This window comes from Osmerus eperlanus, chromosome 6 (assembly GCF_963692335.1).
Source record: "Osmerus eperlanus chromosome 6, fOsmEpe2.1, whole genome shotgun sequence".
Taxonomy (NCBI): Eukaryota; Metazoa; Chordata; class Actinopteri; order Osmeriformes; family Osmeridae; genus Osmerus; species Osmerus eperlanus.
The window spans coordinates 19,757,264-19,882,988 of NC_085023.1; the positions used below are offsets into that span (position 1 = coordinate 19,757,264).

General features: G+C 47.9%; 10 protein-coding genes across 16 annotated transcripts; 2 read left to right on the plus strand and 8 right to left on the minus strand.

Annotated features, from left to right (window-relative positions):
- Nucleotides 1-13,672: 13,672 nt before the first annotated feature.
- Nucleotides 13,673-60,036, minus strand: ryr2b (ryanodine receptor 2b (cardiac)). Its single transcript, XM_062464290.1, has 104 exons — nt 59,878-60,036; nt 58,391-58,510; nt 58,097-58,201; nt 57,857-57,931; nt 57,652-57,730; nt 57,444-57,556; nt 56,985-57,108; nt 56,704-56,800; nt 56,513-56,587; nt 56,274-56,430; nt 55,981-56,145; nt 55,650-55,771; nt 55,236-55,419; nt 54,941-55,076; nt 54,726-54,821; nt 54,297-54,415; nt 54,084-54,217; nt 53,638-53,879; nt 53,091-53,283; nt 52,759-52,978; nt 52,247-52,351; nt 52,065-52,168; nt 51,829-51,912; nt 51,551-51,707; nt 51,225-51,372; nt 50,867-51,075; nt 50,440-50,614; nt 50,085-50,290; nt 49,464-49,673; nt 49,192-49,307; nt 48,810-48,924; nt 48,242-48,402; nt 47,658-47,817; nt 47,076-47,162; nt 46,676-46,902; nt 46,245-46,458; nt 45,282-45,929; nt 44,939-45,139; nt 44,598-44,706; nt 44,057-44,200; nt 43,632-43,908; nt 43,377-43,491; nt 43,141-43,273; nt 42,476-42,579; nt 42,189-42,324; nt 41,751-41,937; nt 41,490-41,598; nt 40,914-41,034; nt 40,558-40,727; nt 39,750-39,970; nt 38,112-38,202; nt 37,688-37,828; nt 37,265-37,428; nt 36,898-36,976; nt 36,490-36,579; nt 36,077-36,214; nt 35,891-35,968; nt 35,667-35,742; nt 35,412-35,535; nt 35,126-35,241; nt 33,797-33,873; nt 33,016-33,137; nt 32,880-32,929; nt 32,610-32,670; nt 31,891-32,129; nt 31,137-31,218; nt 30,892-31,022; nt 30,395-30,721; nt 29,719-29,965; nt 29,435-29,522; nt 29,047-29,136; nt 28,719-28,883; nt 28,455-28,517; nt 28,041-28,172; nt 27,712-27,824; nt 27,103-27,199; nt 26,293-26,411; nt 25,910-25,961; nt 25,762-25,815; nt 25,371-25,470; nt 24,983-25,062; nt 24,737-24,813; nt 24,507-24,580; nt 23,852-23,932; nt 23,490-23,578; nt 23,035-23,163; nt 22,843-22,947; nt 22,450-22,531; nt 21,018-22,345; nt 20,814-20,881; nt 20,478-20,598; nt 20,312-20,398; nt 19,822-20,103; nt 19,408-19,538; nt 19,170-19,212; nt 18,539-18,675; nt 18,021-18,081; nt 17,764-17,910; nt 17,437-17,571; nt 15,937-16,093; nt 15,658-15,722; nt 14,865-14,965; nt 14,407-14,458; nt 13,673-14,265 (listed from the first exon to the last, which is right to left on the minus strand). The coding sequence occupies exons 1-104, from the start codon at nt 59,923-59,925 to the stop codon at nt 14,170-14,172; spliced, it is 14,991 nt and encodes a 4,996-aa protein (XP_062320274.1). The 5' UTR covers nt 59,926-60,036; the 3' UTR covers nt 13,673-14,169.
- Nucleotides 60,037-60,708: 672 nt separating this feature from the next.
- Nucleotides 60,709-74,135, minus strand: actn2b (actinin, alpha 2b). 4 transcript variants are annotated; one of them, XM_062464289.1, is made up of 22 exons: nt 73,848-74,135; nt 70,829-70,943; nt 70,552-70,671; nt 70,298-70,384; nt 70,093-70,180; nt 69,816-69,894; nt 68,322-68,403; nt 68,028-68,113; nt 67,413-67,505; nt 66,936-67,166; nt 66,564-66,711; nt 66,169-66,319; nt 65,728-65,836; nt 64,957-65,097; nt 64,432-64,614; nt 63,979-64,113; nt 63,595-63,774; nt 63,269-63,415; nt 62,724-62,801; nt 62,299-62,364; nt 61,835-61,993; nt 60,709-61,599 (listed from the first exon to the last, which is right to left on the minus strand). In XM_062464289.1, exons 1-22 carry the CDS (start codon nt 73,974-73,976, stop codon nt 61,441-61,443), a joined length of 2,766 nt encoding a protein of 921 aa, XP_062320273.1. In that variant the 5' UTR covers nt 73,977-74,135; the 3' UTR covers nt 60,709-61,440. The 4 variants fall into 4 exon arrangements, with proteins under 4 accessions (XP_062320273.1, XP_062320271.1, XP_062320270.1 ...); XM_062464287.1 differs by lacking the exon at nt 68,028-68,113 and adding an exon at nt 67,640-67,725 and having other exon boundaries at nt 73,848-74,134; XM_062464286.1 differs by lacking the exons at nt 62,724-62,801; nt 68,028-68,113 and adding an exon at nt 67,640-67,725 and having other exon boundaries at nt 73,848-74,134.
- Nucleotides 74,136-74,339: 204 nt separating this feature from the next.
- p4ha1b (prolyl 4-hydroxylase, alpha polypeptide I b) lies at nt 74,340-85,438 on the minus strand. Of its 2 annotated transcripts, none has more exons than XM_062464294.1 (15): nt 85,298-85,438; nt 81,764-81,861; nt 81,469-81,565; nt 81,086-81,237; nt 80,707-80,844; nt 80,140-80,379; nt 79,661-79,872; nt 79,270-79,446; nt 77,922-77,992; nt 76,153-76,252; nt 76,004-76,057; nt 75,837-75,902; nt 75,685-75,753; nt 75,306-75,402; nt 74,340-75,192 (listed from the first exon to the last, which is right to left on the minus strand). In XM_062464294.1, exons 2-15 carry the CDS (start codon nt 81,849-81,851, stop codon nt 75,122-75,124), a joined length of 1,632 nt encoding a protein of 543 aa, XP_062320278.1. In that variant the 5' UTR covers nt 81,852-81,861; nt 85,298-85,438; the 3' UTR covers nt 74,340-75,121. The 2 variants fall into 2 exon arrangements, with proteins under 2 accessions (XP_062320278.1, XP_062320277.1); XM_062464293.1 differs by lacking the exon at nt 77,922-77,992 and adding an exon at nt 78,900-78,970.
- A 579-nt stretch (nt 85,439-86,017) lies between these two features.
- Nucleotides 86,018-91,510, minus strand: LOC134022614 (prolyl 4-hydroxylase subunit alpha-1-like). 2 transcript variants are annotated; one of them, XM_062464292.1, is made up of 15 exons: nt 91,328-91,510; nt 91,039-91,135; nt 90,346-90,497; nt 89,793-89,930; nt 89,350-89,589; nt 88,892-89,103; nt 88,486-88,662; nt 88,186-88,256; nt 87,324-87,423; nt 87,175-87,228; nt 87,003-87,068; nt 86,863-86,931; nt 86,640-86,736; nt 86,432-86,526; nt 86,018-86,345 (listed from the first exon to the last, which is right to left on the minus strand). In XM_062464292.1, exons 1-14 carry the CDS (start codon nt 91,422-91,424, stop codon nt 86,456-86,458), a joined length of 1,641 nt encoding a protein of 546 aa, XP_062320276.1. In that variant the 5' UTR covers nt 91,425-91,510; the 3' UTR covers nt 86,018-86,345; nt 86,432-86,455. The 2 variants fall into 2 exon arrangements, with proteins under 2 accessions (XP_062320276.1, XP_062320275.1); XM_062464291.1 differs by lacking the exon at nt 86,018-86,345 and having other exon boundaries at nt 86,383-86,526; nt 91,328-91,509.
- Nucleotides 91,511-92,577: 1,067 nt separating this feature from the next.
- On the minus strand, nt 92,578-95,097 carry LOC134022913 (serine/threonine/tyrosine-interacting-like protein 1). Its single transcript, XM_062464663.1, has 5 exons — nt 94,863-95,097; nt 94,530-94,690; nt 94,241-94,436; nt 93,966-94,102; nt 92,578-93,653 (listed from the first exon to the last, which is right to left on the minus strand). The coding sequence occupies exons 1-5, from the start codon at nt 94,880-94,882 to the stop codon at nt 93,001-93,003; spliced, it is 1,167 nt and encodes a 388-aa protein (XP_062320647.1). The 5' UTR covers nt 94,883-95,097; the 3' UTR covers nt 92,578-93,000.
- Nucleotides 95,098-96,417: 1,320 nt separating this feature from the next.
- Nucleotides 96,418-99,500, plus strand: si:ch211-248a14.8 (uncharacterized). The gene is made up of 5 exons (XM_062464296.1): nt 96,418-96,494; nt 97,226-97,378; nt 97,770-97,974; nt 98,209-98,524; nt 98,651-99,500. The coding sequence occupies exons 2-5, from the start codon at nt 97,251-97,253 to the stop codon at nt 99,046-99,048; spliced, it is 1,047 nt and encodes a 348-aa protein (XP_062320280.1). The 5' UTR covers nt 96,418-96,494; nt 97,226-97,250; the 3' UTR covers nt 99,049-99,500.
- A 139-nt stretch (nt 99,501-99,639) lies between these two features.
- On the minus strand, nt 99,640-104,913 carry ecd (ecdysoneless homolog (Drosophila)). Its single transcript, XM_062464295.1, has 14 exons — nt 104,776-104,913; nt 104,322-104,561; nt 104,100-104,217; nt 103,910-103,997; nt 103,549-103,727; nt 103,225-103,417; nt 102,873-103,001; nt 102,576-102,701; nt 102,393-102,478; nt 102,155-102,264; nt 101,084-101,327; nt 100,756-100,823; nt 100,312-100,526; nt 99,640-100,152 (listed from the first exon to the last, which is right to left on the minus strand). The coding sequence occupies exons 2-14, from the start codon at nt 104,524-104,526 to the stop codon at nt 99,937-99,939; spliced, it is 1,977 nt and encodes a 658-aa protein (XP_062320279.1). The 5' UTR covers nt 104,527-104,561; nt 104,776-104,913; the 3' UTR covers nt 99,640-99,936.
- A 322-nt stretch (nt 104,914-105,235) lies between these two features.
- fam149b1 (family with sequence similarity 149 member B1) lies at nt 105,236-112,793 on the plus strand. 2 transcript variants are annotated; one of them, XM_062464297.1, is made up of 17 exons: nt 105,236-105,399; nt 105,510-105,779; nt 106,321-106,440; nt 106,730-106,874; nt 107,445-107,590; nt 107,894-108,052; nt 108,260-108,412; nt 108,744-108,925; nt 109,141-109,286; nt 109,750-109,818; nt 110,338-110,450; nt 110,737-110,961; nt 111,177-111,300; nt 111,568-111,693; nt 112,032-112,107; nt 112,239-112,376; nt 112,598-112,793. In XM_062464297.1, the coding sequence occupies exons 2-17, from the start codon at nt 105,733-105,735 to the stop codon at nt 112,678-112,680; spliced, it is 2,052 nt and encodes a 683-aa protein (XP_062320281.1). In that variant the 5' UTR covers nt 105,236-105,399; nt 105,510-105,732; the 3' UTR covers nt 112,681-112,793. The 2 variants fall into 2 exon arrangements, with proteins under 2 accessions (XP_062320281.1, XP_062320282.1); XM_062464298.1 differs by lacking the exon at nt 109,750-109,818 and having other exon boundaries at nt 105,236-105,779.
- Nucleotides 112,794-113,889: 1,096 nt separating this feature from the next.
- Nucleotides 113,890-116,068, minus strand: LOC134022621 (dnaJ homolog subfamily C member 9-like). Its single transcript, XM_062464299.1, has 5 exons — nt 115,758-116,068; nt 115,520-115,660; nt 115,084-115,338; nt 114,921-115,007; nt 113,890-114,824 (listed from the first exon to the last, which is right to left on the minus strand). Exons 1-5 carry the CDS (start codon nt 115,929-115,931, stop codon nt 114,747-114,749), a joined length of 735 nt encoding a protein of 244 aa, XP_062320283.1. The 5' UTR covers nt 115,932-116,068; the 3' UTR covers nt 113,890-114,746.
- Nucleotides 116,069-116,584: 516 nt separating this feature from the next.
- ndnfl (neuron-derived neurotrophic factor, like) lies at nt 116,585-120,426 on the minus strand. The gene is made up of 3 exons (XM_062464664.1): nt 120,309-120,426; nt 119,235-119,359; nt 116,585-118,669 (listed from the first exon to the last, which is right to left on the minus strand). The coding sequence occupies exons 1-3, from the start codon at nt 120,413-120,415 to the stop codon at nt 117,219-117,221; spliced, it is 1,683 nt and encodes a 560-aa protein (XP_062320648.1). The 5' UTR covers nt 120,416-120,426; the 3' UTR covers nt 116,585-117,218.
- Between the last annotated feature and the right edge of the window lie 5,299 nt (nt 120,427-125,725).

Genomic DNA, 125,725 nt, shown 5'->3' on the forward strand with positions numbered 1-125,725 from the left:
CATCCCTTACAAACTGGAGTCCATGTGAGGGGATCCCTCTGTAAGTCATATCTCCATATATATGGAAATGCGACTGGAGTGGAAAATACTTTTATCAAGGTCACGCTTTTTGCCAAGCACAATGCAGAATAATTGAATTGTTAGTCTGGCCGAGGCGTGAAATAAAAGAAGGCAAGCTCATTCAAAGATTAAAAAACGTGGGTTTCCAAGCTTAATTAAGAAAGTAAATGAGATTTAAAATGACAGCACAGGTTGCAATATATCACACCCTCAAAATAGGCCGCGGTTGCATATGCTTGTTGTCTGTAATGCAGTGGCTATAGATGTCAAGGGAAGGCGGGATTCGTTCTGAGTTTTAAACCCAACCGAACAGCATTGGGAGACCAACGTATTGTCCAGCAGACGGGTGCCTTTAATCTTCTTTTTTAGGGTGAGTCCTGAACACCACCCCCCTTCTCCCATCTCCCAGTGAACCCTGAGGATCTCTGGCTTAATTGGCCGTCTTGCCGTTTCCTGGCAGGTGTACGTGACGATGCCAGGGTGCCCCTGTGCCAACATGACAAGATGCCAGGGTTGTGTTTGCCAACCCCTCTGTGTGTCTGCGTTAAGGCTGGGGAGAATGCTCCTGCCATGGAAGAGGTATAGTAATGGATGTGGAGGTGAGAGCAGGCAACCGCTGTAGGTGAAAATTATTATCTAGACAAAAAAGCTTTTTTGGAAGATAAAAGAGACTCATGGAAGTACACACAAATGTAATGCATGTGATACACACACACACACACACACACACACACACAGAGACGAGCGCACGGATAAACAGTTTGACACACCTGACACCACTTAAATTGTCCAACAGCTACTTGAATCCGTGATCATGTATGAATATTTGACCATTTACCATGATTTACACCGCATTTCACGCTTTATGAACTTCAGCCTTTACTCTGACCATAAACTCAGACCAAGCAGAATCTTTAGCGCGCAACACAAATTATCTCTAGAACTCCTGAGGAAGGCAGATGTTAATTAGACAACCTCCCTACTGTCACCCGATTACAGCATACAGGAAACACAAACTTATTTCTGTACCTGTGTACATCCATCAGCGTCACACTGAGAACAGGAAGGGGAGTGCACCGAGAACTGGACAGCCATGCTGACTGGTGAACGATGCCAACACTCAAGCAAACAGCTGGGAGCCATCAGAAGAGTTTCTCTACCAGGAACTACAGAACATCTGACCTTTGGGAGGGGGGGTAAGTGTATCCTGTTGAGCGTAATCGATCCTTTCATATCTGTTTTATAGGTTCAGTTTTTTGTTGATTTTCCACCTCAGTCTCCAGAAAAACAGGCCTCAGCCTTACCCCTGCGTCTTTGACTTGACCTGAATTCCACTGGGTTCTGCAGCTAGGTACCACAAATCTGTAATTGGGTGTGCTCAAGCCTTCGGCGAGAGCACAACCTTTGTTCTCTCACATATATATTATTGGGTGTGCTCAAGCCTTCGGCGAGAGCACAACCTTTGTTCTCTCACATATATATTATTATTATTTTTTTTTAATTTTTTTTTTGCCCCCCTAAAACTCAGTCAATATTTGGCCTACATAGACAACGTAGGTGTCAAAAGTTTCGTCTTGGTAGCGATTGAGTTGCTTGTATTGGAATTTACGTTCCGTTGCATGGTTTGGGCTTAAGTTAAGTTTTTGTGGCGAAAAGTGAAGCTAACGGTGGCTAATTTGCTAGCCACAGTCACTGACGTTACTAACGTCACTACGTCACTAACGTCACGAAAACACGCGTGACTACCTTTGGCAGAACATTCGTTTCGCATCTGTTAACTTGGGGGATAGCTAGGCTAACTATAGCTTTACTGCAAGGCAGCTGCAGAAACACCACAAGCAAAGAGGCCAGGGTGATAACTATTTACTCATTTTACTTTGTGATATGACACACAATTGTGATGTGTAATGTACAGTATAAGCTGATATTATTAAGGAAGTACATCTACTTTCGGAAACAGTAGTCTACTATTTCACTGAAGTATTAGCATCATGACATTAGCCTGTGTTGCCCGGGCAACACATACTACAGTGGTCTATGATGTAGCGTTATCTGTTTTCAATCGTTAAAATAAACATTCCTCACATATACATTTTCGTTGTAGGATTTATTATGACATTAGATTACAAGTAAACGATTTGTGAGTGAAATTATCATTACCTGTGGTTTCAATCCAGTGTATCACTGCAACGCTGTAGCCTACGCGAGACACTACAAAAACATCTACACAGCTGTAGGAAGTCAAACGGCGACAGAACATGTTCGGCACTCCCCTTACTTAAATCAAAAGTCTATCTAACTACTAACCTGAACTTCATTGCCACAGCCTAAACTTTGTCAATCTGTTCATGAAAATAATTAATTTCAGCCTAAACCGTACAACGGAACGTTAAATCCAATTCAACCAACGCAATCGCTACAGAGACGAACACAGCAGTAGTCTAGTACTGTACCGTAGTAGTACAATTTACCGGGGCAGCTTCTCCACACAGGGCTATATCGCATTTTGCGTTGTTACTGACAATGATCGCTACCAGTGAGCTTTTTATGAATGAGCGATTTTCCACTAAATAAATGTCAAGCTTATTTACGTTTTTGGGGGCATATTTTCAGTTAGCAGATGGTACTGTTTGAATCGCGATTCCATCTTCTACTGCCGGTAACGTCGTAGAATAATCATCAAAGGGGGTTCTTTATTAATGAATGAATCTATGTAATCTTTATAAATAACTATGCATTTTCATATAAAATATACAGAAATCAGTTGTAAAAATGTCATTCAAAAACGGACCCCTGTGCAACCGACGCAAGCAAGCACACCCTACAATTTCCCCAGAAATTGTACCCTCTCTAGTTGTGGCCTGTCATCAGTCTGACAGATGGACAGACAGGGTTTCGAATAAATAATTGAGCAATAAAGTTGTTGTTTAGTTTGGCTCGCTTCATCTCACACTTTTAGCCTCGCCATTATCATTTTGATTCTGGGTAATTATTCTTTTAGAGTAGTTCAAGTAAGAAAAGGTACTTATTTCTGAATCACTAGGCTCATAGAAGTGATCAAAGTTTTGGTGGTTAATTGGGATTTGAAGTTGCTCTGTGCATGTTTACTTTCAATTTTTTTCACATTTCATTTGTGTTTCTTGTCTGTGAGTTCCAAGCTGATGTGCTTCACACTGAATTGCTGCACACTTTCCAATTAGTGCTGCTTTTCCCAGATAAATTCTCATCTCCTCCAGTGCCAATCACGATAATACAATTTTTTATTACAAATTAAACTCAATTTATAGGGACAATTAAAAAGGAGAGTCTGAGACTGAAAGGACTGAGTATATACACTTAAGAGAATCCCATGTAGGTCCAGGAGTTGTCTGACTCAAGCTGGAGGGCTGAGGGGACCAAAGGTCAAGGAAGCCGAACAATAAGCTTCATGATTAGTCCTCCTGTCAGTTGGTCTGTTCACAGATGTTTCTTCTCAGTAAAGAAATGGAACTAGAGGGAGGTGGGGGCATGGAGGGAGAGCGGAGGAAGGATGGGATTGGAGGAAGTGTGAGGGGTGCGTAGGATTTATAAAAGACAACAAGGAGAACTCCAGTGTCATTAACAAACGGTCGATGAGCCGTAGCGGTCGGCTAGCAGGCAACCCTCCGACCCTCAGGGTTCCAGGCGGGGTAGTAGCCGTCGACAGGCAGAGAGGGAGAGACGTGGCTTGAATAGCAAGCTTGGTGAGTCTCTGAGTCTCACCTAATCTCTGAAGTTGTGGAGATTACAGAGGCATGCCGTCTCAGCTTCAGTACCTCTCTTATCCAGTCTCTCCCAGCGCCAGAGGCTGCTGAGCCAGCATGAAACTCCCTCTCCTGCAGGCAAGCAACAATACTACCAGCAACATAGGAGAGGTGTCGTTCAGGTGGCTAGAACTCAGCTGGTTGGAGCATTTGAGTGCAAATCACCTCTGTGCTCTGTCGCTTTGGATATAAGCATCTGCTAACTTGAACCATGATTATTATGGTTAATCCTCAGGGTGGCCCATCAAGTCGAAACAATATACTGACCTGGCAGAAATCCATCCAGTTTTAAAGTTGACTTTTTCTCCGTTCTGGGCGTTCCGGAAGCTTCCTGTTGCGAGAGTTTGCAGTTACGGACATCTGGTGCCACGGTCCATCTACCGACTTAAGGATGATGATCTCAGTTTCTCCCTGAAAGCAGAGTTGTCTGCTGAGATTAGCTGTCTGTTCAGGAGCCTCTCCCTGGCTTTGCTCCAACCTGCTCACTCCAGAACATTCAGTGTATGGAAAGCACTGCGTTCATCATGGTGGAGGGGTGCGATTAGATCGAATGAATAAAAGGAGATGGTGTTTATCTATGAGCTCATCTCGGCGTTGCTTGGACTATACATTCCTAGATAAGGTCTTTGGACCATAAAAGGCGATAATAACTGTGCATTGATCATATCCCCTGGTTGTGGGATCCAGCTGGAGGTTTCCCTTCCCTTCACAGAAAGGTTGATTCGACGGTCAGAAACAAACCACCCTGAGAGTGTAGGCACACCTCGGTTAATGGAGGGGTTGATAAAGAGGAGAGAGATCAAAATAAATTGTGAAAAGCGGTGATTGGCTCAACAGTGGGTAGGGATTTCATGAAAAGGAAACTGATGGAAAAAGTTGTTTCCGAATGTAAAGCAGCAGCGCTCAGGTCAGAAGTGACAGCCGCGCGTCCAGCATCTTCTGTTGTGACCGCCCTCGTGGATTTCAATATAACGCTGATTATGAGCTAATCACTGTTATAATGGTCTCTGATGATGACTGCTGAGGTGTCAATTTGGCGAGATGAACAGCAGATAGCATAATGAACTGAACATAATCACATGGGGGATACATCAGAATTATCCAGGCGAGTCAGTCATCCTGTCAGTCAGAGAACACAATGAAGCCATCTGCATTCCCAATCAGAACCTCTGCCAGACAGGACTAAGAGTAATCAGACGATAAATTTGATTTTGGAGGTGCAGGCGCGGGGCGTCGCTGACTGCATGGAGAGACACTGCACACTGACAACATCAGATACAGGATCCCAGCTCAAGCGTGCGAGTGACTTTGTTCTGGAAGTGGGGAAGTATTCTGACAAGAGTTTGGTTAACACCAGGATTGATGAGATGGCATGAGAGGGTTAGGACATGTGACAACTGCCAGCTGTCTAGACGACTAAGACTAAACCCAGTCTGTTCTACTGCGCTTCTACACACAAGGAACTGTACGACCCTCTGTGGTATTAATTATCAACTGATTGAAGTTTCAAAAATATTAAACCGTGGATGTAAGTAGGGGCATGTAGGGATAAATAAAGATCTGAATGTCAAGGTTACAGTTCAAAGCCTGAGTGACAAGGAGTTATCTGAAATGTAATTGTCCTCTTTTAGACTGCTCAAACTTTGACCCGAGCAAAATATGAGGGATTACTGTCAAGTCTGTTCCCACTGTCTGACCATTGGATGATAAGATGCTGTGGATGACCTTAAGCAAGACCTTGTCTTGCTTGATTTAACAACTAATGGTTACAGACATCCATCTCTTCTGTATGGGCAAGTGCAAAATTGTTTACCTTCTGCTTTGTGATAATCAGGCATAGCAGGTATTCAGAGCCAATGGCAACATGATAAAAGGAAGCCAAATTGAAAAATGTCCTGGTTCTGAGTTAATACAGCTTGGTATTTCATATTCCAGTCCCTTGGACTTACTGGGTATTACTGTTTCCCAGATACAGTCTTTACTCTGGTTTAAGGCTGGCTGGTTGATGTGCATGTCTAGGGCATATCTTGTGCATGTAGACCAAGTGAAATGGGGTGATTTCGACAACTAGATTCCTAAGAGAGATCTGATTGAGGACAGTCGGTCTCAGTTCCAGCAGTGTGCCTCAGTGACTCACCCAGAGAAGGGACACAAGGTGAGGGGCCAGGTGAGCCCTCCCCTCCTGGCGATCTCTGGATAATTTGAGGTGACTGGTAGCAACAGGAACTGTCAGCAACCCAGCCGTCACACACCACTCACGATTCTCTTTCCTGGCTCCCCCAAGTTACAGGCCGGGGCAAGCAGGGCCTGACAAGGCCGCGCCGGTCCAAACAAGGCCATGCCATAATACAGAGGCAGCAGCTTCCATGCAGCATTATCACATCCTTCCAGACATGGTGGTGGGGGATAGGGTGTGTGTGTGTGTGTGGTAGTGGTGGTGGGGTGTGTGGTGGTGGGGTGTGTGGTAGTGGTGGTGGGGTGTGTGGTAGTGGGGTGTGTGGTGTGTGGTGGTGGGGTGTGTGGTGGTGGTGGTGGGGTGTGTGGTGGTGGTGGTGGGGTGTGTGGTAGTGGTGGTGGGGTGTGTGGTGGTGGTGGTGGGGTGTGTGGTAGTGGTGGTGGGGTGTGTGGTAGTGGTGGTGGGGTGTGTGGTGGTGGTGGTGGGGTGTGTGGTGGTGGTGGTGGGGTGTGTGGTAGTGGTGGTGGGGTGTGTGGTAGTGGTGGTGGGGTGTGTGGTGGTGGTGGTGGGGTGTGTGGTGGTGGTGGTGGGGTGTGTGGTGGTGGTGGTGGAGTGTGTGGTAGTGGTGGTGGGGTGTGTGGTGGTGGGGTGTGTGGTGGTGGTGGTGGGGTGTGTGGTAGTGGTGGTGGGGTGTGTGGTAGTGGTGGTGGGGTGTGTGGTGGTGGTGGTGGGGTGTGTGGTAGTGGTGGTGGGGTGTGTGGTGGTGGTGGGGTGTGTGGTAGTGGTGGTGGGGTGTGTGGTGGTGGTGGTGGGGTGTGTGGTGGTGGTGGTGGGGTGTGTGGTGGGGTGTGTGGTGGTGGTGGTGGGGTGTGTGGTGGTGGTGGTGGGGTGTGTGGTGGTGGTGGTGGGGTGTGTGGTGGTGGTGGTGGGGTGTGTGGTGGGTTGAGTTCAGACCTCTCCCCTGGTGCAGGGCTGGGCTGAGATACTTGTACAGGAAGCTTCTCCTCTCTATGAATTCTGCATCTGGACCTAGAGGATTACACAACTTTTAAAAGTGGGGAGAGCTGTGTGCTTAGTCAGCATCTACAGGGACAATATATGTAGTTATACTGTATATACTGTACTGCATATATAATCTTGGAAGTTTTGCAATAAAAAAAGAAGGAAAATCTCCTGCCTATTTGTTGTATGATTGTCGTAGTCAGGTAAGGCAAATGATCACATTCCTGCACTTTCCATTCAAAACATTTTTCTTTCTTGTTCATCTTTTATTCCTCCTGTTCTCTGTCCAGGAACTTAAGTAGAATTTCACTCAAACAAAATCGAACGAACCATAATACTATAATACCTGTATCCTTTTTTCATTTTCCCTTACAGGGTCTTTTGGGAGAGAACAGAGAAAAGGGGGATTTTACTGCAGTCTGAGATCCACAACATGTGGGTTGACTTCAATACTGTGTATGTCGATTACATTACTTTGTTTGGTCTTTTACTTTGTAATGACAACTGTCATTGGAATTCCATGCACACAAGTATTTTGAACCTTGATGTGAACGTTGGATTTAAACCTTTTAATTTGTTTCTTGTTCTCCACAAAGTTTTGTTGTTCTACCTTAATCCAAATAATGGTAATTCTCTCCTCGTTCTGAAAACTGACACACTATTGTGTTTGCTCTGGAATTATTTGGTCTGTGTCGGAAATCAAGTAGCATGAAATTGCAAATTGTAAACAGACTGCAAAATGTATTCTCAAGTTCCAAACTGAAAGAGAGAGAAAATGTTGAAGAAGTCACAAAACGAAAAAGCCAGAGTTCAAGAGAAGATGTCTTGTTCATCATTCAGGACATTAGTCTGGCTGGGTTTAAGCATTCCTGCTGTGCTAGTGACCTTTCCTCAATCTCAACATATTTGGACAAAGATTTGGGATTTGCCTGTCTGCAAATGCCACCACGATTTAGGGCATACAGTACACTGGCTGTCTGCATGTTTAGTGTACAGGAGAGCTTGACACGACAAGCCAGTAATGCATTTAGATAATAGTCCAAAACTAAAGCACAACGCAACCTCCATCACCTCCTGTTCTCTTGAATTGCCTGAAAAGAACTGTAGTTTTAACAGTTACATATTTGAATAGGCTCGTTTGCATTCAACGGCCAAAGTTTCGTTAAGCTAACCGCAATGAAAAAGAACACAAAATAATGTGTATCAGTGTAAAAATCCCTTTACTTGAGCCTTCAATCGCTGTTTCCTAAATCCAACAATTTTTACCAAATAGTTCTCATCGTTCAGCTCTCTCTCATCCTGCTCTGGCGAGTTGGCATGAGGGCAAGACATAGACTAAGATAGGACCTACCAGCTCCTGAGAAGGTTGTGAATAAATGATGTGGACTGTAACTAATTCCCTTTACTCTAATACAAACAATGGTACTGTAGATACTGCAGCCCAAGCAGAAAACTAGGTCATTTATACGACTGTTTCAGTTTGCTTCTGCATGAGCCAATTTGCATTTTAATTATTAATGCCAGCAACTGTCATACTCCTTTCCCACACTATCCACGGTGCAGAGGTCTTTGACAGGAGATTGGTGAGCTTGGGGGGCGAAATACATCTGTTCTTTCTGCCGTTCAATTTACCAGCCCCAAACTGAACTAAAAAGGGAATTCGATATTGGTTTCAAATCAAGGGTAAGATCCAACAAAAAACGTCAACATGATGTGAGCCGTTGTTCCCCCCTCTCGTTTCCTCAGCACACCCTTGTTGTGTATTTGGCTCCCTGTTGGCATGGGGTGTCCAATCTAAATGGTAATGTGTTGAGCATCTTCTCTCCCCTCTGTCCACAGATGGTAATACATGTTTATTGGGGAAAAGTGCACCAAAACCTGGATCCCTAACAGGGGCCATTTGAGTTGTCATGGTGAGGTAAGGGTTGCCAGGTCTGAGTCAGATAAGCAAGCCTGGTTTCAGTCTAGCATACCCTAACAATTATAACTAGTGAGACCAAAACAAAACAAAACGGCTCTTAAGAAGACATCCCTAAACAATTCTGGGAACATATTGTATACAAACGTCTTTGTAACAACCAAATGTTTTGCCACAGTAAGACGCCACAGAAGTTTACTATTTCGATTTTACTTCACCTTACTTTACAATTTTTTCTCCCCTTTCACTTTTTCATTCCACTTGTGTGATTGAAGTATTAACAGTGTGATCTTTCAACTTTCAGACAGGTCTGAGTTCTGGTGTCAGTAATAAGCGCACTGGCTCTGTAAATCTTCAAGGCATTTTTTAACTTTCTGACCTTGAAGAAAATGTCTTAACTGTATTACTGAAAGACAATTCTTGGCTGGGTCTATTCATTTGAAAAGGTCTGAGGCAAATAATGTGGCAAAATATTTATTTTGCTGTCGGCCCCCTTCATGGTAGAGTTCAGTGGTCTTTTGACTGCACCAATAAAAATCTTTTCTGTTCTACTGTGGACTGAGAAACAGTATAAGAAATGTTGCCTAAGTTGCAGGGAAATTGGAGCTGTCATCATGAGATAAGGACTACTAGGTTTGAGTCAGAACGGCCAGGGTAAAACCATACTAATAGTATCCTGGAAGCATTCCCCTCATTACCAGGAAAAAACAAACAAAAATCCAAGATACCAACAACAGATAATGTACATTTCTTTGCAAGAATGAATTGTAAGTTCATGGCTGTGATGTAGTTTCAGGTTATTCTAACATATTTAAACCAACAATGATATGATGTTGACAATGATAAATACAACCATAATATGTATACAAACAAACAGTTCTGCTCTGTACTCTACATGTTGTAACTGTCAATTTTGTATATTCAATGGGTTTAGTCTTGGGGTCACTAAGCATTAATATGTGGTCACTCAAGCAATAATAAAATTGTATCCTTGCATCAGTATCAGACTGACAGTTGAAGCTATATTTTTATTTAGATAAGATGTCATTTATGCAGGTCGAGGTGTGGCTAAGACGCTTATCTGCTTACGGTTTAAACTGACATACAAGCCCAGCTCTCATGGCTTCCTGATCTTCAAGCTTTAGTAATCTTTTATTGATATATGACTGAGATGTTGATATTATTGTAGAATTGCTTCCAGACTGAGATGAGGTGTCAGAATGACTTGCAGAGTAATGGGATGATATCTACACTGTGATATAATGTTCAACACACATAGAAAACAAACTGCCCATGCATATTTCCTTCATCTCCTTATGCTTGACTCTAGATTCCACATAATCAAACTGGATGTTTTAGTATAATTCAGACCCCTTAGGTCACAGCTCATGGATTCATATCCCATTGACTTTCATTGAAATGCCCATGGCTGTAAGGCTATCTCTGATTATTAAAATGGTTCTTGGCATTACATTACTCTAAATTGTTTCTTTCAATCATTAATGAAGGCCCAGTGGTTATTTTCCTGATGCATCAAACATCAGTAAAACGACATTTCTCTTCAACACAAAAATCTGTTCTTCACTGTTCAAATGAATGTGCTTGGTTTTGGAATGGATTTCTGTACAGTGGGATGGAGACTATTCAAATGTCCACATTACCACATGCAGGCAAATCATTTCCCCTGGTATAAATCCATATTTAATAGCAGACATAGCAGTCCTGTACTGCACTAAATCTGTGTACTGATATACTCGATGCAATCAGATGGTTTCCATCAAATACGTACGGTATAGTAGCATTCATTAGCTTATTTCTGTAATCAACTTGATCTGGGTTGGCACAGGACTGGATGGTGTAACAACAGCAACATCAACCTCAGATCTTTCCTATGAGGTTGGCTTGTGTTCCATGTCATTAGGGCAGTAGTGGTGTGCTTTGCACAATCACATAGCCAGTCAGCCAAGCTGTCCACACCTCCCCATTTGCTCTGGTAATGAGTCTGATCCTACTGCACCCTATCCTTGGTCCAACCTGCAGCTGGGTCTAAAGATCAGCTATTTACAGGCACCTTTATTACACCTATTTTTCTAGGGGGAAACAGTATGAACATCATGGTGCACTGTAAAAGAATATATGACATATCATTGGTGACACTGCTGCAGAGATTGGAAGTTATTAAGTAGAAATATTTCGTCACTGTACTTAAGTAGAATTTTCTGGTATCAGAACTTTACTTCTCAATCATTTTTCTGGCAACTTTTTACTTTCACTCCTTACATTTTTTACACAAATATCTGTACTTTCAACATTTTCAAGCCAGGTTCGTTACTTTAGTTCGAATCTGTATTTGGTGGCATGATCAATATTATTTCTTGTCATTGCGCGCCTCTTTTCATTTCCTAGCTATCACGCACAACAAACGTAAGTGGGGTTTTTTTTGGGGGGGGGGGGGGTTCAGGAAAAAAAGTTTGGAAAAGTTGAAAACATATTTTGGTCTTGTTTTGAAAGGTTGAATTTTTTTTTTTTTAAAGCTACGTTATGGATGAGACACAGGGAGTTAGCAATGTCTAGAATAGACATTCCTGATCACCCATGCCCATATATGAGGGAGATATTCGAAATTGTCGGTGTCAAAACGGATTCCTGGCGAATGAGCTGCGTATCTATAGTGTCTTTTTGTATTAATAGGATGTGAGGTCCAACAGGTAGTAGTAGTTGTCTGTGTGAGCCAAGTGGTTTACAGACTACACTGTGATATGAATCTCATGTCGTTCTTGCTTCTTTACTAACACAAACAAACAAGGACACCCCTCCTAGTCATCAACCACGGCATGATTTACATTTAGTCATTTAGCAGACGCTCTTATCCAGAGCGACTTACAGTGAGTACAGGGACATTCCCCCAGTGGCGAAAATCTGCTATAAATTTTGGGGGGGACAATATGACATTTTCTCAAGAGCAATTCCTGAGAGGGACACCAAAATTACTGCTGTAACACAGCCTACATTGTAATATGTTAAATTTATATTATTTCCTTATGTTTAAAGTGATTTATTGGGGGGGGACAAATCATATTCTCCCCCACCCCCCCCGGGATTTCCGCCTATGCATTCCCCCCGAGGCAATTAGGGTGAAGTGCCTTCCCCAAGGACACAACATCATTTTGAACGGCTGGGAATCGAACCAGCAACCTTCTGATAGGTAGCCCGATTCCCTAACCATCCGACCCCCCCATGATGACGATGATCTCACGCAGGTGGTCGACTGCACAGCCAATCCCCAACGGTTCTGTTAACACTGAGACTGAGAGATATACCGTTGAGATATACCGTTGAAAGCTTCAACGCTGCCCTGTTGTGATCGGTGAGTCGAGCCTTGGGGAAACATCTGTTGACAGTCACACGGCCAGGAGCTCCGGCCAGCCGCTCTGGCGGTCATGGTGAGGGGTTGGACCTGAGCCTGAGGGACATGGAGTCTGGGGTTGGAGAGGCAGGGTGAGAGGATGAGGGAGGGGAGAGGATGAGGGAGGGGAGAGGATGAGGGAGGGGAGAGGATGAGGGAGGGGAGAGGCTGAGGGAGGGGAGAGGATAAGGCAGGGGGAGAGGCTGAAGGAGGGGGAGAGGATGAGGGAGGGGGAGAGGATGAGGGAGGGGGAGAGGATGAGGGAGGGGAGAGGATGAGGGAGGGGAGAGGCTGAGGGAGGGGATGGGAGAGGCTGAGGGAGAGGCTGAGGGAGGGGAGAGGATGAGGGAGGGGAGAGGCTGAGGGAGGGGAGAGGATAAGGGAGGGGAGAGGATGAGGGAGGGGAGAGGATGAGGGAGGGGAGAGGATGAGGGAGGGGAGAGGATAAGGGAGGGGGAGAGGCTGAAGGAGGGGGAGAGGCTGAAGGAGGGGGAGAGGCTGAAGGAGGGGAGAGGATGAGGGAGGGGGAGAGGATGAGGGAGGGGAGAGGCTGAGGGAGGGGACGGGAGAGGCTGAGGGAGAGGCTGAGGGAGGGGAGAGGATGAGGGAGGGGAGAGGCTGAGGGAGGGGAGAGGATGAGGGAGGGGAGAGGATGAGGGAGGGGAGAGGATGAGGGAGGGGAGAGGATGAGGGAGGGGGAGAGGATGAGGGAGGGGAGAGGATGAGGGAGGGGAGAGGCTGAGGGAGGGGACGGGAGAGGCTGAGGGAGAGGATGAGGGAGAGGCTGAGGGAGGGGAGAGGATGAGGGAGGGGAGAGGCTGAGGGAGGGGAGAGGATGAGGGAGGGGAGAGGCTGAGGGAGGGGAGAGGATAAGGGAGGGGAGAGGCTGAGGGAGGGGACGGGAGAGGCTGAGGGAGAGGATGAGGGAGGGGAGAGGCTGAGGGAGGGGAGAGGATGAGGGAGGGGAGAGGATGAGGGAGGGGAGAGGATGAGGGAGGGGAGAGGATGAGGGAGGGGAGAGGCTGAGGGAGGGGAGAGGATAAGGGAGGGGGAGAGGCTGAAGGAGGGGGAGAGGCTGAAGGAGGGGAGAGGATGAGGGAGGGGGAGAGGATGAGGGAGGGGAGAGGCTGAGGGAGGGGAGGGGAGAGGAGAGGCTGAGGGAGGGGAGAGGATGAGGGAGAGGCTGAGGGAGGGGAGAGGCTGAGGGAGGGGAGGGGAGAGGATGAGGGAGGGGAGAGGCTGAGGGAGGGAAGAGGGGACAGGCTGAGAAAAGCAGATTGGGAGGAGGTTTGTTTTCCTCTCTGGATGAGGCCAGTTGAAACTGCATCAACACTGAACACAGATCTCATCTCCTCTCCTCCCTCCTTTCCTCCCGTCTCTGCCTTTCCAGTCTCAGACATGACATCATGGCTTTCGATTCACTTCTTTATTTCAAGCTCAAAGTGAAGGGAGACATATATTCTATAACTAGAAAACGATCAGCCTTATTACCGTGAAGGGTGTTTTCAACATGCCTACTCATGATTCTATTCATAACATACATTATTCACTCAGGATGAAACACATTCTTAAAAAAAAAAAAATCAAACAGTACACGTAGTTTACACACTGTGTGTGTGTGTGTGTGGGGGGGGGGGAATAACTGGGTGAATAAATAAAGATAACAGTAGTGCAATAAATCACCACACCAAGTGTTTGGGTCTTCCTGTATTCACTACTCAAGCTGAGTTTGTGCAGAGAAGCCCATTGATTATGCGTCGTTACCGCAACGTTATCAGAGCCTCGGATCCTCGTTACCACGACGTTATCAGAACCTGGGATGCCCTCAGCTCAGCTGATCCTCATACTGCTTCCGGAAACAGTCGCCCACGGGAAAGAACTCCCAGCAGCGTTCCTGGTACATCTTCCACACGTAGGATTCCTGATACGGACAGACGTCCAGGAAAGTCAACACCATGCCGTTCCTCCAACACACACACACTGCATTGTGGTAAGTCATTCCCAAATCTCATGTTTAAATGTGTTCGGTGGTGGAAAAACAGGAGAATTTCGCCCAGATTACCTGGCCTGTGTGTTCCGTTTCATCCTTGTTAATGAGGTACATCACGAAGAACCTGCCAAGGAGGGGACATACCATGAACTCTCTCTCCCTCTCTCTCTCTCTGAAAAGATCTGGATTCTCGGTGCGAAACTTTTAGAACAAAACCAATCAGCCCTGGATGAATTTTGATGGAGTTCAGTCGGATGACAAGCCCACCCAATCAATAGATAACCACCGTCCTCGGAAAATGACATGCCATTCATCAAAACACGACAGGGCAACAATCGATAGCATCATTTCAGACATGTCAATGTCTATCACGACCATGTATAATAAGAGGCCATAGTGGCAGAGAATATAAACGATTATGATGTTAGGAGTGACTGGTGTTCATGCACTACGTTGGGGCGTGGCAGTGTTATGGGTGCTTAGCAATAACATCCACCAGAGAGACCTACGGAACAGGAGAGACTACTCACAGGTAGTTAGCCAGGTTGTGTTCCTGCAGTGTGTGGGTCTCAAACCCATGAGGGGCGGTGTCGAGGTAGTCGTTTCCGATCCCACAAATGAAACACTTGGTCTGGAGGAAAGGGAGAATGGAGATGGATGACAGTTTTAACTTGGGTCTGTTACCAAGCGTGGTGCTGCTGCTTCAGTGATTGCCACAGGCTTCAAACAAGCCACAATGGTACTTGGACTGCGCTGAGGGTAATGAATGTCATTTGCAGAGGTGATTAGGTAATCGTTAATGCATTACGCAAAATTGACTCAGTCATTATGCAGAGTCTAGTGTGATTTATGTGTGTGTGTGTGTGTGTGTAGATGCACAAGGGAAAATCTTTTAATTAAGTTTTAACTGCTTCGTTTTTAAAGATGTATTGGGTTTCAGAGGAACATTCTCAGAATAACCCCGACTCAAGGTTGTTTTTTTAAATCAGCAAATTCAAAATGGTGTCTTATCAAAACTTGGGAGCAATTATCTCCATGTCATTACACAGGTGAGAGATAAGGGAGTCTCTCCTCATAACTGCTGCTGACAGCTCAACAACCTGAGTCCACTTATCCTCAGACTCATCAGTCCCTTACAGCTGGCCTCATGTTCCACCTCGTACCACCAGTTGACACCCAGCCTGAAATCCACAGGAGATGGGTGCATTCTTTGGCCAAAATAAACTAATTAGTATAGAGAAATATTTTTTTGGCTTATTCATTTATGTCTATGGAAATGTGATGCGTATCTGGTGTGTGTGTGTGTATATATGCATCTCTCACCTCCATGTCCTCCTTCACCTGCTCCTGCTGGTCCCGAAGTTCCCCAAAAGCATCGATGATCAAACCTGGAGGGAAACAGGGATGTGTGAGTGTGTACGTGTGTGTACGGGTGTGTGTGTACACGTGGGATGACAGGAGAACCAAATATCCTCATGAGAATAAAACACACAGAAACTGAAATGCTTGACTTGTTCTCTATCCCATGAAATATTCATTTCATTCAGTGTGTGTTTGTGAGAGTGTGTGTGTGTGTGACGAACTGTAAACAGGTTTCCTCACCCTGTATAATGGCCAGGAGGATGACAATGACGAAGAAAAAGAAGGTGATATCAAAGATGATCCTGACCACCTCAAACTCGTCCCCGGCTGGATCCTCAATCTCGTCTCCGATCCCTCCACCCGCTCTCACACCCACATACATGTGGAACATGTAGCACTAGCAGGCGTAGGAAAGAAGGGAAAAAAACACACTAAACCTCAACTTGACTATAAATTACTGTCATTAGACTGCAGTCATTAGCGTTCTGTACACATAATAACTTGACCATCGATTATCCTAGGAACAGGAAATGAGGGTGCCGTCATCTAGATTACAAAACCACATGGGGGGACCTTGTACTGTGTAGGAATTTTAGCTCCACTTCAGCTAGCAGTGCAGCAGGAGTTCTGGACAGAATACCAATTCAGAAATGCATCTGTGTCTTTTGTTCCTTTGTCAAGACCTTCCAGGAAGCCACAGACAGGAAGAACAAGCCAACACAGTACATTATACTGGTATGATATGAGCTCAAGTTCAAAACACAAAATAAGATGCAGTTGTAATATATTGCAATCAAATTCATGAAAATAATATTTCCTGTCACCTGTCAGGACGAGTGTGTTATATTTCTATAACAATGAAATACCATTTGGCATTGAGCAATTGTGTTGGAGTCAGTGTTGTGAATTAATTCATGGACAGACAAAAGAGTCCAGCTGAGAATATGGAGGCCTGTCTTTATCCACCTGTCACTCACCCACATACAAGCAATATAGGGAATTAAGACAAGGCTATTTTCATATCCTTGACAATGGCCCTCACTGTCACATTACTGAGCCCACACAGCCTGGCTGGGCGTTACTGTGTGTGTGTGTGTGAGAGTGTGTGGGCGTGTAGGTGTGTGTGTGTGTGTGAGAGTGTGTGGGTGTGTAGGTGTGTGTGTGTGTGTGTGTGTGAGAGTGTGTAGGTGTGTGTGAGAGTGTGTGGGTGTGTAGGTGTGTGTGTGTGTGTGTGTGTGTGAGAGTGTGTGGGTGTGTAGGTGTGTGTGTGAGAGTGTGTGTGTGTGAGAGTGTGTGGGCGTGTAGGTGTGTGTGTGTGGGCTTGTAGGTGTGTGTGTGTGTGGGCGTGTAGGTATGTGTGTGTGAGAGTGTGTGGGCGTGTAGGTATGTGTGTGTGTGGGCTTGTAGGTATGTGTGTGTGTGGGCTTGTAGGTGTGTGTGTGGGCGTGTAGGTATGTGTGTGTGTGGGCGTGTAGGTGTGTGTGTGTGTGGGCGTGTAGGTATGTGTGTGGGCGTGTAGGTGTGTGTGTGAGTGTGTGGGTGTGTAGGTGTGTGTGTGTGAGAGAGTGTGTGGGCTTGTAGGTGTGTGTGTGTGTGTTTGCGGGCGTGTAGGTGTGTGTGTGTGTGTGGGCGTGTAAGTGTGTGTGTGTGTGTGTGTGGGCGTGTAGGTGTGTGTGTGGGCGTGTAGGTGTGTGTGTGTGAGGGCGTGTAGGTGTGTGTGTGTGAGAGCGTCAGGCTCACAGTGAGCATATCATCACACTTCATGTTGAGCGTGTCTCCATCTTCAGTCTTGTTGTAGAACTTGCGGAAGAAGTTGAAGGCCACCACAGTGTAGAGGTAGACCACCACGGCCAGCAGGCCCACCGTCAGCACCAGCTAGCACAAAGGAAAAAAGGAAAACACATTGTGCTTATTGAAAAACATCTATGCACCAAGGGACGACTGTTCAAAACACAGACAGACAAATAGACAAAGACAAACACACAGACAGACGACCTGTTTGCCGTTGTGGTTCACAGAGGACAGGATGGTGCCACACACACACACACACACACATAGACAGAAGACCTGTTTGCCGTTGTGCGTCACAGAGGACAGGATGGTGCGCAGGGTCTTGAAGCCCATGGCGATGTCCAGCAGGTGAGCAGCAAAGAAGAAGTTGTTGTAGTGTCCCAGGACAGACATGATCATGTACCAGGTCAGGTACAGGAAGGACTGGACACACACACACACACAAACACACGCACACGCACAATAAAGCAGGCATATCATTACATTCACCAGGTGGAATTGAACAAATTTAAATGCTTAAGTTGTCCACTTACATTATCTGTGAACACAACCCCCAATTTCCAGATCTGATACTTGACGTCGATGGAGTTCAACCTGAAAAAAAAAAGACGAAATAAGTTACCGTCACGGTTAAACCATGTCGGTTCAACCTGGGCATTACTGCCACCTTCTGACAGAGCAGAAAGCCTCAGAACATTCCGTCCTGTCCTGCACATTCTGTCCTTTCCACCAAGCCAGCGCTCTTATCAAAGGACACACACACACACATCATGACATCAGAGCCTATCAGAGGCTATCAGTTTTGAGATATAATGGTCAGAGAGCAGTAACCAAACTACGTCGATGTAATTCCCCACTTCGTTTTACCCCGTCATTGACTGTAAGCTGAGGAAAGCTGGATATCAAAGAAAGAATTCAAAGTGAGAGAGTGAATTTATTACTTGGAATGAGCAAATGTGTACTAGAAGCCTCATTAAAATCCTTTGTAAATCCTGTGTATAAGCCTATACCATACTCCACTTTAGGGTGTAATGCCTCTTCACACACTCACAAGGAGCTCCAAGTGTTGGCCCTCCTGGGCCTCCGTCTCTCCTGCTCCTGGGAGCTGAAGTCTAGAGCAGCCTGGTCCAACCCCAGCAGCCTGCCGATGCGCGCGCTGCCATACAGCTCCCCGTACTTACCCATCACCTGAGAGGAGAGGGGAGGGGAGGGGAGAGAGGAGGAGAGGGGAGGGAGGAGTAGAGGCGAGGGGAGAGAGGAGAGGGGAGAGAGGAGAGGAGAGGGGAGAGAGGGGAGGGAGCAGGAGAGGGGAGGGAGGAGAGGAGAGAGGAGGGGAGAGAGGAGAGGGAGGAGAGGGGAGAGAGGAGGAGAGGGGATGGAGGGAGGAGAGAGAGGAGAGGGAGGAGAGGGGAGAGAGGAGGAGAGGGGATGGAGGGAGGAGAGAGGAGGGGAGAAGGGAGGGAGGAGAGGGGAGGGAGGAGGAAAGGGGAGAGGAATGGAGAGACGATGATGGACTCTCTGGTTGTTGAGAGAGCGTAATTTCCTCCGCTATTAACCGGTCCATAAGGCGCCTTTTTCTTTTCACGAGTCTGTGGCCATGAGAGTCATGCTCAGGCTCTGACTCACCCCGTTTGTGCTGTGGAGATTTCTTAGTATTTCTCTTAACCCTCCTGCACACCTACCTTCCTTTTCACAAATTTATCCCAGTAATTACTGGGAAACGATCTGAAACGAGATGTGTAAAAATATAATTATCTTTTCGGAGCATTTTTATTGGTATCCATAAAGAAAAATAATTACGGTCATCTTGTACCACAGTGAAGACTGGGGAATTTGCGGTTCCACGATCTTAATCTTTATTGAACAAGACCAGGGGCTTATGGAGCAATGAAGAAGGTTATGATGCAGTTATGAACGTACGGCGTGTCAATGACCAGTCGATCCCACTGCCCTTTGATGTCTTCGTCGGGGGGTTGCGCGGTGACGTAGAGGCCGTCAAACTCCAGCTTCCTCGCCACCTCTTTCTCACGCTTGAAAATGACCAGCGGGACCTGACAACCAATCAGAAAATCAGCCAATCACCGAACAATGCAGAGATAGAGGGTATCAACCTCTCCATAAGATATGTTTTGACAATCATTATTTGTAAAAAAAAAAAAATAAACAACAACCCAGAAACTACTAGAAAAAGTCAACCACATCATCATTCTTTTTTTTTAAGGGACCATTTACAGTTTGAGACATAAATGTCAGCATATGATGCACCGTACCAGTTGATACTTTCTTCTCCTAGCGTGTGATATCTACCAACTGCTTTCCCTGCGACGGCCTTACCTTCAGGCAGTAGTAGCCAATGATGCAGCAGAAGGAGATGAGCGTGTGAGCTACGGCCAGGAAATGCAACGAGGGCTTCATGTAGCCAGAGCTCTCCTGCAGGACAAAATGGACGCTGTCTGACTGTCTGTGGTCATTTCTCACAGGGTCCTGGCCTCCACCCTGGCCTCCACCATGGCCTCCACCATGGCCTCCACCATGGCCTCCACCCAGCTCCAGGGGGCTGGTGTGCAACACAGTTACGTCCTCTCCTGCCTGGGCTGTGGCAGAGGAGGAAGAGACCTGGAGCACAGGGGGAGACATGAGACACTCACTCAGACATCAGGTATGTGATGTACCTGACAGTGAGACAGACAGCCAACTGAATTTGGGATTATTGCTTATTATTAACATCAAAGTATGCTGCCAAGACAAGTCAAGGCACAAGTCTGAATAAATTGAGGGCCTACAAATGAGACAGTTCCACTGGCAGTCACACAGACACACTCACCTTGAAGAAGAGGAGAATGAAGTTGATTGCGAAAGCAACAAACAAAGCAAGCATCCGCATGTTGTAGAAATTCCTCGCAAAGTAGTTCTGAAAATGAGAAATGGATGAATAATATTGTTCTTGTGGGTGTGGGTGTGAATGCATGTATGTGCGTGTGTGTATGTACCAAAAGTATTTTGTGCTGAGTGCTAATCATATCCCAGAAGGCTGACTGTTGGGGCTCAGGGACTTCTGGTTTAGATGTTCTCCTGGACCTCCATTTGGACTTCTTGTTTGAGGCCTCTTCTCTGTGAACACACCCGTTCAGAAAGGCTCCTGCACCTCCAATTTAACACACACACACACACACACACACACACTCCACAAACTAATCGGCCATTAGAAATATTCACTTGACTAAACAATAGTGTATTTTCGTGTCTTTAACATGCTGTGCGTCAGGCTGTGCTGAGACAGCATGTGTCAAGTCATCAGCCTGGAGGTGAAACGGAGAGAAACTTACGGAGATTTTTCAGAATCAGACAGTTTCGTTTCGGACTCCTCACCGTCTCCCCTCTGGGAAACTTGAGCCTGAAACCATTTTCAAATGCAACAATCTAACGTCAACCAGACATACAATCAAGGTTGCATAACTGCTTAAAGAAAATGAACTAAAACAAAAATAGAATGGAGCACATTCCATCCTTTGTTTATGTTTCCCACCTACCTGATATTTTCTGATGGTATCTGTCATGCCTCGATGACCCGTGGCAGCATTGAAGAGGTCAGTCAGACTAGAACTCAGGTCATGGGTCAATAACGTGTACTGCCCTCCATCCTTCCTCAGGCGCAGACCAAACATGTCGGTGAGGGAGTTGGCGTCCCTGGGGGAGGCGTCTGCAGTCTGGGCCGTGTCCCTGTCCTCCTGGTGAGACGCAAACATGGCAGAGGATCTCCTCTGTCGCTCCCCTCCCGACCACCCGCTCACCTCGTCCGAGGTCGGGTCAAGGATCCCGCACAGCAGCTCCACCACCGTCATCCTCTTGGCTCCCTCCACCAGACCCCCGTTGACGAACACCAGGTACAGGATATAGACGAGGCCCCGAGTCAGGCCACACACCCATCGGACCAGAGCCATAACGATGCCCCTGAAGAAGGAGGCCACGCCCACAGCCATGTCCTTCAGAGTCATCCTCCTCAACTGTTTCTTCAGGTTCTTCACAGAGAGCACGGAGACCAGCATCATCAGTCCATAGGGTAGAGCACAGACGAGGAACCAGACGGTGGAACCGGAGAAGAGCCCAGGTTTGGGCCTTCCCTCCCCTTCATGCCCCTGTTCCTTCTCCTTCTTCTCCTCCCCCTCGTCGCTCGCCGCTCGCTCCCCGCCGTCCGAGCCCGAGATCTGAGAAGCCAGCTGCATCTCAAAGATGGTGTCCTCGCAGAAGTTGATGAACATCTCCATCTTCTCCTTCTCCCCGCCCTCGTTCACCACGTCGAAGATGAACTGGCGCTTGGACTCCTTCACCTGGGGCTTCTCCCACTGCGTCCGGCTGGACTCGCTGATCTCAAAGTAGACCCTCTCGATGCGTTTCCCACTGCCCAGGATCTCGATGCGGCCCAGGTAGGGCTGGAAGTAGCTGAGGACACATTCTGCCAGCTGCAGGAAGGTGGCCAGGCGGGAGTCGTGGGGCATGTGCTCCGACAGGTTGGTCAGGAGGACGGCCATGTTGAAGCCGATGTCCTTGGCCGGCTCGTGGAAACGATCCACGAAGGCCACGTAGTCCAGGAGCTCGCCTTCGTTGGTCTCGACGCAGGAGAGCAGGAAGTGGGTCTCGGACTGGGAGAAACGCTTGCAAGCCTCCATGGCCTTCAGGAAGTCCTTCTTGGAAACGCGGCCCTTGCCGTCGGGGTCGTACTCTTTGAAGGCTTCGGAGGACGTGAGGTCTTTGAGTTTGAGGAACATGTCGAAGAACTTGAGGATCATCTCTACGTTGCTTGATGATTCCACTAGCATGTCTACCATCTGTTTACCGATAGTTCCGTTAACCACATTGCCTGTAAACAAATTATGAATGAAAAAAAAATTCGGGAATGAGTTTGAATGTTTATGAATGAGTATCCAAAGAATGCTGCAACGTTTTTGTTTGTCTGTATCATACCTTCCAACATGGATAACAACATAACAACCATATCCTTTTGCAAATCCATCAGGTCTTTGAGAAGCTCGATTTGACTGGAATCCTGCCAATCAAAACGGATGTGGTTTGTAAAATAACTTGTTTCCCAAAAGAGTGAAGGAAAAAAAGAAAAAAATATATATCAGGGAGTCAGGTGGCTGAGCGGTTAGGAAAGCGGGCTAGTAATCTGAAGGTTGCCAGTTCGATTCCTGGCTGTGCAAAATGACGTTGTGTCCTTGGGCAAGGCACTTCACCCTACTTGCCTCGGGGGGAATGTCCCTGTACTTACTGTAAGTCGCTCTGGATAAGAGCGTCTGCTAAATGACTAAATGTAAATATATCAGTCAGGCATATGAAAACAGAATAATCTCCAACCTGGGAGAGCTTCATCTGCATGTGAGCAAAAACATGGAGGAAGCCAACCACTGCATCCCACAAACGACTGTGGGCCAGGCTCTGCTGGTTCCCCGTGCACGGACCCTGTGGGGACGGAATACCAGCCATGTCAACTGGTACGCCGACAAGCATACCAAAAAACAAGGCTCCTTATCTTGCAGCTACACTGACCTGTATGTACTCTGTGAGTGAGTTGAAGACCTGCTTGGCCACACTGATGGCCTTGGAGAAGTTCTTCCTGCCATGTTCGTCTATCACTGCCTTCCCAGAGTAGAACCAGTAGAAGTCACTGATGGACTCCTGGAGATGAGACAGCATTACAGGGGTGGGGGGGGGAATTGATTCACATTTGAATCGCGATGCAGTGTTCTAGCGATTCACAAATGTAAAAAATTGTTTTTATTGTATTTGGTAAATGGTAAATGGACTGCATACATTTTTTAATGTTATTTTTATAAAAAAAATAATAATAATTGTGAATCAATTTCTAATCGATTTGTGACCCCAAGAATCGATTTGAATTGAATCGTGAGGTACCAAAAGATTCCCACCCCTACAGCATTACATCGACCAAAGGCTACATCTTGTAAGGAAATCACATTATTTCTTTCTCTTTCTCAGTTTACCTGCACTCTCAGCAGATAGTCAACGGTGGATATGATGATGTTGACAGTGGTATTGTTTCCCGTTTGTGTTCTGAGGTAGTTCTGAAAATCTACCCATCAAAAGTGAAGAGGACTGTTTTAGCAGTGCATAGTGCTACCTAGTACAGTATCACTAATACATTGCTGGGGGGGAAACAGGAAGTATTCCCTATCCGTTCTTCTCTTGACTGTTACATTGAGTCAGTACAGTAGGGCATCCTGTAAAGCTGCTTTGACATTGCATGGTAAAACTGGATATAACATTAATAATAATATTATTTGACATGACTATTATTTGACGTGACTGGATTAGACTGGCTGGTGTAAAGGACTGAGGTGAGCACCTGAGTTGTGGCCCTCACAGAGAAGCTGCAGGAAGCGGAACAGGTCAGAGGTCAACTCACTGTCGCTCATGACCTTATCCCCTGAGAGAGACAGAGACAGAGAAAGAGAGAGAGACAGAGACAGAGACAGAGACAGAGAAAGAGAGACAGAGAGAGAAAGAGAGAGAAAGAAAGAGAAAGAAAGAGAGAGACAGAGAGAGAAAGAAAGAGAGAGACAGAGAGAGAAAGAAAGAGAGAGAAAGAAAGAGAGAGACAGAGAGAGAAAGAAAGAGAGAGAAAGAGAGAGAAAGAAAGAGAGAGACAGAGAGAGACAGAGAGAGACAGAGAGAGACAGAGACAGAGACAGAGACAGAGACAGAGACAGAGACAGAGACAGAGACAGAGACAGAGACAGAGACAGAGACAGAGACAGAGACAGAGACAGAGACAGAGACAGAGACAGAGACAGAGACAGAGACAGAGACAGAGACAGAGACAGAGACAGAGACAGAGACAGAGACAGAGACAGAGAGAGAGAGAGAGAGAGAGAGAGAGAGAGAGAGAGAGAGAGAGAGAGAGAGAGAGAGAGATGGACAGAGACTTTCAATAAATCCTTCAGTGGCCCAGCACACTTTCACTCAAAAGGATTCACCCTTTTTTCTAAAAGACATGGTACCTGAGCTCTCCTCAATAACCATGCCTAATCCCTCTGCCTTGTTCTGCCTCTCAAACGCATTCAGGTCGAGCACGCTGAGAGGAGAGACACATCACAGAGACAGGAAGAGAAGACGGGAAGAGAAGACGGGAAAAGCATTTACACAACTCCTCTCCGTATCCGCTTCCACTCATTTTTTTCCGTCCTGCAGAGTGAGAGATGTGGTCCCTCCGGAGGAGCAGCCTACCCACCTACAGCACTGCATGAGGCCAGCCACGCTCTGGAAGAAGCCCACATCCTTCTTCTCCTTCAAATAGTCGAGCATTTTCTGTCAAACAAAACATCAAAACAGCAGGGGGGCGGGAGGTGATTTGTAGAGTATGTGATATGGAGATATCAAGGGTAACACAGACAGTCTCTTTCAATCTAGTTCATCACAGGGCTGGTTATCAGATGTGTGGGACCCCCATGTGAGGTCAGAAGTGTTGGGTTCCTACCTGCTGGACAGTGGTGTTCCCTCCATTGAGGATTGCGATACCAAGTTTCAGAGTACAGACCACCATGGACCCCATGGTACCTGGGAGGTGCCATCAAGCAAGTGTCACATTTAGCAGACGCTTTTACCCCAAGTAACATATAAATAGTGGATAGAATAGAATATATTTATTGTCATTGTACACTGTGCAACAAAATTGGAGGCAATCCTCCTCAGGTGCACTGAATACAAACACAATTTTATAAAATAAGATAAAAATGTAAAAACGATTAAGACTATAAGATAAAAAACACACACACAAATCCATCTATAGAAAGTAAAGTAGAAAATGCGTTCGAGATTTGAGTCTTCGCTAGTCAGTCATACTGTGTGGTCGTGTGGTGCCTGACCTCTGCTGGAGCTGATGGTCTGCAGCACCATCTCTGCAGCCCCGCGGCCGTGCAGCCGGGCCTGCTGGTACAGCAGCTTCTGCTTCTCCAGCTCCTTCTCCTGGAACACCCATGCATTCAGACAGGTCACCTTCTGTTTACATCCGCTCTTCCTGACACATCCATGCATGCAGACAGGTCACCTTCTGTTTACATCCAGGTCCTTCTTTGGACACATCCATGCACTCAGACAGGTCACCTTCTGTTTACATCCAGGTCCTTCTTTGGACACATCCATGCATTCAGACAGGTCACCTTCTGTTTACATCCGCTCTTCCTGACACATCCATGCACTCAGACAGGTCACCTTCTTTTCTTCTGAGATGAAACAGAAAAGGCTGGAGTCTCTTACTTCAAATGTTTTCACCTCCTCTTCCTCGTACTCCTCTTCCTCCTCGTGGCAGCTCTGTGGAGCAGGGTTGAGAGCAGGAGGTGGGTATGGTAGATAGATTATAGGACTCCTGTATACAGTGCACAGTGTTGTGTTTATTCAGACTTACCTTTGCAAGGATGGCAGCAAAGGAGAGGTAGAGACTGTCGTCCTCAAGCCTGCTGTAGATAAAGCCGGGGGATGGAGATAATGTACTCTGATACTTAGAATTGGCTGTGGCTTCAACGCAGGAGGTTGGCTACTTTGAAGCTTAAGTGTTATTGCTGTCTGTTAAGTAAGTTGTCTGTTATGTGAGCACTGATAAAAATCGTCTGGATCTGAAAAATTACCCATATACTTTGTAGAAATGGAAAAGAGTTCTAATTATCCATATTTTTCAAAAGATGGACATATCCAAATAACCAGACAGACTTTCATGGAACACTGCGGACATTTCTGCTAAAACACATACACAAACAACGCACATCCACAAACAACACAACACACACACACCTCCTTTCCGTCAAGGCAGTGTGGCTGAACAGAGTGATGAGTTGGTGAAGAGGGTCCATCTGATTGGCTCCTTCCTCCGCCTCCTCTTCCTGCTCCCTCTGACAGGCCCTTCCTGTTCTCTGTGAAGACAACACGTGGCTGAGCCCTGCCAACACGTACACACAGGCGCTGAAATCCAACCACCCCCACATCTCTCCACAGCCTCAATAAAACACTGACAATCTCATTAGAGGTTCGCAGAATTTTTGGTCAGGAAATGGGAAATTCGACCTTTGTCTGTGGTTGTATTCCACCATTCCACCTCAATTCAAACAAGCATCTGCTTTAAGAGGTTTCCTTGATTTATGGAATCCATGTGCAACATGGAAATAAGTGGACACTCAGACAACCACAAACCTGCAGTGAAAACTTCACTAAGAAATGACCACCAACAGATTGAAAAGGCGAAACTTAAACAGGATGTGAAGCAAGAACCTTGATCGTGGGATGATAGTATTACATAGTAATATACATGTAATTGTATATTATACCGGTAATTTGTTGTCACAAGTTGAACTTCTCCCCTGTGTAGAGCAACAGTATACTCTCCAGGATGTACAGATTTGAAGACGACAGTTTGGTTTCAAAACTCTTTTGTAGTAAGTAAAATGTTCGAGCTGGAATGATCTCATCAATAAACGGTTCTGCTAGGAAACAGCAGTTCTTAAAAGATTTCTTTGTAGTTTCAAAATCCCTAACAAACATCCCAGAAGAACCCATCTGAAGTGTCATCAGAGGCTGGAGAAAGAGGGCAGACAGGTTTTTACTTACTGCTAAATCCTCCACCAGCTTCTCCTCAAAGCTGTGATCATCAGCAGAGATCCAGAACTTATCATAACCCTGCAGGAAGAGGTTGACAGCGCGATGTCTGGGCAGGAGAGAGAGAGAGGAGAAGGAAGAGAAGTTGTGATGGACGAGGAGAGAGAGGGGGGAGAAAGTAAAATATCAACAGAAAAACATACAAGTAGAAATATCAAATCTGGGAGGATGGAGAAAATAAAAGGTTTGTGTGAGATAGTGAGGCACAGAGAGGGAGAGAAACAGAGACACAGACACAGAGACAGAGACAGAGAGAGAGAGAATAAAGAGGACATCCAGGGTGTCCCTAAAACTCATCATCATCATCCTTTGCTCCTGGCCAGATGTTAAGACAACAAAGTCTTCCGGGCTAGCACGGCTCCATTAAACCCTACATCGTACACCTCAGCTCCACAAGTTACAGTCACTCACATTCCTGTAAGCCTTCACCCGTCCTCTGTATGCTAATGTCGCAGCTGTTATACAGTATAACATGCATGCCAGGACGATGATTTATGGACTAATCTTTTTTCGAATGACTCCACATCCTGGTGTTGGGTGTGTTGGGTGTGTTGGCTGTACCTAGGCAGGATGTAGAGAGGAGCCATCCTCAGGCAAGCCACCACTGCCCTCTTCCTCTGCTTGGATAACACCTTGTTCCACACGGCTTTCTTAGTCCTCTCAGGGTGTTCCACCTAGGGGATCATGCACGGTAAACCCACAGGGAGAACACACACACACACACACACACACATACTGAAGGATTCTGTGCAGGCAGAGTTCTGAGGGATTCTAGAATCCTTCAAGGAACAGCGGAACATCAAGCCATCAGCTATTCACGGCGGTCAACATTCAGTCTAGGGTTCAAATCCATCTGTACATTAGATGAACGGATCTTTGATTAGGCTTGCCTGGTCTAGATGGTGGAGAACACGGGCGATGTCGATGACCCTCTGTGTGGCCCTGTGGGGGTCTGAGGGCCCCCCTGCCTGGCCAGGTGACCCCTGGACCAGGGCATCCTGCCAGCAGACACCTGGGGAGTTCTGCAGAGCACAAACACATATCAGATATATCTCCCATTCCCCTGGAAAAAAGGGGAAATAACTTGACAAGCTGCTAAAATGTCATAGTCTACATGAACATTTTTTTTATGAACAATTTTTTTTTGTGAAAGTTAGTTCCACATCCGAATATTCAGTTTTTTTTTTTATAGTATATCTTTCAGGTATTTGACCCATTCTGACCAAAAACAGACCATACTGTAGAGAAGATTATGAAAATATCTGAGCTTTTTGTCACATCCACTTAATAACAACAGCAATTACCTGGGTCTGAATTTGAAGAAGGCCATTAAACACACTCTCTTGAATCTCCTCCTCAGTGTCCTTCTGTGAAAAGCAATCAGCCGTTGTTGTGAGTTATATCTTCAGAGGGGCAGGTGGCAGAGAGAGTCTCATATGACAGAGCCGTGATACGCATCAAGGACGTATCATCTCCCGGGTAACCTTGAGCTTACTGTGTGTCATTATGGTATGGTTTCTGGGGAGGAATTCTGGTCTTAAGGACCACGGCGGTCGTGTGATCTATACCTGAGAAAATCGGCTCTTCGCTTGGAAGATGAGCCCCTGGTCGCCGTGGGAACAAACACTCAGGCCGACAGGAAGTAGCCGTTTCAGTGAAGCGACGATCAGGGAAGTGTGTGTGGAGTAGCGGTCTCCCTTCCTCTTGGTCTTCCTCCTCTCCTGGTGGGACACCTGCGGACGACAGACACCCAGACATGTTTCTACTATTTGGGCTTTCTAGAGACTCAATGCAAGTCAACAACACAATATTTGAAGAAATCGATTCGAATATCGATTTTTTCTTACTGCACTGGCAGCCAAATGTACTGGTTTGAAGAAAATGTTTGCAGTGTACCTTAGACATGTTGCTGTCATTGTTGACCAAGAAGGCCATGTTGTTGATCTCATTCTGGACCACGTAATTTTGTTCCTCCCATTTGAAATTCTGGGTTCACAAACACAAAGACGTTTCAGATACTACAGAGACACATACTCTGTAGTTAGTAACAGTAGGTCTCAGTGGCAGTAGGGACATCAGATGGCTGAGCGGTTAGGGAGTCGAGCTATTAATCAGAAGGTTGCCGGTTCGATTCCCATCTATGTGTGTCCCTGGGTAAGGCACTTCACCATATTTGCCTAGGGGAAAATGTCCCTGTACTTACTGTAAGTCGCTCTGGATAAGAGAGTCTGCTAAATGACTAAATGTAAATGTTATGTAACAGTAGGTCTGGTGTGTGACTTACATGTGACTTGGCCCAGAATATGAAGATGTCTGCCACCATGCTGAACAACTTCTCAGCCTCTGGGCTGGGCTCACGTAACCACCTGGCTCTGAAATGACCCGTTAAGTCCATCAAACTTTCAAAAATAAAACTATGCACATACTGTTTATATATTCTCGAATCATTGCTGGCATTCTGAATCGGAAATTAGCTGCATGTTCAAACTGGTAAAAAAAATAATAACGATTATTTTTGTTACAATGGAACTGAATGATATTTCTCCTTCTCTGGGTGGCAGGCTTCACCTATTGCAGTCAACAAAGGGGATGAGGAGAGGGTAGAAGGCGTAGAGATCCCTGACCAGCACAGAGAACCTCTCCTGTACCCTCAGCTCTGCCTCCGAGTCAGACTCAAGGCTGCGGCCCTCTGCCTTGGCGTGCTCCTCCTCCAGCAGCACTGCCTCCGCCCTCGTCTTCAGCTTCTCCATCAGAGGCAGGAAGTGGCTCTCCAGGAGCTCCGGGCAGGCCTGGCCCACGATTGGCTGAGAGAACACTGAAGCGAGACACAGAACATACACAGGGATGATGAAGATTGATTACAGACGACAGGAAAGAGAGCATGGGTTATTAAAATAGAGAAGATAGTGATGAAGAGAGAAAGACAGATGGAGAGAGAGAGGGAGAGAGAGAGAGAGAGAGAGAGGGAGATATCTAAAGTGGAATCAAAACCCCACTTCACTATGAGTGGCTTTCCTTGCTTGAGGAAGGGATGGTTAATAATCCAGCCGCGGGAACACACTAAACAAGCAGAGCCTCGGATCTGGGGACTCAGCCCTTGTCACATGGAGACAGTAATCAACAAATGTTTGAGTGTTTGTTTCGAATCTCCGTCCAAAAGAGAGAGATAAGAGAGAGAGAGAGACAGAGAAGAGAGAAAGAGAGAGAGGGAGAGGGAGAGGCCGAGAGGAAACAGCAGTCCTACCCGCCAGGCGTTTCATCCAGTCCCCCTGTCTCGTCCCCAGGTGATTGTGGATGACGCGCAGAATGTTCCCCAGCAGGGTGCTGGCGTGCTGGGGGGTGAGACAGGTGAAGACGGGGCCGTCGCTGTCAGACTGGCCCTGGGGGCCCCAGGCCCACCAGCGGGCCACGTAGCTGCAGAGCAGGGGCAGGGTGACCTCGGTGACGTGGGCGTACTGGGCCAGGCGGGCCCCGGAGCCGGCCCCCACCAGCTCCTCAACCTCCCCCAGAGCCTTCTGGAGGGACGGGAGGCGAGGACACACTTCCTCCACCAGGTCAAACACTCCTAGTTCTGACACAGAGGGAGGGAGAGGAGGGATGGGAAGGCTGTCTCGCACACGCCAGCAGAATTTGCGTGCGTGAATGTGCGAGTGTGCATTTGCGTGCGTACGCGTGTTTGTATGCGAGTTTGTGTGTGTGTGTGTGTGTGTATGTATGTGTGTGTGAGTGTGTTTGTGTTACCCTCTCTCTCTGTGGGGCTCATGGAGTTGTAGACAGAGTAAGGGTTGTCCTCGTTGAGATCAGGCTCCAGGAAGCACACAGGGAAAGCTCCAGACAAGGCAGCGAGACAAGCCCCTGCGGCTGGTCTCTGTCTGCACAAAACACAGTCAGCTAGGACAGACAAGCACACAAACACACACACATGCACACTCACCAAAGCGATTCTGACATGCGGTAAAGTGCACACAGCACCGACTCTACAGTACCCGTCAGCGTAAGGGCTTTGGCTGGTCCCCAGAGAGTAGAGACTGTTGAGGATCTTATAACAGGACACCTGGATCCCGTCCACTGGAAGAGAGGAGGGTGGCTCTCATTCTGGTGCAGTAAGACCCCCTAATCCCCCCCCGTCCCCGTCCCCCCACCCCAGTTAGAGTCAACATCCTGAGGGCTGGCGACCGCCAGAAGCAGAGAGGAACCTGACGCAGAACGTGGGGGGAACCATGGATACTTTCTGATGAACGCCGTGGAAACGGTCTTGATGGATGAGCGGGCAGGATGGAGACAACATGCCTGTGTCTGCACGCACCCTGTCTGCGAGGCGGGGAGGGGAGGGGAGGGGGGACGGAGTTCAAAGCAGGAGGAGGACGTGGAGGGTGTTGCTGAATGATTTAGGAGGTGCTGAGTCCAGCTGTTCTCTGTCAGCTCAACAAAGTATCGGGCATATGGTGGGGAGCGGATGGAGCCATTCAAAATGCATGAGCGGTGATTCGTTTCTTTTGTAAGATGTCTTTGGTCGGAAGATAAGAGTTTGGAGATTTCGGATTTGATCCATTCACTTTGGAAGTAAAACTTGACTAAAAAGCTTTTATTATATTTTTATCAGAAAAATAATACGTCATAAGCAACACTCTATAGGGGTGCGGATAACTGAATAAACACTATCTCAGAATTAAGGTGGGAATATTCAATATACTCCTAAATATTTACCGAACAGCCTCCTCATCCTGGATCTTGACTCACCCAGTAGGTCTTGTCCATGTTGCTGTGAGCCCAGGTGCTGGAACAAGGCAGTGAGGCAGGGCAGCAGCGTGGAGGTGGTGTAGACCAGGAGCTGGGCCACTCCTCTGGGCTGGGCTCGGCTCTGAGGTCCCAACGTCATCGACAGGTTCTCCACGGTCACTTCCAGGTCCACCGCCGCCGCCTCGAAGAAGGATCGCAGAGACGACCTGAGCCACTCCGGGGCGGTCTTCATCAGGGTTCTAGAACGGAACAGGGTCAGAGGTTGCTAGGCAATCCCTGTCAAATGATGAGCTTGGTCACCCAGACTATTTTTTTATTTAAACACTGGCAAACATTCCCACACTGGCCCCAAAGGATTCTTGTGTCGATTTATAGATTTGAAATGGTTAGATACACATGACCCTTAGCAGAATTACATTTTGTGAAGACTCGCATTGATATTTATGTACACAAACTATGGAGGCTAACAAATAATCGAGTACACTCTCTTCACAATGCTGTTTATTTGCTTGGGCTTCATGTAAACGGGCAAGTTTCAAAATCAGAGACATCCATCTGTGCCCAGGGAGGCCTGCCACCCTGGAGCAAGACACTTCCAGACTACATCTACATGATTAGTGTCATCAAGGTGACATGTTGGCCCTGATGTGACAGGCAGGCGGGGTAGGGTGGCACCTACCTGGCATCTGGAGACTGTGCCAGGAAGTGAGGTCACGTACCTGGCGTCTAGAGACTGTGCCAGGATGTGAAGGCAGCTGACGATTGATGAGGCATCGCTGCCTGGAGGAGACAAACAGAGGAGAGGCCTTATCTCCAGCGGCCGGCGCGGGGGGGTTATGAGGACTTAGGCCCACAGTTCAGACACACAGGCTGCGCATACAGACCCAGTAACACATGTAAATGGAGACATCTCTCATGTCAGTACAACTTGGACGCAAACATGAGATGTTGAGTCAATAAGCTTAGAGCTGGTTCCATACCGTCCTTACCAAACAGAGAGGTCCTGTGTCTGACCAGAGCCCCCAGCTTGCAGAAGAGGCTGAACGGTGGGATAGAGGAATGTCAATTAGGAAGTGATAGAACAACAAATAATGAAGGGTTGACATTGGAAACAACCAATGCTACCTGGCTACCATCTCCTTCTCCTTGTTGGAGGCGTGGCCACCGTTGCCATGGGAGCTGTTCGAGGTAGACAGGAAGTAGCTGAGGTGGTTCTTCAGGTAGTGCTCCACCAGGGGCAGAATGACCTGTATGTATGGCAACACAGATGCCTAGAACTGTATATTTTAGCTTCATATACCATGAACCATTCCCCCCTTCCATCATACCCCTTCCAGTTGTCCATTCTGATCATAAACCGTTACAACAGAGCAAGCTGATCTCTGTGCTTTCAAAAAGGAGGTTTGAACCACAACAGTCTCTGTGGACATTGTGGAAGGTATACTGCCTATTGAAATGCTGCTGCCTTTTGCCATGATTGACTTGGGCATCGATCAGACGGATGCTTCCGGAAGCAGGCTTGGCAGGCAGCACGCTGCCACAATGGTCAGATTAGAGAGACATCAGAACCTTCCATTGTCTGTCTCCCTGCAGCCAGTGGCGTGGGAGGCCTGATCAATACTCTGATCCCAACACACCCACATGGATTACCAAAATGGTCAAATCAATCCCCTCCCCCCCACCCCCGAGCAAAAACGGCTTTCCAATAGAGAGGTTACCCATGGCAACCTTCGGGCAAAACTAATTACACCGCTGCGTGGTAGTGAGAGAAAATGACTGTAAACTGAGGACGAAGATAGCTCAGAGACAAGTGAAAATTGCTCAACTGCTCAATCTTTCTCTCGGCTAAAGACATATGGTACTGTACTGTAAAAGGTGACTGGTGTGTGTTTTTTTTCTTTCAAACCTTGCTGAAGAAATAAATCTCTTGCTGATGTGGGGTTCTCTCTCCTTTGGTCATCTGTCCTCTGGCCTGCATGACCTCTGAAGAAAAGCACAACACCAGTATTACTGTCCAGGAGAAGAGCGCTAAGTAAAAGATGTATTTGATCAAGGCTAGAGCCAAGCCATGGGAATAGGCATTCTGTAGATTTTTTGGGGTCTGAATTAAAACTGGCGCTTTCATCATATTTTTCAACTTTTTAAACAATGTTTGATTTCCCAAGAGCCTTGTTCACTTTAATGGCTGAATGTTGATTTTCCTTCAATACAACAAACCTTTACTCTGCAGAGTTTGCTTGGTTTTGTTAGAACGCTGAACTCTGTCTCTCTTGAAAAACACGGCACTACACACATTCAGTTACAGGCTTCAGTAAACTACCCCCATATGCTTATTTAATGGTCCCTATCCGAGATCTAAACTTACAGTACTGTATAGATTTACTGGACAGTTATATTACAGTAAATCCTAAACAGTAGAATGGATTATCACGAATAAACTTCATAACACTTTAAAACTGATGTAGTATCTTGGTAGTGGGAGCCTTAGAGCCAAGTCGTGAGAATGACTGGAATCGGTAGAGACATTTCAACACTTATTTCCTTCCGTCTCCCGCCCTTTTAACACCCTCTCCCTGAGGTGACAGACTCATGTGAAAATGCCTCGCAGCCGTTCCTGTGACTCTCAGGTGGGACGGCGCTCACGAGGTTGATTCATGAGCAGACTGGAGGCCGACATCAAGGTCAGACACCAGGAGCTGTCTGCTGATAATTGTAAAGACGCGGAGAAATGGACGTGTAAATGTAGTTGAGTAGGCGTGTGGCGCTTTGGTGGTTAAATAGTGGTGCAGAATAGCTGCTGTATATTTGGGGTAGAAAAGAGAGGAAGGGCATGTTTCATGGGAAAACGACAAGGATGTGTTTGTTTAGATAAGAATGAGGGTTTCCATCAAGACGGTTTTCATGGGAATTACAAGGGTGCACGATAGAACAACACATTAGCTATTCTTGACTCTGCTAACCACCATTTGATGATTCACATTAGTCATCTCCTTAACAGACAGTCCTGTGTACACACAGGGTCACTCTTCAAATTTATAATGACTTTTAAGGTGTGAAAAAAAAAAAAAGTACACCATAAGAAGTAAAAGAAGTGAAAGCCATAAGACCTTTAAGACTCAAGTGAAAAAGCTACTTTAGAAACCCCGCCACATGTGAGACGTCCTACAGAAGATAGGGGGGCTCTGGGTTCAGGTGAAGCCGACCCAGGATGCCCCCATGAGACGCGGGGTCGTACCCATCTCCAGCATGTGTTCCTGAGCCTCCTCTGTGTAGAAGAGGAGCTGCTGGAGGAAGGTGTAGGCGAAGCGGTTGGCGATGGCTGGAGACTCCATCTCTACGGACTTCCTGTCCCTGAGCAAAAAAAAGACTGTCAGGCTGTAATTGGGTTCCTGGGTATGACCTTAAGCAAGGCACTTACACACTCCAACAAATACCGTAGATAACCATTTCGTGAAGAACACTGGTTCTCATTAAAAGGTCAATGGTGTGATCTCAGTCGTTCATATTATCCAGACCCTCACCTCCAAACTGTTAAGCCATTAAGCTGCAGAAACTTAAGGACATCCTGAGCTCTCTCCCGGAGTCTGGATTTCTCTTTGCCAGAAAGGGTATCGTAGGAAACCAGCAGGGAATGACTGCCTCCGCCTGAAAGAATACATTCATAATCCTGACATAATTATCAGATAACAGAATCAGCATCATCAGGTTTTGAAGTGCCTCATGATGAACAACCCATTAGCCAGCTAGCTTCATTCGTGTTTTTAATGTTCTGCTACCTTTAGCCTCCAGTTCCAGCATCTTCTTCCTAGCCCAAGTGTTGTGGTAGTTCTCAGCCAGCAGTTCAGCCATCGACTAGATGGACAAAAAGTAGCCAGATGATGACAGCTAACCTGACTTCTTTTTTTTTTTTATGATGCTGTGGCAGCAGATCTTACAGTATGTGTCAGGTGTCAGGAAACAAGCAGACAGACAGACAGACACACACACACACACAGCTTACACACTGGTCCCAGGTAAGGGTGATGCTGCTCATGTCCATGGGCTTGGGGCTGAAGGTTGATGCTCCTTCAAACGACAGCTACGCCATGAAGAAGGAGTACACAGGAGACGTGAACCCACAGTGAGATGCGCTATTTCAATCTCAATCCTTAGACTGAAGGTGAGCAAATGCGTCAAACCTACTCACCTGTCCAGACTGGGAGATCCGTCGTGCACAGGTGTGCAGGCCGCAAGCATCCCCATCTTTGGTTCTCTCGATGGTCCAGCCAAAAGCCAGCATGCTCCTCACTGTCTCCCTTATGGCCCAGCGGTATGTCTCCTTATCCTGCAGGCGGCAGAGACAGCGATGCAGACAGCAAAACAGAGAGACAGCCACAGAGACAGCCACAGAGACAGCCACACAGAGACAGCCACACAGAGACAGCCACACAGAGACAGCCACACAGAGACAGCCAGATAGAGACGGCAAAATGGAGACAGCAATAGAAACAGTAAGGCACAAGTTACCAACCTTTATTCAATCAACTGGACAGCGTGTATATACATGAGCAAGTGTCCGGTTACAGAGTGTTGGCCCGGCAACAGTGGCGGCCATTTTACCTTCTCGGCCAATGCTCGGTAAGGCTTCAGAAGAGGGTGGACTTTGGCGTTCTCACACAGCTGCTCCCCGTGGACCCATCCCCTGGCAAACTGACACAGAGCACACACACACACACACACACACAGAGCACGCACACGCACACAACAATACTTAACCTTCGAGAACATAAAATCGAAATCTTTCACTCATATTTTCTCTTTCACATAAGTCACAGAAAGGACAAATGAGATCTTATGCATCGCAATTGTTAACACAAAGCAGACGTTCATAATATACGATCCATTTTTTTTCTACCAACTATTCAGATGACTAGATCCTGTGGTTTATGTTACAGTTCAGTGCAACATACATCATTGTGACATTTCAAACCGACGGCCAGCTATGATGGATGCTGATTGTCCCATTACCTTGTCCAGTGACCACTTCTCATGAGTGTGTTCGGCATACTTGTTCACTACCAGCTCCAGCCTGTCTGGCACCAACACACTAGGCAGCGGAAAAAATATTCACAATTTGTTCCACATTAGCAATAAAGATCTTCATCAAGTTTATCTTTGTTTGGTTTATAAGTGACATTGAAGGGTCAGATGCATAAGCTACAAGGGGAATGATGATTATACTTTTCATAGTGGGAGAATCACTCCCAGTGCAATAAAAGTCTCAGATTTGAGAACCTTAAGACTATGCACTCCACCAGAAACATAATAAATTAACAGAGAGTAACAAAACTGTACAAACGCAGAAGCTGCTCTAAGTGTCAGTTGGAGGAGTTACTTGGTTGTGTCTACAGGCTGGGGGTCGAAGTGCTGCTGGGGGTCCATGGTGGCGTGTTTCTCCAGCCAGGACACACAGGCGTGGTCCATGTGGTCCGGGGGCAGGGCCCCTCCCACGGCCCCCAGGCACAGCAGAGCCAGCCGGAACAGATCTGCATCGTAGCTCTGCACAGACACAAACACAAAAGGCTGATGACAAGGGTTGTTATTTAAATTTACTTTATTTACTTACTGTAAGTCGCTCTGGATAAGAGCGTCTGCTAAATGACTCAAATGTAATGTAAATCTAAATGTTAGCTCTCAAAGAAAGTTGCAATTTTGAGATTGCAGGTCTCCAAAAAGACGAGTATTACAATATCCTACTAACTTCAACATTTTGCTCCAAACCTTCAATTTTATGGTTCAAAAACAACATTTTTCTCACTTTCTTGGCCAAGGCCTTGAACACTCCCCAGAACAGCTTCCTGGAAAGATGGAGTTCCTCCTCAGAGGCGGAGCACAGAGATCCAGATCGTCCAATCAGACAATAGTATTTCCAGCTCTGCTCAAAGTGATTGGTCAGCAGCTGGAGACAAGGAGTTGTGAAAGTAACAGAGAAACAACCAATAAAGTGTGTCACTTAAAAAAGCAATACAATACTTGAACAATTATTGATGGCCTAAAATAGAAACAGTTTAAGTAAAGTATTCATTTAGAAGTGCTTTTATCCAACGGTAATATGTTCCATCACTGAGCTATAGCCTAAGTTTATGAAATATTTACTTGGAAAAATAAGTTAATATATCAGTGCAATTTGTATAATTTGTATAATTGAATGCACACGCAGACACACCACTCGTTAGACTAACCTTGAGAGGCATCTTGGTGGTCTCAGAAAGCAGGGGGACATCAAACACAAGTCTCTGCAGCAGAGGCTGCATCATGAAAGGTCTGAGCTTGCTGGAGAAAACCAGGCAAAACAGAGTGAGCAGTAGGGGTGGGAGAAAAAAATCGATTCACATTTGAATCGCCATTCAGTCTTCTAGCGATTCACAAATGTAAAAAATCAATATATATTAGTTTATTTTTTGTAATGCAATTGCTTTTTTCTGTAAAAAAATCACAAAACATTGTGAATCGATTTCTAATCAATTTGTGACCCCAAGAATCGATTTTGTCAAAGGATCCTCAAGGATCCTTTGTTTGAATGCACCTTGGAGAAATAATGAATAGAAATGCTTACTAGATAATTGGTGTATTTGCATAGGATGTGTTAGAACTTGCTTCCATATGTGTATTGAGACGGGATGGATTAGCAAAAGCTTGAAAATGTTTTAGAACTCTTTTCCATTTTGTTATGAATTAGCAACTTCTTGCTGATGTGCATCTAAGATGTGTTAAAACGTCTTGCGGAAAGTTTCAGATAGGAGGCCTCTGTATGACAGCTAGACACTGTTTGCGTATGATTTCTTAGAAACTGCCTGCATAGGATGTGGTTAGAGAACTTTCATAGAGGAAGCCACACTTTACCTTTTAGAGAGTGCAGGTTACTTGGAAACATGCACGATACCTGGATAGGTGCGTCATAGCACAGTCAAAAGTTACATTTGTCATCAGTTTTGAAGTATATAAAATGATTTGTATGTCTATGTGTGACGTAGAACACGAGACTTCAGAGACAAGAGCAAGAGAAGAGAGCACCTCGAGTGCTGCCCCATCTGGGGCAGCGGGCTCACAGAAGAAGTCAGTGCGATAGACAGGATATAGCTGTTGAAGTCTTACTCTGTTAACAGTTTTAGTCAATTATTTTCATATATCCTGAAAATAATAAATAAAATACAAAATATGTAAAAGACAGGTCGTTCTCCGTCCTCCCTTGTGCGCCCCTCGCCGGACCCGGGAGGTTCGCAAAGCGCCACACGCCTGGAACCGTGGTGAGTCCCCGGGAAGTGTTCAGATGTTCGGGCTCACTCTCTCTCAAAAAACAATAGGTGCGGTGTTGTGTCCTAGAGACAACGAGTGGAATAAGAGCGAGGAGAGCTCTTGATAGTTTTGTCTGTAAGGAACTGTTAACTGGGAGAGAAATATAACAAAGGAATAAGTGATCGACAAAGAGTGATGTTTGCCAGGGAAGGCCAAAAACATTTGCTGTAATAAAGATCTCTTGATGTTGTATTCAAAGCCCAGCGCAACACCGTGGTAGGTTGGGTGCAGGGATTCTCGAAAGGGAGCCTCTGACCAACTCAGAACCAAACGTGCGTTCTCCGCGCACGCAGCCTATGTAAATTCGAGAGACCCCGAGCGCCGAGTGCGTAGGGTCACGCGCGAGATAGGTGAGGGCGTCGGAAGGGCGCCGTGCATGCATGCTCGCAGTGAGCCCGGCCTCGTTCGTTTCGACAATTTGAATCGAATTGTGAGGTACCAAAACATTCCCACCCCTAGTGAGCAACGAAGATTCAAGAGTAAAAAAAGTGGGAAAAACAATCTTTCTCTTCCATCAGCCCCACCTGCACACGGCCAGCAGGCAGTCTTCGATAGCGTCCCTCTGGGCCTTGGTGAGGCTGAGGGCCCTGGAGAGGCGGTAGACGGCCTGGAGGAGAGCGTCCATCAGCAGCGCCTGGCTCTCCGCTCCAGAGAACAGAGCAGAGGTCTTGGTGAGCAGCGGGAGCACGGCCACACACAGGTACCTGTTGAGGGCCAGGGCCATGTCTGTGGAGCCCAGGTCAGGCTGACGATGGGGAGAAGGGGAGCAGAAGTTAGACTTTTTTTCCCCACTTTATTCTTCGTTTGTCGTTTTTGTCTTTACCCAGAGTATCGATTAAGACCTCTCGTCTTAAGTGTTTCGTTCAATAAAGCCGCCCTCCAAAAAGACTCAAACAGCCTTAGCCCAGACCAAGAAGGAAGTCAGACATGATATATTGTACGAACAAAGTCAGTGCAGAGAGAAAAGGTTACAATATCATGGAAACAGATGACAGAAAAGAGAGTTATGGGTGTGCAGGTTAGAAAGGCAGGTTGAGAGAGAGGGTGACTGGGTTATTTAGGGGTAGTGAAGGATTAGTCTAAAAACAGGGTTTTAGTCACCATGTGCGGAGATGCCCTTCTGAGCAGCGAATGACAACTTCAGTGGGGTTAGAGTGGATCTCCGTTCAAACACAGGCAGGCGTGCAACAGATCACTTCAGCTGATAAGAAGTGTACATATCCTCTGCAAGACCACAAGTGGATTACTGCAGAAGAAGTGGGAGAAATGATGTTAAGAGCAGTAGTTTCACAGTGGATTCCTCCGGTGACAGTAGGCGTCTAAATCCCTCACAGTGTCCAGGGAGGCTGCAGCCTGAAGGTCTGGCAGGAAGCCCACGTCCAGCAGGTGGAACAGGAAGTTCTGATCTTCTAGGCCGTAGACCCGGTCCAGGAACAGAACCATGGCTGCCTTGTGGTCCGGGCAGAACACCGTGGATGGGTCCGGCTCAATCACAGTACCGTCTGTGGTGATTTGGTGAAGAACAATCGTGGGAAAATAAGCCGTTTCTGGTACACAACTGAAAGTTACACAGATTCATCGATGCCCTATGAAAAACCACAAGCTGCAAAAAAAATTAAACGATTCTTTATTGTAGTATTAACGGTGGATGAACCCTGGCCAGAAGCAGGAATAAACGAAGCTCTAACCTTTGGCCAGGACAGGGATCTGCAGGGGCAGGCTGATGACCCCCTGCAGATCCCCCAGGGGGATGAGGGACCTCAGGATGGCTCGGATACGGATGGCCTCCCCCTTCCCTGAACGGATCAGCTGCCCAACAACACATTCAGGACTTCAGTCGCTCGCCCAAACCCACATTCAAAAAGGAAGGTCACTTAAACCCAAATAGGACGGTAACTTCAACTCATATTTAAACTGGAGAGCGTCTCAAACACATTATTTAGACATCGATGGCTGTCAGTTTACTTTTACATATTTACTTTAAACTCATTCTAACACACCCTTCTGAGAATTTGAGAATTCCTCTTGGACGATTACAGAGAGCAACGATATAAAAGGTCAGTAATAAGGACTCGAAAATTGGTTTGGTGTCTCTGTCTATCCCCCGACCAATCACGGCCCCCCTGGGATCTTCAGTCGGAGTGTGCCAACCCGTCGGAATGTTCTAGCCTATCGGACTATTGACGGGATTTAAATGTGACTCATCAGGAGGTTTGTGAAAGAGCAGGGCGTCGAGGGAGGGGGGGCATGCTGAGTTGACTTACGTGCATCTCGGGGGCACAGCGGCCTAGCAGATCGATGAGGGCAGAGTAGAATGTCATGATGGCGTGTCCCATGTGAATGACGTCATCCTCTTCATCCTGAACCACGTCTCTGTAAGAGAGGGCTTACCTGAATCAGACACTGACTCAGGTACCCCCCCCCCCCCCCCCCCCTCCCCCAGGAGGTTTTCTGAGCAACAGACTTTTCTACTGAAGAAAGAGATCTGACTAAAGAACTGCAGAGTTTTCCTCTGGAGAACTCACAGGGTCCTGTTGGACTCGTAGGCCAGGGTAGGCCCATCCATGGACGGGTCCTCAGATATCCTTATGGCTTCCTGAATGGCTGCTAGGAGACCGTCACCGTCTTCACCACGCAGGGCGGGGCCAAAGCACTCGGGTCGACGAATCAGCAGCCTCACCACCACGTAAGCGTTCTCCTCGACGCTCTCACCTGTCAAAGTTGATGAACAAATCTCACTTTTACTGACTGCTCTACAGTCCATGCATTTAAAATTAATCTGACAGGATATTTATATTCCAGTTTTTTATTCCAGCAACTGAACATAGAAAAGCTGGTTTTATGAACCTCTTCTCCCACATACCAGGTTGATTGATTAAATGTTATGACTCAAAAACAACCAATCATAAACACTTACAGTAAGTAGTAACATACTGTTCATCACGATATCAGAGACAATTTACCGTTGCAGAAAACAGCGAATCGCAGCATGTCCAGGTAGCGCTCGCCCTCCACAGGGTTCCAGCCCAGGTCCAGGTACCCCTTAGACACCAGCATGGGACAGCTCTGGAGACCACAGGCTGCCAGGTACTGCACCACCTGGAGAGAGGAGGGAGGGATGGAGGGAAGGAGGGGTGAGGAAACAAGGGTAGGCGGAAGGAGGTAGAGAAAGATCTTGAGACTGACAGAGAGAAAGAGAGGAGAGAGATTGAGGGACTTGGGGAGAAACTGACGGGCAGATCTATCTGACCTTTTCCAGGTCTGGTTCCCTCAGCGACAGGGCCAGCTCGTTGTTGTCCATGACAGAGGCAGCCGCCACATCCAGGGGAGTGGCACCGCGCATGGAGGGAGAGGCTGGAGGGAGGGAGTGAAGGAAGGAGGTTTAATCGAAGACAACACCAGATATGTGAAGTAAGTTACAAAGCACAAACACTGTTACTGAAAAAACGATAAACTTTCTTTCAGGATGTGAGGTTGAAAAAAATATTTTCCCCAAAAAGTTTCTAAAATACTAGAACCGTTTATTGTCAGGTTGTATGAGAAAAAAGGTAAAAAAAAAAAAAAAAAGGTACATTATGGATGAGACAGAGGGAGTTATCAATGGATGGATGTTTGGATAAAGGCTGTGTGTACTTTTGCAATCTATGGACAACACCCCCTGAGACTCAGTACAAAGGGCAAGCAGATAGTCAGTTATCTCTGTCTATACACACAACAGGGGAGTCAGGTGGCTGAGCGGTTAGGGAATCGGGCTAGTAATCAGAAGTTCGATTCTCGGCTGTGCAAAATGACACTGTGTCCTTGGGCAAGGCACTTCACCCTACTTGCCTCGGGGGAATGTCCCTGTACTTGCTGTAAGTCGCTCTGGATAAGAGTGTCTGCTAAATGACTAAATGTAAATGTAACAGGACCTACCTAGTCCAACACTGCTGTTCTCCAGCAGGTAGCTGAGGTGGTCAAACATGGAGCCCTGATTCTGTCTGCTGATACGACAGAAGTAACACAGGAACCGGCAGCAGTGCGCCACCATCTTGGGAAACGTTATCTCCTGAGGAAGGAATGTCATCGGGGGAAAAGAAACTATTTACAAACCCTCGCCCACTGGCTGATTGGAGCAGAGGGGTGTAGTGTGGGGGCGGGTTGTCTCTGACCTTGGACTCTCCTTCTCCCAGGACGTTAACCATCACCTCCATGACTGTCTCGTGCATTCCCAGAGCCCTCATCAGGTTGGGATGCTGGTAGAAAACTTTATTGTTCATTATGTTACTGCACAGGAACAAAGAAAAATACAAAAATAAATTCAAAACCAAATCTACACTGATCTAATCTGTGTGTGATAATCTTGGTTTTAGATTGGGCGGTGCAAAGCCACGACTAAGCAAATGAACATGAAAACGTCGTCCTACCCTAGTCCTCTGATCATCAGCTTCTCCTCCTCCTTGCCCATGCGTACGCTGAGCAGCGATCGGATCTGGCCCAGCGAGGCCAGAAGGTCCATGGTGTCCTCCACTGACGCCTGACTGATGCTGTAGGCCCTGCGGAGCGGGCCTCCCATCTGCCCCCCCAGGCCCTGGTACTGGCGATGCAGCAGGGAGAACATGACTCGGACCAGAGAAGGGTTCTCCATCACGCTCTCCTGAGCCCAGTGCACCACCGTGGACAGAACCAGCTGCTGGAGGCTCTCTGAGGAGCACAGCCATGACAGGGTGGAGGGGGGGTTACAGAGATGTCGATTGCTAACCCTAACCCTGCAAATGACAGATAATCCACCAAAAGAGAATCTCGTCGTTGGCTCTGATGGTCTATGAAGAGAAAGCGTGGCTTCGCTCACTGAGAGTGTGGACTCCGCCCCCCTCCTCTTGTTCAGGTGTTGTCCTCCGGAGGCCCAGGGCCCTCCCCACCACACCCAGGAGCTGCTCCTTCAAGGACACCTCTGACATCTGCTCCACCTCACAACCTGCGTCAATATCAATCCCTGCCATACAGGAAAAACAACAACAACAAAATACGTTAGACTCATCCCTGTCCTCCCTTCCCTGGCCTATAATGGGAGTCAGGTGGCTGAGCGGAGAGGGAATCGGGCTAGTAATCCGAAGGTTGCCAGTTCGATTCCCGGTCATGACAACTGACGTTGTGTTCTTGGGCAAGGTACTTCACCCTACTTGCCTCGGGGGAATGTCCCTGTACTTACTGTAAGTCGCTCTGGATAAGAGCGTCTACTAAATGTCTATACAGTACAAAGGGAGGGACGTTGGCAAACACACCAGCAGATTTATCAGAGTGCTGATAAATAAGATGTAAACAAACGCTTTTATCCAAAGTGACGTGTACATGATGCATGTAGAAGAGTACAGCCGAAGGATAAGGAGTACCACAGTGAGCAATGAGGAGGTGGTGGAAGTCTAGGAGCTGGTCTCTGATCTCCTCTGGGCAGGGACAGGCTCCCTGCTGCTCCTCTCCAAAGGACAGCAGCATGTTGATCTGGGAGGAGGGGATGAATAAAGAAGACTTCACTAGTAGTAAACATCTATCCACCAGAACATGGTTGGAACTGATTGAACATAAGTGTGCTGAAGTTACAGAACACATAAGGTAAAACCGTGAGACAGACACAAGGATAATGACACGGTTAACTGATTACATATAACGTGTGCTAGAGCAAATATAAGGTATGCAAGATGTAATGGGCCCAGTCAGGGCTTGAGTCTCTGACCTGCTCCTGAGGCAGAGAGCGAAACTCCTTGGTCCTGCGGGCGGTGAGGCCAGCTGACATGTTCATCGCCTGCATCACCTCGTTGTAGCGGGAGCGCTGGTTCTCCTGCAGGAGACCCACAAAGGAGTCGGAGAAGGCAACCACCGCCTCCACCCGGTGACGCACCTGGCAGTCACACAGGAACTGCAGCAGGTGACAGATCTGGACACAACCAGGGAAGATGTCTCATTATGGACCTCCGAATAGAGAAGCTCTTCAAAACGGACGCTTCAAATCACAATCAAAGTCTTCAGAACGTTCAGAATTTTTGGTAAGAGGGAGTGTGACTGTTATCGAATCGCACCTCTAGTTTGACAGCTTCCGGTAGTTTCATCTGGAGAAGCCCTTGTTTCGGAGTACATTCCTTCTGTTCTACCTGCCCCTCTCCCAGACTTCCCCCCTCACTTTCATACTCCTCTTCCTCCTCCTCCTCCTCTTCCTCTTCCTCCTGGGTGTCAGTCGGTCTGGAAAACACCCCGGGCTCAATGAGCCTGAGGGCTCGTCCCAGGTCCTCGTCTCCAAACACTCCCATTACCAGCAGCGTGTAGAACAGCCTGATCAGAGGAACCAACAGTAGCTCAACACTGCCCCCTTCTGGATCCCTCACACCCAGACCCACAGCGCACACCGCCTCGCTCAACATCTGCACAGTCAGCTCTCTCAGAACCTCCAGAGGGATCTCCGGGCTGCCCCTGTGGGCTGTCTCACCTCCCCCGCTCCCAGCCCCATCTCCTCCCCATCCACCCTCCCTCACAAAGCAGGGGGAGGAGAAGTACAGCCGGGGCTGAAGGGAGGTACTGAGGTCCATGCTGGGGATGATCTCCGGCGTCTTGGCCCCGCCAGGTCCCCCAGGGCGGTGGAACAGCTTGATGGCCCTGGTCTGGTCCGTCATGGGTACAATGTACTCCTGGTTCATCATGAGGCGGGCGGTGGCGTGGGCACTGAGGTGAACCTGTTGACAATTAAATGTTACATGTTTCGAACAAAACATGATCCAAAAGACAGGAATGAAAGGAATTACACAGGAGGAGTAAGAACGGGGGGAGTAAGTAATGGGGTCAGATGGCTGAGCGCTTAGGGAGTCGGGCTATTAATCAGAAGGTTGTTGGTTCGATTCCCGGCCGTGCCAAATGACATTGTGTCCTTGGGCAAGGCACTTCACCCTACTTGCCTCGGGGAGAATGTCCCTGTACTTACTGTACAGTAAGTCGCTCTGGATAAGAGCGTCTGCTAAATGACTAAATGTAAATGTAAGAACGAGAGGCACCTGGATGAGTAGCTGGTAGAAACCGGTGCGGAGAGGGCCGGGAAGGCCAGGGCTCTGGATGGCATACAGGAGCTGTGATTGGTCCACGTGGCTACAGAGGGCGTGGCCGACGCGGGTGTTGCCAAGGGCACAGAGGGCGGAGTAGAGGAGGAGGGTGTGGTGGTGGAAGGTCAGGAGGTCGTCTAACTCAGAGAGCTCTAAGATGTCTACATATCTGCCGGGGGACAAGAGAGGATGCAGTGTTAAAACACAGAGTTTGTATAACCATTTCCCTTTAGTTCAAACTTAACACATAAGGTACCAAACATGAAAGAAAAACAGGAAAAGAGAAAAATAACTGCACTTGAAAGGAGATTTGTGTGTCGGTCAGCTTTGAATGACAACAAAGCCCTCCTCCTAAACTCATCATCGTTCTGGAGGCGACCTCTGACCTGTTCTCCTCGGGTATGTGTAGGATGAGGGTCGCCTGGGGGTCGGAGCACTGCACCATCCAGCCGTGGCGGTCGTCTGGCCGGGCGGCCTGCACCACGAGGGCGTGGTCAGGTACTCGGGTCCACAGGACGGGCACCAGCTGCTGCACCCCAAGCCTGGGGGGGCACTGGGGCGTGGCGTTCCTCCTCTGGCTACGGAACACCCCCGCAGACAAGGGCAGCACGTTCTACATCGAAAATATTATTGTAAAACACACCAGACAATTGTGCAGAAAGGTTGCCTGTGGAGTGTATTATAGTTCACTGAGCCTTATAAATAATGTACTTTAATCTTAAATGTGTAAAAACATTTGATCATATTGACAGTTTGTTTATGATAAATCTGGGTGAGGTACTGCACCTTGACGCGTCCTAGCTCAAACTGGAACATGTTGGCGCTAGTGGGCTTGATGAACACAGCAGGGAAGAGTCTGGTGCTGGACTCCACCTGCCACACTCAGCAAAGAGACACCATAATGAGACCCAGAATTAGCATTTTCTCGCAAAAGGCTGAAAGGATTTGTCAACTAATCTAAAAAAAAAAAAAAAAAAAAACATGCGTTGGGTAGTGGCTTTTGTGACTGTATCTACCTTCAGCAAGAACCGTGGCACAAAAGTTTGTTAAAGAAGCCACTAGACTAGACCATGTGAAAGTATTATTTTTTAAATCTTGTGATGCCTAATTATATTTGAGTCTTACAGTCACAGACGGCGATATTTCAACCACTGAGGTTTCAAGTTTTATTGTCAGGTGCACAGAACAACACAAGGTCAGACTGGGCACTGAAATTCTTGGGACAAGACAACCCAAGCAACCTAGTATAACATATAAGTACTAAGAACATAGATTACATCTATGATAAGCTCAAATAAAATAGAATAAAATACTAGTAATAAACATCCTAATATACAATAATACACTAAGGTGACAGAGTCGGTTCACCTGGTAGAAGGTGGTCAGATCCATGCCACTGGAGGTGAAGGTGAGGAGACCAGAAGCTGTGTCGATCAGACAGCCTATCTCCAGGCCTGTGCTTCTCCTGCTCTGACCCAGGCCAGTGCCCTCGCCAGCACACACCATGTAACAGCTACACCGCTTCACACTGGCACACAGGAACAGTCCAGTACCACACCAGGAACAAAACCACAAAAACATCAGACAGGCAACACTGAGGTCATCATTTAAAATAGGAACTTATAAGACTAGGGTCACTCTAAGAAGATTAGGTTAAACAATTGTATATTGACAAGGTCCTTGCGAAAGAACCCGTATTTGAGCTGAGGGAACGACTTAATAACACAAGACGTTCTTGTATTTACATTTAGTCATTTAGCAGACGCTCTTATCCAGAGCGACTTACAGTAAGTACAGGGACATTCCCCCCGAGGCAAGTAGGGTGAAGTGCCTTGCCCAAGGACACAACATCAGTTGGCATGACCGGGAATCGAACTGGCAACCTTCGGATTACTAGCCCGATTCCCTCACCGCTCAGCCACCTGACTCCCTTGTATCCCTGTTCAGCCCACCTCTCTTGGACCTTGCCACTCTCATCGCCCAGGGTGACGGTGACCGTGCGAGCCTTGTCAGGGTGAAAAGTCAGGCCATGCTGGTGGAAGCCAGAGGTCACCCAGCCTACCCAGACATTAGAGGGCTCCTGACCTGGAAGGACCCTTACTGAGAAGTAGTACTGGTGACAAGGAGAGATTCGTAACAGTTACTGGCAAACGCCTTACGTAACGTGGTTCTCAAATTAGTTAGCTAAAACTAAAACTGTTTTATAAGATAGCTCAGCTGTAGTAGTTGCAGGGGTCTCCCCAAGCTTGGTATTACTAGATTACTGAAAGGGCTGCCTGCGAGCTGGCTAGTTTTATTACTACGGTCTTTGCACTGCTGGTTAGCCCCATGGTATTATTTTAATAAACAGTAAAACATTTAACAAGGTAATAATGGATTTTTCAGTAATACTTTTGTATCACACTACATCCGGTTTAAGCACCCCCCCCCTAACTTCCGGTTTATATCTCTGGCATCTCTGCACATCCATACTAAAGGGTAATTTGTCTATATTTGACGTAAGAATGAGGCATTGGGTACCGTTGAGCTCTGGATGAGATGCTCGAAGTTGTCCTTGTCGACGTGGACCTCTTCTAACAGCCGAGCAGAAGAGCTGCTGTTCACCAGGCCTGGTTTGGTTTTCTTCAACATGAACCTGAGGTAACGTGGACGTAAGAGCTTCAAATAACATACGCTAAATACTGTCATGTCTTTATAAACTGCAAAAACAATCTAGGGATTTGTACGATTTTGCTTGAAATGTTCAAGTGAAATGTACTTGTTTTAAGGGTAAGCAAGTAAATATGTTTGCACTTTAATAGGGCATTTGATAGAGCATTTTTGACATGTACAACCACATTTTCCTTGGGTGTTGACGTGTCCTAAAAGGGGCACTATGTTGTTGTGCTGACTCCATACCTACCGCTGTTTGAGTTTGGATGTCTTGTCGTGGCTGTGGTCCTTGTGGTAGTTAAGCTCGTCTCTGGAGCCTACGTACCCACGAGCCGACTTCATCAGCATCTCGAAGTCAGAGTCCACCTCAAGATTCAAGAACTCTATATTTTTATATACTTTTGGAAATTAAATTCTTATTTTGTCCATTCCTGTCAGGACAGCAGGGTATAAAACCAAAAGAAATACATACAAAACAATAAAATGGTACACAATACTCAATAAGAAATTCGTAGTATTCACCTCAAACTCCTCCAGCTCCTTCCTGCCTGTGAGGGCGCTGGCACTGGCGGGCACGGCGCCACCTGGTGGTCTGGAGAGGAAGGAGGCACACTCGATGGGCATGCTGAGACGGAAGAAGCCCATGTTGGCACCCCCGCTCTGGGGGGAGAAGGACCTCTGAGTGACCCTTAGACACGGGGGGCATTCCAAGCTCCCGCTGAGTCGTGTCACCTTGGATGAGAAGAAGAAGACCAAGGGGGGTCAGGTGGCTGAGCGGTTAGGGAATCAGGCTAACAATCAGAATGTTGCCGGTTCGATTCCTGACCTACAAAATGATGTTCTGTCCCTGGGCAAGGCACTTCACCCTACTTGCCTAGGGGGAATGTCCCTGTACTTACTGTATGTCGCTCAGGATAAGAGCAATGACTAAATGTAAGACCAGTCATATGATTACTCCACCTGGGTTCTAAGCCTTGGAAGACCCTCTTTATGCAGGTAAATGTGTAAGCCTTAAAGTGTTTGTGTGTGTAATGGCTTTAAATTATTATTATTATTTTAAGTTAATTAAAAATGTACCTGCGCAAATCCTGGTAAATCTTCTGATAGGAGGATGTGCTGATTGATATTGCACCCTTAACTCACCAGTATGTTCTGTTCTGGAGGAACGGGCACGAACTGAGGCTGTCTCCGGCTCATCCAGAGAGAGGGGTCTCTGGCCATGATGACAGCAAAGGGTTCGTAGCTCTCCTGCAGCCCACACACAGTGAAGTACCTCAGGGTGCTGACATCACGACCCAGGTTCAACCTGCCCATCTGGTTGACCCCCAAACTGCACACAGGGAGGAGACCTGGAGAACGAGGGAGTAAATAAGAAAAAATCCCGTCACATCAAAAAACCCGAGTGTGCTTTCATAATTAAACAGATCACTGCATTCCAAAGTAACCGCGGTAACGGCAGGTTTGAGCGGCGTTCTGCGTTGAGGTGGTTGTGACGGACCGTCTCTGACATCGAAGTCTCTGGCAGCCACTTCGGATCCTCGGTCGTTAAAAAGCAGCTCTCCGTTCAGGGTGACCATCATGGTGCGTTCGGCCATGTCCACCATGCAGCCAATCACATCACCACCCTGCCATGGGCGTCCCAGTGGCTCCGCTCCCTGGTGACACCACAGGGCCTGTGTGTGTGTGTGTGGGTGTGTGTGTGTGTGTGAGACAGACACAGAGGCAGGATGAAAAAGATATGAGAGTGAATAATATAACCATTTGTGCTCTGTATGGGTAGGGATGAAATGGGATAGTAAATCCACAGTTTGATACATATTTTAGAACAGTATATTTTTTAGGAGTACGAAATGATGAAAGGATGGCATACCTAAATATACAGTGGGCCATAAATATAAGCCAAATACGTTCAACCCTCAACTCACTTTGGAGCCTTCGAACACGAACGCTTGCTCGTCCGAGCCAGGTTCTGTGTTCGGGGAGCAGCCGGGCCGGGCCCAGCCAACCCTCATGGTCCCCGTGGTCACCACCTCAAACTCAAAGTACCACTTCCCACGGGTCACAGCGTACGACCTGTCCGCCCGGAACACACGGAATCTCTCAGACGGCACCCGGTTTGGGTCCGGCATCACAGCTGTGGAACAACAACACATGGGGATCGAACATGCGACTAAAAGGGTTTGTCGCCTGACCTAGATGTGACTGTGACTGAGCTTCTGGCAGTTTCATCTGGAGAAGGCCCCGTGTCTTTGCTAGACTGTGACCTAGACCTCCCTCGGCTACCTCGGTCCTGGTCCAAGGGCTCCAGACTGTAGCCGTAGCCCAGCAGAGTGCACACGGTCTCCCTCACGCTGTCCCTGCCCTCCCTCTTGCTCCTCTCCTCAAGGAGGGCGTAGGGCACCAGGTGGGGGCTCCGCCTGGCTTTGACATCCTAAAGGCACCACACAGGGTCAAGAACTTCAGCAACATCACAAATGCCCTTCATGTACTGACTGTTTCAGCAGAAGCAAGCTCAAAACGAATATTTTTGCTTAAATTTGATTGGTTGTTTTTGCAGTGAGAAGAAAGCCTCTTTCTCAGCCGTTGCCTCGGCAGCATGTGGTACTGACCTGCACTCCGTAGGTCCACCCATGTCGGATACGGTCCCAGGCCCAGACGTTGTGCTCGTTCTCAGCCAGCAGGTCGACCACGCCCTCCTGGCCGGAGGTCAGGGTCACTTGGCTCACGTCTACAGGGGCCGGCCTGTACCCGCTGGGCTGCTCGTACCTGGACAGGGATCCTTAACTTCAGGTAAAACACATACTATCCTACAGCAGAGGATCTGTTCTGAACAGGCTGTGTTTGATTGATTGAGGTATTTTTTGTCTATGTTTGAAGAATAACACACTTGGTAGGGAGCCTCATGTATCTCACACCCTCATCAGCATGGTCATCTGCCAGACCGATATGGAAGCCGAAGGCAAGAAGAGTCCTTTTAAAGAAACAAAACACAAACTACTGGTTGCATCCCAAAACCTTCTAAATATTTCATATCAGCCTTGAGATTGAAATTAAAAACCGGCCTGTTACCTCGCTCATGTTACTGACCAATCACAGATCTCAGTGGACAGGAAGTGAGTATACCTTAGTGTGTCCTGGGACATCTGGAGTTTGTGGTTTCTCTCCTGTTCCGGAAGCTTGGAAAACTCGACCAGACAGGGATCTTGCCGCTTACTGTCATCTCGTACCTAGGAATAGGAAACACGGATATGATCATACACATTCACTTCAGACACAACACAAACATCTCGTAGACTAGAACTCACCGGTCCGTACATCCAGCCCAGGTCCACCCTGTCCACGACCCAGAGCTCCTGCAGGTTCTCAGCCAGCCTCTCGCAGATGTGCTCCAGCTGGGAGGGCAACACCGTCTGGGGACAAATCAGGCACGTGAACACCTCTGCCTGTGACGGTCAGGGGAATTGTTGAATATAATATATGATCCGCGATGGAGCAGTGCAAGCCAAATGTTTGTTAATGTGGATGTGCCCACCTGCCCTGCAGTGCAGACTCATGTACAGCTGCATGTGCAGACTTACAACCTCTATGAACAGTATCATCCTGGTACTGACCAATCCGGCACTAAGTTCAGTACGATACTTTTCCGTTTAATGCGTGGACTCACTGGCATCTGAGCCTCCTCAGAAAATGGTGTACCTCGTGATGTTTGTATGTTGTCTTTTAATCTATGGACCTAGTAAGTGTCTGAAATAACGCTGATGTATGTATGTATGTATGTATGTATGTATGTATGTATGTATATAGCATCTAATGCTACCTGGCTGATGTCTACTGGAGTTGGGTTGAAGGTGGCCGGTGAGAGAGGGGCGCTTGGTCCTTGGAGGTTTTTTATTCCGTCCTGGTGGTCTGAGGTGAAACTCTGACACGGCTCCAGCCTCAGTTTGACCTTCGGGAGGAGAGCCTCCGAACACGGGGCAAAACCGGGGGGGGGCAGGAAGCGGAACTCTCCGTGACGACCGCCCAGAAGGAAACGCACTCTGTGTTCAGACCGAGAAAAGACCAGAAGAAGAAAAAAATCGCATGCTGTCTTACAAAGGAAAATTAAAACCGAAAAAAATCGAACGCAACGACTTTACACAAGCTCCTCACTTGATCCCTGCCGAGAAGCTGACCGCAGGAAACAGTAGCCCATCCATGTTGAAGTTCTCCAGCATGCCCTGGACGGGTTGGCCGTTGACACGGAAGGAGATGCAGGGTGTGCAGAGGTCCAGACAGCAGCTGACCACATCTTCTGCCCTCAACAGGTGGTGGTAAGGAGAGCTCACTTTCCGACCAACACCACCTGAATGACAATAGATGATAGAAGAAACATAAAAGTTTGATTTCTGATATTATTGTCCCTGTAAATAAAGTAGCCTTGAGCTAGAGTTATTTTATGTTATAGAAATTATATTTTGGAATGTAAAGTACTTTTCCATTTACATTTAGCAGACGCTCTTATCCAGAGCGACTTACAGTAAGTACAGGGACATTCCCCCTAGGCAAGTAGGGTGAAGTGCCTTGCCTTGCCTAAGGACACAACGTCATTTTGCTCGGCCAGGAATCGAACCGACAACCTTCTGATTACTAGCCCCCGATTCCCTAACCGCTCAGCCACCTGACTCCACTCCTAGTTCCCCAGAATAACCCCTCTGACCTGACCACAGGTGCAGCCCGTCAAAGCCGTAGGAGCAGAGGTCGTCTCCCACCCCGTTTCCCCCCCAGCCGTGACCCTGAGCTGGGCAGGGGAGGTAGCCATCCACGCAGGCCCAGCCCACACGCAGGTGAGTGGGCTCGGGGGACAGGAAAGGCTCCACATGGTCCACCACCAGCTCGTAGTACCAGCGCCGGTACTGGGCAGAGTCGTCCGTCATGGCCAGGAAGATGTTAGGACGCATGCTGAGGAGAGAAGAAGAGAAGGGGGGAACAGAAGAGGGAAAATGACTACATGTAAATGTAAGTAGAGGAGAGGACAGGAGAAGAGAGAAGAGGACAGGAGTGGAGGAAAAGAGGTGAAGTGAAGAGGACAGGAGGACTTTTCATGACATTTCTTCTCCTATCCTGATCAAATGACTGTGATATATTGTGACATTCTGAGTATACCTGGTGACCTGGTTGATAAGGTGAGTCTGGAGAAGCAGGTCTCTCTCGGACAACAGGTTATCACAGATCAGATTTTGATTGGATCGCACTGCCATCCCGTGGCACACACACAAGGAAGACAGCACGTCTAATACCTGGGGAGGTAAACTAGTAAATAAAAATAACACCAGCCTTTTTCTCTTCAAACACACGGCCTGATTCACACACACGTGCCTTGTGATTGCGTCCGTGTTTGTCGAGGAGAGATATGAGAGATTTGATGTGTCCTTCCTTGATGGCGTTGAGACTCTCTGGACTCTCCACCAGAACACAGTGAAGTACTTCCAGGACGCCTACGATACAACAGCAGCATCACTGGACAAATGACTCTCTTAAATTACATATTTCACCATCATTTAGTCACACAGTTAATGTTCTCTTAATCAAAATAATGTTTACGTAATCTACATACTGAATACGGTAACAAAAAAGCCTTGATATCTCTTTAGTAATCAACATAATGTTTTTGTTATCTAATCTACATATTGACTATGGTAAAAAAAAAAAAGCCTCGATTATACTTTTAAGGAATATATGAGATGCATGTAACATGATACTGAGGACATAAGGGAAGGATATGTAGTGTCTCCAGTTTCTCCCTACCAGTGGAGGCCTCCAGGGTCTCCAGCCTGCCGACCAGCCAGTCCAGAGACCCAGAAAACTGGGCACAGTTCTTACGATTTCCCCTGATGAGGGCCGCTGGTGAGGAGGAAGCCCAGGCCACAACTCACATTAGACACACAGACACTTTAACCTGAAGGTATGTAATGTCATGTATGAAATATGTTCTGGTAAGCTCAAACTGTGGTGTTTCTCACCCAGTAGTTCATAGAAGGAGTTAAGGATGTCCTCCCAGTCTTCTCCAGCATCTCTCCCAGCAGTTTCAGCCGAATGGGAGGCTCTGCTGTAGAGGTGTAGACGGTCAATGCAGTCCAAGACAAGACCAATGACCCCCTGAGAGACAGGAGACGAGGGGAAGGAGGTATGTCAGAGAGAGCGAGAGAGAGAGAGCGAGAGCGAGAGCGAGAGAGTCGGGGAGAACAGTGGACACAAAGGCAGGCAACTTTGTCATCAGAGCCTCAGACCTGATCAACTGTACCGTCGTTATTTTACCTCTTCTTGGAATAGGTTCTGTCTTTTCTTCAGTGCTCTCACACTGTTTTGATGGACTTCATGGCTAAGACCCGCCTCTGGAGGCTGGAAGTAGCCAATGAGATCCTGCAGACTAAGTCTCACGGTGTCCAATTGCACGTTGGCATTTGGAAGGTTCTCACACAGACTGACTCCATCCAGTCTCCTACAAACAGGAAGGTTAGGAACATGAGAGACAACCAGACAACCGCAATACATATCTCCAAGAGCTGACATTTCTGGCAAACTGCCCAAGAGCTGGATGGGGTATTTCAGGTCACATGACCCAAGTTGATGGGTTATGAGGTATTTCAGATCACATGACCCGAGTGGATGTGTTACCAACAGGCCGAATGCCTATCTGAGCTTTCCCAGAGGGCGGTAAATTGGTCGTACCTGATGAAGCGAGAGAAGAGGAGAACAGTGCAGCGGATGAGTCTGGCTGTGTGAGACTCCTCCCTCTGAGAGCGAGACAGACTCAGCCCATCATCCATGTGACCCTCACTATGCACGATGGCCTAGTGAGGAGAGCAGAGCATGATGGGATTATTTTAAATGCTGGCACTGCATGGGTAAATCATACTTTTTTTTTTACAATACTTAAAATCGCCTCATATTGAGCCTTTAAGAGTTCCTACGACGTTACCAACTGTGATTAAGAAGATTTCAGAATAAAAGACTTCCATCAGTTTTATCTGACAAAGCTGTTGTCACTGTGGTTATTTACCCTGCGCTGCAGTGCTCCCATGCGGGCACACTTGGCGTCCACAGCCTGGTAGGTGAGCCAGAGGCCAGTGTCCACATGCTGGACGTAGCACAGGGAGTCTCCATACTTGATCTCCGGGACGCCCATGCCATCCACATCCTTCTTCATCCACGGCTCCAGCTTCTCCTGTAGGGGGAGTCAAGCTTATATTTGGATACCAAGCCTTAGCAACAGGTTTGTGATTTCCATGAGATCTGATTGATCCACACTTTTGTGAGGGGCATTGTAAAAGCAATGCTTGTTTGACCTCTGACCTTGGAGGGATGGAAGCAGAAGGCAGAGACTTTGACCTCCGCCTTCTCCCGGTCGACCAATAAGAGGCCTCGATCCTCCGTCACACTTAGGTACCTCCCTGTGGTCACATGACGCAGGCGGAACGGCTGACCCCAGCGTGTGTGGCTACCACTCCACCTGGGCAATCGGACGTCATGGTTACGATACGGTTTAAGAGTTCAGACGCAGTTCAGGAATGGTTGCTGCAAGACAGACTTACGCAACACGTAGAATCTCCAGCCTCCAGAGAGAGCGGGCGTGGCTGGAGACAGCTCCCCCTTCATAGTGCACCACCCTGGGCAGACAGACAGACAGACATGCAGACAGACAGACAGGATTGGGCCTCATGAAGGAAGGCACCGCTACTTCCTGGTTTCATTCCGTTTGTATGGTGACGGGTGTCTGACTGACCTTCGTAGCTCCTCCCCCTGTTCCGTAGAGGGGATGGTCAGACACTCGTCCGTGTGACCATGCAGAAACCTCAACGTATCCCCGCCCTTTAGATAACCTATCGTTCAGCATAACCGTTACTGTCAGTATAGGCCCAGTTTCCCAGACAAGGATTAAGACTTGTTCTAAACAAAACACTTTTTCAATGGAGATCTTTGACTGAATTTTTACTTTACTTTAGGACTAGGCTTAATCCATGTCTTTGTCACGGAATTGTTCTTAGATTCTGTTATAGATTCTACCTTCAACTATTCTGCCTCCTGAACAGATTGGAGCGACGCTCCAGAGTGTCTGCTGGAAAGATGCGTCCACGATGAGATTCCCGCTCTCGCTCTTGTTATCCACCACACATCCGATAGACAAATGCTGTAAGGAAAAACGAAGCAACCATAGAGTCAACAAGTATTTCTCCACGCCATCGAAGGAAAATTAATCCCCCACAGACTGCCATGTCTGTTTATCTCATTTCATTTTCATTTCATTTAGTTATTTAGCAGACGCTCTTATCCAGAGCGACTTACAGTAAGTACAGGGACATTCCCCCCGAGGCAAGTAGGGTGAAGTGCCTTGCCCAAGGACACAACGTCATTTGGCACGGCCGAGAATCGAACCGGCAACCTTCTGATTACTAGCCCGACTCCCTAACCGCTCAGCCATCTGACCCCATCTCATCATGAATGTTAACAGTTCTTCTCGCTCACCAGGTATCTCTCTGACGAGACGCTGACAAAGATGAGGTCGTCACCGACACGCACCTTCTCCCCCTCCGACCTCTGCTTGGAGGCGGGGTGAACGGTCCACCAGCAGGCCTCCCCTGCAGTTCAGAGGGCAACAACATGAGTACTTCTGCAGCCCTATCACTCTCCTCAAAGGCTCGGTTAAGTTAGATCTCAGAAACGTCACGAATACCTGTGTTATCTTCCTGCAAACCCACGTCAAAAGCAAGCTTGTCAGTGGAGGACCCGGATGTGGACAAGCAGCAGAGATACTAAAGGAAATTAAAACAGATTTTAAATGCTAACTCCCTGGGAGCAGGAATCAAACACAAACAGAGAATAGGTCTTGTAAGGTTGATGACCATAATAAGATGAGTCTTTTGGTAACGAAAGCTCACCATTCCATTGTAGGAATGTCGTAGCAAAACAGCCTGGCCATAGAGAAGGGTACGATTCCCTCCCCCCAGCCCAATCTGCTGAACACAACAGAGACTGAATCATACTGCACCTATAAATGCTGTCGTTCACCATACAAAAGCAACACACAGTGAGAGCAATGAGGCAACTCTGGCTACAACAAACGCCCCCCCCCATGCAGTATTGAGCTCCACATAGAAAGACCGGGGAGTGCTGCTCACCCCATTAGCCTTTTCCTCCCTGTTGGCCAGCATCTCCTGCAAGGCTCTGACAGACAGACACTGGGCCAGCACAAAGGCACACACCGACAAGTCTGGGGGAACATTCTGGAAAATACAGATGCAATATGTTCAAATGTCAGGAACTTTTGTTCAAGCAGATAGGAGATCTTCTTATCTTTTATTCATGCAGATAGGATACATGACCTGTAGCTTCAAAAATTAATTAAAAAAATACCCAAACATGTTTCTCTCCATAGCAACTGTTCCTAAGGTGTGTGAGGCATGGGCCCCTACCTTGCAGTGGGAGGTGGACTGCAGGCTGCAGAGTCTGCAGCCGTAGCCTTCTGCAGCCAGGCACAGCTTCAGATGCTCTTGCTGGGACGTGTAAGCACTCTGTAGGACCACCTCATCACTCTGACAGCAGACACAGGGCAGGTCAATGAGCTGCACGCACACACTCTGAGACACACACACGCGTGTGTGTGTTCTTTGTGCAGCAGCTCCCTGCAAGTGTGTGTGTGTGTGTGTGTCTTACTGTGAGACAAATCAAAATCTAAATTTTCTTCTTCCTAAAACACACATTAACCCTTGTGTTATCTTCGGGTCATTCTGACCCATCAGTCATTGTGACCCACCGTCGTATTGCGACAGATTTACCGCATACAAAGACAAAGTGAAGCATTTTCTTTTAACCGTTGGGCTGTCTCAGACCCCCCACATTGCAAAGGTTAAAAGAAAATTATTTTAATTTGTTTTTGTATTGGGTAAAATTGGGTAAACACAACGATGGTTCGTTATGAACCTTTGGGTCATGTGACCCGAAGGCAGCACGAGGGTTAATACCGTTTCCACATACAGACACACTCTTTTGCTTTAGGGTCACCCAGGCCTATTCAGTCTGTCCTAAATTCCTTTTTGAAGTGCTCACCAGAAGAATCAGGTCACCTCATCCACTCAGACAGCCTTATAGGGAGGCTGCACGGAGATAGGAAGAGAGACAGGGTCTCGGACACCCCTCTGTCAGGCAAGATGCCACCACCGAGGTGTCAGTGTGTGCTCTGACCCCGGCCATAACCCCCCCCCCCCACTCCAGTCCCTTATCAGAGGGCGTCTGGAGTGTGTCACTCGCACAGTTGGGCACACAGAATCGGGACGCCTTGGGTGGGAGCGTTGTAAAGAGACAGAATGATTCAGGGATAAGTTATGGATGGGTTGGATTTACATGGCCAACATTAATCCATATTTTATGGAGCCCGCAGCCATGTCTTGTGATGGGGCCTGACATTCCTAGTCATCCCCTGTCTGTGCTTACAAAGCTCGGCAGGCTCATATAAACAGTTTGGAAAATAAAACATTGCACTGTATACACAAGGAGACGCAGAGGCAATATAAGATGGTGTTCCAGAGTCAATGAGGTGCCATCTATGAGATGTCCTTATAAGAGCGCAGAGACACCCTGCTGTGAAAAGAACAACTATGATGTTTCATTGTCTCAAGAATAGTTTGAGGTAAAATAATAAATACATAACACATTTTGAACTGTTGGTAAAGTTTAGAAAGTATACCATTGTGCCACCTACCATACACAATAACAATACAAGCAGGATAGTAATTTATTTTCTGACAGATTGAAAATATACGTCCCAGTCTTGGGAATATTGCTAATATGTAAAGTATGATATGAATTATGGAGGAAACTCAACTGTGAATAAGTCCCTCAAAGGTCTTGATCAATTTCTTTAAATGCATTTCGTATGTCCAAGTGGCTACAGGCTACTCACCGTTCGTAGAAAATGAATTTCATCCTCGCTCTCTATGGTTCTTGCCATTTTAAGAAAGCTAACGTGGTAAAATTACCACCGCTCTGGATTAAACTCAGCCTTCTACCACAAGCCGTTTACTCAAAAAGTCGAACGCGTTGTCAGCAACCGTGTGATTAGCATCCGCGCAAATGATTCGTTCAAATTGAATGACTCGAGAGTCAAGACTCGTATTGATTGGACCACAAACAGATTCGTCTATTGCATGCATACGTCGCATGCACGCATAAAAAAAAATTGCACTGACGATTAGGCGGTATGCATTTAGAACCGCTAATTAATTACATACTTTGATTGTTTAACCAGTTTCCTACAATCAATTATGAATAGAGTTTATAAATGATACAAAAATCATTCAGCAACCGCAACTTGTTAAGAATTCAATATTGACAATTGTAAGCAGTTATTAATTTAAAAAGTACAATATAAACCAGGGTTCTCCAATCCTGGTCCTGGAGGACCGCTGTCCTGCATGTTTTACAAGTTTCCCTGCTCCAGCACACCTGTTTCAAATGAATGGGTTGTTATCAAGCTCTGTGGGAGCCGGGTAATGACAATTCATTTGAATCAGGTGTGCTGGAGCAGGGAAACATCTAAAACATGCAGGACAGCGGCCCTCGAGGACCAGGATTATAAACTATTCATAGCCTGTATCTATTTATTTATCACTCCAGCTTTTTATCTTTAACAATGAATTGTGGGACATGTATTTTTGCTTTGTTCATTCTAGCTAATCTCAAACATGAACTAGGTTTAACATGAGTCAGATTCAATACAGAAGAGACAAGAGAATTGATTTCAACACAAAGAGGGTTTTATTGGATGATTGATTCACTTGATCATTGGTTTTGTACAGATTAAAGGTATACTGCCCTGCCCTAGTACCAACATGGGCTGCTTTAGACTGAATACTGTGTTTGCATTCTCATCCACCCCAGGAATTAAATGAGAGCATTCACTGCCTGTTAGCAAACTATGCAGCCTAAACCCTATTTAAGGTTTGATACAAAGTTTGTTGGAATTCAGTAGGATTCAAGGCAATTAGCGACATTATCAAAGAGGCAAGGTTGTATGTTTCAATTCATTTAATCAGTACAAAGTAACTAATTCTGTTGCAAAAAGATAGTGTGTACAATGTTCCCTCTGTTATGACTTGCATGTGTAAATTCAAATCAATCACACGGGTAACATGGCTTCTTATGATAGCAGATCAATAATGATATGTGTCAAGCATTTGCATAGGCACCAAGTCTCCACATTTATGTCATCACCACACTAGTATTTGAATTATAAATAACTAATTTTCAATAGCGTTAAACAATCCTGTTATACTGAAAATACCAGAGAAAGAATCTCAGGAATCAGAATTAAACTCATAGCTGTGTTCCTGGACATAGGCACTGATCAAACAAGAGATGTGATAAACATCGGATGCTATTAGTGAACTAAAACACACCCACTGTACGTCGAACCAACTGACGTTTAGCCTGTCTTGTCAGTGTACATTTAAAGGGGTTTGCGGTCTTAGAGGTCACTCTCTCCGTAGAGTGCGGTGGAGAAGGCAGTGTAGTCTAGCGCCCCTGGTGGACCTCCCTGGCCAGGGTAAGGGGGCATCCTCATGATGCAATACTCTGCCTGGTCAGGGGGCAGTTCCCTCCGTAGCTCCTCCACCAGGATGAAAGGCTGGGAGACAAACACCAGGGGGCAGTATAGCACAAATACAGCACTTTTAGCAAGGGTTGTTTGAAGTTAGAATATTATATTTTTTTTTGTAAAAACCTTAATTTAGAACAATGAATTAGCTACTAAACCCAGATGGACGTTATCGTGTTGTCACAATTTCAGATTCTTTTCTCAGGAACATTTCTACACTTCTACACATCTTCTACACTTCTACTACACACACACACACACACACCTTATCGGCAGCCAAGATCCTGAAAGAAGCCACCACTTGCTCTGCCGTGTCGGTGTCAGCAGTCTCTCGGGTCATGAAGTCGATGAAGGACTGGAAAGAAACCATCCCGGTGGCACTGGGGTCCACCATCATCATGATCCTGGCAAACTCCACCTCACCCTGACCCAGAGACACACAGAGGGAGGGTTAGAGGCCGAGTCAGTACATGTTATTAGCATTGTCTTTCAACCTCACGACTTGTGAGATAGTAGACAGCTCTTCTCAAAGTGTAACACACAGTGTAGTTCTCTAATGCCTTTTCCACAATAGATAGTATGGCTATACACCTACAATGCCTCTATTTTAGCTGCTGCTATGTAGTTACATGTTAATGTAAAGTGTTTTGCCGATAATACAATAAGTTGAAAGCAGACAGTGTATTCATTGGTGTGCAACATCTCTCAGTGATCACAGTGAAACCCTACCAAGTCGTAACCCATGGAGATCAGACAGGCCCTAAAGTCATCGGTGTCCATCGCACCGTGCTTCTTCTACAGGTGGTGTCCAGTCAGGGGTCAGGAGGGTGGGTGGAGGAGGAGGAGAGAGGCAGGGTCCAGGAGCAGGACATGGGTGGGAAAGCAGCGGAGAAGAGAAGCACAGACCCAACCTCAAACATCGAACACACACAAACACAGTTGGATAGCGACGACAAAAGATGGGGAGAGAGAAAGGAGATTCCCTTTAGGACTCGTTCTTATAAAGCAAGTGCTTCAGCAAAGACCAACTTGGTCTTTCTAACAAGGGTTAACACAAAAAAAGGCTACTTTGCTAAGGAAGGGCGGGGTGATTAGGTCAGAAGAGGAGGAGGTGAGTAGGCCAGGAGAGGATAAAGGACTCTCTGTGTGAGTACCTGCTTGTCATTGCACACACCGCCGAGGCTGATGAGGCAAGCCTTGAACTCTTCATGACGAAGCTTGCCCCTGTTCTCCTGAGTCCATGTGTTAGAGAGCCGGGTTAGAAACACTGAGATGTGTACCGAGGGTCTAATTCATATCTTGCCGTTTTCTAGCATGGAAGTCTACCACTACGTACTATAGTAAAGCACCCCAGTGTGCTAGTGTGCTACTATAGCAGTTTATAGCCACGTGACGGTAGATTTTACCCCTCTTTCCTTATGCAGCTTCTGGATGGGAAATTAGAAAGTTAGTTTTTGTTAGTGATATGGTATCATTGAACTAACCAACTAACTAAAGGTTCAGTTAAAGGTTTCGAGTTTTACGTTTATTAAAATCAAAACTACTTGTCAGCGTTTGTACGGTTTGAGTACAGTTGACTGCAGCAGAGGGGGGGGGGGGGGGGGTTAGGGTGTTTGGGGGGGGGGGGTTAGGGTGTTTGCGAAGCCTCAAATTTCCTTTAGAAACAGGCCGATGGGGCTGCGAGGGCGGAGCACTGTACCCGGTCAAAGTGGTTGAAGGACGAGCGGAACTCGTGCATTTGCTGCTGGCTGATGCCCTTGGCGTCGCGGGTCAGGATCTGGGTCTCGATCTCGTTGATGGTGCGAGCGATGGTGGTGAGGAGCAACTCCCAGCCCACACGAATGTGCTGCGGACAAACGCAGTTAGACTCACAGAGACAACAAATGAACTAAAATGAACAAACTCGTAAAAATTATATTCATTTCACAGGTCAACGTTTTCCCTTTTGTTTTTGAACTAGTTTTACTCTAGTTTTTAATGATTCTAATTGTATTCGTTACTTGTTTTCTCCGTGCAAGGTTTTACCTCCATGGTGTAGTTGGTGTGCTTGTTGTCAAACACCAGAGACTCCTGAATGAGCTGGTGGTCTCCCTCTAGCTTATCGATGTTGGGTTTGTAGGCGACTATGATGTGCTCGCACTGCTTTAGCTGAGTCATCTGGTCCTCCAGAGTCCCGCCTATCTCCAGAGCGCAACGGCCAATCTCCTGTCAGAAACACACACCGTTCTGGAGTTGAACGTCCTGATTGCCCTTTACCGAAATACGATTCAAGGTTCGTTTCAGCAGATAATCCCTGCCATGAATGTTTGTAAATTATTAAGAGGCTGTAAGCCAACCCAAGATGTGTTAAAAACAAAGAAGGAGTTGTGTGTATGAGAAGGACAAGGCCATCTGCATGCCCTATCTGACCTCCATCCTGGTCTGGATCCATGGTCCAATGAGGTTTGCTTGGGCAGAAAACTGCCGTCTGAGCCTTTCGTCGGAATGCTGCCGTGCCAGTTCCTCCTGGAGGGAACCATCTCTCTGAGGAACCAGCTTCTTCACCTGCTCACACCAACACAAGCAAAAGCAACAAACACGGAGTCAGATGGCTGAGCGGTTAGGGAATCGGGCTATTAATCAGAAAGTTGCTGGTTCGATTCCTGGCCGTGCCTAATGACGTTGTGTCCTTGGGCACTTCACCCTACTTGCCTCGGGGAGAATGTCCCTGTACTTACTGTAAGTCGCTCTGGATAAGAGTGTCTGCTAAATGACTAAATGTAAACACAAAATGAGAAAGATGCTTTCTTTTGCATGGGTGTTCGAGTGTGTGGGGGGTGTGTGTGAGGTGTGTGTGTGTGTGCCAGGGAGATGCAGCTGTACCTTATCCCACTTGATAAGAAGCTCCTCAGTGGTGATGGTGCTGTAGGGGTTGTGGATGTCAGCCTTGATGCCGTAGCTCTGGGAGATCTTCTGCACCTCGTTGTGGATCCCAACGATAGCCTGTCTCTCTCCCTCTGCTTCGGGGAGAGTGGCCTTGAACTGCTCATGGGCTGCAATCAGACTCTGCAGGAACAGGTTGGAACAAGAGGGAACGGGAGGATAGGAGAGGGAGGGAGAGAAGAGGGAGGGAGAGGAGAGGGAGGGACAGAAATGCAGATAAGGAACAGAATCAACACAGGGATTGTACATGTTACTGTTTTAATTATGTTACTTTACTGTAACCCCCCCCCAAATCTAAGCATTTTTTAAAGCAAATCTCTACAATCTGTTAATCAATTCAATGAAGTATTTTTTTGATTTGAGTAATCCCCTTAAAGTGTCGAAAAAGATTACTATATATTCAAAAAAATACATCCTGAGATTTGATGATCCTAGCACTGTGCGTGTGCAGGAGTGTACATGTACCTGGACCTCCTCAATAGTGTGAACAATGAACATGTCCTGCAGGTCCTCCATGGCTCCTTCCATCCAGTTGTTGAAGGGAGCAGACCTCTTGGCAAACTCCAGGAACAGCTGATCAATCGTCTCCAACAGTTTCTCTGTCCTCTGGAAACCAGGACAGAGGAAACAGCACCCTGTTCAACCAACATCGACCAGCACGCTCGCAGCCCTGTTTGCAATACTAATCCCAGGATGCATCACATTGACATGACCTGATGTAGTTTGGCATGGCTGTCTTTATGGATTAGCCCCCCTTCCCCACCCCCCATCAGGCCAGGGCAGGGCCCGACACCAGCCCTTGTCAGTCACCTTAATCCCAGGCCCTGCTCAGGGGCCCTCACACATGTGTGGATCTGGAGAGGACAACGGGGACTCAAGGCTCAGAGGAAGTGGTCAGTGGGCTTTCATCCAAATACTGGACAGAACAGCCTTATCATCTACACTGTACCTCTATAATCCCTCCCTAGCCGAATTTATATTAGAAACCCAATTACTATTATTCCGGTTTCAGTCTTTAGTCAAAAGTTCTTGGAACTGTAATTAACAATGTTCAGTTTGGATCTGAATAATATTTGCTGATTTACTTGCCAAATTTGAAAAGATGGTGCACCGGTAGTTTTAAATATTTAGAACTGGATCTCGCTGATCCAGCATTAATCCCATCTAACCAGGCCAGGTTCATAAACAGTCTGATCACAGCAAGAAACAAAATGGCCTCCTCTAGGATGGCCTCACCTCCAGGACTTCCCTCCTCTTCTGGGTCAGGGTCCCCAGCTGGTCCCACAGGTCACAGATGCTCTGGCAGCGCTGGTTGACTGCAGCCACATCATGGTAGTCTAGCTCACTGCACGCAGACATTCAGAGAGAGGATTACATTCAGTGTCTGCTGACATATCCAACTTTAGGAGCAGTTATCTTCAGAAATACCTATCAGAACGGAGGGTTTTAAGACCCAAGTCTTGAAATTGCTGATAGGACAATCTATTGACATCTAACGTGTCAGTTTCTGAGGGAAACTCCCAAAGTATCTGATTTATGGTTGGGCAAACACTAATGTTAACCCACCTTACGAAGAGGTAGATGGTGCCCAAAGGTAGAATACTTTGACAAATATTCAGAACAATCCTTGAGATGATTTCAAATTCAAAGTATTGTATTTAAAAGGGGCTATCGTACTTGAGTTCCTGGGCGATGGCAGCAATCTGCTCCACCCTATCCTGGTGGGCTGCCAGGTCACTCTCAAAGGCCTCGTGTTTCCGTAGCAACGCTCGCACCTCTGTCAAAGTGGCTGTCTCAAAGTCCTTCTGAGACAGTATCAGGTCCTTTCCTGGGGTATAAGCACACAGACACGCACACACACGCACACACACAGAGATCAGGATGGGTAGAGAGCGTGAGACTTATAATAGAGAGAGTCTACTAAATGCTGTACGACAGATAATCCAACGTACTGGTTAATCCCAATTGTCAAGAGGATTTGGGGGATCTTATCAATTATGTTCTTACATCTGTTTAAACATAGCAGGAAGCTCAGACAGACACAGACACAGACAGACAGAGCTCAGACTGACCACTGGCCCAGGTCTCATGGGTGGTGGCTTTCTGGCGAAACTTCTCCGCCAGGTGGTCGAGTCTCTCCAGCCTGCGGATCTCAGTGAGAAGCCACTCCTCGTAGCCTTTCTCTGCCCCTTCCAGACCCTGCCACGCACTGGCAATGTCCTGCAAACACACAGTCAACATCCACACATCTCACTCTGCACAGTAACAGACTGCAACAGACTATGTGTCGTTTATGTAAACTTACTTGGCAATAAACCGGATTTGGATCAAGGTCATTTATTGAATAACACTTGAAAACACATCACTTCACAGCACCGAACATATGAACCGACAGAAATATATAATCAATGTGTTCTGTCCTGAGGGATGAGTCTAACACTTACAGACACCATCTTGCCTTCAGAGGGCATGAAGGCGGGCCTGTTGCTGATGCGCAGCTTGGTCTGCAGGGTGTTGAAGTTGATCTCCAGCTGACACTTCTCCTGCACCTTGGGGGGCTTGTGCATGCGGCGGTAGTCCCGGAAGTCCTCCAGCTTCCGCTGCATCTCCACCATGGTCTTCTCCGAGGTCCGGTTCTCCAGCCAGGGCGTGGTCCGGCGGATCCACTCCAGGAGCTACAGGACGGGGCCGGTTTGAAACGCTGGACGGACAGACTGACTGAGCCACTGGCTGAGTGTTTAGAAGTGAGCTGAAGAGGTGTTGCTTTGGTCGTTTTTATTTACAAAATAAGACTATGTATATCAATGTCTCTCTTTTGAATATTGTAAAATAACACCACTCCTGGAATGCCAAAACAGACCAATCAAATTGCATGGCGAGAACTATCTGATTATATGGTAGAATTTGCTATTATTCAGTACCTCACTGGCCAGTCTCTCATACTCCTCCATCATTTTCTCATTCTCCTGGTTGACACCCAGCACCTTACAGATCCTGTTTGCAGCCGTCTCTGCCTGCAGAGAAAGGGAGAGAAAATAGAGAAGAAAAAAGATAGGCGAGGATAGAGGTAGAGGTCATATTATTATCGTCACGCAAAAACAAAAGCACTTTATTTTATCTCACAAGATTGATGGTGCAAGCTGTGTACCTGCTCGGCCCCAGCAAAAGCATGGTAGAAGCAGGACACATAGGTCATGATAGCTCTCTCATCGGGTTTAGGGGTGTTGATGATGTCTACAGAAGGGAGAGGGAGGGGGCAGAGGATGATAACAGGAAGTTTGGAGGGCAGGAAAATGGAGCACCGGGTAAGAGGGAGCACAAACCTGGGAGAGAGCATGGCGTAGAAATACAGAAAGAAAGATCGAACACACCTAGGTCACCTTAGGATCTAGCACATCTAAGAATCTTCACTGATAGGGCTATACTAAACTTGGTAGGTTGTGGGGTATCGGTAAGGGAGGAATCCACAGACAGGAGGTTTCAGAGCAGGGCACATTTTGGAGGGCAGGTGTACACTAGGGCTATGGCACCCTCACCTTCTGAACACCTGCAAAGGTGTGATAGTAACTTGACACATAAGTCATGACCGTCCTGTCGTCAGGCCTGGTTGTGCCCATTATATCTGTGTGGAGGGGAGACCAGGTAGCGAGCTTAGCATCCATACTGTAGTCTCTCGCGATCGGCTCATTTCATTCATCTAAATTCCACGTTCGCTGGAACGGAACTTTTACGCTGACCCCTCCTGAACAGCCGTTTTTATGACATTCAACGGCGGAGAAAAGCAGTATGCGTGTGATTTCAGCGGCCGTAGTGTCCCGTGAAAACATTACCTTCGGCGTCCAGCATTTTGGGAATGTCCAGGTGTTTCTCTGCAATGTCGAAAGCCAGGTTCAAGTTACACATAGGATCGTCCTGAAAATTGAGACAAAGCTCATCACAGATCGTGGGGACGGGGACTACATATGACACCCATAAACAACACGCTGAGAATTGTGACATGTGTAAACCATGAAGGTTTATTCCTTTTATACACAGTGATTAACAGGATTAACTGAAGGGACAGTAACCCGGTTTAGTTAAAGGGGCAGGATGAGTTGGAGTGTTTACTGGGGGGGGGGGGGGGGGTTGCTGCTGGTGTTGTTCCCCTCTGTGTGTTTCACTGTTCTCCTTTCACCAAATGTGGGGGGGGCGGTGGGTGGGGTGGGGGGTGACTGCTACAGGGCAGAAGCAGCTGCAGAGATACCAGAGGGCCTGGGCCCTGTCCCCCCCCCCCACACACACACACACACACACACACTGGGCCGTTTCATCAGGCTTACGGTTAAGGCTTACTGGGCCCACTCACCTGGAGCCAGACCCAACAGCTGACAAGGCCTGTCTGGGCTCAGTGGGTGTAGGTGTGTGTGTGTGTGTGTGTGTGTGTTTGTCCCTTTCAGTCAATTACGATATGTCCATCTGTCTGTCTGCCATCAGCTGTCCTTTGTTATCCTTATTTGGCGTAATAGCCCTTTAACTAGGACAGAATCACGAATATGACATTGTCCTTATATTTCCAACCAGGATTGATCTGATGGTTCTATAAAGAACATCCATGCCATGGTGTGGGTCTCTCAGTCACAGCTGAGGTAAAGCCATGGCTGTCCTGACCGGCTCACATTTCCACAGCTATTCAGGGACAACACAGAGTTGCTGCCATCTCGTAGAGTTCGACTGGGTTCGACGTAGAGGGCTGTTTCCATCCTGACTACCGGTAAAGTTAACACAACTAAAATCTAGTATTTCTAATCTACTACACTGAGGCTATTCAGTCTTTCATACATCTCACGCAGAACCCCACTACGTCTGGAAGCGTTTACCTACTACACACTGAGTTTAGATCTCTACAAAAACGTACTAGTCAACTACCACAGAGAATAACGGTCCAAACTCAGTGCTGCTCCTGAAATACCTTCAGGCTGTGGTAGTTGATCAGTTCAGGCCTGTGCTTATGGATCAGAGCACAGAAGGCTAACCCATTCTTCCAGCTTGGATCACAACATCAACAACAACAGGAAGGGAGAAGACAGCAAATCAGGAAGTGAAGAGGTGAACACAAAACATCAGTAGGGGGCAAGGGGTGAATGAAAACACACACCAAGGATAATCAAATCTCATTCAACTTGACAGTGTGTCAGTAGTCACCGCAAACCGATTCCATTTGTATTTAACGTTTCCGTTAAAAACACTTTTGGAATAACAGTGTAGTTTCTTTTCACTGTTTCAACAGGCTTAATTGTTGGGAGTGAACGATCCCTGTTAGTACGGTTTGGGGTTGTGCTGGACACCTTGTTGAGCTTAGCGTAGTCGATGAGGTCGGGTCTGTGTCTGTGAATCAGAGCACAGAAGGCCAGGCCATCCTTCCAGCTTCACCAGCCAATGAGCAGAGAGAGTCAGAGGTCAGGGTTCAAAAGGTCGACACAGGACTCAATACAACACTCTCCCCGGCGTTCACTGCCTCAAGGTCATTCACATTGAAACGTTTGCGTGACCTTTGTTGTCACACTTCTATAAGTGGTTTACTTAATGAGTACAGAAAAAAAAAAAAAAAAAACGATTTCTCACCTGATATGGAAGTTCTGGACATTGACGTTCCTGTAGGGGGCGGTCTTTCTCTGGCACCAAAGCAGAAGGCCTTCTTTAGCCGAGGTTTCTGGGAAGCAGATCCTCTGATATATCAAGTACTATTTTATGACTATTATTAGTGTAATGAAGGTCATGTGAAAATGGAGGAACGTCCTCTAGCGGGCTCGTATCCTATGACAGGTACCTTCCACAGAGATATCCTGAATGGCGAAACGGAGGATGATGGTCCAGATCATTCCCAGAGTCATTTTAATGTTCCCGTCCGTAATCTCTACAGAAGACAAACAGCTAAATGCTGTTACATACTACTAGCTCTTCAGTAAGATTATGTTACTAATACTTCTGACTACATTCATGAGAGGAGGATATTGGTTTAGTTCTTATAGAGGCTTTGGTTATCACAGCAATTTTCTGAACAGTATAAAATAATTCTCTCACCCTCAGCTCCGATGGAGACCAGCTTGACTCCTTTGCTTGTGATGAAGTCCAAGGCTTTGTTGACATTGGCTATCTTGTGAAAACGCATCTTCCCTCTGTCAGGCTTGGGTAACCTCTCCCCTGCAGAAAGAGAAGTCAAGAAATAAAACAGGATCGAGCAATTGACGTCTTCAGGCATGTGTTGCTGCTCCTTTAAAAACCTGCTGAACACCCATCTGGGGCAATCGAATTATAGGCTAGTAATCGAGAGACAGTATATTGCAGAGATGTAAATTACCTGAAATAACTTCCAAGAGCAGCATGAGTTTAAGGCCATTTCTAAAGTCTTCCTCGATGTTCTCAATCTGTGTTCCTGCTTTCCTCAGGTGGGAGTTGCACCATGCTGTGAAGGTCTAGGCGAGAAAGGGCTAGAATAAACTCATAAAGAACATGTACATGTTTCATGCCCTGGGATAAGGAGTGGTTGTGAATCTGGGCAGGATGGAATAGGAGACAATAGTTTTCCTGGTTTTCTGCACTACTCTAAAACAATAAAACACAAACTTCAGAAGCAAATCTATTCACGTCTGTTTGCTGTGTAAAATGTATTCTACTGTGCCACCATACACTAGGAGACACTCATCCTTACATCCCAGCTGTAAATAAACTGTAGGGAGACAGCTTAGCAGGTCGTCGCTTAAGACCGTAAATTGTATTGACTCTGGCCACTATGACAAGTGTCACATATCCAGATTAACCCATTTGCTGGGGGTCAATTAACCCCTCGCTCTCCACCTCAATCTTCGCTTCTTCTCAAAATTGGACACTTAATTGCCTACTGTACATGCCAGTCTGTCAACCCTCACAGCACACTGGCCTGGCTATCATTACTGGAACGTTGACAGTACTTTCTTATACTGTAATACGAGTTCATCCTTAGTACTGTATCCCTTTGTTTGAATTTAGACAGGATCACTCTCTCCTGCTATGTTTATATTTAAGTCACTCAATAGCTTACAGGGCCCGAAAGCGATCAGCACAGTGCAGATGAAAGCTCCAAGCAGACCCCAGAGCACATTCCAGAAGATATAAGAGGTTAAATTTAGACTGCTCTGGTGGTCATCACGATAACAGACAGCGCTTGAAAACAAATTCAAGTCAATATCAAGATGACCAAAAATGTCACATGTACAGTACACATTCTTCTCTCGATGCTTCTTATAAATTGACTGCATTCGAGTCGTTTTATATGTCACATTCAGAACATCTCTGGTTTTACAACCAGGCCAAGCTGAAAGTGAGTTGTTCCAAAAAAGCTGAATGGAATCAGTCAGTCAGTCTGTCTCCATCTTCCCTGTAAACATTCGTACACACAGTATCACCACTAGTTTTGGGTTTGGTGCTATACTGTATACAGGCTTGTGTGCTTCAGTCACATTGCTGACAGTGCATAGATAGAAGGGACCACTAGGGGCCTGGGTTTGAATCCGACTAAGGTCATTTCCTGCACATCTCCCTCCTTTTTCTGTCAAGAAATAAAAGCTGTGAAAAGCCCAAAAGAAATATATGTATGCATCTTTAGAAGGGGCCACGCAGGTGATCCTGGGGCACGTAAGGACCTTAAGTTCTTCCTGCCTTCTCAGAAGGCTGGAGGGCTGATGCCATCGTGTGCCCCATGGGACCAGGCTAAGATGGAAATATCACAGGCTTCGGAAACAAAGGCCACATTCCACGCCACAAAAGAAAGCGGATGGCGTGATGACATTGAACTGCTGTCCTCTCGTTAAAAAACGCGGCGGGCCCTCCAGACCCGACCCGGCCGACCTCTCTAACCCCCCCTCCGCCACCCCTCTCTCTTGGCTCCAACACCCCCTGACGATCACAGCTAAATATACCCATGTGTCAGTCCAGAGAGGACCACCCGGGCCTGTCGTTTAAGAGGCTGGTTCTTCTGGGTCTGTGGAGAAGCCTGTATAAGGTGCATGGTGGGTAGGATATCACAGCACCGATATCGAAAGTATATGGGGAGACTTTCACCGAGTCAGAGGAATGTGTTGTTCTGAGTCTGTGGAGAAGCCTGTACGAGGTGCAGGGCGATTAGAAAATTACAGATCAGATATCGACATTGTACACAGAGACTTTCACAAAGTCACATTATGACTTTCACCAAGTCACGTTGTGTCAGTCAACGGGAGCCGCTGTCCTGTACGTTTTAGATGTTTCCCTGATCCAGCACACCTGAGTCAAATGAATGGTCGTTATCAGGCTTCCACAAAGCTTGATAACAACCCATTCATTTGAATCAGGTGTGTTGGAGCAGTGAAACATCTAGGACCAGGATTTGACACCCCTAGTATACGTGGTCCATAAATCCAGTGGGTGTCAGAGCCGACATGCTAGGAGTGGTACACTGAAGAAGCAGATGATGTCGGCTCTGTGGGTGGAGCTGCCAGGTATTGCATGATTACAGCTGTATTCCTCCGTGGCTCTGGATGGGTAAGAGGATTGAAGCTATACGTGCAATGATTAGGTAAAGCTATTATAGGGATTTCCTTAAGTCGCCAGAAAGGCAACCTAGAGGGCCTCAACGGGAAACAAATCCCACGTGACTGTGTGGTAATTACATGCGCTGCATGGGTACAAATTTAGTGTGTGATCTCCGTCTATATTAATTTGAGTGACTTTAAAAGTGGTATTACCCACATTAAATATACTTGGGAAATACCTACATTTAATGGACTTGGACATTCAAGAGTCTTGATAATTCTATCCTGTAGGATCAGTATAACTATATACAGCCACTGTATGCAGTGTATTTTGTGTGGTTTCTATAAACAAAAGAATTCCACACCAAGGGCACTGGATTAACCCACTATAATGCCTTTTGGTCGTGAGGTTAAAATTAGATATAGCATCCATTCTAATCCCAAGGACGTCATGTGTTAGCAGCATCTGTTGACAGTTTGCATTCCACGCCTATCAGTGGAATGGCAACAGTCTCGAGAGCTGCTTCATTGAGCTATTGTTAGCTGGTACCCACCGCATCCGTCCGTCAATATCCCCCTCAACCGGAGCCAAGACAGAGCCCTGCGCCGGCGGCACTGAATACCAGAAACTACAAATTAAGTTTGTGATATAGAACTCAACGAAAATAACGGTTAATTCAATTAATTCATTACGCGATACTAAGTACAGAAATAGACGACGTGTACCTACAATGTCACCTTGTATGAATTGCGCCGGCTCAACAGAAATTCCTGCGCGTAAAAAATGAACTGAAGTTTGTCAGTAGCAGGCACAGGATTTTCTAGACTCACCTTTCTTTGTTGTTTTTCCCACGCAGGGTCCAACAGCAGGTCCCGATCCCACTCGTCTTCCTGCGGCATATAGTCCTCCTCGCTGTATCCGTTATCATATTGCACCGTCGTCTCCAATTGGGTCATCATTGTTGCGCCTTTGTGCTGTTCCCCAAACTAGAAGAGTATTATACTGCAGTATCCTGATGTTCACTGACTGACAATGATGATTAAAGTCTTGACCTTGGCTGGATACTTCCACGATTTGTGTCTCCCACCTCTTTCTCTCGATCCGAGAGCCGACTGGACTCTTGCCTCAGAGGGACAAGAGCTGATAGCAATTAGTACTGAAGAGTCACGTGACAGTCTGGCACCCCAAGGAACCAACTGTTCACACAACTTTACAGTACACGCAAGCAAGCACGCACACGCAAGAAGCACACACACAACTTTTTAAGCAAATTCAAGGATTAATTGTGGACACATGATGAAAATGAATGCAACTTCAATCCGATTCTTATCAATGAAATATACTTTATTTTAGAAAACATTACGTTCACACTTCAAAAAATAAATCGCAAAAGGCGGGCAAACAAAAAGTTGTGAGATATAAATTAAATATGGTTTTCCTTGCAAGCTTCTAGATAACGTGGTAAGAATGTAGGGTCAAACCTCTGGATTTTAGGTCAACAGCATTCAAGACCACAAAAGTCATTTGGCAGTATGTTCTTTGGTCTACCTTGAAAGTCTATTTTTAATACCCCTTTTGCAATATTCCTTTCCTGTGTGAGTTGTTTGTGTGTGTGGCTGTACATGGTGTGCTTGATCAGAATTTAATGGCATAAACTGCAGTGGAGCCAATGAGAACAATGACCTAATCACAGAAGCACACTGGGATTTTCCAAATCTCCCTTCTGTGAGCACAGTTGCATAGAGGATACAGTTGCACAGACGGACCCTTTCACCTTACCTAAACAACCTGCAGTCCACACTTCCATGTGAGCTGTGCACTTCAGATTCTCTAAAGGCACATACATGCATCATTCGGGTGAATAACAATTCTGGTACCAACTGGAAGGCTGGCAAAACCCACATCAACCCTGGTCACACAACACAGGGAGTGTGTGTGTGTGTGGGGGGGGGGGGGGGGGGGGAGGAGAAGGGCCCTTAAGACCTGTCGTCTGCAGCAGCGGGCTCTTAGCTCCTGGTGTGTGTGTGGCGGTTATCAAGAATGATTGTTGGATACGAGGAGTGTAACACAATGGAGAAAGGGGGGGGGGGGACGTCCCCCTTCATCATTCGGTCTCTACCAGACCACAGGGACGTCTGAACTCCTGTCCTCTTTCATGGATCCATTTGTTTGATACTGGGATTCAGAGGGGGAAAGACGTGTTGACATTACACAGTGCATTCAATTATACTCTGGAACCTATTAGTCATCAAGTGAATCAAGTGATTCAGCCACTGAGAGAGACTCACCCCACTTGTTGCCCACTAGTACAGGACAGGCAGCATGTCTTGTGCTGTAGTCTCCCTCCCCACTGGGAAACAGGTTGTACCAGAACACCGCTGTACCCTGCAACACACACAGCACACATGAGTATGTGCTCTCAAAGCACAGACACACACTTAAAGGCAGGAATCTGTGTGTGTGTGTGGCTCGATTATCTCGAGAACCGGTCACTTTGTGAAGTTGCACATGTGCAGGTGTATTGGTCTGGACCCAAGAACATCCAGTGTCAAGTGTGACATTGTTTGGATGAGTGATTCGTGATAAATAGCCTAAATGTAAACGTACAAATGTTTGCCCCCAAAGGGCATTGCAATAGTACCTGGACTTTAAATATTCTATGATTACCTTTTTGGGCCAAACAGCAGCCCCTACATCAGGAAATACTGTAGCACCTCCAGCAGCAACATCAGTCATCTGCAATGCAAAATAAAGTCACTCACCACCTCCACACTCTCCAGAATGACTCAAACGATTTCAATCTCCCTGACAGCACTTACGTAGAAGAGCCAAGTTGCTATGCGGTTGCCTGTGCCCAGCTCTTTGAATGCATCAGGCTCATCTTTCTACAGACAGATACACAACAGATTATCACCATGTCCCAGTACTGACAGGAGCCTCAATTACCTCATATTTTCTCCTCAACACACCTAACAGAGACACTCACCCTCCCAAAGTCAAAGTGGGGCTCGTACTGCCCTGCCACACCATAATTCGCTACCTGGTGAAGACAGTGAATTGAAGTTCTTAAAGGTGTTGAAGTTAATACTTAACAAGTCTCACTGACCCACTCTGCACAAACACACGTTTACACACCTGCAGCTCCTCAGCAGTGTCCATCTCCAGACCTGTGAGGTCTTCAATCCTCTGGTTGATCTTGTCCACCACTGGGTGTTCGTACCCAGTCAGCCAAGCACTAAGGCAAGGGAGGGAGCCATAAGGGAAACAGGTCAGAACAGTATGTATGTATGGCCACCAGAGGGCAGCAAAGTCCATTTATTAAATGTGGGAGGGGAGAGGGTGGAAAATCATGCAGCCAGCCAGCCACTACTGAGACAGTAAACTTTAGACCTTATCCATGCAATGAAGTCCTGGAAAGTGGAGGTGTAAAGGAAATAAGGAGTAAAAAGGAGGGAGGAAGAGGAGGAACTTAAGCAGGAGGTCCAACCGAATCTCCAATCAGCTCAGAGGATTCAACAGCGTGTCTGAAGTTTGACTGTATTGATGTAACTAAATAAACGTTTATTTTTCTGTATACTCATAAATGTTGTCTTTATAGTAACTGCAGGTCCATGTCATCCAATGGCTGCCCGTGAAACTCATGGAGGTCACAGGGGATTGGTCGAGGAAGGCTGGAGGCCCTTTAGGTGAAAATAGTTCCATGATTTTGCCAAACACTGCCTTTCTTTCACCAGCAAGCTAAACATCCCCACTCAAACAGGGGGAGTTATATGCAGTAAACTTTAGCAATAGTCCCTTTTACGTGTACTATGAAGACATCTTATTCTGAACTCAATTATATTACACTATGGCAATTTTTTTGTTAGTTGTAAAATTGTCAAACCACATGAAATAACATTAGTTTTGGTCTAAATGGAGATGCTATAACCAGTTGTCCTGGCTGGAGAGCTGCAGTGGTTTCTGGGCCAGGAGTTCTGTTTATGAAAGTCAGGATTAGGTCGATCCAGGCATCTGCTCCCCACATAGTACTATCCTTTTTATTGGCTATATTCTTGACTTCAAGACATCATCCAGACAATCAGCCTTTGTTTTTCATCAAACTGGAATGAGGAGATTTATTACAAGTTTCTGTTGGGGATGTATTGACGATAAAATATAAACTGGCCTTGATAAAGTGCCAAAGAAGCCAGTAAAGTTCTGTTTCAGCATCTTTTCATTCCCCTCAGTGACTCATGCTACTTAGACCCTGTTTCAACATCAGTTCAAACGAAGTTCAATCTCAGCAGAGCTAACACTCCCTCACCACAAAGCGACACGCATTCACACTTACAAAACCTCACCATCTGTACTGAACATCTTCTTTTCCAGCCCATGGATGAAGTAACACACACACACACACGTACCCTCTTAACAAGCAGAGAAAGTAAAACCGAGATTACATGGTATGTGGTGTGGAGGGTAGAGGGATCTATTTTAAACATGCGGAATACTGTATGTACGTGACCTAACACTTGGCAACAGCATTATGTGGAACTAGAAATTGTCCACAAGGAGGCACTGTGCATAATATGTGTTTTACTTTGTGTGCACATGTGTGATTCAGTGTCTGTGTGTGTGTGTGTGTGTGGGTGGATGTGCGTCTGTGTGTATCTGTGTGGAGAATGAGTTGGTGTTTGCTCAGCCAGTGTGCAAAACTCTTATCAAAAGACACCTCACAGGATAGTTAGGAGAGAGCGCGAAGGGTCACAACAAGACCCTTCTTCTGAACGAATGAATGGTGTTGTTGATCCTACAACATTAACAGGGTCTTGTGTAGCGGGGAGAACAGATGGAGTCTGGAGGGGGGGGGGGGGGGGGGGAGTGTCCTCTGGGACTTTTGACCTTGTCACCCTTGAACCCCTTACCTCTTGGAGACTCTGTACATGGCTGTGGTGAGCTTCCCAGTTTGGGGGTCATGCACAGTGGCGCGCCTTAGCTAGCTCCCCGGAAGCAAGGGAAGAGAGAGAGAGAGAGAGAGAGAGAGAGAGAGAGAGAGAGAGAGAGAGAGAGAGAGAGAGAGAGAGAGAGAGAGAGAGAGAGAGAGAGAGAGAGAGTACAGTAGACAGTGAAACAAACATCAAGAAGAAGAAGAAGAAGAAGGGGTGGGGGGGGGGATAAGAAGTGAAAGAGGAAGAGAAAAGAAAGGAGAGAGAAAGGGAGACAGTCACAAGTTGCTAGTTTCGATTATTGTCTTCTACTGGGCTGTGTGTCAGAGGCAGTCTTTCCATTCTCCAGTCCAAAACTAATTATATTGTCCATTTAATGCTAAAAATTTACCAGACACAAAAAAACCATTAGTCATATAATACTCAGCAATCAAAAACAAACTATGACCGATTTTTTTTACTGGTGAACCAGACTGCCTCTGTCATATCCAAGCCTGGCTAAAAGCAGCTACTATGTTATCAACAATTGGCCACTACTACAAGCTACCGTTCCTCTTCAGAAAAAGTGAAACACCCCTACTTTTTCTCCTTCTCTCTCCCTCTGGTTAAACATCAAACGCAGGACAGCAACTCCTGAGAGAAACCTAGTCCAAACCAGAAACAGCACTCTTTTCTCCAGCAAAGATTAGTCCTCCTCTCTCCTCCCTTATCTCAGGAGAGTCGGAGAGGGTCTTACTGTGATTTGATTCAGAACCTGGTCCTAACAGGAAGCACAGGAGAGTTATGTTTCTGGACTGTTTCTGCTCAGGAGTTTGGAAGGCTGTGTCAGAGGAAGGGTGGCTGGCTGGTGACGGAGGTCAAGGGGCTGGCTGCTAAGAGAAGTGTTGCAGCTGGGGTGAGAAGCAGGAGAGATGGACTAAGCCCCACCCCTCTGACCCCCGGCCAGGCCTTCCTTACCTCTTGCTGATGCGGTAGGGGGCCGTCTCCAGCACACCAGTGATGGGGTTGGAGATGGTGGCCCTGCGCAGCTGTTGAGCCAGGCACAGGTTTTACACCCCGGGTGAACCCACCCAGACGCCCTGCCCCCACCAATACACCCGCTACGAAACAAGTGCACCCTGAGAGACAAGCCTCTACTGATCTCTACCCTGAATCACACATTACTAAACACACTGAATTACACTAGGAAGAATATCATACTATAGAAAACCTCCAGTGTAGACAGATATAGCTTTACATCCTTCTGTATCTGTGTGAAAATAAACATGGCTTCAGTACAATATAAACCCACAAGCAACACACAGGCACACACGGGCGAGGTACTCACCCTTGGCTTGGCAAGCTCCTTGACCTTCTCGATCTCGCTGTGGGAGATGATGTCATGGTAACGGACGATGTAGGGGCGGTCCCACTCGTCCTCCTGCTTCACCGGGCCGAGAAGGTACATGGGGTTACGGTGGTTGTCGTAGTAACGGCAGAACAGGCGGCTTTGCCTGCGGGGTGTCTGAAGAGAGATGGGAGAGACAGAGTTGGAAAACATTAGCTAATGCATAAAATTAAATTGATATATACTTTATAAGGTTATATAATATAATATCAGATACTATAATTTACATAATGTTATGACAGAAAGGGAATGGAGTGGGTGTGTGTGCGCATGCGTGTGAACATGCATGCGTAGTTGTGTATGTGTTTGCATGCGTGTGTGTGTCTTCTACCATTCTGATGCCCTCCCCTCGACACAGTTTCTCGTACATCTTCCTCTCAGGCAGGGGCTCTCTGAAGCGCTTCTTCCTGAGGGCTCCTTCAGTCTCGTTCCTTCCCTGTTTCTTGTCCTGTTTCGGGGGCTTGTCAGCGGATGCCGTCCTCTGTTTCTCCAGCTGGAACTCAAAGTACTTCAAGTTTCCGTTGGCCCTCTGATGATCTGGGTCTGGTGTAAAGAAGCCATACTGGAATCAAAATCTTCACACATCAAGTTAAAATGTGTGACAGGTTTAGTTTGCTGCAGAAGCCTCAAGCTCAGAACAGCTTCAGTAAACATTGTTTACAGTTACATTGACGAGAAAAAAAAATACTGCAACCAAATCTTGCGGAAAGCACCTCCAACAAAGTTGGAAATCACTAACAAGAACATGGCCCTTTTAGTACATTTTACGTGAATTGTCTGCACCACTGAAATAAAGCTACAGGTTCTCACCTAGAGAAAGCAGTCTCTTGGTGAGCTCCAGAGCTCTCTCCAGCTCCCCCTGCTGGTAGACAGAGTAGCTGAGATAGTCCAGCACCAGGACCTTGTCTATGGGCGACTCCTCGCCCTGGTCCTGCTGTTTGAGGGCCTGAGCCATCCATAACTCTGTGTGGTAGTAGTCCACCTCTGTGTAGGCAATCTTCCCCAACTCAAAACAGTCCTCCACTGTCATGGGGCTCTTATAGGTCACGCCTGGGAGAGGAGAGGGAGGGAGGACGAGAGAGGGAGGGAGGACGAGAGAGGGAGGGAGGACGAGAGAGGGAGGGAGGACGAGAGAGGGAGGGAGGACGAGAGAGGGAGGGCGAGAGAGGGAGGGAGGGCGAGAGAGGGAGGGAGGGCGAGAGAGGGAGGGAGGGAGGGAGGGCGAGAGAGGGAGGGAAGGTGAGAGAGGGAGGAAGACAAAGAAGGAGGGGGCAGAGAAGCAGAATAACGAGAGAGAAAGAGAGAGAAATTCTCTGATAAGCTTAGTCGCATGCCTGCGTGATTGTTTATAAAGCCCTCCCCTTACCCCTCACTCACCAGGCAGGTCTCCAGTGGAGATGGTGTTGGCGTCCAGCCTGTAGGTGTCCTGCAGTCTGAGCAGGGCTTTGGCAGCCCCGGTCTGGTCCTCGTCTGTGGGGAAGTGCTGTCTCTGGAGGGTCAGGTTAGAGATGAACCCTGGAGGAAGAGAGGAGGAGAGGACGGGGGTAGAGGTGGAAAGGGGAGGCAGAGAATGAGTGATAAGGCAAAAGAAGTGTGAGAAAGAGACAGAGATATACCACAAAAAATATTTTTTAATATACATTTACATCGCCACTATGAAAGTCCCTTTGAATAAAAACCATCTGCTAAATGAATACTATTTTAATAGGATTCATTCTAAAGCAGCCATGTTTTGTACGATGCAAAGCCGTGTTACCGTCCGATGTGTCCTTGAGCACCAGGTTCTCAAGGTCGCCCCACTCAGTGTTCAGTCTCTTCATCAGCTTGAAGGCGTTGACCGGGTGCCCCAGGAAGCCCTCGGGGTCCAGGGTGGCCGTGGTGGTCAGAGAGTCCAGCTTCTCAGCCCAACTAGGGGGGGAGAGAGAGAGGAGGAGAGGAAGGAAGAGAGAGAGAGGAGGAGAGGAAGGAAGAGAGGAAGAGAGAGATAGATAGATAGATAGATAGATAGATAGATAGAGAGGGGAGGAGAGGAAGGAAGAGAGAGGGGAGGAGAGGAAGGAAGATAGAGTTACAAACAAAGAGGGAAATGAGACAGAGAGAGAGAAAAACATGGAGAAGTTTCAGACAGAAGATACTCACCGTTTGACCTGCTCCAGTTTGTTCTCCTCTGCTCTGATGTAGTCCTTCAATGAGGTGACCAGGTCCTTTTCAGTGTACAAGAGATCGGTCATGTGGCCTGCAGAAAGATAGAAGAACAAATATTTATCATTTCCAGAAACAATATAGGAAGGTTTAAAGCAGGAATCTACACTAAGATGATTGTATCTGACTAAACAAAAAAGGCCAAGCATTCAGATATAAGGCTAAAGAATGAAAGACGATAAAATGTCCCAGGAGAAAAACGGAGGGGTCACCAGGAGGAGGGGGTTCTTACCTATAGACGTGAAGAAGTCACTGTGGGCTGAGAGAGTCTGGAGGAGGCTACTCAGAACCAGAACACACCACGAACATCTCAGCTCCATCCTGGACAAACTAACACAGAAAACACAGGCACACCCACCATGAAGAACCTGAAGAGCATTGTATTCTCTTGTGGTCAGAGACTTTCTGATGGGATTGAAACAGAGGTGGGGATCCAGGTCGAGGTCTTTGAGGGTCAGACTCCAGAGTCCTGGCTGCTCTAAGAACAGGGCATGGTGGGACCACAGAATCAGACCTCCTCAACCCTCAACTCAAAAAAGACTCTGGTTTGGCATTGTTGCCAAGGCTACTACTACACAATATTGAGGTCAATGAGTTGAGTCTCTCCCCTACGTTTCCTGTCTATACTTTATCTCTGAAATTGTTGCTAACAATACACGGGGAAGGAGACATTAGAGTAAGATGGAATAATCTGAAGGATATCCTCAGACGTCCTTGAGTCCAAGCATCATGCCCACCACACAGAGCCAAATATAACCCCTTGGTGGTGCTGTGGCCACTGAATGCCTGGTTTGGCACGGTAGCTGGAGGGCTGGCATGCACATGGTGGCTGCTTCGCTGCCCCTACAAAATACACTTTTCCCCCCTGGGGAGTGTCCCATTCTCCGCACACAAAGGGCCTCCATTCACCCTGCAGAGTTTGTGTGTGTGTCACAGAGAAGCAACAAGGGTCTTGTTTGAACAAACACGACTGCCCTAATTGCCTCTAGGGTGGGAAGACGGGAGGATAGAGGGGGAGGGGGAGCAGGAAGTGGAAATGTCCCTCCTTCACACGTAGAAAATTACCTCCGCTCTAAGGACACCACCTTATTAGGCGGAGGGCTTGAAAACACATTTGCTAAACTGGAAACCATGGCAGGGCATCTCCAGTAGATGTCTGTAGCACCATCCCCCACAGAAACTACAATAACAGTGACACACCCCTACTGTGGTTGCTGGGAGCTCCTAATCTCTCTCCAGCGCTGCTGTCTGCGTCAGTGCGCACACTGATGAATCTGGCATCCAAGCCAAGAGCGGTAGCTATCTGTCAAATAGCAGGCTGGGTCTCTGCAAGGCAGTGTCCAAGTAATGTGCGCTGAGTAAATACTGCAGTCTGAACTCTGCAAACAACTATTCACAAGATACCCAGCTTCCCTGATATAAAGCTACAGCAGCCTGTGCAACTCAACACTGAGTATGAATTTTACCTGGCAGGGGGTTCAGAATAATTAATAATAATAAATGCTATGATGATAAATTATTACTTGGAACTGAAAAGATACAGGCAGAATTAACGTCTGTGGAAAACCAAGTTAAAGAGAGAAGACCAGCCATCAACAGGCAAAGGAATTCAGTTATGAATGTTGTCTCAAAGATATGTTTGAAAGCTATGAAAAAGGAGGGGTCATTGAACCAGTGCCAAGCAGGGAAATTATCATCCAAATTCACTGCCAAAGAACAGGTCACACTTGACGGTATCTACACACTGCAGCTAGCATGCCTCCAGGCTCAGATAGTCCAATCTACACCTCTGACCTATCTACTGAGTCAGAGAACAGGCATAGACAAGCCCTCTGCTGCAAGCTAACAGGGTTTGATATTTAGTTAAGAATAACACCCAAGTATTTTATTCAGGTTGATGGGAGGAGGGAGAGAGTGTGTCGCCAAAGCATAAAGATGAACTGTGATCCTCGTTGCTCATGTGTTCACATCTTAAATCATGTCACCACTGTGAACTAATAGTATGGCAACTGTCACTCTTTACGATGATAAGCCTGAACCCAAGTTAACTTGCATGCAAAACAGACAAGCAATAGCATTTGCATGTATGATTGTGGTGTTCACATTCTAGACATAATCAGTAATTGTGTTTGGACTTGTAATAGGGCTGCAAGGTTCAGTCCTTCCCCTGTAAGTAGCCTAAAGGGTTACTGCTATAACATGAGCCAGCTGCTTCTGAGAGTTAAGCCCCCATGACAACAATCTGTTACCTGGGAAACACATCAATCGGGTGCAATCATTCACACATGATTTGAGGTCAGTCACTGTGCATTAGCCTCCCTGCTCTTGTCTTTGCAGTCTGTTATTAGCTGTTGTTGCCGGAGCAGGAAGCCAAACTAGTAGGATAGGTCCTCTGTCTTGTCCTGTAATTATCTGTCTTCTTTGGGGTGAGTGTTAAAAGGTTTGTCTTTAAAAGGAGCTGAAAGAAGCCAGTCATGTTTTAAGGGTCATGGCTGCTCAAGTGAGCAGGTGATGAAGTACAAAACCCTAAATGTTATGGTGTCTTGGTCTTTACCTAATGGTAACTTAAATTTAGATTTGACACAAACTTCGGTCATTCTGACTTCTGATTGAACCATGCTGAAGCAGTGATTTCATGTTTTCATTCATCTTTTTCAAATGGCAATGATTTCCCTAAAACATAATGTGCATAAGCATTGGAAACAAGAGAGACAGATTAAAAGACATCTTAAAATAATATCCAGTGTTGAATCAAAGGACTAACTCAGAGGGATTGGCATCTCTGACAGTGGTCAGTAAATCAACCAAGTGGGATGATCTTTACAGACAGACAGTTTCTGTGTGACTACAACAAGAAGGTTAATAACAGGCCAAATTCAGCAGAAAACCATGAAGTAAAGAATCAAGCTGTAAATTATAAAGCCCACATGGTGTTTAGCATAGCGGGATACATTTTAGCCTTCGGGCTCCTTAAATTGTGGGATTAGGTTGAGTGAAAGTTACAGGCGGAGAGGATGGACTGCCACGTCTTCGCCCCTCCCCCGGTAAGAGAACTTCTCACGAGTTCAGTGAACGTCTACCTGCAGCCACCGGAATTCTGAGAACAAGAGTGGCATCAATTCTGAAACCAAGGGGAAGTATTTAAGCAGATGACAAAATCGTTGGGCACTTATTAACACAGCCCATTTTCATTTTGGACATTCATACTAACCTGATACCAAAGTCTACCTGTGATTTTCATCACACGGTTTTAAAAGTGCAGTCTAGTCAGAGTAGCCCAATGTGGAACGACCATTTAACCATCATCACAAGCCTACTAATAACCCTACGACTCGAAGGGGTTTCCACCATTTAAGAAGCTTTCGTTAAAGTTAATTATTTTTATCATACAAACCTGAGCATGCACTGTACTCAATATCAATATGTAGACCTACCTTCTACACACGTTAGTATAAATCGTATGTTTTTATATATACGAACAAATCTGAGCAACAGTGATGGGTGGACCATTCATGCATTGGAATTTAACCCAGCGCGAGCTTGAATGAACCTGAATGAAACCTGCCTAGGCTAAAGCAGAAGTTTCAGTGAATTCAGTCTAAGTACAGAATACTTTAAAATTAAAATACACTACGTTAAGGGTACATAAATGACCAGACACATGGAAGAGACCGGCAGCCTACTTTGGTTAAGTAAATGATATAAACTGACCACCGCAGCCAAAATTTTACCCGGCACATGTTCAAATAAATTGAGCGATAATTACCAAAAGCGTCAAATAATCCGGGCGACAGATGGATTGTGAATGATACCCGGTGGCCCTAATGTATTACGGTCAGATTCCTATTCGTTCTCTCTCGGTGCCTGATACCGTTTACTTGTGCGTAAACCTTCAGACGGCTTTTATCCTCGCCCAGTAGGAGCTTCGCCATCTGGCGGATAGTTGTCACAGAATGTGGTACGTGCCGAGGCTCACATACTGCATTCACTCGTGGTCGTAACTGTGATTTTAGGGTACAACATGTTGGGCCACGCGTTCACGAATCACGAAACTGTAATGACAACTACGCTACTTCTTGGCTGTGTTAATTTTTGTATCCACAATTTGCTGTGTATTTATTTGAAACTATTTACTTTCTAAATTATAGCATATTAAACTATATTTAAGAAGGGAAACATGCTATATGGGCAGCAACGGGCCACACAACGGAATTGTCCTGCACGTTTTACAATGTATCTTTGTAAATGTACAACGGATGTAACTTCTTTACAGTCAAGAGCATGCAGATGCCCAGTGCACTCAATAATAACCTCAATTTCACCCTATAGTGGGAGGTAGGCGTTAAGGTCCTCTCACATTCCAGAAGCTTCTCTGCTTCCTAGTATTCAGCAGGGGGAGAATTTCTGCCCAATGAAGAAACGGGGAGGAGTTAAGAGTGCAAGTGCTACAGTAGTGTGTTTGTGTACGTCGTAAAAGCAAACACAGACTAAAATGGCAGTTAGTTGCGGACTTGCTATAATTCTTCACAGCAGTTCATTTCTGAAAAGTAGTAATTCTTGTGTCACTGTATAGGAAGAAGTTAGCTCCTGTGCTGGAACTCCTTCCAGCCACTGCAGTCTTATGAATGGACTCACAGCTCCCTGATAGACCCTCTACAACCCTCCATTCAGTTGGAAAACGATTTCCCCCAAATGTACATACACTGGTTCCACAGTAATGACGTTGTACAGGGTAAATGACAGACTGCAGCAAACGTGTTTGACTTTGATAAAGAACACAGTGTGTGTGGTGTGTTGTGTGTGTGTGTGTGTGTGTGTGTGTGTGTGTGTGTGTGTGTGTGTGTGTGTGTGTGTGTGTGTGTGTGTGTGTGTGTGTGTGTGTGTGTGTGTGTGTGTGGAGGGGGGGGGGGGACGTCCCCCTTCATCATTCGGTCTCTACCAGACCACAGGGACGTCTGAACTCCTGTCCTCTTTCATGGATCCATTTGTTTGATACTGGGATTCAGAGGGGGAAAGACGTGTTGACATTACACAGTGCATTCAATTATACCCTGGAACCTATTAGTCATCAAGTGAATCAAGTGATTCAGCCACTGAGAGAGACTCACCCCACTTGTTGCCCACTAGTACAGGACAGGCAGCATGTAATGTGCTGTAGTCTCCCTCCCCACTGGGAAACAGGTTGTACCAGAACACCGCTGTACCCTGCAACACACACAGCACACATGAGCATGTGCTCTCAAAGCACAGACCGACATAAAGGCTGTGTGTCTCTAAATGTAAACGTACAAATGTTCAATAGTACCCAAGCTTCAAATATTCTATGATTACCTTTTTGGGCCAAACAGCAGCCCCTACATCAGGAAATACTGTAGCACCTCCAGCAGCAACATCAGTCATCTGCAATGCAAAATAAAGTCATTCACCACCTCCACACTCCAGAATGAATCAAACTCCCTGACAGCACTTACGTAGAAGAGCCAAGTTGCTATGCGGTTGCCTGTGCCCAGGTCTTTGAATGCATCAGGCTCATCTTTCTACAGACAGATACACAACAGATTATCACCATGTCCCAGTACTGACAGGAGCCTCAATTAGCTCAGATTTTCTCCTCAACACAATGCACGTCTAACAGACACTCACCCTCCCAAAGTCAAAGTGGGGCTCGTACTGCCCTCCCACACCGTAATTTACAACCTGGTGAAGATAGTGAATTGAAGTTCTTAAAGATGTTGAAGTTAATACTTAACAAGTCTCACTGACCCACTCTGCACAAACACACGTTTACACACCTGCAGCTCCTCAGCAGTGTCCATCTCCAGACCTGTTAGGTCTTCAATCCTCTGGTTGATCTTGTCCACCACTGGGTGTTCGTACCCAGTCAGCCCAGCACTAAGGCATGGGAGGGAGCCATAAGGGAAACAGTGGAGGGAGGTAAACAGGTCAGAACAGTGTGTATGCTTGGCCACCAGAGGGCAGCAAAGTCTGTTTATTAAATGTGAGTATAAGGAGGGGAGAGGGTGGAAAATCATGCAGCCAGCCAGCCACTACTGAGACAGTGCACTTTAGACCTTATCCATGCGATGAAGTCCTGGTAAGTGGAGGTATAAAGAAAGCCAAGTCATAAAATACTTGAGAAATCAAAAACAAACTATGACAGATTTCTAAACTGGTGAACCAGACTGCTTATGTCACATCCAAGCCTGGCTAAAAGCAGCTACTATGTTATCAACAACTGGCCACTACTACAAGCTACCATTCCTCTTCAGAAAAAGTGAAACACCCCTACTTTTTCTCTGTCCCTCTGGTTAAACATCGATCGCAGGACAGCAACTCCTGAGAGAAACCTAGTCCAAACCAGAATCAGCGCTCTTCTCTCCAGCAAAGATTAGTCCTACTCTCTCATCTCTTATCTCAGGAGAGTCGGAGGGGGTCTTACTGTGATTTGAACCTTGTTCTACCAGGGAGCACAGGAGAGTTCTGTTTCTGGACTGTTTCTGCTCAGGAGTTTGGAAGGCTGTGTCAGAGGAAGGGTGGCTGGCTGGTGACGGAGGTCAAGGGGCTGGCTGCTGGGAGAAGGGTTGCAGCTGGGGTGAGAAGCAGGAGAGGTGGACTAAGCCCCACCCCTCTGACCCCCGGTCAGGCCTTCCTTACCTCTCGCTGATGCGGTACGGGACGGCCTCTGTTTCATCAGTGATGGGGTTGGTGATGAGGGACCTGCTTAGCTGTTGAGCCAGGGAGAGGGTTTACACCCCGGGGTGAACCCACCCAGACGCCCTACCCCCACCCATACACCCGCTACGAAACAAGTGCACCCTGAGAGCCGTGTCTGGAAGGAATGTCATATTATAGAAAAAACTCCAGTGTAGACAGATCATGTATCTGTTTGAAAATAAACATGGCTTCAGTACAATATAAACCCACAAGCAACACACACACGGGCGAGGTACTCACCCTTGGCTTGGCAAGCTCCTTGACCTTCTCGATCTCGCTGTGGGAGATGATGTCATGGTAACGGACGATGTAGGGGCGGTCCCACTCGTCCTCCTGCTTCACCGGGCCGAGAAGGTACCTGGGGTTACGGTGGTTGTCGTAGTAACGGCAGAACAGGTGGCTTTGCCTGCGGGGTGTCTGAAGAGAGATGGGAGAGACAGAGTTGGAAAACATTAGCTAATGCATAAGATTAGATTGATAAATATATACTGTATCAGGTCAGATAATATATGTATAATATCAGATACTATAATTGATATAATGTTATGAGAGAAAGGGAGTGTGTGTGTGTGTGTGCATGCGTGTTTGTGTGAACATGCATGCGTAGCTGTGTATGTGTTTGCATGCGTGTGTGTGTGTCTTGTACCATTCTGATGCCCTCCCCTCGACACAGTTTCTCGTACGTCTTCAATTCAGGGAGGGGCTCTCTGAAGCGCTTCTTCCTGAGGGCTCCTTCAGTCTTGTTCCTTCCCTGTTTCTTGTCCTGTTTCGGGGGCTTGTCAGCGGATGCCTTCCTCTGTTTCTCCAGCTGGAACTCAAAGTAGTCCACGTCATCGTTGGCGCTCAGATGCTCTGGGTCTGGTGTAAACAAGCCATACTGGAATCAACAATATACACACATCAAGTTTAAAGGTGTGACATGTTTAGTGACTTGTTTGGTTTGTTGCAGAAGCCTCAAGTTCAGAACAGCTTCAGTAAACACAACCTGAACTTGGGAAAAAAATACTGCAACACTCCAAATCTTGTGGAATAACAAAGTTGGAAAACACTAACAAGAGCATTGTTAATTGTCGGTACCACTGGAATAAAGCTACAGGTTCTCACCTAGAGAAAGAAGTCTCTTGGTGAGCTCCAGACCTCTCTCCAGCTCCCCCTGCTGGTAGACAGAGTAGCTGAGATAGTCCAGCACCAGGACCTTGTCTATGGGCGACTCCTCGCCCTGGTCCTGCTGTTTGAGGGCCTGAGCCATCCATAACTCTGTGTGGTAGTAGTCTCCCTCTTTGTAGGCAATGTCCCCCAACTCAAAACAGTCCTCCACTGTCATGGGGCTCTGAGCGGTTACACCTGGGGGAGGAGAGAGAGAGGGAGGGAGGATGAGAGAGAGAGAGAGAGAGAGAGAGGGAGAGAGAGAGAGGGAGAGAGAGAGAAGGAGGGGGCATAAAAGCAGAATGACAGAGAGAGAGAGATATTCGAGAGATTCTCTGAGTTGAGCTTAGTCGCATGCCTGCGTGATTGTTTATAAAGCCCTCCCCTTACCCCTCACTCACCAGGCAGGTCTCCAGTGGAGATGGTGTTGGCGTCCAGCCTGTAGGTGTCCTGCAGTCTGAGCAGGGCTTTGGCAGCCCCGGTCTGGTCCTCGTCTGTGGGGAAGTGCTGTCTCTGGAGGGTCAGGTTAGAGATGAACCCTGGAGGAAGAGAGGAGGGTAGAGGTGGAAAGGGGAGGCAGAGAATGAGTGATAAGGCAAAAGAAGTGTGAGAAAGAGAGAAAGAGACAGAGAGAGAGAAAGAAATTGATTTATTATACCACCAAAAATATTTTTTTAGATACATTTACATCGCCACTATGAAAGTCCCTTTGAATAAAAAACATCTGCTAAATGAATACCGTTATAAGGGGTCAGATGGCTGAGTGGTTAGGGAATCGGGCTATTAATCAGAAGTTTGCCAGCACTTCACCCTACTTGCCTCGGGGGGAATGTCCCTGTACTTACTGTAAGTCGCTTGGGATAAGAGCATCTGTTAAATGACTAAAATGTAAAATGTAAATAATAGGATTCATTCTAAAGCGGCCATGTTTTGTACGATGCAAAGCCGTGTTACCATCCGATGTGTCCTGGAGCACCAGGTTCTCAAGGTCGCCCCACTCAGTGTTCAGTCTCTTCATCAGCTTGAAGGCGTTGACCGGGTGCCCCAGGAAGCCCTCGGGGTCCAGGGTGGCCGTGGTGGTCAGAGAGTCCAGCTTCTCAGCCCAACTAGGGGGGGAGAGAGAGAGGAGGAGAGGAAGGGAGAGAGAGAGAGGGGAGGAGAGGAAGAGAGAGAGAGGAAGAGAGAGAGATAGATAGAGAGGGGAGGAGAGGAAGGAAGAGAGAGGGGAGGAGAGGAAGAGAGAGAGAGGGTAGGAGAGGAAGAGAGAGAGGAGGAGAGGAAGAGAGAGATAGAGAGGGGAGGAGAGAAAGAGAGAGAGGAGGAGAGGAAGGAAGAGAGAGAGGGTAGGAGAGGAAGAGAGAGAGGAGGAGAGGAAGAGAGAGATAGAGAGGGGAGGAGAGGAAGAGAGAGAGGAGGAGAGGAAGAGAGAGATAGAGAGGGGAGGAGAGGAAGAGAGAGAGGGTAGGAGAGGAAGAGAGAGAGAGGGTAGGAGAGGAAGAGAGAGAGGAGGAGAGGAAGAGAGAGATAGAGAGGGGAGGAAGAGAGAGAGGAGGAGAGGAAGAGAGAGATAGATTGAGGGAAGTGAGAGGGAGGGAAATGAGACAGAGAGAGAAAAACATGGAGAAGTTTCAGACAGAAGATACTCACCGTTTGACCTGCTCCAGCTTGTTCTCCTCTGCTCTGATGTAGTCCTTCAATGAGGTGACCAGGTCCTTTTCAGTGTACAAGAGATCGGTCATGTGGCCTGCAGAAAGATAGAAACACATAAATATTAATTATTTTCAGAAACAGTTTGAGAAGGTTTACAGAAGGATGCATTGAGCTACACCAAGATTACAGACCAAGCACTCAGAAATAATGCCAGAGAATAATAGCGAGGAGAAATTGTCCCAGGAGAATAACAGAGGGATGATGGGAAGGAGGAGGGGGTTCTTACCTATGGACGTGAAGAAGTCATCGTGGGCTGAGAGAGTCTGGAGGAGGCTACTCAGAACCAGAACACACCACGGACATCTCAGCTCCATCAGTGACATACCCCTACTGTGGTTGCTGGGAGCTCCTAATCTCTCTCCAGCGCTGCTGTCTGTGTCAGTGTGCAAGCTGATGAAACTGGCGTCCAAGCCAAAAGCGGTAGCTATCTCTGTCAAATATCAGGCCGGGTCTCTGCGAGGCAGTGTCCAAGTTATGTAAATACTGCAGTCTGAACTCTGCAAACAACTATTCACAAGATATCAAGATACCCTGATATGAAGCTATCTGTGCAACTCAACACAGTGTGAATTATGCCTGGCAGTGGGTTCAGAATAATAATAATAATAAATAATAATAAGTGTTGATTAATTATTACTTGGAACTGAAAAGATGCAGGCAGAATTAATTTATGTTTAAAATTAATGTCTGTGGAAAAGACGTCTCTTTTAAAGAGAGAAGACCAGCCATCAATAGGCAAAGGAATTCAGTGTTGAATGTTGTCTCAAAGATATGCAAAGGTATGAAAAATGGAGGGTCATTGAACCAGTGCCAAGCAGGGAAATTATCATCCAAATTCACTGCCAAAGAACAGGTCACACTTGACGGGATCTACACACTGCAGCTAGCATGCCTCCAGGCTCAGATAGTCCAATCTACACCTCTGACCTATCTACTGAGTCAGAGAACAGGCATAGACAAGCCCTCTGCTGCAAGCTAACAGGGGTTTATATGAATTTGAAAATGAATTAGCTTCTGAAGAGTTAAGTCCCAATGACAACAATCTGTCACCTGGTAAACAAATCAATCGGGTGCAATCATTTACACATTTACATGACGAGGTCGGTCACTGTGTCTTTGCAGTCTGTCATCAGCTGTTGTTGACAGGGCAGGAAGCCAAACTCGCAGGATAGGTCACATGTTCACCGTGACACTCCGAAGAGATAACCATCTCGAGTTATACAGAGTTACATGCCACCTACCAGCAAAACACAAACACCATCATCACATCTTCTCACAAGTTCAGTGAACGCTTCAATCTGCGGCCACCTGCATTCGGAAAACTAGAGTGGCATCAATTCTGAAACCAAGGGGAAGTAATCAAGCAGATGACAAAATCATAGCACACTTATTAACTTGCAACAACAACAAAACACTGCTTTATAACATAAAAGCAAAAGAAAAGGCTAGAACCGTTTACAAATACATATTCTTTATTTCTTTTCAAGGGTTTACAGTTGTTCCAAACTAAAGTATAATGATCAACCTTACACATTTCTACATCTGTAGAAAGGGAATGTGTACTTGTGTGAGAGAGGGAGAAGCATGTGGCGTAAAGAGGACATCGACCCTTGTCGACTCAGAATACACAGGCATAATACTGGAGCTAATCCAAAGGGCAATGGTGTGACCTTCTATGTCCCCACAAAGTCTTTGAATGGGCCACCCTCCATTGTTCCCTTCACAGTTGGGTGTGACACTCCTCCACGACTACTGAGTCAATACTGGTCTACAGGACGCATCTCTCTTCAAATTCAACCTTCTAGTACCTTCTCCCCAGTGTTCAGCAAAGCACCCATCTCTAGTTTCGTGTTAAGACCCCCCCCCCCAAAAAATAAATAAATCGGATCCACGTTTCTATCACAGCCGTATGTCGTCTAGCGAGGTGAGCCTCCGACCGAACAGACTCTCCTCGTAGGTCAGGAGCTGCCGCAGGAAGTTCACGTTGGGCGCCGTGCAAGCCCGCCTCTCCTTCAGCCAGCGCACGGCGTGGAGCAGCGACCAGCGCCGGAGCTGCATGAGGAAGGCCAGCGTGAGCGCAGAGCTGCGGCTCCGGCCCATGCTGCAGTGCACCAGCACCCGGCCGGCCGGCTCGCCGCGCAGCGCCCCGCCGATGAAGCCCGTGGCCCGGGGGAGAGCCTCCACCAGGTCCTGCTGGGCATCGTCGCTGAGCGGCAGCTTCAGGTAGGACAGGAAGCCGGGGAAGGCGTCGGGGCAGTCGGCCGTGGCGTTCAACACGTGGGTCACCTGGAGGTTCTTGATGATGCGGTAGTTGGAGGCCTGAGCGGCCGAGCCCTGGTACAGCGCCCCCTCCAGGATCTCGGAGGGGTAGATGGTGAGGGACTGCCTCTCGGGCTGCAGCAGGACCATGCGGGGGGTGCAGAGGAAGGGGTAGAGGGTGTGGAAGGCTGAGAAGCCCCCCAGGAGGATGACGGGGTCCATGCCCAGGACGCTGATCTGGAAGAAGCAGTGCTGCAGGACCGGGGAGTCCAACCTGGCCTCGGCGCTGCCCACTGACACACACACACACACACATACACACATACACACACACACACACACACAGGCTGTCAGACAGGCCTTTACAAGAGTAACACAACCTGGGTTGTTGATTTACAGTGTGTGTGTGAGTGTGTGCAGGTGAGTGAGTGTGTGCAGGTGAGCGTGTGTGAGTGTAGGTGAGCGTGTGTGTGTGCAGGTGAGCGTGGGTGTGTGTGCAGGTGAGCGTGGGTGTGTGTGCAGGTGAGCGTGGGTGTGTGTGCAGGTGAGCGTGGGTGTGTGTGCAGGTGAGTGTGGGTGTGTGTGCAGGTGAGCGTGAGCGTCACCTGCACTGTGCCCGTCCTCCGCGTACAGCAGTATGATGGAGAACTCCTGCAGCTGGACACAGCTGATCAGACAGCCCAGCTCTGGATGGATGACCGTCACACTGGCACGGGCTGTCACAAGGTGACTCTGCTTGTACCTGACACACACACACACACATACACACGCAATAAACAAAAGATATGACATCTGGAAATCAATCATTGACTGTTTATTGAAACACGCACGGCAGAGTTTGCCGACGTGTGTTTGTGTGTGTTTGCGGGCGCTTCTGCACCTGTCAGCGCTGCGGCAGTCCAGGATGAGGATGTAGTTGGGGTCATGCAGCGCAGGCTGGCCCGCCTCGGCGTTCAGCAGGTTGTAGACCTGCTGAGGGGTGATGTAGCCCCGCTCCACCCTGGTTCTCTCAGGCATGGCCGGGACCAACACCTCCTCCACCTCTGGCTCCTCCCCGTACGACGGCACTCTCACCTCTGGTCAGGGATGTTAGTGAGCACATTAACATGTAGAGAGAGAAAATATAGAGAATCTAGAGAGTTAAAGTCACGCGATATGGGCGTGCCCACCTTGTGTGTGACTTTGTGTTGGAGTGAGAGAGTGGCACTTTGGTTGTTTCTTGCCAGTACCGTTCAACTCCCTGTAGGGGGCGCTGTTTACTGATTGACAGTTGTTGCTGTTGCTGATACTGCTGCGCTCTGTAGAGACTCCTAAACGACTGTTAACCGCTCTAATACAGACAACACACAATCAGTCAGAGGACAACACCACAACAGTCTTTTCACGAACAGTACTGATGAATGGGAAGTAGGCTACGACCAGCCTGTTTTGCTGACTAGATTTGGAATGCTACTTTTCTACAAGGCGACACTGCGGAGCGCGTTGCGTCTCAGCAAACTCACCTGGACAACGCTATGCCCATGTTTCCCAGTGCCAGACATTTGGCAGGCGCAGTCTCTGCCCCCACCCTCCCCTCATCAGAGCATCATACTTCTCCCAAAGAACAGGTCATGGAGGAGCAGAAAACCAAAGTCCGATGTTTCGACTAGTTCACCCACACTCGGTTACGTTGCCACCATATTTCCTCTCGTCCGGTTTGGATAGATCAGGTGGAAAAGACAACTGTTGACAAGTCAACCTCCCTTGACTTGGTTGTCTCGAATCCCCCCTCCCCCCCCCCCCTTCCCTTCAACCGGGCCTTATTTTAGCGTGTTGCCCTGACGACGCTGTGGCGGTAAGTGCTCTAGAACGTCACCTGAAAGCTGGATGTGACAGGAGGCAGATGGAGAGATGGCCTTGCCGTGCCCCCCCACACGCACACACACTCACAGAAACAATGACACACACACACACACACACTCTCTTTCACATGTACCTTTGACACACCTAACCCTCCCCAGTCAGACCAGACCACTTCATCATCCTCCTCCCTTATCACCAGTCCCTTACGCTTTAAACACAGCATCAGCACCCCCTGCTGCTCAATCAGACCAGCCTGTCACCAACAACCACACACACACACACACACACACACACACACACACACACAAACGTCAACAGGTAGCTGATCAATCATCAGCCAGGCATAATGACAGTCTCTCACAAGAGCAGGGCCATAAAGAACCAGCTGGTTGCTATAGTACCCAGGCTAGTGAGAGCCTGTCCTATGTGTTGTTTGTTTGTATTTCACAGAGTAGTAAAGAACCGGGGCCTGTTTTCCATAAAGCAAATTTACCAAATAAGCCAGGCTTATGTCAGGGACAGTAAACTAACATGAGACCAGCTTACTCTGTAAACTCTCTTTAAGGAACAGGCCCCTGTCTCTTCTAATGAAACGCTTCTGTTTACTTTGTGTGCATCTCACAGATGGTTTCCCACAGACATAGAGAGTGCTGTAAAAGGCAGGCAGAGGACATTAGAGGGAGGGAGTGTGTGTGTGTAAACTCATGACACCAAAAAGGAGGTTGGATGACTTCAATGTCACAAGCAGATGTCAGCTGGATAATGACACATAAACAGAACTTACAGATTCCCATTAATGAGGTAATAAGGATTCTGGTTAAAGGTATTCTTTTATGTGTTTGGTTTTTATCGAAAACATATGTCAATGTTTTCAATAAAGACCGTACGCCAAACAATGATATACATGCAACACATTATCCCAGATTCAGGAGTTTATGCCTGATTAGTTTGTTATCAAGAGTCGGATCAGAACGTCAGAATAAAGCTCAGAACAGTAAAGGTCCATGGATACGAAGTCAGGATCCTCAGTCAGGATCCTCAGTCCACAAAGCGGAGAGATAACTTGAGGCGTTGTGCTCTGTATCTTGCAGCAGATAGCCAGCCACAGAACAAAGTCCAGGATTGGTCAATGCCTTACTGAACGCTTGGTCAGGTCAGTGTGAGAGGGACAGGCATTCTGCTCTCTCCGTTTAATCACAAGGTTCTGAAGGTTCTGGGATGATAGGAGCTTTTGGAATATGAATATTTGAGATACAAATAAATCAACATGGCTGGACATCAAACTCTAAATGGTAAGTATGTCTTCCTTACCAATTAAACAACATATACATGTTATTATTTGTCTGAATGTTCATGTATTTTAATTTTCCATGTTTGGATTCTTTTTTTTTATTGCTGTTATTCATGGTATTTGTTATTTTGTGTATGTAAACAATTGACAAATTCTGGAAAAAAGAAACCTTGGTCTCTGATTGTAACATGTTACAGTGTGTACCATTAGATCCTAGTTTGAATTGTTGTGAGAGCTTTAGGTAATGGGGGCAAAAAATACTGTACTGTCGACAAAAAGGTATATTATACTCCCGTCGAAACTAAAATCAATATTGAGCACCTGCTTGTTACTTGATGGGGAGTCAGGTGGCTGAGCGGTTAGGGAATCGGGCTAGTAATTAGAAGGTTGCCGGTTCGATTCCCGTCCATGAAGAATGTCGTTGTGTCCTTGGGCAAGGCACTTCACCCTACTTGCCTTGGGGGAATGTCCCTGTACTTACTGTAAGTCGCTCTGGATAAGAGCGTCTGCTAAATGACTAAATGTAAATGTACTATTATATGTAATGTAAATGTGTATTTTGGCAACACACAGTCAAATAAGTACGCCAAGCGGTGCTCAATATTGATTTTAGTTTCGACGGGCCATTATAGTACGAGTATAATATACCTTTTTGTCGAAAGTACAGTATTTTTTTGCCACCATTACGATTACAACATCGTCATTGAAACAATGTTTTTCCCCTCTTCTTAGGGAGGAGCGAGGGACTTGTGTCTTCATGTCTCCAGGACTTCCATTAGAGGGGGTGATGATCCAACTCAAGCCCCTCCTGTCCCCCCCTCCAGTTAGCTGGACAGGGGCGCCTGACCCCTGGGACACGGTCAGGACCACACTTGTCTCAGAACGGTAAGAGACCACCTTAAACGTATCCCGCACGACAGTCCTCGGTAGGAATGCAGACAACATTCCAAAGTCCAGTAAAAGGGAGTTAGGTGGCTGAGCGGTTAGGGAATCGGGTTAGTAATCTGAAGGTTGCCTGTTCGATTCCTGGCCGTGCAAATTGACGTTGTGTCCTTGGGCAAGGCACTTCACCCTACTTGCCTCGGGGGGAAATGTCCCTGTCGCTCTGATTAAGAGCGTCTGCTAAATGACTAAATGAAAATGTAAAAGCCAAAAGGGAGGTCACTGGCCTGGTGGTTAAAGTCAAACCGACGACGTTGTACGTGAAAGGGAGGGACACTCCCAGGGATATCTGCCCCTGATAAGTGTTTGACGATGTGTCTCAACCCCTGCTCAGCCCCAGGTGGAGCAGGTGTGTCGCAGCCCTCAGGCGGTTCTCCTCCAGTCCTGTGTGGAAGCCCCTGCTCCCTGCCCTGGGCATCATCGCCATCCTGGTGGTGACCGTCCTCTACATCCTGGCTGACAAGCTCCGCTGCTTCGTGGCTAACATCTTCGTACCACAGTATCACTACCCATATGCTGTGCCACTCTGCTTCGCCCAGGTACGACCAGCTTCACCCTGACATGATGCCTTTTATTATGGTGTGTTTGGTGTTATGTGTGTGCTAATAAGGGAGTGTCAGCAGCTCTGGGAAAGTTCCTGAGAATTTTATTTGAGTACAGATGTCTCGAATCACACGAGTGATTCTCTGACACACCCCAAAAAACGAATCACTGTTGCTCTCGCGAGAACATCCCAGCCCTCCATTTGACTCGTGTCGTCCTCACCCCTGAAGGTGTTGGTGACCCTGCTAGCCTTGCAGCTCCTCCACGCCCTGGGCCTGGTCCCCCTCAAGCCCTACTCCCTGTCCCTGGGCGAGAGGCTCCTAGTGCCCTCCATCTGCGACAGTGTACAGGCAGTGCTGGGCATGTGGGCCCAGGCTGAGAGCAGCCACTCGGGCCTGTACCCCCTGACCATGAGGCTGCTGCCCCTGCTGAACGTGGGCTGGTGCCATGGCCTGAGACTGGCAGGGTCGCCTCTGCTCCACGTCACGGGCCTGGTCACCGTGGTGACCGTCACCGTGGTGACCGTCACCTCCGTCGCCATCACAGGTTTGTGTCGAGTCCGGGGGCCCAGGGTTCTAAATTCCGAGATTTCCAAAGTCTTGTTTAAAGTCGAACGCGTCTGTACGGAATTGTCCCGTTTTTCAAACCACCGTCCCCCTTCTTCCCTTGCAGCGTCGCTGGGCCTCTCGAGGCTGGAGCCCCTGGAGTGTGTGTACGCCCCTCTGGCCCTGCTCCTCCACAGCCTGGCTCTGGCCTGGATGGCCAAGGCTGCAGAGGTGGAGTTCCGGCGACCTGGCTCCCACGTCTCGACCTTTGACCTGTATTTCACCCTGCTGGTGAACCAGAGCCTGATCCTGGGCTTCCTGTGTCTGTTGCACCCCAAGGGCCCCCAGGCGCTGGGCGGGGCCAGCTGGCACAACCTGCTCTTCATTGGCTACCTCTTGGCCATCCTGCTCCTGGGGATGATTCAGCACTTCCTGGTGGACGTGACAGCACTTCGCTTGTCGCCGCTGGTCGCGGCGCTCATACACACGGCTCGGACCTTAGTGCAGCCGTTTTATAGGTTCTAGTGGTTCCAAATAAATACGGCCACGATATGAAACAGCGCTGTACTTTACACTCCCAACAGTCAAAGACTTCGACACCCTGGTGCAGCCTGACAGATGCAGCTTATGACCAGAGCATTGTGAGACTTCCGGAATGGAATGGAGAAATGCTACCATCAGAAGGGACTACAAAACGTACCTTGCATGATGGGACTGAGAGGATGTATTCCAAGGCTGACCTTTTGATAAGCTAAATGATGATTGATTCACATGCTACCTGTAGACATGTAGGCCCAGTTTCCCAGACTAAAAGCTTTTTCAATTAATTTTACTTGAGGACAAGGTGTCATCCATGTCTGGGGAAACTGGGCACTAGCGTCTGAACCTGAGAAGCTAAAAGTAATAAATAAGCTATGTAAGCTAAAGTAATAAATTACAAAAAAAGCCGGTTATTACAAGTTTCCTTTGAGCACTAAAACTTGTGATTAATAACATTGGAGAATCCTGTTAAGTTAATCATGAACGCTATGTGCAATAAAGCACAAAGTACAGTTGGTTAGATAAATGTTAGATTAGTTGGAATGGAAAAATTGCTGTTCTAATGCTAAAAACAAATCAATCTTTCAATATTTTATTTAGAAAAGAATATATAAAGTTAATTCCAAGTATTGCATTTACTCATCTACAAACCACTATTTTGCCTTGAGTTATTAAGTGCTATACTGACACATGGCAACGTCTCAATTCATAATGGTTGTTAGGCAGTGTACAGGGCAGTTTTGAACTGTCATATGTACGAACATTTGGACCCGTCATCATCCAGGTTGAGTACCGGGGCTGCTGCAGTGTTGGGGTCTGTCTGGTGTCTCTGTGTTCTGGCAGGCCCGGTGTGGAGGGTGCCGTCTCTGGTCATCAGGAGCGGTCAGTGTTAGGGGGCAGGTGGATTCCCATGCTCTGCAGCAGGTTGGACGCAGGTCCAGCCAGCCCAGCCTGGGAGCTGAGGGACTCCAGCAGGTTGGTGACCAGGTTCAGGTCCACGTCCAGAGGCTGGATCTCCTCCTCCCCCTGGAGAAGTTCACCCCCTGGGGGCCTGGGGGAGTCGGGGCCCAGGGCCGACTTTGCTCCATCCTGCCACAAAACATCCGTTAGACAGCTGTATGACAGGCTGATCGAACCAACGCTAACGTGTTCAACTAGGATCCATTTCCTCATTCTGTAATCTCCTTCACACGTCTGCATGCACACTGATGAGGAGAGCAAACAGCTGGTGGGAGATCTCTCCCGTACCTTCTGAGTGAAGCTTTGACCCACGTTGGTGCCCAGGAGCTCCTGGTCCATCTCATCCATGTATCTCCTCAAGCCATCCAACGCCTCTGCTCCCTCCAGCCCTCCTGGCTGCGAAGAACCTCCCAGCCCCTCCTCCACCCCCTCCTCATCATCATCATCGTCGTCATCATCATCAGCATCGAGGTCATCGGAATCCAACTCATCATCCTTAGCCCCTGAGGAGAACACGTCAGTAAACAGTTTAAAATGGGAGACAGTCTTTAACGACACACCTTTTAAAACTGTTTTAAATTAAATGTTCACAGTTTAAATGTTCCCTGTTTACTGCACTTTGACCCTAATGGAAAATTATGAAAAGGAATTAATAATAAAAAATTTAAAAAAAGAATGTAGGTGATTACAAATCCCACATGTCTGTGGTGTACAGCAGTGTGTACAACTGACCCAGTAGTTTGTCCAGTGCACTGGCTAAGGAGTCTGGATCAAACTGGAATGGCTCATTTGAATGGGACCTGGGGGCAAGAAGAATGCTTTTTCAAGGTTACCAATAGTCATATTTTGTCAAGTGTTTGAAAGGTGTGTTATCAGGTCCAGAGATTTCATTTTGGTGCTCACAGACGGCACAAGAACCTGTTAAAATCCCTAAGCAAATTGTATGTTAATTTTATTGCATGCAAGTGGCCGTCCCTCTCAAGGTAAAAATTAACTACAAAATGTCAACACTTTATCAATCATTATGTTTGTTGTCAGTCGGCCGGTCAGCCAGTCTCACCAGGGAAGCTCTGCGCCCTCGTGTGAAGACATGGCGTTGATGAAGTTCTTCATCCCTTGGGTCACAGCAACCAGACTATAACTGGCCTCCTCTCCCTCCTTCACCTCCTCACTCCTGACCTCCGGTGCTCGTCTAGAGGAGGGGGGCTGCGAGCTGCCCCCCCCTCCCCCCCCCAGACCCCTGCCCCCTCTCTCCTCCAACAGACGCTCCAGCTCCTGGGCTGAGATGTCCAGCCAGCTGTCACCTGGACACACACATCGCCAGGGAGAACAATAGAAGGACAAATATTTTTGTCAAAGACAAACATGGAGGCATTTTTACTCTTGATAACGGTCTGTGAGCCTATTGACCAGCTCAATAATTTAACAGTTCTCTAAACCTTATCTGAGAATGAATAAGCTTCAATGACTAAACCATGAAGGAATTTCCAACTGACTGCGATAGTGGTGAGACACCAGTCCAGAGCATGTGAGCGGAGCGAGCGTGAGGATTTTGGACAGAGCGCTGAGCGGGATTTTTAAAAGGACGGCGCGTTGCCCTATATCCCGCTCCAATTTCGCTCCAGGAAGGTTGACCCCACGAGTCTGAATGCCCGACCCAGAATCTCCAGGAAGGTTGACCCCACGAGTCTGAATGCCCGACCCAGAATCTTTGAGCGAGGAGCAGAGATTCTCACCACTTCACTCCCCTCATATGCTCTGCACTAGTCACGTTTCTATTATTCTAAAATATCTGATTTACTACAGAAGTGGCAAATCAAATAATTGTGCCGTTGGTGAGACGGATCATGTATACAACCATATTTGCAAGTCTATTTGAGCCAGGTTAGCAGTGAGAGAGTACAGCAGTGAGAGAGTACAGCAGTGAGAGAGTACAGCAGTGAGATAGTACAGCAGTGACAGAGTACAGCAGTGAGAGAGTACAGCAGTGAGAGAGTACAGCAGTGAGAGAGTACAGCAGTGACAGAGTACAGCAGTGACAGAGTACAGCAGTGACAGAGTACAGCAGTGAGAGAGTACAGCAGTGAGAGTACAGCAGTGAGAGAGTACAGCAGGAGGGAGGAGGACTCACTGTCCTCTGGAGCCAGAAGGGTCTCCTGTCTCCTCAGGTGCTCCAGGTCTGGGGGAGGAGAGCTCTGCAACAGCTGCAGCACCTCTTCTCCTGGAGACCTGCTGCTGGAGCTAAACACACACACACAAATGGCACACACACATGTAAAAGTTAATGATTCGTCCAACTGAGCACCAAAAGCATTCCCGTCTAGAATATGAACCAGCGGTTCCGTTGTTGTCTCTTACAGGGCACTGACCTCTGTCCTTGGTTTACTGACTGTTTGAAGAAGTTCTGCGCTGACGTCATCAGTTCTCTGTAGTGGGCTGACCCCTCTAGTTCAGCCTGCAGAGGACAACATCAACAACAATGTGAAACAACCTAAACCACTATGACAATGCAGGACTTTTTTTGGGGGGGGGGGGGGGGGGGGAATGCACACCTTAAAGTAGTTGTTCTTCTTTAGACTATCCACAAAACCTTTCCACAAGGGGTTACAGCTGATGGGCACATCTGGTTCTGAGGAGGGGGGTCTTCCCTTGGAGCACAAGATCTCAAACCCATGAGCCTGGTGCAGGCACAAACACAGACAGACACAATCAGTACCAAACACAGACAGACACAGTCAGTACCAAACACAGACAGACAGTCAGTACCAAACACAGGGAGATCTGGATAAACTCTAGTCCATGGGAAATGTGAGGTGCAGGAGAGGAGAAACTGTCCGGGGGGAACTCACCAGTTTCATGCCCAGCTCGTGGGCTCGATACTGGGGGTGAGAGCGGGCTGGCAGGGTGAAGCCACTCCTCCTGTCAGGGTTGAAGTGCTGCTGCTGGAGCTGGGCGTACAGACAGCGGGTGAACTTCACCTGGAAACGGACCATGCGATGGAGTGAAGACCAGAACTCACAAGACCCAGGATCAGCATGTCAAAACCAATGCAAGATTTAAACTCTCATGTAAACATAAATCCTTGTACACAACACATAATTGACTCTACTTAGCTATGTTTCTAACCCCAGCAACTGCTAAGTCCCTTGTCCACACATCCACATGCTAACTATAGGGAAGTTGATCAACAGCTGCACGTACCGAGGTGAGGACTCTGGTATCTGGAGGGAAGATTCGGAATGTCCGGCAGGCTTGAAGATCCACCGGATCCCGCAGATAGAACGCAGAGACCGCTGGGGCGAGCAGGTCTGGCCTCTGTGCCAACACTGTAACGATGCCAGCAGGCAGGAAACAATGGCCGAAGTGCAAGGTGGTCTGAAGCTTCTCTGGGTATCTGTAGAGACACACACACACACAGCCACACACACACACACACACAACCATAAAAAACATCACGCTGTTAAGACACTGCCACCATATTTCAACTAAGACCAACACTACTGATGTTTGGGGTGCTTTCTTTACCCATCCAGTCTTTTGGCCAGGGCTGACCGGATGTTGGGGCTGGCCAGACAGGCCTGGGTGTGGGAGGAGAGCAGGTCCAGGGCCTGGGCCACACTGGGCACCACGTCCCTGGGCAGGCCCACCTCACTGGAACGGGACGGGCAGGGGAGAATGTGCAGCTCTCCTTTATGGAGAAAGACCTGGCAGCAGAACCGTACGAGACAAAGGTTATGGTTACGAGACACTCACCTCCTAGATAAAGAGCTGCGTTTGAGACACAGATTAACTGCTGTTGGTTTAAAATTAACGCAGATGGAGAGATGTTCGGGATGAACATGAACAATGTGTTGACACTGAGTGCTACGTTAAGACCGTGAATCACCCTGTTCTCGCTGCTCTCTGGGTTCAGCCATTTGGGAAGATAGTCAGCCGCTTCAATGAGAAGAAACTCCCCGTCATTGTCCTCAACCCTGCGAAAGTTACAATAGTCAATACTTGACAAAACACAAAATAGTTATATTGTCTTGATAGTGATAAACAAATCAGTGAAATACATCCTTCCGCAGACCCACCTCACTGCCAACTCAGGAAAGGACTCTGTGATTTGCAGTAGGAGGTAAACGATAAACCACTCGTCTTCCACATTGTCTCCAAACTGAGTGCTCCCTTTGATGTGGGCAGGAAGGCCTTCTGCACATCAACATACGTCAAACCTTTAGTAACGATCGATTTACAGTTGAGACTGGGTGTCTATACCCGTGTCCGTGTGGGCCATCTTCGCTCTGATGACGTACCTTTCTCGGGATAGTACTTGAGGTTGAAAGGCTGCTGATGCCAGATGTACTGGACGAGAAGGGGAGTCACCTTGGCTAAGATCTCCTCAACTAGACGTTGCAGACACTGCTCACTGGCCAGTGGATCAGAAACCCTGGGCTCAACCAGGAAAAGGTAATACTGGACCATGTCGTCATGAACGACCGTTCTCTTCAGCGGGTCCATGGTATGGGTTGCCTAGCCGAGACCCACTGAGTAACCTAAGAGGAAAGAAAAACGTAAAAAAGCAACAAGGGTAGCTTCACATACGACAGTACAGTATTGAACATTCAATTGTATCGCTAGCAGTACTTCTAGGCTTCATCTTGACAAAGAGTAGTACCAAGCAAGGCAAGTTAGTTAGCTAGCCACCCGTCGATATGGATGTGAAAGCAACGAAGCTTTTACTGCATTAAAATAAACATAAGTTCTTACGTTTCGTAACACTTTTGGAACCGCAGACCCTGAAAATATAGTATCTAACTTGAGAAACATTACTGCATGACGTTCCCACGCCGTTAAAACCAGTTCTGTTTTGTCCTACAACGAAATTCCTCCGGCTATCAAACTTAATAATTACCAATAGTTCCTGTCTAAGTGTAATATGTCACAAAAGTTTGACAATTCTCGGTGAAAACAATTCTGGTAATTAATTAAAATATTTTAAATTAAACAAAAACAGTTTCCCTCTACGGACATTTGCTGTTACATAAATATACACATGTCTGAACACATGCAATGTTGTCAATGGGGTGGCGGACAACATTCAGAAGCACAACATGAAAAACCGACAAGAAAGCCGGGAGCTGTAGTTTAACTTCTTTGGCGGCAAATGTCAGTCTACAAGAGCTTTCAATATATTTCCCAGGAAGCATTGGGATTGAGAAATTATGTATCCATGACAGCCTTGTAATTGTTGTTGTGTGGTGCTAGCTATGGATCTGAAGTGGTGGATGCTGTTAAATGAAGTCGACAGATAAATAGCAAGCGAAACAGCAATTGTGTTTCCTCTACAGTATACCTATACAAATATAAATGAGTCGTATGTAGTGTGTTCAGGTACATTTCTTATACTGTTCTTCAAGAACGCCGACAACGTTAGAGCTAGCTAACTAACTGGCTAACAAGCTAACGTATTAACGTTTTAATCTCAATACTTTCTTTCCAAGGAGTGACCACTAACTATAGTATTAGCTAGCGAGCTACGCCTAGCTGGCTACTTAAAGCAACACAACAACGACGCCTGTGTAGCTACGTCCTGGCTCATATATGATACCAATCTGCAGCCGAGAGGACATGCCTAGCCTCTGTCAAAAGCGTCAGCGGGGCATGGAATCAACAAGGACGGTGAGAGCGGAGGGCTTCAGCCGATGAAAAACGGAGAAAAGGATAATGATTTCACGATACTCAAGGCGGCCCGTATCGCACAATTTAGAGATGTGAGTACATCTTATGCCAATAAGTATTCGTGACGTTTCAGCAGTCTATTGTGATAAAATATATATTGATGCCTTTCTATCTTATCAACCAGCTGTTTTGCAATCTTTGAGGACTTCATATGGATGTTGCTGGGCCCAATGCCTGGTATCGTGATAGGGAAAAGCATATTCAAGGCTACGTGTAAACACGGTAGACCAAGCCTAGTGATGTGTCGTTTTTGTAATACAGATCGCTCTGGGATTACTTGGTCAGTCATGCTCGCAGCTCCATGATCAGTTGACACTGAAGGCGTAACGTGAGTGTATATTGATCCCATTTCAGGGAATTCGTCTGTCAGCCCCAAGTAATTTGTCTCCCTTACAGATGGGTGAGCTTGATCGATTGATCGATGTTGTTTGCCACGCCACAACCACCACATTCGCTTTATGCTCGGAGGTTATTAGACTCTGTGCCAGTGTCTAATAACACCCATGATCTCACTTGTAGCGAGGTGAACGTTAATGAATGATTCAAGATGTGTGTGATCTTGCTTTGTTCCAGCCGTGGTCTGTCCCGGAGCAGTCTAGACCACCACCCCCTCCCAGAAGAGGCAGATGATGACCTGGTCCACCCCCCGCCTCTCCTGCATGACCTCAGAGAAGCTGTGTCTGCCTACGACAGGTACGGTACTAGGACCCCAACTAGCTAGACCTGGGGCTGAGCCTTGGTCCCAGATAAAGGCAAGGCTTGATATCGCATATCCAACCCGGGATATATGCGTTGATTAAGTTACGGGAACAATGCGAAACCGTTGGTTGCCAAGGACATGGCCTCGCCTTTCCTGATTGGTTGATCGTGATTGTTACATCATGCAGTGGGGGAGCAGCTTCACGTCTGAATTTGATTCAACGATTTGATTGGTCGGTCACTGTTCTAAACGTATCAGGTCATACGGTTTCCCCCTCTGCAGCTCGGAGACGTCTGCGGCGTCTGGCCAATCGGACTGTCCCACGGTCACCACGGGAGACACCACCCGCTCCTGGTCAGGGATCCACAGCTACGCAGGAACAGGGATCTCTACTGAGAGGAGCTCCGTCTTCTCATGGGGATACGATGTGAGGCCTTCCTCTCATGGCCTGCTGTGAGAGTGTGTGTCTGTGTGTGTGTGTACAGACTGTGTGTGTGTGTGTACACACTGTGTGTGTGTGAGAGTGTGTGTCTGTGTGTGTGTGTACACACTGTGTGTGTGTGTGTCTGTCTGTGTGTTTGTGTGTACACACTGTGTGTGTGTGTGTCTGTCTGTGTGTTTGTGTGTACACACTGTGTGTGTGTGTGCTGGTACAGAACTGAGCTAGTCCTCTAAAACTTTTCTGAAACTCAATAATCTGTTTACGCACACACCCTGTCCTGAGACCACCTTTGAAACAAAATCCTTGTTAAACACACGCAGCAGACACGCAGTGTTTGTGACAATTAAAAACACACACTCACACCAGGGATCCAAGCTCATCATCATGCATGCTGTGGCCTGCTGTGAAATAAACACAGCTCAACGATGCACTGCCAATAATTGATGAGCAGCTGGAAAAGGGATGCATGCTGTGACAAGTGTCTCTCTATCTCTCTCTCTCTCTCTCTCTTCCTCCCCCTCTCCCCTTGTGTCTCTCTCTGTCATGGTCTCTCAGGAGTTTGACAAGGCGGCGTCGCGGCAGGTGCAGCAGATGTTTGAGGAGATTGATGAGGAGCTGTATGAGGGGCGGGGGGGCGGGCTGCATCTCCGGGGGCTCCAGGAAGAGTGTCAGCAGTGGGCCTCCCGCTTCCCCCACCTACGGTACCCCCACGCTCCCACACCCACAGCCCCTCATCCCCGATAGCCCCACAAGCTCTCACCCAGATACCCCCACACGCTCTCACCCCCACACGCACTCACAAACAGTCCAGGACATTTCCAGAAAAATGACATTCAATCTCCTAGAGCTGAAAGTGAGATGCAATATTCCTCCAACTCTTCCAAAACATTGACAGCATAATTATCTACCTCTGTCAACGCACAGGCCTTCGGCTCATTAACTCTGCTACATGTTCAGTTGTCACCGGCTGATCCGGGTTCTTGCCGGTTCTGTCTTCCCAACAGGATTCTGGGAACTCAGCTGGTGTGTCCCAGCGATGAGGGCTTCCAGTGGTTCTCTACCTCAGGGAGGGCCTCCACAGCCAGCCCCGGCCTCGCGCCATCTCTGGCCCCAGCTGCAGGCAAGGAGGGCAGGCCCCAGGATAAGGACAAGCAGGACACGGAGTGAGCTCTGATCTGCGACGGTTGCTGTTTTAACACATCAATTATGGATGGCCCTGCTCTGTGCTTTCTGACCTACTTACAGAGTGGCTTGTCAAACAGCCAAGTCAACTCTATACACAGGACGTACAGTTCACAATGTCTACTTGGTTAAACCGAAAATGTTTTGTATTAATTTTGTGTGCATTTTGTGTGTGTGTGTGTGGGCAGGCTGTGTGTTCAGGGCAGGAGGGCAGTGTTTTCCGAGCCCTGTGTGGTGGAGATAGAACCCCCTCCTATTGGCTGTGAGGTTGATGACAGACCCCAGGTGATCGAGGCCGAGGGGCTGATGGAGGAGTACCTGGCGTACGACTCCAGAGACCTGTGAGTCTCCTCCCACAACGCCACGCCCACCTTCACCCCGGTCTCCCCTCCTGCCTCGCTGTCTCTCTGTCCTAACTCCTGTGTGTCCACCCTCCTGCCTCGCTGTCTCTCTGTACTAACTCCTGTGTGTCCACCCTCCTGCCTCGCTGTCTCTCTGTCCTAACTCCTGTGTGTCCACCCTCCTGCCTCGCTGTCCTAACTCCTGTGTGTCCACCCTCCTGCCTCGCTGTCTCTCTGTACTAACTCCTGTGTGTTCACCCTCCTGCTTTGCTGTCTCTCTGTCCTAACTCCTGTGTGTCCACCCTCCTCCCACGGTGGTGTCGCCGGGCAGGGACGAGGAGCGGGATAGCGGGTGCCCGGACACGGGCCGCCGGCGCCCCTGCCTCCCCCCGGTGTCTCCCTACCGCTGCCGGCGGCAGGCCGTGCTGGACCTGCTGTTTGACGACGTGTGGCGCGAGCTGATTGGCTGGATGGAGGAGCTGGTGCGTCGTCATTGGGAGGGCTGTGTCTCAGGTGGGCGGAGCATGTCAGCATGCACTAGTCACAAGCCACTATAGTACAGAGACACACTAGTCAGGACTCCACTATAGTACAGAGACACACTAGTCAGGACTCCACTATAGTACAGACACACTAGTCACAACTCCACTATAGTACCGGAATCAGCGCTAGCAGACACAGTAGTTTTCTGATCCATCCTCGTGTTCTTGTTCTGCCTCTGGGGACAGATGATGAAAAGACGTCGGTCAGCTTCAGCCTGGCCCAGCCAGACTCCCAGAACCCCTTCCTGCTGCTGTCCAGCGCCCTGCCCACCATGCTGCCTCGCCTGGGACAGGCCCGGCCGCCCCACCTCACTGCCAGCCTGCAGCAACAGGTCAGCTAACCCCGTAGCCAGGGGGCGACCCTGGAGACTGCATCCAACACACCAAAAGCTGTAAACACATTCAGATTGGTCTCAGTGGTCAGTTTGGGGAAAGATGTGAGAGATGTTAGATAGATGGAGAATTGTTGACGCTAAGCGTGGGTGGAGATTCATGCCCAGAGCACCTAGTTGCACAACGATAGAGAGATCCTGCTGTTGGTCACTGAAAAGAGGCATTTCCATCACTGCTTCACACACGAATCATGAAGTCTTACTGTCTCTGCCTGTTCTTTCTCTGTTTCTGTAGCGATCATTAACCTGTACTACTTTTTCTTTCTTCCCCTCCTTTTGCCCTCCTCTCTACTGTCACCCTTTTGTCTGCACCACCCCTGTCTGATGCAACTCTACCTCCACCGCACATCCTCCTTTCTTTTCCTACTCTCTCCTTCTTCGGTCACCGATCTCTCTTCCAAAGACCACAAAGTCAAGGGGCTCAAAGCACAATCCCAGACGGAAACCCAAAAAGCTGAGAAAGCCCTCCAGTGTATGTACAGTACACTGGCCCTCCTGGGCCTGGCCCTCCTGGGCCTGGCCCTCCTGGGCCTGCCCCTCCTGGGCCTGCCCCTCCTGGGCCTGCCCCTCCTGGGCCTGCCCCTCCTGGGCCTGCCCCTCCTGGGCCTGCCCCTCCTGGGACGTGACACTGTCTGTGCTCCCGTGCTGTCGTGTTCCTCTGCAGGCTGAATGTGCTTGTGCCTGTTTGAATAACACCGAACGTGACCGTTTAACCTTCCTTCGTACACCACTGACTGTCCCGTTGTTTCCTTGACATCTCACTTTCATGGTCTTTCCATTCTGAATGCTGTCGTTTTGTACGTTGTGCGTTTGTGCTTGGTGGGTGTTGCTGATGTGGACTGCACCAGATAGGTTGGGTTCCCCTGACTTGGTTGCATGTAGACTGATCTTGGTGTTAGGCTGTTGGTTTGGGACAGATTGGTGTTTACTGTTTAAATCTCCCCCTCTTTCTCCCCTCTCCTCCCCCACCCTGCTCTCCCTCCTCCTGCAGTCCAGCAGAGTACCAGTCGGGGCGACAGTGACACACCACAACCTGAACGACCTCATTGTGATCCATGGGATCCCCCTGCAGCAAAGGACACTGGGAGTTCTTGACAGGAATCTGTAATTTTTTCCAAAATATTTTTTCACACACAACACAAAGTTTCAACATTCTCTGTAATTGTATGTAATTTTTTTAAACCTTTCTGAATGTGTTTTTCAAACCTTTCCCCAAAAAACTAGGGGGGATTCTTTTCTTAAATTATTCTTTTTGCCTTCTGCCTTTCTACATATTAGCTTCGTAGAAAAGCTTATGTTTGTTGCATTGTGTTTGAATAACCTTGGCATTTCATTGCTCTGGCTCCGTAAATCCCAGCGTGACTCGTCCCTGTGCCTCCCTGCTCTCCAGGGACCCAGAGGAGAAGGTGTCCCAGCGGCCTGGCTCCAGCGTTGTCCCCTCCAGCAAGCCCCGCCCACGCCGGGCGCTGGAGCAGAGCTCCTCCTCTCTGTCCCGCCCCCCCCAGTCGGCACGGCGCAGGAACCCCCCCCCCCGCACCCTTCTGCCCCTGGCCCCCAGTCTCACCCAGCCCAGCGCCACAGGCTCCATGGATGAGGTCATCCGCGGGACTCGCCTGTGAGTCTGGGGCAGGGGGGGTATGGGGGTAGGGGGGGGGGGTCTGGTCTGCCATCTGATTCCTGTCCTTCTGACTGGGTTCCCTCCCTCCCTCCCTCCACAGAGTCTGTGCTGAAAGTGATGCCGCTTTTCAACTTGCTCTTAACTAAAACAGGACAGATTAGAATAGTTTCTATTTCTGTTTCATTTGTTGACCTTCTCGTGTGTGTGTCCAGACCCACAGCCAGTGACCGCCTGACCTCTCCCCCCATGCCTCTGAGCAGAAACACCTTGCTCCCCCCTATCGGAACAGGAGATGCCGAGAACACACACGCACTACAGCACTCCAGACATCTACAGGTACACACACACACACACACACACACATTACAGCACTCCAGACCAAAACAGGTGCATACACACACACACACGCACTACAGTACTCCAGACATCTACAGGCACACACACACACACACAATAAAGCAGTCCAGACCTCTACAGGTGCATACACACAGTGTCAGCAAATCCTTTTTTTTTAAACTATATGAAGTAGTAATAATGCATGTGGGCCCTTTTTAATGGTGTGTGTATCCATGTGTGTGTATGTCTGTGTGTGTGCGTGCGTAGCGTCAGAGAGGGTCGTCCAGTCGGGCCCACAGCGCAGTGACAGAGGAAGCAAGCAGTTTGATTCCTCGTGATCGCCATCATCTTCTGGATGTGTTCTCACGGCCCAACACCACACACACCTACAGGGTGAGTAGAGCACGCACACACACACACACCTACAGGGTGAGTAGAGCACGCACACACACACACACCTACAGGGTGAGTAGAGCACGCACACACACACACACCTACAGGGTGAGTAGAGTAGAGCACACACACACACCTACAGGGTGAGTAGAGCACGCACACACACACACCTACAGGGTGAGTAGAGAAGAGCACACACACACACCTACAGGGTGAGTAGAGCACGCACACACACACACCTACAGGGTGAGTAGAGTAGAGCACACACACACACCTACAGGGGAAGGGCAGGGCCGCACATACAGAGTCCCTCATCTAAACTCCTGGTTTGTTTCCAGTCAGACACCCCGTACCGGCGCTCCTTCACCGTGCTGGACAACATCGGAAGGCCTGGCCGGGCGTCCGTGGCCACAGGTGTATATTTATTCATACAGCACAAGGGGGGTGGGATTTGAACCTGCTAACTCTTTATCTGCAGTCAAATGCTCTAACCGCCGAGCTAACCCCATCCCCATGTTGAGAACTGTGTGTCTTGTCCTTGTCAGACTCTCTGGGCATCGGTGTGACAGGCATCAGCCTGGGCATCGGAAGCTCCTCCTTCCTGGACTCCTTCATCCATCACCCGCTTGGACACTCCCCCATCGAGGATGAGGAGGAACCTCAGGCACAGGCCCCGCCCACAGGTAAGCAGGCCCCGCCCACAGGTAACCAGGAACCAGAACCACGAGGTTCGCCCTCAGTGAGTAAATTAGTCAGACGTGTTGGAAGAAAACATGCTGATTAGGTGCGTTTACGTGACAGAGACATTCCAGACACGGGTTATATCAGTGTAGATCAGTGTACAGGGTTGTTCCGGTATGTTCTCTGGTAATATGTTTATTTTTCTTCCCACCTGTCTCCTCAGTCCTGCTGGTGCCGGTGTCGGCCCCAGCCCGCACCTACAGCAGAGGGGGAATCACATCTCGGAGTAGCAAACCTGGCTTGTAGCTCCCCTAGACCCCCCCCTCCCACCTCCCCCCAGACCCTCCCACCTCCCCCCAGACCCTCCCACCTCCCCCCACACCCTCCCACCTCCCCCCAGACCCTCCCACCTCCCCCCACACCCTCCCACCTCCCCCCAGACCCTCCCACCTCCCCCCAGACCCTCCCACCTCCCCCCAGACCCTCCCACCTCCCCCCAGACCCTCCCCCCACACCCTCCCACCTCCCCCCAGACCCTCCCACCTCCCCCCAGACCCTCCCCCCACACCCTCCCACCTCCCCCCAGACCCTCCACCCAGATCCTCCCACCTCCCCCCACACCCTCCCACCTCCCCCCACACCCTCCCCCCACACCCTCCCACCTCCCCCCAGATCCTCCCACCTCCCCCCACACCCTCCCACCTCCCCCCACACCCTCCCCCCACACCCTCCCACCTCCCCCCACACCCTCCCCCCACACCCTCCCACCTCCCCCCAGACCCTCCCACCTCCCCCCACATCCTCCCACCTCCCCCCACACCCTCCCACCTCCCCCCACACCCTCCCACCTCCCCCCAGACCCTCCCACCTCCCCCCACACCCTCCCACCTCCCCCCAGACCCTCCACCCAGATCCTCCCACCTCCCCCCACACCCTCCCACCTCCCCCCACACCCTCCCACCTCCCCCCAGACCCTCCCACCTCCCCCCACACCCTCCCACCTCCCCCCACACCCTCCCACCTCCCCCCAGATCCTCCACCCAGATCCTCCCACCTCCCCCCACACCCTCTCACCCCTCCCAGCCCCAGACGACCTCCTCCCAGCCCAGCCCAAGGATTTCCACCACCATCGCAATAGTGACTCTTTATACCGCAGCATCACTTTTATAGAACACAGCTTGGTGGTATTTATTCAATTCCGTTTTTATTGTTGTTTTCTAGAGCCCTATTTTTGTATGTTGAAACTCTCAGCGTACATGGCTGCCAAAGACAGTTAGCTGTCTGACCTTTCACCTGTCTTCAATGTTTGAACTCCAGCATTGTACGTACTGTAATACCGTATGTCTGTTTGGATGGAAGGTTTGGATGCATGTATATACAATATATTTAAATGTATTTTTTGCATGAATCTGAATGGCTACTCTCCATACTGATTTGATACTATGCAGGGAATAAGTTCTAACCACACAGGAAAAAAAAAAAAAAGCTATTTGCACATACTCTTTTTCGGGCTGGTTTATTTATACTGAGTTAAGGACTGTAAGCGACAACACCGGAGATAGGCATGACATGTAGAGGATACCTGCGTAGATTTGATGATTTATTTTGTATCCATTCGGAGCCTTCAATTTCATCAGGGCTTAGTCTAAGCCCCATCAGACACCAGCAGGAATACAGGGATTGTATTAACAGTGTCTTCATCTTCCTCGAAAAATCTCCTCAGCACCCGGTTTAGCATGTACACCCCTCCGTTCACAAACACCCTACGCTCGGACGGAAACCCAGTCATGTGGAGGCTTGCTGCAGGAAAGCAGCCATCGAATGATTCGTTCACTGTCCGACCGATCTTTAAAAAGGGCTGAACAAGCGCCCTAAGCAGGGCTGAGCGCACCAGTTCCAGTCCCTCAGAAACAGTCCGTCTCCTGGAGTTTCCCCTCACGTCAGACAGCTGGCCTCCTGCAGTCTGGAACCAACTGGTCCCTGCTTCAGATAGGTGTGTTGATGCAGCCTTGTGCAATATCAAATGTTTGATTATGAGAATCACTACAGTTACCAATGCACTTTTGTTGTCGTTTTTGGGGCCTTTCATTAAATGGTTTTGTTGTACTGGTCAAGCTTGAGGATCAAAGAAATAGTTAAGCCAACTGAAGAAAGTGGCACTGGAATTGGCTTTATCCCCGTGTCTCAATTACAACCCCCATACATATACCTTTCAAGCCAAACATCCATCCCTCGCTACAAAAATAACTCAAAATGTGTACCAAAACCATATTGTAATAAATATTTGTCAATTGACACTGACAAACTTTAATCAAAACGTGTCTGTTTTCAGTGAACAGTTATCAGTGTTTAAGGTGTTTAGATGGCTGTCTTCACTTCTTCGCTCCTTTCTTGGAATATTTGGCCTCCAGGTCAGACAGGAAGCTCTGCTCTCGCAATTTCTGCCTTTGCTGAAAAAAAGGGTCACATGTGTTCAGCATCGCATCTAAAAAAAATATTTGTCAGATTGTGTGATGTAATGCATGTCCATATTATGTGACGATTACCTGTAGCATCATGACCAGACTGTCACCCTCTGCTCTCAGTCCCATCTCTCTCTGCATCTCTTCTGCCTCTTTTCTCTCTTCATCAGCCTGGACAGGAAAGAGTTCAATGTGACAAGGTCTCTGAGGAGCGTAACAGGAAGTGAGCCTGTGACACCCAGCCGACCTTCTGCTTGCGTGCCTGCTTCCTCCTGTCGTCCTCCTGGGTGAAGGCGGGGTGGGAGGGGGCCTCGCCCGCCTGGATGGCGGCGTGGATGATGTCAGCGAACCTGGACTCATCTTCCTGGGAGCAGCACAGCGCCGATGCCAAGATGCCAACCATCTGCCCCTGATGCTGCTTGTACAGCTGCATCACATCCTCCCTCTCCTCCTCTGAGCCTTTGTACGTCCTCTCAAAGTCCTGGATGTCTTGAACTGTGATCTGTCAGAGGAGGGAAGGGGGCAGAGAGAGACCTGACTGAGAATAGATATTCTGGTGTTACACACGTGACCCTCGCGACCACCTTGGCACTCTGATTAAACACGGCCGTCGAGGAAATGATCTGAATTTCGCTCAGTCTCATTCGCAGAGGGTCATTTACGACTGAGCATGAGCAGTGCACCTTAGGGAACAGCAGTCTCCAGTACTCTTCCCAGCAGCGTTCATGAGTCAACAAATCATCGCCTTCGTCCACCGCTCCCTGCTCGTCATACAGCCGCCTCTGCTCCTTGTCACTCAACACAGCATACAGCTTTCCAAGCACCTGACAGTCAAAGGACAGAAGGCGAATGCTTTGTTGTAAGAGTGTTGAGTTTCCAGTTTCAAATAATACAACCTTACGAATTGTTTTAACAGTATACCTGGAATTTCTCTGTCGCCCCTGGGTCTTCCGGCGCGCGGTCAGGGTGGACTTGTAATGACACCTTGTAGTAACTACGGCGGATCTCTGCATCAGTCGCCTTCTTTGTGATTCCTAGAACTTCGTACAAGCAGGCGGTTTTGAACAGCTCCCGACACTGGTCGAATAGACCCATCTTTTTCAGTTTCAAGACGATATTTGATAGGCTTTGATATTAGTAACTAAGAAATATCAACTGGCTAATATAAACAACAGGAACCGCTTTTTTATTTACCTCTGCATTTCGGCGCGCTTATTTTCCTGTCAAAAACACGTCACGGTTTAAGGGCGCTCCTATTGGTGTGTGTTATATGACGTTTTGTACGCATAGTTGGATGAAGAAAATAAAAATGTAACTTTGTACAGGGAGTGCTAGTTCATACGAAATAGTTAATTATAAAATCGTGCCGTGTTAGAATATATTTTCACCAAATGGTTATCCACTGAGAATAAGTAATTAATATTCGATTGAAATTTTTTGTCCTTTGCCTCTATTTTGTTCATAATGCAGCGATAGTGTGTTTAACAGAAATTGTATTATTAGGCCTACTTTCATAATTAGAATGGGTCAAAGTAAGTTCAAGTCCATGTAAATCTATCTAAGGGTTAAAGGTACATTACAATCAATTTGCCAACTGTATTAATTATCCCAGTTTTAAATCGCAGGGCCATTCTGCATACTTTTTTACCCGTAGAAACCGACACATACAAACCATACAAACCAATTAGCCATGCATCTGGGTTAACTGCCATTACTGGCATGTTGATTAATTACTAGAGAGATTATATTTAGTGTGACTTTATTGGTGCACTTAAAGCAGCACAAGAAAACATCGAACACAACAACACGAAATCATTTCGTCTGCTTCATGCGAAAGCAGAACACAAGATTTACACACTGATTCTGCACAATCTGTACAAAATGCGGCACAATACGCAGCACTAAAGATAGACACTTTAAATTCAAGCTCTCCACTGTTTAGTCCAATTACAGTTCCATCTGTTTATGTTGCATATTTGGCACCGTGTTGAATTTTTTTCTCTCTTTTGTCATCTAAAAAAACTCCATCTCTCTTTGTGCTCATCAACAGAACAGGTACTTGGACAACTGGCACATCATCAACAACTAAAACAAAACAACGAAAAAAGCACAGCAGGTTACTCTAGAATGGAATGGTTTTGCTGGTGTACAGTTTCCCTCCTCTCTGCGTCTACGCACCCCCTTCACAAGGGTACTCAGTGTCCATATACATCCACCTATCTCTGGTCCGGAGGGCGTACCACGTCTTAACAGTCTTCCTCATCGTAGAATGGCTTTGTTATGGTTTCAGTCTCATTAAATCACCTGGCTCAAGTTCATGGCAACCGCTGCCAAGCGCATCTCTTCGACTGGGATCAGAGAGATCCTACAGGGGGCAGCAGCTCAGCATTCCCTCCTGGTCCGGATGGTCTTGCTGGCGTACTTGACAGGGATGCCCCAGCGTCTCATGAGATACACATCAAACACGTAGGCCACCCCCGGCTCCAGGCCCCCGATCACAGCCGTGGTAACGGCCCTCCGAGGGTTCAGCTCCTGGAAGTATTTACACAGGACCCTTTCAGTGTCCGACCGAGACTCGGGCCCCACGCAGGCGCCCGTGGCGGCCCCCTTCCCCCCCCTGCCTCCCCCCTCCTTGTCGCCAAGCCTGCGGCGGTACACGCAGTACAGACTGCGCTCCTCCGTCCCCATCCAGGCCAGGGTGACGGCGTCGCAGCTCCGCAGCCTGTTGAAGGACTTGATCTGCAGGGTGGAGGGCAGGGAGGGGACGCCTTTACGGTGGTACGCAGAGGACGTCTGCATCTTCACGGAGGCCCGGAGAGCTCCGGCAGGGTCGGAGGCTGGCTGGTAGACCGGGCCGGTGGTCCCCTCTCTCTCCAGGTGGATGAGGTAGGAGGGGCTGCCCTGGAGCCACATCTGAACCAGGTCTTCACCCACAGCCTGGGAGCTCAGGACCTGGCCCTTCCCAGACACGGTCACCTTGACCCTCTGGCTCCCCCTGCAGCTCTGGAGGGTCAGCAGGCCGCTCTGCTGCCAGCCGCGAGGGCGGAAGCTGAAGAACTCCTCTGAGGATCCTCCGTCTCTGAAGGTCACCCACCTCAGCTCCCCCTCCCTCAGGGCCGAGATGGCCGGCCGCGCCTCCTCGTGTGTCCTAGCAACCATCCCCGTGTAGGCAGCGCTGGTGCCGTTCAGCAGGTCCCTCACGAACACGTCGAAGAAGTACTGGGTGTCCGGGAACAGGTCAGAGATGGTACACACACTGTCGGGGCCCTCACAGACACACGGCAGGTCGCCGTACTTGTCATCGGACACGGTGGCAGGGGACTTGGGGTCAGGGAAGGAGTCCCACTGCTGCCACCACCACTCCTTCAGAATGGGCCACACAGTCACTTTCTTCTTCTTCTCCTTTATCTCCCTCGTCTTCTCTCGCTCCTTCTCTCTCCGGATGCCCTCGCGAGCAGCGCAGAGACTGCGGTAGTTGTGCTGGCGGTTGACCAGGACGCAGTACTCGTAGCTGGGCTGGCTTTGTGGCAACCTGGCCTGGGTGCTGCTGGGGCTCCAGCTCAGGGTGACACTGGTCATCCCTACACCCAGGGTGTGGACACGCGGATCGGGGGGAAGCTCCGGGAACGCCCCTGAAGGACCGGGCCCCTCGTGGAGGTACACGGCAGAACTGGTGTCCTGCTCCTTGGACCGCAGCCTGAGGATGTAAATGGAGGCCGGGGCATAGGAAGGACCCGAGTAGGTGTCCATGGCATTGCCAGTGTAGGTGTATATCTTGGTCTCTATCCCTGGAGCCTGCCACCAAACCTCTGGCACACTTTTCTTTGAGCTCCCTGTGGAGGTAAGAACATTGTTCAATCGTTGAAGGTGAATATCTCGTCTCTCACAGTTTACAAACACATAATATGTCTGTATGGAGTTACATTTATGGATTCGTCTGATGCCGATACATGGAGCGAGACCAAATGTTACACTATCAAAGTGAATTATTCAGCGGAACATCTAGGACCCTCGTGTTCACACTCCTGAATGATTTATACATCACTTTATAACTTCATAATGTAGTTACCTCAGTAATCTACAGAGTTGTGGTATGCAATGCAGGGTCTGTTCCAGGAAATAGTTGTGCATACATATGGAAATCTCTACACACAGATATACTTTTGATACTTTTGTAAAGTAAAATACATGTTTTTATGTTTTGCCTCAGAGCTGTTCAGCAGCTATCTTTTCTTGTCTCTCACTCTGTCTTGTAGACAGCAACCAATGACCAACAAATAAGACTTTGGATGGACCTCATGAAATAGTATGGCTCTGGCATCCATTCAGATTGCAGTGTAATGCAACTGAGGAGGCATGAACTGAGATCAGTTGTGTGTGGGCTTTGTCCTCACTCACAGTGCAGACTCTTTGGGCCTTTATCCTTCAGGCTGCGGCCAATCAGGGTCCACTCCACGGGCAGGTCACATGGGCTGACGGTCACTGACATCATGGCTGCCTTCTTCTTCAGTGTGAAGTAAAGTCTGGGGAGAGAGAAACGCCACAGCACAAGGAATCCCGGACGACCTTGTTAGGTATTTCAAAAATGAGAGAATTAAGAACCTGTAACTGTTCGGACATTACTTTTAAGTGCTGTCATTGAAGCATTTGTCAGTTATGGCTTTTAACAAACTGATGCAGATTTTGATGGCAGAGGAGATGTCACAAGCAATGTTTGGTGATAAGCTTCCATCGACCTGCTCTGTTTTGATGATTATCTCTCATTGTTTAACTGTCTAGAATCGTGCTTAGCATGCATGGTACATCTTACAACACATCACTGGTTTTTATTGTTTTTGTTGAGGGTTCTTCAAATCAGACAGTTTTATTTCATCTTTTGCATTTTAATGATGAATCCTTGAGTGATTAGGCAACTCATCCATGCCATCATGTCCTCTTGCCTCTGTGCCGGGAAAAATAACCTTATTATCTATCTTTATCTATTTCATCTGTGTTTACAGCTGTGCCCTGCTCTCGAGCTCAAGGGCGCTACATCCTTTTTAATTGATAGATTAATTTAAATCATCGTTAGCTAGCTGACGTTTCTTTCGCTTCATGTTTCCCGCTGCCTCGTTCTGCGAGAGAGCGGCGGACAGACTGCAGCACACAGGGACACACGTTTCCTAATTTGCAGCTCCGGGTTTCCTGAGTGCTGATACTGGCACGCTTCCCTCTGGTTCAGGCTAAGTGGGCTGGACCTCCTGTCTCCGGGGTGACCGTGTGCTAAACTCCAGCTTCTCAAAAGGACCGGAGGAGGAGCGGACCAAGTGGCCGTTTGCATGGAGATGAAATACATCGGATAAATCGGAAATAATATCTGTCTGTGATAATCTAACTTCCATACAACACAGTTCTTTCTCATCTGTCAGTTAAGTATGGCAAAGTGACGACATTACCCATCCCCGCTGGTGTGTGTGTGGACACACACATTACCTGCGGGTGCGTCCTTTGGGCAGGTGGATGGTAGTAAGCTTCCCTGCGGGCAGCCAGGATGTGGGGCGAAGTGGCACCTCGTTCTCCGGGGCTAGGACCAGTGCCATGGCAGAGTGCCCCTTCTCCAGTGCCATGGCAGAGTGCCCCTTCTGCCAGGAGGGGCCAGGGAGCAGTGCCAAGACCAGGCACAAATACCAGGACAGGGCCATGGGTGCCAATCCTCTTCCACACCAACACGCACACACAGACTCCTTCTCCCGGTCACTTCGCTTTATCTTGCGGGGTCTGAAAGAGCAGAAAGAAAGGTCAGGGACATCCATCAGTCTCATTGCGCACAGACGGACGTGCGCACGCACGCAGGCGCGATTGCTTTCCACACCCCATCGAGCCGTTCACAGACGGGAGGCCTAAAGAGGTCGAGCGACTGATGATTCATTGATATGAGGAAACTTCTCGGCTATTCAGACAGAATTATTCATGTCGGGAAAGAAATTGCCATGCCATCCTACTGTGGGATCTGTATAGCACAGCTTGGCACTCTGTGAGGGGAAAATCGCTCGGCACGACTTTCAAAGCATGAAGTGGTTTGCAAATATCGCTCGGAAATCAGGTCCTTTGAATGTATACCTCTATTTCAGGGAGTCAGGTGGCTGAGCGGTTAGGGAAGCGGGCTAGTAATCAGAAGGTTGCCAGTTCGATTCCCGGCCGTGCCAAAATGACGTTGTGTCCTTGGGCAAGGCACTTCACCCTACTTGCCTCGGGGAATGTCCCTGTACTTACTGTAAGTCGCTCTGGATAAGAGCGTCTGCTAAATGACTAAATGTAAATGTATTTATAGTTACGCCGTTCAAATGGGTTTTGCTGTCTTAACATAAGGTCGATTGTGCTGGTTGTTACAGGCCTTGTTAACAGAGAGAGAAAAAAACACTGGCACTTTAGTAAGGAGAAGCTAACAGCACCTGGAGATGCTGCAGCCTGATCCGACAGACATGCAGATTGCGCCTGACGAACACCATCACAGCCAGGAGAACTTTGAAAACAGTTGGGTCTCGGACTGTTTCTGTCTCCCTGCCGAGATAATAAACCGCCATGATTTCAGGTACTGCTCTCTCGTCCCCATGGGGAAAAACATGTTTGTTCAAAGTCACAATCTTCCTCTCTTTCGAACCACCCCCTCCTTTTCTTGACGGTTTTGTTAGCGTCAAGGTTCCTTGTGCCCTACAGATCAGATGACAATCAGGGCAGGCAGGTACACTGGAGACGGGACCTCGGTTCCCATCTCACAGCAGCAGCACACCAAAGAAGCTCTCATTATCCCTGCAAAGTGAACAGCCATAAAGATTTTACAGAGAGGGGAGAGGAATTGAGAGAGATTGAAACGGAGGGAGGGAGAGTGTGGGAGGAGGAGGAGGAGGAAAGGAGACAGGATTGTGGATGGAGGGAAATAAGAGCTGGGGGGATGGGGTTGTGAGTAATAGAAAATGAGAGATGGGTAGAGGGAGAGACTGATGGAAGGAAGGAGAGAGACACACAATTGAGGTTGATTGGTGTTGATTTTAACTCCATGTCTCTATGTCTAATGGGTTCAGGACTGGTGTCACATGGGCTCTGCCATCCCCTGTGCTCTCTCTCTCTGTCTCTCTTTCTCTCTCTCTCTCTCTCTCTCTCTCTCTCTCTCTCTCTCTCTCTCTCTCTCTCTCTCTCTCTCTCTCTCTCTCTCTCTCTCTCTCTCTCTCTCTCTCTCTCTCTCTCTCTCTCTCTCTCTCTCTCTCTCTCTCTGCCACTCTCTCTCTGTGTCTCTCTTTGTCTCTCTCTCTCTGTCTCTCTCTCTGTCTCTCTCTCTGTCTCATTCAATCTTGATAAAGAGCTGACAAAAAAAGAAAACAGCTTGGCACACTTGTTTCTTCAAAATGCGTCTGTTGATAAAATATGCATTAGGTTCCTCAGCAAATTATGGGCAATTGAATTTTCATAAGGCAAAAAGGCCATGTCCTAGAGAGAGCGCGAGAGACAAACAGAGAGAGAGAGAAACCGAGAGGGAAAGAAACATAGATAAACCAAGAGAGAGGGTGACAGGGAGCTTACTGAACTTAACTAACACTCTCTAAAAATACTCTCCTTTACACAAAAGGAGATCACGACAGAGATGCACCGGCCACCATTCCTGTTTGTCTTTATATCCAGTGGCACAAGACTGTGTAATTGTGTATCTCTCTCTCCCTTTCTCTTCCTCTCTCCCTCTCTTCCTCTCTCTTCTATCTCCTCTCTGTTGGTCTCAGATTTCTAGGCACCCCACTGCAATTGCTTTAAGTACCTCTTACGCTGAATGCACCTTTACACCTGAATCTCTCTCTCTCTCTCTCTCTCTCTCTCTCTCTCTCTCTCTCTCTCTCTCTCTCTCTCTCTCTCTCTCTCTGTTTATCAGTAGATCTGCCTTACAGGCTCCTCTCTCCGTCCCATTGTCCCCCCAGTGAGCGGCGGGGGGAGGGGTACAGTACAGAGGAGTTATCAGACTCTGTGTCACAGATCCTCTGCTCTGGGGACACTTCAGGGTCCCATCTGCCCCCTGTTATAGCGGCGTGGAGACACAGATTAAATGGCACTGGAGGGTCCCTGTAGCTTTATGGTGTCCCTCATCCTGTGGCAAAGTGTGTGTGTGTGTGTGTGTTGGGGAGGGGGGGCGGGGAGGGCAGAAGAACCCTGATGGGATTTTACGGTTGATTTTCTACCCCTATGCCAGTGTGTTGTCCTTCGCTGTCCCTTCCCCTCCTCCTCCTCCACCCCCTTCTCACCCTCTCTGTCACGCACTCGCTGGCTCTCTCTTGATGTCCCCCCTCCACACATATGTCCTCCCTCCTTCTGTCACCTCTTCTGCACCGTGCAGGAACACTTAGTAGCTCAAACAGAGAGAGAGAGAGAGAGATGGATGGATAGGCATAGACTGAGAGAAGACCACAGGCGTGTATAAAGGTACGTGCCAAAAGCACTTAAACCAAACATATGTACAGGGAAGCTCAGTGAAGCACGTGCGTAGAGAAGCATGCAGGGTATCGAAATGTGTCTTGAGAAAGACAAGAAAACGAATATACTGTTCATATGTATTTCCAATCTGTCCCACAACTAACTACCGCAAAGTCTTCCGAAGCCCCCTTCCCTTGCTGGAAACCCTCTGGGACTGAACAGAAAAACACTGATCCACAACGCAAGTTCTCCTCTCGTATGTCCTTGTGAGTTAGCGACATTCACCAAACACACATCAACTCTCTCCCACACAGACACTTGTCAGCAATAACATGCCTCCCTACCTCACGGTACAGAGTCGTCCAGCACAGGGGATGAAGGATGAGAGGAGCGGAGAGAGCGACCAGAAGAGAAGGATGAGAGATGGAGGAGGAGCGTGAGCAAGCGACTCAGGTTGCTGGAGGACGACGATCCCTCCCTCTCTCCTGCTTCCAGGGGTCTCGCTCCCAGGTCTAGCAGGTGTCAGGATACCCCTGCCCCTCTTCCGGGGCTGGTGGTCCCAGGGTGGTCCGTTGGGGGTCTTGTGTGTGTGTCTCTCTCTCTCCCTCACACACACGTGGAGCCTTGCCCTGCCACGTCCCACAGGAGCCGTGTGAATGTCAGTCCGTCACTAAAGCTTAACTCTCCTCCTTTCCCTTCTCGTCTTTCCCTCCGGCTCTTCTCCTCTTTTCTCTTCCGATGTTTTGTGTTCTCTTTGATTTTCACCCCCTTGTTCGGGACAGAGCGCCTTAGCTGGCACGCTGAGAAGGTACCGGAAGAAAGGCTGATGAGGTGCGTGTGTGTTGTGTGTGTGTTCAGGCTGAGAACGACTGCATGAGTGAGTGATTGAGTGTGAGGGAGGGAGGACGAGGTTGCAGAATGGGGGTGGTGGTGGTGGTGTGTGTGAGAGCTGGGGGGTGGGAGTGTGTGTGTCAGGACCTGTGATAGAGGAAGGGGAGGGGGTGATAATTCACAACAGTGATTCCCTGGTCTGATAAGGTCTGTGTGGACCGTGAATTGGATGCCCTTGGCTGTGTGGCCGCGCTTTGGAACTGTACCTCTCATTAGGACCGGTGCTATGCTGCATGCCTCGACATTCACATGAATGAATAACGACTTCACAAGACACAGACAGACTCCACAGACGCAGTCACGCTGCTAAACTACATCCAAACTACATTCCAAGGTCCTGCAACCAGATATCCACAATTGACGTAAGACGATCCACTTTCCTATGAGCTCCAAAGCTTTGAGTTAGGGCTTCCCTTTTGGACCCCCCTTCCCCCACCACACCTTCTCTCTCTCTCTCTTTGCCCACCCCACCCCTCACAGGTCAAGTGTGGATATCGGAGGAGCAGGGGGCGGGGTGGGGGTGGGGGGCATTCATATCGGTGGGTTCCCCAACCCCACCCAGCCCCTTCATCCCCTGACACAAAGACAGGAACAATGGAGGTCCTCCTGTACTCCTCTCTCCCCGCTCAGCTCTTTAATCAATAACATCAGGAAAATGAAAGAGGCCGGTAGCATTGTGTGCTAACTCCCCTTCTCTCTTTCTCCAGCCAGGCTTTTCTCACTCATTCACCGGCACTTCAGCCGGGCTATTGAGGAGCTCTGAATGGAGCCACTTCGCCCAGGGGAGTATTGTCTGTCGCTACGCCAACCTGAGAGCCCTACGCAACACGAAGGCTTAACGTAATAACTCCTGGTGGAAATACATGAATATATATACATATAAATATACATACACGCACCTATATATATGCTTGAATTGAGGCTGCAGCCAAGTTGTTTCCTCATTTTACCGAGGCACCCCTTGCTGGGACTGGACTCTCGTTCAAAGCCAAACCCCCCCCCTCCCCACCCCCCCTCTCATCCTGGCCCAGTTTAGAATCCCTCTGAAGTTCTGAAAGTTGACAATTCTGGCAGAGCACGATATGGCTGCTGCTTTTGAAGACTCTATTCTGATTAGCCTTCCGTGGGTTACAGCCCACATGTACGACTGGGCATGTGGATATCTTATTCGTTTAACCGCTTAAGGGGTATCCTAAAGACGGCTATCCTTCGTCCAGAACACAGCTCTCCTCACGTTGCTTCTGTGCTGAACCTGTTGGCCTTATATAAAAGTGGGGGAGTTGAGCGAAGGCTACACACACTTGGACAAATATGCACACACAAGCACATACACACACACTTTGTGTGTTATCTGCAGCATCAGACTGGCCTGGCCTGGATCTTTCTTTTGATCCCTGGCTTCCTCTCTCTTGTGTTCCCTTAATAATTCAGCGACAAACAGTCGCCGAACAAACTCCCTGCACGAGAGCGACAAAAACCAAGAGTGAAATTGCATTTCATAATTGCATGGAAGAAACCGCAAAACTGACTATTTAATACTTGATGGCTGCATAAGATGCCCATGC

What these genes read in the sequence shown, in the direction of transcription:
- ryr2b (XM_062464290.1), bottom strand. Translation starts at nt 59,925, where the DNA reads ATGGCAAGAACCATAGAGAGCGAGGATGAAATTCATTTTCTACGAACG. An exon ending in AGCTTCTCGGCAGGGATCAA is followed by an intron (nt 52,979 to 53,090) that starts GTGAGGAGCTTG and finishes GTCTGAACACAG; the next exon opens with AGTGCGTTTCCTTCTGGGCG. An exon ending in CTGCAGCCTCCCTGGACACT is followed by an intron (nt 39,971 to 40,557) that starts GTGAGGGATTTA and finishes CCCCATCGTCAG; the next exon opens with CCTGACCTGGGCTCCACAGA.
- actn2b (XM_062464289.1), bottom strand. Translation starts at nt 73,976, where the DNA reads ATGATGACCCAATTGGAGACGACGGTGCAATATGATAACGGATACAGC. An exon ending in GCTCTTGGAAGTTATTTCAG is followed by an intron (nt 70,672 to 70,828) that starts GTAATTTACATC and finishes CTCTTTCTGCAG; the next exon opens with GGGAGAGGTTACCCAAGCCT. An exon ending in CAAAATGCTGGACGCCGAAG is followed by an intron (nt 68,114 to 68,321) that starts GTAATGTTTTCA and finishes CCCTCCACACAG; the next exon opens with ATATAATGGGCACAACCAGG.
- p4ha1b (XM_062464294.1), bottom strand. Translation starts at nt 81,851, where the DNA reads ATGGAGCTGAGATGTTCGTGGTGTGTTCTGGTTCTGAGTAGCCTCCTC. An exon ending in AAACTGGAGCAGGTCAAACG is followed by an intron (nt 81,238 to 81,468) that starts GTGAGTATCTTC and finishes CTCCCCCCCTAG; the next exon opens with TTGGGCTGAGAAGCTGGACT. An exon ending in ACTAGTGGGCAACAAGTGGG is followed by an intron (nt 75,193 to 75,305) that starts GTGAGTCTCTCT and finishes TCTGAATCCCAG; the next exon opens with TATCAAACAAATGGATCCAT.
- LOC134022614 (XM_062464292.1), bottom strand. Translation starts at nt 91,424, where the DNA reads ATGTCACTGATGGAGCTGAGATGTCCGTGGTGTGTTCTGGTTCTGAGT. An exon ending in AAGCTGGAGCAGGTCAAACG is followed by an intron (nt 90,498 to 91,038) that starts GTGAGTATCTTC and finishes CTCCCCCCCTAG; the next exon opens with TTGGGCTGAGAAGCTGGACT. An exon ending in ACTAGTGGGCAACAAGTGGG is followed by an intron (nt 86,527 to 86,639) that starts GTGAGTCTCTCT and finishes TCTGAATCCCAG; the next exon opens with TATCAAACAAATGGATCCAT.
- LOC134022913 (XM_062464663.1), bottom strand. Translation starts at nt 94,882, where the DNA reads ATGGGCATAGCGTTGTCCAG. An exon ending in GACTGCCGCAGCGCTGACAG is followed by an intron (nt 94,103 to 94,240) that starts GTGCAGAAGCGC and finishes TGTGTGTGTCAG; the next exon opens with GTACAAGCAGAGTCACCTTG. An exon ending in GGAGGACGGGCACAGTGCAG is followed by an intron (nt 93,654 to 93,965) that starts GTGACGCTCACG and finishes TGTGTGTGTCAG; the next exon opens with TGGGCAGCGCCGAGGCCAGG.
- si:ch211-248a14.8 (XM_062464296.1), top strand. Translation starts at nt 97,251, where the DNA reads ATGTCTCCAGGACTTCCATTAGAGGGGGTGATGATCCAACTCAAGCCC. An exon ending in ACCACACTTGTCTCAGAACG is followed by an intron (nt 97,379 to 97,769) that starts GTAAGAGACCAC and finishes ACCCCTGCTCAG; the next exon opens with CCCCAGGTGGAGCAGGTGTG. An exon ending in TGCCACTCTGCTTCGCCCAG is followed by an intron (nt 97,975 to 98,208) that starts GTACGACCAGCT and finishes TCACCCCTGAAG; the next exon opens with GTGTTGGTGACCCTGCTAGC.
- ecd (XM_062464295.1), bottom strand. Translation starts at nt 104,526, where the DNA reads ATGGACCCGCTGAAGAGAACGGTCGTTCATGACGACATGGTCCAGTAT. An exon ending in TTTCCTGAGTTGGCAGTGAG is followed by an intron (nt 103,998 to 104,099) that starts GTGGGTCTGCGG and finishes TAACTTTCGCAG; the next exon opens with GGTTGAGGACAATGACGGGG. An exon ending in CAGAGAGCAGCGAGAACAGG is followed by an intron (nt 103,728 to 103,909) that starts GTGATTCACGGT and finishes TTCTGCTGCCAG; the next exon opens with GTCTTTCTCCATAAAGGAGA.
- fam149b1 (XM_062464297.1), top strand. Translation starts at nt 105,733, where the DNA reads ATGATTTCACGATACTCAAGGCGGCCCGTATCGCACAATTTAGAGAT. An exon ending in AAGGACAAGCAGGACACGGA is followed by an intron (nt 108,053 to 108,259) that starts GTGAGCTCTGAT and finishes GTGTGTGGGCAG; the next exon opens with GCTGTGTGTTCAGGGCAGGA. An exon ending in ACACCACACACACCTACAGG is followed by an intron (nt 111,694 to 112,031) that starts GTGAGTAGAGCA and finishes GTTTGTTTCCAG; the next exon opens with TCAGACACCCCGTACCGGCG.
- LOC134022621 (XM_062464299.1), bottom strand. Translation starts at nt 115,931, where the DNA reads ATGGGTCTATTCGACCAGTGTCGGGAGCTGTTCAAAACCGCCTGCTTG. An exon ending in GGGCGACAGAGAAATTCCAG is followed by an intron (nt 115,661 to 115,757) that starts GTATACTGTTAA and finishes TTTGACTGTCAG; the next exon opens with GTGCTTGGAAAGCTGTATGC. An exon ending in GTCTGGTCATGATGCTACAG is followed by an intron (nt 114,825 to 114,920) that starts GTAATCGTCACA and finishes CCTTTTTTTCAG; the next exon opens with CAAAGGCAGAAATTGCGAGA.
- ndnfl (XM_062464664.1), bottom strand. Translation starts at nt 120,415, where the DNA reads ATGGCACTGGTCCTAGCCCCGGAGAACGAGGTGCCACTTCGCCCCACA. An exon ending in CCCAAAGGACGCACCCGCAG is followed by an intron (nt 119,360 to 120,308) that starts GTAATGTGTGTG and finishes CTCTCTCCCCAG; the next exon opens with ACTTTACTTCACACTGAAGA. An exon ending in AGGCCCAAAGAGTCTGCACT is followed by an intron (nt 118,670 to 119,234) that starts GTGAGTGAGGAC and finishes TTACCTCCACAG; the next exon opens with GGAGCTCAAAGAAAAGTGTG.